The sequence below is a fragment of the Leucoraja erinacea genome, chromosome 9 (genome assembly GCF_028641065.1).
Source record: "Leucoraja erinacea ecotype New England chromosome 9, Leri_hhj_1, whole genome shotgun sequence".
NCBI lineage: Eukaryota > Metazoa > Chordata > Chondrichthyes > Rajiformes > Rajidae > Leucoraja > Leucoraja erinaceus.
Genome location: NC_073385.1, coordinates 62,199,946 through 62,344,124, shown reverse-complemented (window position 1 = coordinate 62,344,124; position 144,179 = coordinate 62,199,946). Strand labels below are relative to the sequence as shown.

Genomic DNA, 144,179 nt, shown 5'->3' with positions numbered 1-144,179 from the left:
AAACAACGTACTGGACCATCTAAATATAGTTGGCTTCTTGCTCAGGATGTAACGACATTCCAAGAAGTACAAAACTTTTTCTGTTTAGTGTTCCTCATTCCACCATCCTCCTGAAACACTCTCTTTCCAAATGCCTACTCTTGGATATTCAGGCAGTTTTTACCTTTCTTCATTTATCATGTGAGTCTCATTGTTGCCTCAGTGCTATTTTTATACTTTCCTCGTTCATGTTCTGTGATAGTTCTCTATGGATCTCCAGTTTTCCGATGATAGCACCCATTCTTCACGTGTACATTCAAAGTGAACAATGACAGCCAAGGACTCATTAACCAGAGTAGAACTTCTAACTGTGACAAACCTGTACCTGTAGGCTTTAGAGATACAGCGTGGAATGCAGGTCCTTCGGCCCACCGAGTCCAGGCCGACCAGTGTTCATCCCGTACACTAACACCATAACACACTAGGGACAATTTACAATTTACAGAAGCCAAATAACCTACAAACCTGTTTGTCTTTGGAATGTGGGAGCAAACCAGAGCACCTGGAGAAAACCCACGTGGTCGCAGAGAGAATGTACAAACTCTGTATAGACAGCACCCGTAGTCATGGTCGAACTAGGGTCTCTGGCCCTGCAAGGCAGCAACTGTACTGCTATGCCTCTATGCCGACCTCATTTAAGATTGCCATGTGTTAATAGTTGCTTGATACCCCTGGAGTCATACAGCACAGAAACAGGCCCTGCGGCCCACCAAATCCATGGCAGATGTCAAAAACCCATTGTTGCGAATCCATAGCTAATCCCACTTTAGTTCCTACACATTCCCATCGAATCCTCCCAGATGCTATTCTTCGCCCGTACATCAGGGGCAGTTTGCAGTCTCCAGTTAGCTTGCACGTCTTTGGGATGTGGGAGGAAACCAAAGCACCAAGAGGAAGGAAACCCATCCAGTCACAGGGAGAATGTACAAACTTCACACAGACTGCACCTGAGATCAAGATTAGATCCGGTTTGGAGGAGCAAGGAGGATTCAGCTGTACCAGCCGTACTACAGTGTTGCCCCAAAGTGATCAGAACCAGTTCACAGTATCCTAGCCAGCATTCACCCCTCAATGAAAATCACCGAGAACAGTCTCATCATTCCTATGCATCTGTTGTGGAAGCCTGATGTGTTTGATTAGACCATATATTTCCTACATGAGTGTCTGTATTTCCTGCTTGAGATATATTCTTTGGATGTAAAGTGATTTGGATGGGACATAGAAAGTGCCAGGTGAATGCATCTTTCTGCTCCTATTCAGATGGGTACCCTTATATTTCCTTTTGCACTGGTAACCCTCTCCCCATAATCCTCCATTTTAATAATGTGTGCATTATACTGCAGTGAAAGCAGACAACCAGCTGGAGAACCCAAAGTCAACATCCATGAGAGACACCGAAGAGCTGCTAAACCCTCGGCTCAGCATTTCCGCGAGGTTCCTCTCTCGATCATTAACATCCAGTTTCAGGTGAGTCGAGGTCAATTGTCATGCATGGTGGACCATATATTGTGAGTCAATATGTTTAGGGAGCTTTTGTCCCTACGGACTGGAGGGTGTGGCTGCATAAGTGGAGTGTGGTTTTATATTTCCCCACCACCTCAGCGGGCAGCAGATATAGAATAGTATAGGCTCTGTGGGCAACGTGCCACCCAAAACCAACAGGTTGATAGACAGACAGATTCCATTTATACCTCATGCAGCCTCGGCAAGGCCAGCAGCATAATCAAGGATGAGTCGCACCCTGGCCACTCCCTCGTCTCCCCTCTCCCATCAGGCAAAAGGAATAGAAGTGTGAAAACACACACCTCCAGATTCAGGGACAGTTTCTTCCCAGCTGTTATCAGGCAACTGAATCATCCTACCACAACCAGAGAGCAGCGCTGAACTACTATCTACCTCTTTGATGTCCCTTGGACTATTCTTGATTGGACTTTGCTGGATTTATCTTGCACACAACGTTATACCCTTATCATCTATCGAAGATTGCGAGGAACCTATATATTAAAATCTGTAATCCTTTGATCTAATTAACAAAGGTGCTGGTTAAACCAGAATCTGAAGAAGCGTCTCGACCCAAAACGTCACCCATTCCTTCTATCCAGAGTCTTAATTCTCCGTGTTTGGCCAAATTTGCTTTGATGTGAATGTCTGGGATGTTTCACTATGACAGATGAGCAATGCAAATAAAGGTCTGATGTGCCAATTTCAGCAAAAGATAACAAGATGAATCACTCACTTTTGCTTGGGCAGCTTACAACCCAGGGGTCCTGTACGAGTATTGATTTCTCTAACTTCAAGTAACCCCTGCATTCCCCCTCTCTCCATCCCTCTCCCACCCAAGTCTTTAGTCTTTAGTTTTCACCTAGCTACAGCTAACAATGACCTGTTTCCTGCATCATTCATACTTTTTTGCATATCTTTAATTCATTTGTTCAATTTCTCCCTACATCATCGTCCATATCTCTCGTTTCCCTTTCCCGTGACTTTCAGTCTGAAGAAGGGTCTCGACCTGAAACGTCACCCATTCCTTCTCTCCAGAGATGCTGCCTGACCCGCTGAGTCACTCCAGCATTTTGTGTCTATCTTCTGAATCACTCACTGATTGAAGTCTTTACTCCTCTGTTTTTAGAGCAGAGAAATTGAAGGTTCCTGTCATCAGCCCAACACAAATTAGGCCCAAAATTGTGCTGGTTTTGAACTTTCTTTCCTCAAGCATTTCATTTACAGATTACTGAATTAAATATTTGGCATTAACCATTTATTTAATAAATTGAATTGACGATGTCTTGATACATTGACGATTGGAGGATTCTTGAACATTGACGAATGCCTCATGGCATTCTCAGCAGCCATTGACAAAGTACCAGGCACTGAACGGTACTAATCCTAAAATGGAGTGAAGAATGCTTGCTTAAGATGAGGCTTAATATGTGCACAGTGTAACTGACCATCAACCCAAATTAAACTTTCACTTTGATTAGTAAGACAAAGATGACCAAAATGGTTGAAGCAGAGCAGTTCCTAGTTCAGAGTGAAGTTTTGAAAGTCCTCTATATTTCTGCCAGAGCTAAAGAGCTTCCCATCTGTTGGAATTCAAAGATAACACCTCCCAAGCCGGAGGTGCAGCGGTAGAGTTGCGGCCTTGCAACGCCAGAGACCAGGGTTCGATCCTGACCATGGGTGCTGTCTGTAAGGATTTTGTACCTTCTCCATATGACCTACGTGGATTTTCTCCGAGATCTTCGAATTCCTCCCACACTCCAGGTTTGTAGGTTAATTGGCTTGGTGTAAAATATAAAATTGGCCCCAGTGGGTGTAGGATAATGTTAATGTGCGGGAATCGCTGGTCAGTGCGGACTCAGTGGGCCAAAGGGCCTGTATCCGCCCTGTATTGTAAACTAAACTAAAATACGAAGCCATCCCGTGAAGTATTGAGCTATAGCGAACCAGACCTCCAATTGGCAAATGAACACCATCTTCCAGGGCTTCAGAATCTTATACCCAGGAGTTTAATATTTTATTAGAGGGAAGCACAAGAGACTGTGGTTCACCAGAAGCCTAGCAATGCTACAGGACTACAGAACCTATAACCAGGGGTCTAACTGTCTAGGTCAGAAGTAATAGCAGCAGAATTAGGCCATTCGGCCCATCAAGTCTACTCCCCCATTCAATCCTGGCTGATCTATCTCTCCCTCCTAACCCCATTGTCCTGCCTTCTCCCCACAACAATCAAGAATCTGTCCATCTCTGCCTTATAAATATATATTGACGGCCTCCACAGCCTTCCGTGGCAAAGAATTCCACAGATTCACCACCCTCTTGACTGAAGAAATTCCTGCTCATCGCCTTCCTAAAGGAACGTTCTACTCGAGGACTCAAGTGTCCTCAAGCGGAATGTCCACAACTGTATGACTTGGGCATAAATATAGATGGGTCGGTGAGTAGGTTTGCTGAATACGCCAACATTGAAGGAGTTGCAGACAGTGAGGAAGGCTGTCAGAAGATACAGTGGGATACAGACCAGCTATGGAAAAAGGCAGAGAAACGGCAGGACGAGTTGAATCTGAACAAGTGTGAGGTGTTGCACTTTGGAAGATTAAATGTTCAGCATAAACATTGAACTGTTGTAATGCAGCCTCTGAATGCCTACCTGCTAACATGCTGATAATTTTTCAGTCCTCAATGAACAAGCTGTTAACCTCAATGAAAAGAAGTCAACGCTTTTTCCTTAAACCAGCAAAGCCTCTAAATAAAACTTTCAAGCCTTCTGTTTGACAACCCATTACCATTCTGGAGGACCTATCAAGGACAAAGGGCAGTTTTTTTTTCAAAGTAACAAAACATTTTTACCTCTGAACCTTGACATGCTCCACCCAACAATCCAACCCTACGAGGGGGTTGGTTCTTTGGGAAATATTCCAGCCAAAACACTAAGGCATGTTAATTGTTTCATCTGAATTGGAGACAACTACCAACAGCTGAGGAACTAATTAATGTGTGTAGGAAGGAACTGCAGCTGCTGGTTTACACCAAAGGTAGGCACAACATGCTGGAGTAACTCAGTGCGACAGGGAGTGATTTCTGGAGAGAAGGAATCGGTGACGTTTCGGGTCGAGACACTTCTTCAGAATGATAGTCATAAACTAGATATGGAAGGGTAAGGTGTGACAACGACAGATCAAAGCAGACGATGACCAAGGAAATGTACAATGGTTCATCGGGTGGCGCTGCGATAGGCAGCCTCGCCAGCAGTATGTCTGTCATTTCAACTTTTTTTTGAAGATGTCTAAATGTATGAGCTAATGTCTCTCGGTATGTTTTTATGTGGGGGGTGAGGGGAAGGTATAGGGGGAAGCCGTTTCCAGTCACTTACCTCGGTGGAGATGCGACTATCTCCAAATTGCATTTTCCCACTCCTTCGCGACCTAACAACGTGGATTGGTGCGGCCTTTCCCAAAGACGGCCCAGAGCTTCAGGCGCGGCGTGGACTTTAACATCGCTGAGCAGAAGACTGGCTCTGACTGATGGCCTGCTGACTTCAACATCGTGAGGCCGCGGTCTGCGGAGCTTTTAGCAGCAGGCGTGGAGCGGACTTTACCATTCTGGAGCCAGGGACCCCTTGCCGGGGATCGCCAGAGAAGAGCTCCGACTGCTGGCCTGCCTGCGGCCTATAACATTGAGAAGCCGCCGTCTCCGGTAAGAAAGTGGCCGATTCAGGCACTCCAAGCCGCAGAGTGTGTTCCATCCTTCCCCACGTCGGAGCTTCAATCATCCCAACAAGAGGACTTGTACATCGAGCCGTCCATATCGGTGACAAGGCTACAAACACGGGTGAACAAAAGGAGGAAGACTTTCTGAACTTTATTGCCTTCTATCACTGTGGTGGATGTTTATGTTAAATTCTATTGTTCTTTTAATTGTGTTGTGTTCTTTTAATTGTATGCTAACTAAAATATCACTATATCTAATGATGCATGTGACAATAAATGTGAATCTGTTGGCTGTGGGGAAGGTGACAAGGAGGCATACAAGCAGTACAATTAATCAGGAGAACAATGAAACTAGTCTGAGAACTGGGATGGGGGAGGGACGAGGAGAGAGATGGAAAGCAAGGGCTACTTGAAGTTGGAAAAATCAATCTTCATACTGCTGGGGTGTAAGCTGCACAAGCAAAATATGAGATGCTGTTCCTCCAATTTGTGTTGGGCCTCACTCTGACGGAGTGAAGGAGGCCCAGGACAGAACAGTCAGTATGTGAATGGGAGGGGGGGGTTAAAGTGTTTAGCAACAGGGAGATTGTGTCGGCCTAGGCGGACTGAGTGAAGGTGTTCAGTGAAATGATCTCCGAGTCTGCACTTGGTCTCGCCGATATGTAGGAGTCCACAATCAGGCTCATCATTCCTCTTTTGATTGTGAATTTTCCAAAATGCTATTTTCACACTGTTGATTTTGTGGTCATTTCAGGAATTCACCAACACATACTTCCAGGTTCCTCCAGAATGGCGAGTTGGGAGCCGGTTACTTGACATTTCCTACTTCGGCGTTGGACGAGGCGGATATCTACACAGTGCAGAGTGAGAGCGGCAAGCTTCAGCTCCAGAGACAAGAGGAAGCAGTAAAATATCAAAATGATGATCAGAAACAACCAGATGAAGTAAGCACTGGATTACAATGACCTTTCCCCATCCTCTTTCTTCACCACAGTGGCACAGCTGGTAGAACCGCTGGTTCACAGCTCCTGAGAGCCTTGTTCAATCCTAACCTCCGATGCTCTCTGACTGGAGTTTGTAGTCCTCCTTGTGATTGCATGGGTTTCTTCCCATTCCTTTCACCTCTTGAAAACCAGTGGTTTGGTCGGCTCATTGGCAATGTACTGTGCCACTAGGATGTAGATGACTGGTAGAATCTAGTCCAGGCAGAATTGAATGGGTTAGTATAAGGTTTGTATGAAATTGAGTGCTTGATGCTTGGTGTGCTGAAAGCCTGCTCCCACTCTTTATTGTCACGTGACTCGACGCATTGTTAGCATTTGATTCAAGAGGGCTTGTACACAAAAACAGGGATGTAATGCTGAGGCTCTATAAAGCGCTGGTCAGGCCGCATTTGGAGTATAGTGAGCAATTTAGGGCCCCATATCTGAGGAAGGGTGTGCTGGCTCTGGAGAGGGTCCAGAGGAGGTTTACAAGAATGATCCCAGGAATGAGTGGTTTAACTTATGATGAGTATTTGACGGCACTGGGCCTGTACTCGCTGGAGTTTAGAAGAATGAGGGGGAACCTCATTAAATAGTCAAAGGCTTGGACAGAGAGGATGTTTCCACTAGTGGGAGAGTCTAGGATTAGAGGTCATAGCCTCAGATTTAAAGGACGTTCCTTTAGGAAGGAGATGAGGAGGGATTTCTTTAGTCAGAGGGTGGTGAATCTGTGGAATTCTTTGCCACAGAACGCTGTGGAGGCCGTCAATGGATATTTTTAAGGCAGAGATAGATTCTTGATTAGTACGGGTGTCAGAGGTTATGGGGAGAAGGCAGGAGAATGGGGTCAGGAGGGAGAGACAGATCAGCCATGATTGAATGGTGGAGTAGACTTGATGGGCCGAATGGCCTCATTCTGCTCCTATCACATGACCTTATGACCTTGTGCCTATTGGAAAGAGGTAATTTCTCCTCTGACCCTGATCAACATTCAACACCCAAACCTGATGTTGGGGCAGCATCATGGTGCAGCTTGTTGAGTCACTACCTAACAATGCCAGGGATCCAGTTCGATCTTAACCTCGGTTGCTTTCTGTGTGGAGTTTGCACATACTCCCTGTAACCATGGGGATTTCTTCTGGGTTCTCCAGACATGCAGGTTGGGATGATTACAGTTAAAACACAAAGTACGTGCTCTAACACCAGGATAAGCGCTCAACCAAGAAAAGGAAGCCCAAAGCCAAAGTACCTGTACTATCTAAACTGATTATACCAACTTGTGCTAAGAACAATAACTAACTCCATATGCAATAATCAGCTGCCTACAAGCACATTTTTTAAAAAAAAGCTGATTGTGTAGATGCAAGTATATCATTGGGATTATCAAGTGGGACCCTCCCTACACTGGTGTTTCATTGAGTTAGACTCACGACACCTTTGGAAGGCTCAACAGTTGTTATCCTCCCACAATACCTGATCTCACCATCTATGCTATCAGTATCTAGTCAATAAAGGAAACTGCAGATGGTTCATCCACTCTAGCTAATGCTAGACATTCGCATCCAGTCTTTCACTTATCCTATCCCATCATTGAACTCACAACACCACAAATATCAACCTTGCATAAAACTGGGATACACTTACACAGAATACACTTACAAATAAATAATTGGCTGCTGTAAATTGGTGTGAGGATGGTTAGTGTAATCAGGGGGAGTTAATGGGAATGTGGGGAGAAGGAAAAGAGAATTAATGTAGGATCAACAATAACTAGGTGGTTGATGGTCAGCATGAATGGTGGGCTGAAGGGCCTGTTGTACTTATTTAAGTCATCACGTCTGATTCTGCCTCGGTTTTAGTTTAGTTTTGTTTAGTTTAGAGATACAGTGCAGAAACAAGCCCTTTGGCCCACCAAGTCCGCACCAACTAGTGATCCCCGCACACTAACACCGTCCTAGGGCCAACACTAGTGTCAATTTACATTTATACCAAGCCAATTAACCTACAAACCTGTACGTCTTTGGAGTGTGGGAGGAAACGGAAGATCTCGGAGAAAACCCACGCGGTCACGGGAGAGAACGAACAAACTCTGTACAAACAGCACCCGTAGTCTGAATCAATCCCGGGTCACCTGCGCTGTAAGGTGACAACTCTACCACTGCGCCACCATGCTGGTTCAAGAGCATGAAGTGCAGATTTACTCAAATATCACCAGGGTTAAGAGACTTTGTTTACATGGAGAGACCTGGAAGCTGAAGACGGAACGATTTAGTACAGGTGCTGAAAATGATGCTGGGTTTTGTGCTGAGTAAATAAAGTGAAACTTGGCCCATGTGGCAAATGCAATATTTAAGGTAAATGGGAGGGGATAAGGAGAGGTTATTCATTTTGGTGAGTGGTTGTGATCTGAAGTAGGCCACCTGAAAGATTTAGTAGAAGCTTCTGGAGGTTAATTGCATAAATAATGAAAGATAAAAAGTTACAGGGCCATGGGGAAAGAGCAAGCTAATTGAATAGCTCCTACAAAGAGCCTGCACAGGCACGATGGGCCAATTGACCTCTGAGTTTATTATTCTATTCATTAAAATGTGTCCTCTGTTTGAACTAGCAGATGCACTGGTAATGTGAAAGGTTGTTCACAGAAGCAATATGCAGACCACGCACTAGTTTAGTTCAGTTCGGTTGTAGTTTAGAGATACAGCAGGGAAACAGGCCCTTTGGCCCACCGAGTAGGCATCGTCCAGCAATCCCCGCACATTAACACTATCCTACACTAGGGCCAATTTACATTTATACCAAGCCAAATAACCTACAAACCGAAGGGCCAGTTTCTATGCTGTATGACTTTGCTGCTTCTTCCTGCTCCAGTCCTTCTTTGCTTTACCCTAGTTGTCTTGCAAGTGAAGATTCCAATTTAAGACACCAATTATTTTCTCCCCACCATTTTTGCTCATTGTTCCTCGTCCAGCTAGTATGGTTTAGTTTAGAGATACAGGGCAGAAACGGGCCCTTCGGCCCACCCAGTCCGCACCGACCAGCGATCCCCGCACATCCTACACTTCACGAGGGACAATTCACATTTATACCAAGCCAAAACCTACAAACCTGTACGTCTTTGGAGTGTGGGAGGAAACTGAAGATCTTGGAGAAAACCCATGGGAGGAACGTACAAACTCCGCACAGACAGCACACATAGTCAGGATGAAACCCGGGTCTCTGGCGCTGTAAGGCAGCAACTCTACCACTGCGCCACCGCGCCGCTCAAACTAGTGTTTGTAAGAGGTGTATTTATAGAGCATTGTTTGTAGGTTAAGATTAATTTGTTCCCGTTCTAGCATTGAGTGCCAACAGTTCATGTTACACAACGTAGGAAGATTTGGTAAAGTCAATGTTTGGAAGTGTTGCTGAAGCTCATTACTGTGAGCATCTCTGCCAAGATATCACCTTGTTTACCTTCTCCTTCTCGACAGCTCGTGGCAAAACTGTTTTCAGTGTTGAACTCAGCCCCAGGTAACTCCGCAGCGAAAGCCTCACCCAGAACGGAATGCAGTGTTGTTCCTGCAAATGCCCGAACGACGCACACCCAGAGGAAACGAAGCCTGGCTCTGGAGACGCGGAAAGTGTTGGCGGCACCAGTGAAAGTACAGTCGTCCTCGGCACTCCCCAGTCCGGTCGTCTCCCCTAGTCCGTCCATCCGAAAATCCCAATCCGTCCACGACTTGATTCACGAAGGTAAGGAAGAGAACAATGCTGGAAATGTTTGCACCAAAGAGAATCAGGAACTTGTCTGTATGGGTGTCCAAATGCCACAAAAAAAAGCTCTTAATTTGACTCCATCCAAAAGAAGAATTACAGACAGAAACTCTCATGTTTAGATGTGCCTCGGAGAGTCGCAGTCATGAGAATGGTGTTGCAAATAATTTTGAAAAGGATAAAATGCATTGATATGCTCAAGAATTGGCCATTGCCAAGGCTCCCATTGCAAAGCTCAGCCCACTGCTGTGTAGCAATGGGATGAGCATTCTTATGGGTCTTGGCGGTGGCTAATTCTCAAGACCGACTGATGCTAAAGTTTTAGTCATCTCGCTCATCTAGCTGAGGAGTGTTGATAAAGAGGAGATGATAGACAAAAGGTTTCAATACAAAGAGAAATTCCCAAGGATCCTCCATCAGAGAGACTCCTGAACAAATGAAGTGAGTTACCCTGACGCCGATCTCTCGGCACTGAAGGTGCTGTACTGATGAGGATCAGTCATGGTGACCAGGTCCTGTATTGATCTAGATCTCCTGCGATCAAGAGCACAGCCCTTGCAGAAAGATCACCATTGACCTGATGAGAATCGTATGGTATAGCGGCCTCACTGGTCTTAGGCTGAGTGAGTAAAGCTTCTGTCATGGGAGAGAGGTTGGCTAATGCTAGAACATAGTGCAAGCCCATGCACTAGTGGGAGGAACAACAATGAGATTGGTTCAGTGGCACAGCCCTTGGTCATTTCTGTTTTTTTAATTAATTGAAAGGCTTGGATAGAGAGGATGTGGAGAGGATGTTTCCATTAGTGGGAGAGTCTAGGACTAGAGGACATAGCCTTGGAATTAAAGGACGTACCTTTAAGAAGGAGATGAGGAGGAATTTTTGTCATCGGAGGGTGGTGAATCTGTGGAAGTCTTTGCCACAGAAGACCGTGGAGGCCGTCAATGGATATCTTTAAGGCAGCAATAGATAGATTCTTGATTAGTACGGGTGTCGGGGGTTATGGGGAGAAGGCAGGAGAATGGGGATCGGATGGAGAGACGGATCAGCCATGATTGAATGGCGGAGTAGAGGTGATGGGCCAAATGGCCTAATTCTGATCCTTTTATTTATGACCTTATGAATACCATTGTGTTTGTCCTGTTTAGTTTACATGATGAGTGGGACATCTGCGGTCACTTCTGCGAAGGTGCACTCTCATTCATCGACCCTTCCTGACAAGGACACCAGGGCCAACCAGCGACGGACCCTGCCTCCTGCTGCCATCAAGGTGGATGTCCCATCGCCATTACTGGCAAAGGAGAGTGGGCAAGGAAAGAGCGCGAAACAGAAGTCTTACATGAACCCGACTACCAGCTCCATGGCAAAAATGTCCCGCAGTGTTTCAATGGGAGACAGCTTGAACTTCGCCGGGAATGGTGAGGATACGTCCGTTGGGGAGAGCGGGGCTGACGGACAACCTCTGGAGTTGTCACCCAGGACTTCGCCTTCGGTTAACGTGGATGTCGAGAGCGAGATCTCTCACAGACAGGAGGCGATGAGGCAGAACTGGAGGGAGTCCGTGGGCTCCAAGCCACTGCTCCAGCAACCCACAAGCTCATCAATTTCCCCGACTAGTAACTCTCAACCTAAATTAATTCTTGGCACACGGGCTAACTTGTTCCTCGATCTCCCCAAATCACTGCCTGACAGACCTTCCTGGACTTCCTTCTCATCACCGATCAAATCGAAGACTCCCTGCATCACTGAGCCCTTCAGATTGCCGGATTTATCAGGAGGAACAAAATGGAGGTCCCTCCTGGCCGATGGGTCCGACACACATAGAGACATAATGGAGAGAAAGGGGGACAGTGCGTGTACACCCGGGCAGGAGGCAGCCACTCCGTCAACACCACAGCCCTCCTCCGCACAAGGTCCACATGAGCCGCAAGTGGGGATGTCCGTTAAATCTCCCCGTCAGCCGGCCTCTTCCCTTTGTCCTTCTGCACCCAGGTGTGGCAGGCTGCAGAAAGAAGCCTTGGATGCTTCACTCAAATATCCAGCAACAAGTAGCCAGGCAGTAGCTGCAGCCATAACAGCAACCATTCCGTCATTGACTGAGAAGACCTTTGCAAAGGAGCCAGGTATGAATGGAGCCCCAGCCTTTCCCCTTTCCCTTTTCCAGTATTGTGAAGTTTGACTTTGTTGACGTTTTTTGCCTCCATGACTCAGTTGATGGATGCACGTGTCCATTGCAGAGCAGGCCCTTCTGAATCCTTCAATGCCAGCTTCCTCCCGCTTCCTGGAGCTAGGAGGTGAATTAGACATTGTGAATTGGCTCTTGGGTTGCCAACTGTCCCATATTAGCCGGGACATCCCGTATATTGGGCTAAATTGGTTTGTCCCATATGGGACCGCCCTTATCTCATATTTGACTGCTACTACCCGGGTTGAGGGGACTGTCGGGTCGGAGTGTTGTGTCTGGCCCCGCCTCACCTGTCCCGATGTAGTGCAGCCCATGGAGTGCAGCAGCAGTGCCTCTAACTTGGCCCCGTCGGCCGGCAGCCCGTCCAGTTGTCCGACCTTCGGATCTTCACTTACCACCGACGCCACCACCCCTCCTTCTCATGGCCGATCATCGGTTCATGAGTTGGATTGGGTGCCGGACTCTGCGTGCAATGTCGCGTGGGCCAAAATTCCTCAGCTGGCCCACCAGCTGGGCTTTGTGTGCAGTCCAGCACCCGGGCCAACTCATCATTCACCCAGCCACGGCCGAGTCGGTCAATGAATTGCCGTCGGGAATCTGTCCCTCTTTTGATCTTTTTTCCCTTATTTGGGAGTGAGAAAGTTGGCAAACCTAAACGGCTCTGATGTGTAGATGAGTCCTGGAAAGTGAGTGGAGAGAATAAAATGGGAGAAGTGTAGAATTACTGTAGCTGTCTCCCACCATCGTAGTTGTACTGTGTTGATGGTTGGCATGGCCTTGGTAGGCCGAAGGGCCAGTTTCTGTGCTGTCTGAAGTTATTTGCAGATTCCTCCTGCTCCAGTTTGCTTTACCCTAGTTTTCTTGCAATCAAGGCTTCCAGTTTAAGGCACCATTTATTTTCTCCTCTACTCTTTTACTCGCCCTTCCTCGTCCACCTAGCGTAGTTTAGTTTAGAGATGCAGTGTAGAAACAGGCTGTTGGGCAAAAGGGGTGGGATGCTCACATTGGGACGAGGTCTGTCAGCACACAAACTCGATGGAAATGAGAGAATGCAAGGATGAATTGCATTTTGGTGGATTCGTAGCTCAATATGTGGGAATTCTGTGCAGCAGAGTGCAACATGAAGGACCTCTCCCATTATTCACTGCTGCAGTGTAAAGGTTTCTTCGGTACCTAATATGAATTCCCCTTTCGTTTTCTTGGCAGGTTCAGCAGTTAGTTTTCAGAGCTGTAAATGCCTCGTGAATGAGCTGCAGAGTTGTCTACAGCGAGCCCTGAACCTGTACCGTATGGTGAGTGCTATCCATTGCCAGTTGTGTCCTGAGTGGGTACCAGGATGGGTGGCAGCTGTTTTACCATTACAGGATGGTTAGATGCAGTTCAGTTCTTAGGGCAGTGCTAATTCCTTTGGTGGGGATGGCACAGTTCCTGTCAGTTTCCCCTCCTCAGGGACACAATAAAATTAGTCATAGAGTAATACAGTGTGGAAACGGGCCCTTCGACCTAACTGGCCCCAACCGGCCAACATGTCCCAGCTATACTAGTCCCACCAGCCAGCATTTGGTCCATATCCTTCCAAACCTGCCCCATCCATGTACCTGTCTTAACTGTTTCTTAAATGTTGGGATAGTCCCAGCCTCAACCTCCTCTGGCAGCTCGTTCCATACACCCACCATCCTTTGTGTGAAAACGCTACCCCTCGGATTCTGATTAAATCGTTTCCCCTTCACATTAAACCTCTATCCTCTGTTCCTCGATTCACCTACTCTGGGCAAGAGACTCTGTGCATCTACCCGATCTATTCCTCATAATCTTACACGCCTCTATAAGATCACCCCTCATCCTCATGCTCTCCAAACCTGCTCAACTTCTGCCCATAGCTCAGACCTTCTAGTCCTGGCAACATCATCGTAAAGCTTATCTGTACCCTTTCCAGCTTGACACAGCTTATCCCTTGTGTCTACGCCTTGCTTCAACTGCAGAGGGGTGTTGATACAACCACGCCCACAGCACTGAGTCTGAAGAAGGGTCCTGACCCGAACATCTCTTCTCCATGTTCTCCAGAGATGCTGCCTGACCCGCTGGGTTATTCCAGCACTTTGTGTCCTTTTGCGTAAACCAGCACCTGCAGTTCCTTGTTTCTGTGCAGAGTACAGGTGTAGGTCCCTTATTTTAAAAAAGGGCCACACTCACAGTTCAGACAAGATTCATTGGGCTGATCCCTGGGATGAAGGGATTGTCGCCTCAAGTGAGAAATAATGAGTCATTAGATCTATACATGTTGGGAGGGTCTACATCTATAGTTGCTTCTGTCTCTAGACTCTTTGGGGGTTTGGAAGAATCCATTAGTCTTATTGAAAAGTAAGCGGGTTTAAGGGAGGGCTGAGTGGATGCAGAGAGGGTTACCCCCCTCATGGGAGACTCTAGCGTCAGGGGGCAGGGTTTCAGAATAAGGATCACTCATTTAAGATGGAGAAAGAAGAGGATTTTTTTTTTTCTCAGAGGGTTGTGACTCTTGGAATCCTCTGTCCATTTTCAAGTCAAGAGAGTTTATTGTCATATGTCCCAGATAGGACAATGAAATTCTTGCTTTGGGCAAGAAGGCGGACAATCGTTCTGGGATCGGGCAGGAAAGTGTAGCTGAGGCCAAGATCATCCATGATCTTTAGAATGGTGGAGATTAGGAAGGGATGATGGTCTGCTCCTTATGTCCGTTTTTATCCATTGCAGGTGACCAGTGACAAAGACCCCTCGGCCGAGAGCTCCCAGATCAGAGCCGTTCTCTATGAAACGTTTTCCTCTGTGAGGAAGGAACTGGACTGTCTCCAGCAGCCAGCAACAGGCCCTGAGCTATCTGCCCAAGGGCCAGGCCAGAGGTCGAGGCAGGCCGGCCGTCCCCCAGCGGGGGTGGAGGGCTTTGAAGACGAGAAGACGCTGGCTCTGCTGGAGCAGTACTCGGAGCGCCTACTGCAGGCCGTGGAGCGAAGGATGGACCTGAAGCAGCCGGCAGGAAGGGGGGATTCAGGACCGTAAAGCACACAGTGCAGCAGTTGGCCTGTTCCCCGACCCTCCCCACCCCCACCAAAAACACACAACCCAAAAACAATCCTTCCACTGCACCGGCCTTCCTGCTGTAGGTGATCCACAAAGCACATGCTCCGCAGGCCACTGGACATCTTTATGGCCATCCTTCCTGCTTTGATCTCCTGATTTGTCCTGTACGTTTCCTACCCTGGCCTTGCAGGAGGTACGAGGCAGAGTTAGCGGCCCCTCTGTTACCATGTTACCACACTGTCTCGGCTTCCATTGGCAGACAGTTGGAGAGTGATGGGAGGAGGTCTCGGCCTTGAGTTCTGGTGATCTTTGTGCACGTGGGAGATCGTTTTGATTTCAGCCCAGTGAAAGTGAACAGCAATGGCGTGCTCCACTGCTGTGGGAAAACTGAAACAGAATTGTCCTGATGTGGGTCGTAGATGGTTTGCTTGAGCCCTGAGTTCAGATCCAAGGGTTCTGTGCTGTTTGTTCCTCTCTTTTCCCCCCCTTCCCCATTGGATCCTGTCTGCTCTTGTGTCTATCTCTCCCCTACCCTCACTTCCAATCCTCTCGCATCCCCAGAATTTCCCTTATGTTGTCCTTCTCTCTCCATTCCTCTAACTCCTCAGCTGGAGCATCAGTCTGGAAAAGTCATTGCAGTTGGTCAAACTAGAACCTACAGAATGGACCCTGAAATGGATGGGTCCAAGACTTTAACACTCAAACTGATGGAAACCACCGGCACTTTGTTGACATTCCCTTGGTGGGGGGAAGGAAGCCTTCGAGGCATTCTGCGCTTGACATTTTCCTTACAACACATGACGAACACGCACATTCCTGCTGAGCAGACAATCTTCCTCACCTACACTTCCCCCATTCCCCGGTGGCTGTGGGAACAATGGATTGAGCTTGTGACAGTGATGTCTTGTTTAACAAAGCACTGATTTTATTTGTAGAAACACCTTGCTGCAATGAGAATGAAACTAGTGTGTGGTCATGCGAGGTTCCTAGCCAGGGACAGAACATGCCGGGACAATCCCATCCACTGTTTGCTCTGGGAAGCAACCTGATTAGTCATTCCACCTTTCGTACCAATATGCCCTGAATAGAATCCACCCCCCCACCCCCTCCTCCCCTCACCATGAGCTCCCACCCTCCCTGACACTCTCACCTTGATTTATTGCTCCATCACATGCCTCATGAATTGATTCCCCCTCAAGTTCACCATTCCTGAATTCACTGCCAAATCTTTCCCTTAATTCACCCACCTCCACAATCCCCTGAATTCACCCACCTCCACAATCCCCTGAATTCACCCACCTCCACAATCCCCTGAATTCACCCACCTCCACAATCCCCCTGAATTTACCATCCTCTACAATCCCCTAAATTCACCCACCTCCACAATACCTTGAATTCACCCACCTCCACAATCCCTTGAATTTACCTTCCTCCAGAATCCCCTGAATTCACCCACCACAATACCCTGAATTCACCCACCTCCACAATCCCCTGAATTCACCCTCCTCCACAATCCCCTGAATTTACCCACCTCTAGAATCACCTGAAAACCCTCCACAATCCCCTGAATTTACCTACCTCCAGAATCCCCTGAAAACCCTCCACAATCCACTGAATTCACCCACCACAATCCCCTGAATTCATCCTCCACAATCCCCTGAATTCACCCTCATCCACAATCCCCTAATCTCTATCTGGCTGAATCACGTTGAACAAAGTGAATTCAGTACAGGATTAACAATACCAATGCCACTTGATATCCCGTTGGATACTACAGACGAATGGGTAACTGCGGGAGTGTGATGGACGTTGACTTGCTCAATGGAATATTAAGACACAGCAGACTAATGGCATTGTCGGAATTGGCTTTGCAGCTCCTCTAGGATTTGCTTTTTATAAATCTAGAGTATAGTCCAGGGGAAGAACTATTAAACCCTGGATAGAAACCCCAGATTATGGACCAGAATTTAGAAACTCTGGACGGGAATTTAAAACTGGACAGGAACTTTATGTTGTGGATGGGAACTCTCAAATCCTGGACATGTACATTGAGTGTGTACAGAAAGTCTCCAGGACTGAACCATGGACTATGGACAGGAACCACAAGAATACATTGGGAATTTTCCAATTACGGATGGGAATCCTAGAATGTGGATAGGAATCCTTCTGCCCAAAACCTGGTAAAAAAGAAACGTTTTCTAAAGATAGTGATTGATAGTACTCAGTACATTCCCTGTAGGTAGCTCTGTGAAGATGGCAGGAGACTTACTTCTTAGCTTTCCCTGACCTTTTGGTACCTCCTTGCACCCCGTGCTTGCTCAGGAAGATGGTGATGGCAAAACATTGCCTCCATTAAGAGAGAGCTCCATTTTTCTACATGAATTTATTCTTAAATGGTCTCTGGTTTGGTCAGGACGCTGAGGTATCTGCTCAGAGACAGGTTGCAGAGACTTCTCTCTGAATGAGCATTGTAATCTGGCTGACAGAATCCCTCTGATGAGATCACTCGCTTTAGTTTCCCTCAAATACAAGGAACATTGATTAAAATGACCAGAGTTGACAAAAAGGGAAATAAGATGGAACTTCTCTTTTTGTAGAAACATTTTTTAAACAACTTTTTAAAAAAATTCTGCAATACGCAGAGATTTTGTACAAATGATCAAAGAAACTGCATGCTATGGAGAATTGTTTCAAGTGTTATAAACTGCCATATCGACTCCATTTGATGCGTGTGTGAAGAAGTTGCGTCAAGTGATGCGGAGTTGTGGGTGCCTAGAAGGTGTTAGGTTTGACTCTTAGATCACGGCTGGACAGAGGTATAAGAGGCAGAGAATGCAATTGATCTGTGTTTTGCCAGGCTGGGAAGGATGTATGCTGCAAGGTGATGCATGTTAATGCAAGGGAGGGCTCACGTGAGAAGAACGGCCAAAGGGCAGTCGGCAGCTGCAGAACCAGCAACCTTTTGCTTGCTTTGTGAAATTCAATGTGATCCCATGTACAATAGTAGCGTGTCTGCCTGTGATATGGGGGGTCCTGCCTCGGGTCCCAGCAGAGTTGCTGTATTCTCCTTCTGGTACCAGTGGAGTTGGTGCCTTCTCTCTCAATTACCAGCAGAGTTGGTGCCTTGTCCTTCATGTACCAGTAGAGTTAGTACCTTCTTTCTCAGTAAACAGCAGAGTTGTTGCCTTCTCGGTTGATTACCAGTAGAGTTGGTGTGTTCTCCCTCGGATACCAGCAGATCAGGTACCTCTCTTTCAATTACCAGTAGAGATGGTACCTTCTCCCGCATATACCAGCAGAGCTGGTACCTTCTCTCTCAATTAGCAGTAAAGGGGGTGTATTCTCCCTCAGATACCAGCAGAGTTGGCACCTTCTCTCCCAATTACCAGTGGAGATCGTACCTTCGCAATTACCAGTGGATGGGGCACCTTCTCTCAATTACCAGTAGAGTTGGTAACTTCTCTCTCAATTACCAGCAGAGTTGGCACCAAAGATCCTATAGCGAGCAAGAGGGTCCACTCGACGAAAAACACGTAGTACGGTCATGGGCAGATTCATGGGTAATTTAAGGCCCCATTTCAATAACCGGCTTCCGTCTCCACACCAAAGATCCCATAGGATAATAGTGTGGAGACGGAAGCCGGTTACAGAAACATCCTCGTAAAAAATACAAGTTATTTGGTAAAAATCTTCTCCTCATTTTCAGAATATAAAATGTATTAACACAAACTGTCTCCCCCCCCCCCCAACGTTGATTGCACTGCGAGTCAGGTCGGGTCCGGTTACGGAAATAGATGAAAAAAACGCCCACGTTCCGTTCCGTTGCATACTACGTGTCAGCCCATTGCATTTAGCAGGAGTGGTCTATCTTGCTCCACTATAGGATCTTTAGTTGGTACCTTCTCCCTCAGGTCCCAGTAGAGTTGGTGCCTTTGCTCTTGAGTACCAGTGAAGCTGGCGCCTTCTCCATCGAGAACCAGTATTGTTGGCGCGTTCTCTCGCAATTATCGGTGGAAATTGGTACCATCTCATGTACCAGTGGAGTTGGCGCTTTCTCTTAGATTCCCAGTAGTGCTGGTGTCTTCTCCCTCAGGTTCCAGCAGAGTTGGGGCCTTCTCCCTCATGTACCAGTAGATATGGTACCTTTTCTCTCAGGTACCAGTGGAGTTGGTGCCTTTTTTTTTCAATTACCAATAGGTTTTGTATTCTCCCTTCTGTGGTGAGGTGACAACTGACTTTTCCTGAATGTGCCAATGATTGGGGTGTCTTCTCCCAGAGTAATCTGCTACCTGGGACCTGCTCCCGATAAATCAGTAATAGGTTTGTCACTTACAGGGACTTATTTATAATTTTTCTAACTATGGTCACTTAATCAGAAAAGCTTCAGACGTACAGTGTTACTATGGAGTGGTGCGGATTATCCCAAATTTCTACTAGTTTAAATGTGAAGAATGAAGAGACTTCTACTCTGAATAAGGTGGAATGTCACTGCACAGTGTAGACCAGGGACATTTGTGTGCATGTAGGATTTTTGCATGGTGCATTATAATAATGCACATCAATGGTGCATGTTGAGAGCCTATTTGGAGTCTTTTTTAAACTCTTTAATATCTTTGAATCATTGTTCTATAAGATTAATTTGTACCAATGTGTTTTATATTGAAAATAATGTTTCATTTCCATAATGGGTCACCAAACTAATTTTTAAGCTGATTGATGTGAATGCTTTATCTCTGTGATTCTTGCAACGTGAGTGTATTTTTAAACTTTTTTCCATAGTGTTTGTACAACTTGTTGGCCATGAGTTAAATATTTGCAATAAAATCCCAACATTTGGGAGAAAAGACTTGGAACGACTTGTCAAGTGAACCCACAGCAATAGCTGAATCTTCAATGACTAGTGGAATTTCTGTTTGACTATTAAATCAACGTTTATCCCACAGCCGAAACTGTCTGCCATTATCGTCTTAGTCTGTGTACTTTCTTCATGACTGCAGTGGTATAGCTCAAAATACCAGACATCTTGAAGCGCAGTCCAAAATGTTAGGTGGTGCAGCAGTAGATCTACTGCCTTAGAGCGCTGGAGACCTGGGTTCAATCCTGACTACGGTTGATTGTACGAGCCCCCTTGACCTGCGTAGGTTTTCTTCGAGATCTTCGGTTTCGTCCTACACTCCAAAGACATACAGGATTGTAGTTTCATTGGCTTGGTATAATTGTAAATTGTCCCTAGTGTGTGTAGGATAGTGTTAGTGTATGGAGATCGCTGATCGGCGTGGACTCGGTGGGCCAAAGGGACTTTTCCCATGCTGTATCTCTAAATTAAACTAAAAAAACTTGGCATACAATGACTAGATTTTCTTTAAATGCACTTTGCCCTCACTTAGTTAACGTGCACTCACTCAAGGAAGGTTTTCTGTCCAGTGAAATGGAGGCAGCTTGGCATGACATAATTGGTATATCTTGCTGTCTCTATGCAAGTCTCTGAACATGAAATGTTGCGCAGTTTATCCTTACACCAATTTGCTGTGATCCTTGTAATCACACATCACGTGTACTAATGGGACATAACTCTGAGAGCAGTGAAAAGACACAGCATCAAGTATATGCCCATTGTCAAGACCCCATTTTTCATTAATCATACCTTAACTCATTTTATATATCACATCAACTGCTCACAGATTTCACCACTCCTCCACAAACTGAATCCAAGGTGAACTAGACAATTCAATGTAAAATTGACCTGGAGGAAGGAGTCAACGTAGTTGTGCCCTCTAGGCCTACTTCTCTCTCATATTTACTCTATTCTAGACCTTGCATCATTGCTTTGTTTTTCTGGTTTGAGGCATGTGAGCAGTGGAGTGCCATAAGACCTTAAGACATAGGAGCAAAATTAGACCATTGGCCCATCGAGTCTACTCTGGCATTTGATTATGGCTGATCTATTTTTCCCTCTCAACCCCATTCTCCTGCAATCTTCCCAACACCTTTGATACTCTGACTAATCATGAGCCTATCAACCTCCGCTTTTAAAATATCCAACAACTTGGTCTCCACTGCTGTCTGTGGCAATGAATTCCACAGATTCACTACCCTCCGGCTGAAGAAATTTGTACTCGTCTCCATTTAAAGGTACACCCTTTTAGTCCTAGGCTGTGTCCTCTGATCCTACTATTCTCCCACTACTGGAAACATCCTCTCCTCACCCACTCTATCTAGGCTTTTCATCATTCAGTAGGTTTAAATGAGATTCCTCCTCATCCTTCTAAACTCCCATGAGTACAGACCCAGAGCCATCAAACGCTCCTCATACATTAACCCAATCATCCCTGGGACATTCTCGCAAACCTCCGCTGGAACCCTCTCCAACGCCAGCACATCTTTCCTCGGATGCGACGCCCAAAACTGTTCACAATATTTAAAATGGGGTTTAACCAGCGCTTTGTGAAGCCTCAGAAATACAACCTTGGTTTTATATTCTAGGCCTCTCCAAATATATTGCATTTACCTTCCTACTACCAACTCAACCTGCAAATTAACCTTTTGGGAATTCTGCACCAGAACTCCCAAATACCTCTGCACCTCCAATTTCCATATTCTCACCCCATTTAGAAAATAGTCTACACCTTTATTCCATCTACAAAAGTGCATGACCGTACACTTTACTACACTACGTGGGTCAGTGGTGGGTCTGCTGTTGTATGTTATCTGCATTAACAAATTGGATGGCAATGTTATCATTGTTAGTAAATTTGCAGATGACACCAAAATTAGTGGTATAGTAGACAATGAAGAAGGCTTACAGGAAGGTCTAGATCAGTTGGGAAGGTGGGCCAAGGAATGGAATTTAACTCTTGACAAATGTGAAGTGTTGAACTTTGATATGTCAAACCAGGGCAGCACTTCACAGTAAACGGTAAAGGCCTGGAGAGTGTTTCAGGAAAGAGAAATGGGAGTACAAGAACTTAAACATAGTGAGATTTGTGGACACTGATGCAGATAGAGGTTCGGCATACTTGCTTTCATTGGGAAGGGTGTGGAGTACAAAGGTTGGAACATCATGATGCATCTACACATGTTGTTGGTGACACCACACGGAGTGCTGTGTGCACTTCTGATCACCAGCTATAGGAAGGATGTCATTAAGTTGAAAAGGCTACAAAAGAGATTCATCAGGAATCTGGGCTTACGGGCTTGAATTATTGAGAGCGGTTGGATGGGCTTAATCTTTTTGGAATGAAAGAGGTTAAGGGGTGACCTTATTGATCAAGACCATGAGGGGATGGATAAGGTGAGGTGAGACGGGAGAGATTTAAGAGAGATCTCAGAGGCATCTTTTTCACTCAGAGGGTAGTCCATATCTAGAATTCGCTGCCAGAGAAAGATGCAATTATGACTTTTGAAAGTCATTTAGACAGGTATATGAATAGGAAGGGTTTAGAAGGGTCCAAGAGTTCAAGAGACATTTATTGTCACATGCACTAATTGGTACAGTGTGATTTGAATTACCAAACAGCCATACGAATAAAAAGAAAACAATACATGATAGAATTTAACATGAACATCCCCCACAGCGGAATCAACGTTTCCTACTGTGAGGGAAGGCAACAAAGTTCAGTCCTCCTCCTCTTCACCTGTGGTCGGGGCTGTTAAGACCTCCGCATTTGCCGCATTTGTTTCAGGCCATCTCGCCGGATGATGGAACTCCTGCGTCGGAACTGAGAACACTCTCAGCGGCTTGGAGTTTCCGAATCAGCCACTTCTTATCAGAGACTGTGGCTCCTGAAGTCCATAGGCCGAGCTGGGCGGTGATACAACACTGGCGACCCCGGCAAGGATCCCAGGCTCCGCGATGTTAAAGTCAGCGCCGCCCGCGGCTGGAAGCGCCACAAACCACAGTTCCACTATGTTAATCCACTGGAATTCAGTGCTGCGTCGCTGTTGAAGCTCTGGTCAGTCTCCGGCAGGGAAGGCCGCGCCAACCCAGATGGTAGGCCGCGAGGAGGGGGCAAAGACACGGCTCGGAGAAAGACACATCCTCGACCACCGCCGTGAGCGACGGTGGGAGATCAATGGGGGACCCGGCGTGGGGGAGTGATGGGGGCAATTTAGTTTTAGAATCCTCTGCCCAGGGGATAAGTCTGTGTTTGTTTGTTCATTCTGGTTTAGGCGCTGTGCACACGGCAGCCAGCCAACATTCGCATGTCCTTTTCTTTTTTTTTCACTTTTAATTTCATAGAAACATAGAAACATAGAAATTAGGTGCAGGAGTAGGCCATTCGGCCCTTCGAGCCTGCACCGCCATTCAATATGATCATGGCTGATCATCCAACTCAGTATCCCGTACCTGCCTTCTCTCCATACCCCCTGATCCCCTTAGCCACAAGGGCCACATCTAACTCCCTCTTAAATATAGCCAATGAACTGGCCTCAACTACCCTCTGTGGCAGAGAGTTCCAGAGATTCACCACTCTCTGTTTCAAGTTTTTGCGTACCTTGTTGCGTATTGTGACTGTTGGCAGACCAATTTCCCTCCGGGGATGAATAAAGTTTAGCGTATCGCATGTATAGATCGGCTATGAATGAAAGGTGGAGTAGACTCGATGGGTCGAATGGCCTAAATCTGCTCCTATGACATGAATTTAGGTAGTGGCTGAGAAAGATGGTTTCTCCCTTCCCCCCCCCCCACATAAAAAAGACCTCCAGAAACATACTTTTAGAGTAGCGTAGCAACAGTACGGGTCATGGGTCATGATCCGACTGCTGTGAAACCTCCCTATTGAAGCTATTCACAAGTAAAATAATGACACGACTAGGAGATTTAAGATAATATTGTATTGTAAAAGTTCTCAGCAATCTATGAAAACGGCCATAATAGTCAGCAAACGTACTCACCGACCCATCTCCATTTACGGCCAAAGACTGACACAGAGTGCTTGAGTAACTCAGTGGGTCAGACAGCATCTTTGGAGCAAAATGAATAGGTGCCGTTTCGGGTCTAGACCCTTCTTCAGACTATTTTTCTAGATATGCTGCAGTTATTCCGGCACTTTGTGTCTATCTTTGGTATAAACCGGTAACTTTTTTTCTACCTTTGCAGCCAAGTCATTTATATATATAATTCACAATTCCCAATAAAATATAATTCACAACATAGCTGTGATAGGATGGAGGCCATGAAACCCAAAGCATATTTAGCTCAACACATCCTGAAATAATTGAATCATTCATTTTGCAGTACCCAGGAATTGCAGGCAGGGCGGGCATTCATTGCCCATTCCAAATTGCCACAGGAGGGTCAGGATTCAGATGCAGATATATAGTTTCTCTGCAGGTGCTGGCAGCACGGTGAGGAGCAGTGAGTGGTGATGTGATGCTGCGACCTGTGGGAGCCGCCGAGCAACCACAGGGTGATGTAAATATTCCCAGTCGCCAGGTGGCCCTGCGATCTCTACCTCCCGGCCGCTGGTGGCGCTGCGGGTTGCTGTGGAGCGGGTCCTCCCGGCCGCTGGTGGCGCTGCGGGTTGCTGTGGAGCGGGTCCTCCCGGCCGCTGGTGGCGCTGCGGGCTGCTGTGGAGCGGGTCCACCCGGCCGCTGGTGGCGCTGCGGAGCGGGTGGGAGCGGGTGGGAGCGGGGCCTCCCGGCGGTGGCGGCGATACGATGCGGGCGAGTGTGCGGCGCCTGGCGGAGGAGGCGAGGGGTGAGTGCGGGGCGGACGGAGGCCTTTCTAAACTCGCTTCAACCCGGACCGGGGACCCGGGAGCAGCCGCCCGGCAAAAGTCGCGCACACACACACCCACACACACACACACTCACACACACACACACACACACACACACACACACACACACACACACACACACACACAGAAACACACACACGCACACGCACACACACACATACACACACACACACACTCACACACACATACATTCACTCACATACACACACATTCACACACACACACACACACTCAAACACACACACACACTCACACACTCACACACACACACTCACACACACACACACACACACTCACACACACACACACACACACACACACACACACACACACACACACACACACACACACACACACACACACACACACTCACACACACACACATACACACACCACACACACACACACACACACACACACACACACACACATATACACACAGACACACACACACACACACACACACACACAGCCGCTGCTGGAGCCGCGGGGAGATAGATGCCCAGCGCTGACCACAACATCCATCCCAGCGGGTCCATAAAGAGCCGGGATCGACCACTCGGCCTCTCAAACCTTTGCCAGTGCTTACCGGAGTTTAGCTCAGCTCCGTCTCCAGAGATGTTGCCTGTCCCGCTGAGTTACTCCAGCTTGTTGTGTCTGCCTTAGCTCAGCAGATGTATCTCTCACCTCTGTAGGTCAACAGTCTCCCTGCCTCTGCCGTAAACATCGCTTCAGCTCACACCCTGCCTCCTGCAAGCACAATATCATTGTTCCCACCCCCGCACCATATCTGAGGAAGGATGTGCTTCCTCTGGAGAGGGTCCAGAGGAAGTTTAATAGGATGATGAGTAGGTTAACTTATGATGAGCGTTTGTTGGCACTGGGCCTGTACTCGCTGGAGTTTAGAAGAATGAGGCGGGACCTCATTGAAACTTACAGAATAGTGAAGGCCTGGATAGAGTGGATGTGGAGAGGATGTTTACACTAGTGGGAGAGTCTTGGACTAGAGGTCATAGCTTCAGAATTAAAGGATGTTCCTTTAGAAAGGAGATGATGAGGAATTTATTTAGTCAGAGAGTGGTGAATCTGTGGGATTCTTTGCCACAGAAGGCTGTGGAGGCCACGTCAATGGATATATTTGAAGCAGGGATAGATTCTTGATTAGTATGGGTGTAAAGGGTTATGTGGAGGAGGCAGGAGAATTGGGGTACGAGGGAGAGATAGATCAGCCATGGGACGAATAGCCGAATTCTGCTCCTATCGCTTATTAATGTCTTCCTGATGGTTAGACCATGGCTTCTCCTCTTCCATTCTTGACATAGCATCTCAACTTCTCCTTGCTGTTACTCCCGCTCCCCCTAGAAAGAGCACGGATCCTCACTTTCTGCCCCAACAGTCTTCATGTTCAACTGATTAGTTCTCAATGAGATTGCACCACGAGACGGCTCTCCCCTGCCCTCCACTTTTAGGATTTAATGGAGATCCTTCTGTTTGCAACTCTTCTCTGCATTCCCACCTTGACCAACCACTGCAATTCTCATGGCACTTTCTCATGTAACTACAGGAGATACCATTTTTTTTCTCATGTGGCAACGTGCCCACTCCAGGTGTCTGTCTAGTTAGCATTCTCGGAACTCCTTCTTTACTCAAGATACTGATGAAAATGTATTCCACAGAATAGTCCTCACTCAAGTAGTATCCCTTACTCGAGAGTCTGATGCAGAAATAACAGAAGAATTTCTGTATTCAATTCCTCAGAGTCCTGTAGTTTTCACCATTAGAATAACACGTGCACAGTTTTTGATGCAATATCTTTTAATTCAAGGTTTCAAGGTCAGTTTATTGTCACATGTACCAATTAAGGTACAGTGAAATTCAAATTTCCATACAGCCATACTAAAAAAAAAGCAACAAGGCGCACAACTACATAAAGGTTAACATAAACATCCACCGCAGTGGATTCCCCACATTCCTCTCTGTGATGAAATGCAATAAAGTCTAATCTTCCTCTTTACTGTGGGCCAAAGAGCCTATTGCTGTGCTATACTGGCAATGAAAGAGCTGCATACTGCCATTAGCAAACAACAGACTCACAACCCCGAGGCAGCCTTCATTGTTGCGGGTGACTTCAATCACTCTAACCTGAAGACTGTACTCCCCAAATTCCACCAACATGTATCCTTCCCCACTAGAGTAGACAAGTCACTGGACAAAGTCTACACCAACATGGCTAAGCTTACAAAGCCATCCCCCTCCCCCACCTTGGTCAGTCTGATCACGTCTCATTGTTCCTGCTCCCTAAGTACTCCCCACTCATCAGACGGGTTAAACCAACTGTGAGGACAGTTAAAGTCTGGTCAGAGGAAGCGGACTTCACACTTCAGCAGTGTTTTGGAAACACTGACTGGAAGGCGTTTGCAGCCCAGGCCACCCTTGACTCCCACATGGACATTGATTCCTACACATCCTCTGTTCTGGACTTTATAAACTCCACCATCAATAGTGTCACCTCCTTCAAACAGGTGACCATATACCCGAATCAGAAGCCATGGATGAACAGCGAGGTCAGGCTACTGCTGAAAGCACGGGACACCGCTTTCAGGTCAGGCGATGCTCGAGCCTACAGTTCATCCAGGGCTAACCTGAAGAGGGGCATCAGGAAGGCCAAGCACTGCCATAAGCTCAGGATTGAGGAGCACTTCTACAACAACTCCGACCCCCGACGCATGTGGCAAGGCATCCAGGCCATCACGGACTACAGACCCTCCAACATCACCCCCACATCCAACGACGCCTCCTTCCTTGAGGAGCTTAATCACTTCTATGGCCGCTTCGACAGGGACAATCTAGAGACAGCCATCAAGGCTGTGCTACCAGCCGATCACCAACCCCTCACACTCACCCCCTACGACGTATACGTGGCACTGAGTAGGACTAATGCACGTAAAGCTGCTGGCCCTGACGGCATCCCCGGGCGCGTGCTCAGGGCCTGTGCTGCGCAGCTGACAGACGTCTGGACTGACATCATCAACCTGTCACTTGCCCAAGCAGTTGTCCCCACTTGCCTTAAAACCACCTCCATCGTGCCAGTGCCAAAACGCTCCACTGCGGCAAGCCTCAACGACTTCCGCCCAGTTGCACTTACCCCCATCATCACCAAGTGCTTCGAGAGGCTGGTCCTGGCACACCTCAAAAGCTGCCTACCCCCCGCACTGGATCCCTATCAGTTTGCCTACCGCAAGAACAGGAGTACGGAGGATGCCATCTCAACGGCACTTCACTCCGCCCTCTGCCACCTCGACAACAGAGACACTTACGTAAGAATGCTGTTCATCGATTACAGCTCAGCATTCAACACCATTATACCATCAAAACTGATCACCAAACTCGGTAACCTGGGCATCGACCCCTCCCTCTGCAACTGGATACTGGACTTTCTAATCAACAGACCCCAGTCTGTGAGGTTAGACAAGCACACCTCTTCAACCCTCACCCTGAACACCGGCGTTCCACAGGGCTGTGTGCTGAGCCCCCTCCTCTACTCCCTCTTCACCTATAGTACATGGTACTAACACCATCATCAAGTATGCAGATGATACAACGGTGATTGGCCTCATCAGCAACAACGATGAGCTGGCCTACAGGGTGGAGGTCCAGCACTTAGCAGCATGGTGCGCTGACAACAACCTGGCCCTTAACTCCAAGAAGACCAAGGAGCTCATTGTAGACTTCAGGAAGTCCAGAGGCGGCACGCACACCCCCATCCACATTAACGGGACGGAGGTGGAACGTGTTTCTAGCTTCAGGTTCCTGGGAGTGAACATCTCCGATGACCTCTCTTGGACCCACAATACCTCTACTCTGATCAAGAAGGCGTCTCTTCTTCCTGAGGAGACTGAAGAAGGTCCATCTGTCCCCTCAGATCCTGGTGAACTTCTACCGCTGCACCATCGAGAGCATCCTTACCAACTGCATCACAATATGGTATGGCAACTGCTCTGTCTCCGACCGGAAGGCATTACAGAGGGTGGTGAAAATTGCCCAACGCATCACCGGTTCCACGCTCCCCTCCATTGAGTCTGTCCAAAGCAAGCGCTGTCTGCGGAGGGCGCTCAGCATCGCCAAGGACTGCTCTCACCCCAACCATGGACTGTTTACCCTCCTACCATCCGGGAGGCGCTACAGGTGTCTCCGTTGCCGAACCAGCAGGTCGAGGAACAGCTTCTTTCCGGCGGCTGTCACTCTACTCAACAACGTACCTCGGTGACTGCCAATCACCACTCCCCCCCCCCCCCCCAAGGACACTTATTATTTTCATTCAAATCGTTTGCTATGGCGCTCTTCCAGGGAGATGCTAAATGCATTTCGTTGTCTCTGTACTGTACACTGACAATGACAATTAAAATTGAATCTGAATCGAATCTGATCTCGTCTAATATCAGGACTGATCCATCCCGACTGCATCAGCACCTTGTCCCGCCGTGGTTGTTCCAACTCTATTAAGATGTGTACAAGTATCGCCATGTCTTCCCCAGACAGATGCTGCCATTACGCCGTGCCAATTAAATGAGATTGTGTTCAGGGCTATGCTTGTAGGGGTTCCTCATGAGAGGAGCTGAATTGTCATTCACGGTCCGCTTTCTCCGAGTCCGGAATCTGGATTTGCCCCATGAGACGTGCTGGCCCACTGATGACACACAAAGAGGACAGTGCTTAAAGATATTGAAATTATAGATTAAACCCCAAACCTCCAAAGGCATTCTTTTGAATGATTGAGAAGTGCTTAGGTTCTAACAGACACATACATATATTCCAAATTTATATGCATGAAAAATATCAGGGATGCCTTTGGTTAACACAAGAAAACTGGTAGTCCTGAACTTCACTGAAACAAGGCTTGCATTCACAGGCCTAGGAAGTTGCACTGTCTTTCAAAGGGAATGAAGAACAATCATTGATGTCCAGAAACTGTTGTGATTAAACATTTCAATAAATATTTAAGGTTCACTCACTATTTTGGCATAAGCTATTTTAAATAAGAATAAATAGGGTATAGATAAGAGTACGTGTTATCAGTGCAAAATGTGCAGTATAAATGCAGGTGTATAGTTTGTTAAGAGATAAAGGAGAGAACCTGCAAGGTGGGACTTTTGTGTAGGAAGGAACAGCAGATGCTGGTTCAAACCGAAGATAGACACAAAAAGCTGGAGTAACTCAGCGGGTCAGACAGCATCTATGGAGAAAGGGAATAGGTGACGGTTCGAGTCGAGACCCTTCTTCAGACAGAGTGGGAGTTTCCCCAGGCTGGTGAGTGTAGAAGCAGTAGTCAGCAGTATTGGGCTGTTGAAGGAGAGGGAGAGGGGTGAATCCTTGCACTTCCCTATCCCAAAGGGCTGTGGAGGCTGAATTATTTTATTTATATCAAAGCATCTATAAAGTTGAGCCCAGGACAACTGAGGAATTTGGGGATAGGGCAAGAAAAAGGGTGGTAGAATGATTAGCCATGATCTTGTTGGATGACAGAGCAGGCGCGAGAAGTCGCATCTCCCTGCTCTCACAGTGGGAAAGTGCCTGCTCCTGCTATGTTTTCAGCTGACAAGGATGCAGCCATTTTGGTTTTCCATTGGTTGCAGCTGCGGTAGATGCCCTGGGATGTCCTTCATTGAGAGCTTCAACATCAGCTACTCTGTATATTAGGATAGAATATTATGTCTGATCTTGACTTGATAATCACTGTGAACATTAAAGGTAGACAAAAGTGCTGGAGAAACTCAGCGGGTGTGGCAGCATCTATGGAGCGAAGGAAATAGGCAACGTTTCGGGCAGAAACCCTTCTTCAGACTGTGAACATTAACTTTCAAAAAATGAATCTTAACATGGAAGGATGAATACATGCTTAATTCATATTTTTTCTTATTGTGCATCAAAATTACTGTTTTGCAGTCTACAATAGAAACTCATTTGACAGTGCAAACATGAAACCTTGCATTGCAGTATTTGGGGAATAGTATAGCTGCAATTAGGGGCAAGCTATTATGAATAGAAGAGATAGAGAGGCTAATGAGAATTTGGCACAATGATCAATTTACGTGCCATAAATCTAGCAGAGGTGGGTTTCTGCAGTGGTTGCACTGTTTTCCTCAGGGAAGCTGACAATGACTCTTGGAGCCTGAGGCAGAAGGTTTCTAGGTTGTCACAGAGTTTCTCCTTATGGGGGAAAGTTTGAATAGCTTTTGAAGCTTCCCACTCAGACTAGACAATTCAAGCTTATCAGTTTGACTCTTCTGTAATATCACCTTCAAAGTAGGCTCCTGTAATAGATTTTCTCCAATATTCCTGTATGCTATGCTTATCGTGTTCATTTGTCTATCAGTTTAGTTTAGTTTAGAAATACAGTGCGGAAACAGACACTTCGACCCACTGGGTCCATGCCGGCCAGAGATCCCCGGGACGACAGATGGCACAATGGGCTAAGTGTTCAGCTGGCGACCGGAAGGTAGCTGGTTCGAATCCCGCTTGGAGTGCATACTGTCGTTGTGTCCTTGGGGCAAGACACTTCACCCACCTTTGCCTGTGTGTAAATGTAATGTAATTATGTGAAGCACTTTGGGGTCAATACAAGTTGACTAAAAAAAAATGTGCTATATAAATAAGATTATTATTATTATTATTATTAACACTATCCTACACACACTAGGGACAATTTGTCATTTTTATATCAAGCCGATTAACTTTCAAACCTGTACATACTTGGAGTGTAGGAGGAAACCGAAGATCCTGGAGAAAACCCACGCAGCCACAGGGAAAACATACAAACTCCATACAGACAACACCCGTGGTCACGATCAAATCCCAGGTCTCAGGCTCTGTCTGCGCTGCAAGGCAAAAACCCTTACTGCTGCTACACCATGCCGCTCTTTAATTAGTTTCTTGTTTAGCAATGTTTCTACTTTGTTTCTAGATCTGTACTTGAACGATGCGGTGCCGTACTTGGAGAAGCCTCCCACGCCACTTGAATTCCAGCGAAGCTGGTTGTGTCCCAACAAACCCTTCATAGTGCGAAACGCCATCAGTCACTGGCCAGCTATCTCCAAGTGGACATTCCCCTACCTCAGGTATGGTGCTAACATTGTTTAGAGCCATAGTGTTGTGCATTATCCCACCCTATCTCTGTAGGGTGACTTGACTCGGGTACCCAATGGCTAGAAACAAGGAGCCGCAGTTCTGGAGTAACTCTGGGTCAGGCAGCGTCACTGGAGAACATGGATAGGTGATGTTTTGGGTTCAGTCCTTTCTTCAGACTGATTGTAAGTGGAGGGAAAGAAAGTTGGAAGGGAGGAGAGAGGCGGGATAAAGCAGGGCAGGTAATGGGTGAACATAAGCAGGGAGGGGGGTTCGATAGGCAGATGGTTCGACGAAGGCCAGAGATGAAAAAAACAGAAGGAGTGAGACAAAAGGATTGAAGAGTTGCGAATTGAGAAGCCAGAGGAAGGAATGTAGCAGAAAGGGAGAAATGGATGTAAACCAGTTGGGGCACAGGAGAGGGCCAGAGACAGAAAGGGAATGTGGGGAAGAAAGGGGAGGAGGAGGAGGAGGAGGGGATTGTTAGAAGTTACCTAAAATTGGAGAATTCAATTAAAAAAAAAAAAAAATAAATAATTTTATTTATTAGAAGTAGTGTACATTACAATAATATAAGCCAAAAATAACATAATACATTTCCTGTACCACTTAATATTTTAAACTTTAAAAAGAAGAAAAGTAAAGAGAGATAAATAGGATAGTAAGTGTGTGAAAGAGTGATCAAAAGAGACCCTTAGACACGAAAAATTCGAAAAAGAGTTAAGAAGCAAGCCATAGAAACAGAAAAAGAGAAAAAGAAAACAGAAGATATATTAAAAGTAAACAAAAAACATAAAAGGGATATACCAACTTTGTATTTTTACTCACACCTCACCAGGTCCTGAAACCATTTATTTTCAGAATTCTGTTGCACCTTATACTTATAGTAGAGAATTCAATGTTAATACTATTAAGTTGTAAGCTAGCCAAGCGGAATATAAGGTGCTGTTCCTAAAGTTTGCGTGTGGCCTCACTCTGGCATTGGAGGCCCAAGGCAGAAAAGTCAGAATGGGATTCGGAAGGGGAGTTAAAATGGTTAACGATTGGGAGTTTTGGTAGGCCTTGGCGGACTGAGTGCAAGGGTTCAGCGAAACAGTCGTCACGTCTATGTTGGCCTCCCTGATGTACAGGAGCCCACGTTGGGAACACCGCATGTAGTAGATGAAGTTAGAGAAGGTGCACGTGAGCCTCTGGTTCACCTGGAAGGACTGCTGGAGTCCCTAGATGGCGGTGAAGGAGGAGGTATAGGGACCGGTGTTACAACTCCTGCAGTTGCAGGGGAAAGTACCTAGGGAACGGATGGTTGGGGTGGGAAGGGATGAGTCAGCCAAGGAGATGCATAGGGAGCGGTCTCTGGGGAAGCAGAACGGGGCAGAGATGGGAAGATGTGACTGGTGGGGGGATCTCATTTGGAGGTGATGGAAATGTTGGAGAATGATGTGTTGAATGCAGACACTGGTCGGGGGATAGGTGAGGACTACAATTTGGAATATTGTGAGCAATTTTGGGCCTCATATCTGAGGAAGGATGTACTGGCGTTGGAGAGGGTCCAGAGGAGGTTTACAAGAATGATCCCAGGAATAAGTGGGTTAACCTATGATGAGATTTTGATGGCATTGGGTTTCTATTTGCTGGAGTTTAGAAGGATGAATTTGAAACTAATCAAATAGTGAAAGGCCTGGATAGAGTGGATGTGGAGAGGATGTATCCACTAGTGGGAGAGTCTAGGGCCAGATGTCATAGCCTCAGAATTAAAGGACTTCCTTTAGGAAAGAGATGAGGAGGAATTTCTTTAGTCCGTGGGTGGTGAATCTGTGGAATTCTTTGCCACAGAAGGCTGTGGAGGCCAAGTCAATTGATATTTTTAAGGCAGAGAAGGATAGAGTCTTGATTAGTATGAGTGTCAGAGGTTATGGGGAGAAGGCAAGAAAATGGGGTTGAGAGGGAAAGTTCAGCCATGATTGAATGGTGGAGTAAACTTGATGGGCTCCTTATGAACTTATGACCAGGGAACTCTAGCCTTGTTCCTTCTGGCAGGAAGAGGAGCAACGTAACGGGACACAGAAGAGACACGAGTGAGAGATCCATCTAGGACAGCAGGGGAAACCCCCTCTTACTAAAGAAAGAGGACATCCCGGATGTCCTAGAATGGAAATACCCAATTTTTCATTTAAAGTTCATTATTTTTATTCCAGTAATTTTTTTTGATAGACAAGAGACTATTTTGTTTCTCCGGATGTGCTTTGGGGGAATCAAAATTGCTGGGAATGCTGTTCGACTTCTTCTCTGACTTGACTCGGGGGAAAAATAGTTCTCTTTAAATTTCTCTTCATTGTTGTGAAATCCTTCTGCGATTTAGCTACGTGTTATTTTAAGTCCCACAGATTTCAGAGATATCTGATTTTGAATCTGTGACTGATTTTCTTTGTTGAATGATAGGTGGGTGTAGTTTAGCACTGGCCTCTGCAATTTCCTCTGTTGACATCTTGACTATTCTATCAACGCTCTTTCAAACCCCCCGTCTTGACCTAGCTCAGTATCAGAAGTTGGCACTTTACCCTCCTGTGAAACTCTTTGGGAGGTTTTACCAGTTCCTCCAGTACTAACGTTGAAGTGTTTAAACTTGCAGACAAGAGGTCGGAGAGCAGAGCGTGAGTGTGGCAGTGACCCCCAATGGTTATGCTGATGCCGTGCACCAGGGACGGTTCATGATGCCTGAGGAACGGAAGATGCGGTTCGGGGAGTTCCTGGACATCGTCGAGAGGAAGCGGGCAGCGAGCGGCGTGTTCTACGTGCAGAAGCAATGCTCCAATCTAACGGAGGAATTCCCTCAGCTCCTGAAGGACGTAGACGCCCACATCCCATGGATGACGGAGGCTCTAGGCATGACACAGCTTACATTGCACCCATATCTTAGACACTGGAACATTAACACTCACATCATTAGTCATAAAAAACAATTTCTCCTCACTCCCTGCATCTGATCATCACTCTCATGGCAGTGAGGATCTGTCATGAAGATGGTGACTATTGCAAGAGGGTTGAGTACTGAAACAAGGTGCAAGTAGTTCTGCTGTAACGCTTACTTCCATATCATGGTAGGTACAATGGCGCCGGTGGTAGAGCTGCTGCCTCACAGTGCTAGAGACCTGGGTTCGATCCTGACCTTGGGTGCAGTCTGTACGGAGTTTGCAAGTTCTTGCTGTGACGTGGGTTTCCTCTGGGTGTCCCGGTTTCCTCCCACATCCAAAATACGTGTGAGTACGTAGGTTAATTGGCTTCTGTAAAATTGCCCCGAGTGTGTAGACAGTGGACGCAAAAATGGGATAAGTTACTCGGGCTGAATTGGTTGGAATGCAGTTTCGATCATCTACTACAGAACATCTTAAAAGGCACTTTGGAAAATGACAGGCAGAAAAAAAGCTGTCATGTCCTGGAAACAAACCACTTTATATGGGGAAAAGCTGTTTCCATGTAACTTCCCTGCAATTATTAAACTGTTGTCTCCACAGCAGCTACTTTAACCATGGATGCTCAATGAAATTGATAAACAATTGCTTCTATTGACATTTGTGCAAGGATACACTGTTAAACAATGTAACAAACAGCCTTTAGTATATTTAGGTTGCAGTATTAAAATTAAAATTTGCTGCTGAAAAGTTCATTTCTGCTCTTTACTTTTGAAAATCCTGCAGGAAAAATAACTTTATAATTGGGAGACTGAAAGCCTCTACCTCCTAACCCCCCCCCCCCCCCCCCCCCCCCCCCCCCCCCCCCAATGATACAGATGTTTTAATGACACCATCTTCTATAATAACACGTTTCTCAGAGGTGCAATTGTTGTATTGTAGCAAAAAATGCTCATCTCAGTCTCTCTCTGGCTCCCTCTCTCACACACGCGCGCGCGCATGCACAGGCACACGCACACACAGCCTGCTGATGAGAAACCCAAAGACAGCTTGCTGTTTACTGTGCTTTATCAGCCTCTATTACTGGATTATAAGGGTAGTTGAGTACAGGAGCTTGCACTAATTCCTCCAGACCCATCAAAGTTAGGGATTCTCCACACACACAAACTCATGGGTCTTTTTGGTAGTTCAGGACCAATTTTACAGTTGTAGATCAACTCTCTTCAATTGGGTCAGTTGTCTAGGCCACCCATCAAAGGATCCGATCAAAATAGAGATGGCATTGCGGAGAGCTATGTTCTACCATGCACCTTATCCACTGGGCTGAAATCTCACTGTCCAGCACACACACTGGATTATTGCACTGGGTTCTGCTCCTTGTATTGAAGGATTCATGTGTTTTTTTATTATATTTTTAGGGAAGGACCCTGATGCAGTAAATTTCTGGCTGGGAGAATCAGCTGCAGTCACCTCCTGTAAGTAGCCAGAGGACAACTTTCTCAAAGTAAAATATGCTAGAAATATGAGATGAAGCAGAATATTCAGTAAATACTTCATGTCAGGCAGCATTTGTGGAGCAAAACCGGAATTAATGTGTGGGATGAATGGTCTTTCACCGGTACCTTTACCGTATAGAGCATGGGTGGAGGGAGGGGGGGGGGAAGAACGAAAGGGGACGTTCTGTGATAAGGTTGCGAATGTTCAACACTGACTGGCAAAATGGGTGATAGAGGTGAATCAAGTCAGAGGGCAAGAGAGGGAACGTTGGAAATGGGGAACTAGAAATGCCCGATCTGTTGATTTTCTAAAATTGTGAAACTAGAAAGCTGCGATGGATCTAGTTGGACAATAAAATATAATTCTGTGATTTATATTAAGCTTTATGTAACAGAACCAGAGGCTGAGGACAGAAGGGTCAGAGGGGAGTGAGAAGGACACACTAACCAAGTTGATCTATAAAAGGCAGTGGACCGTTGTACTTGGGAAGTAATGTATGGAGAGGCTTGACTGGGCAACAAAAGTGCGTTGTTGATAAACTATTCATATTTACTGGTCTTCACTTCCAGGGACAATGGCAATTGTGACTGGGCTGCTTGCTAATTATCAATCTGAAATTTTATTAAACAAAAGTATTCAGAGATTCATGCCAAAACCAAGGAGTTTATTGTCATGTACATCAAAGCCCAGTGAAGTACAGCTACAATAAAAATCTCGCTTGCAGCAGCATCACAACACATAAACTCAGTCAACACACAGGAACATAACCCCACAAGGCTGTGAGGAAAAAGACTGCAAGAACAGGATGTGAGTCCAAATATACTAATTTTGATCATAGGTAAACTGAATGGCATAACCAGGTTGTGTAGCTGAAGAGCCCTACTCCAATTTCTCTCTCTTTCCGCCTGAGCCCTGGGAGCAAGGGCCCTTGGATCAGGGCAAACATAACCCAGTGCCTCATTCTTCCCTGCCTTGACCTCCTAGCCAGGCTAATGGAGGACTGCCTTTGCCTGTGGATTGGAGTTGTGCCGCCTGCTATGCCGTTGGTCGCATCGGTTTGTGAATTTTTCTTCAATAGAGATAGTAGAAATAGATTTTGGGGAAAAAATCAGAACTCAGTTTATGGGTTCTACTAAGTCGCTATCTTGAAACCTGACCTGTTCTTACCTGAGTGGAGGATCGCAGGTGTTATTTCTCTGACCAGTGTTAGTGGCAGACGGACTCACCCAGCAGTGGTGTCATTATGAATCACAAATTGCGGCATACTCTTCTTTGGGCATAAACCAGTGGAGAGACATTCCTCACAATGTCATGATGGGTGGGGCTGGTGTAATATGGTTGTGTTTCGGGGGGGGTGGGTGCTGATTGAGAGTGTGAGAGAACCAAATTAACGTTAGGCTCACAGTCTGGAGCATGGTGCTGGAAGCGTGGCAGTGTGAGAGAGATGAATTAAAGAAGTAATCAGTAACTTGTAGTGCAAGGGGAGGGATTACGAACTGACCAAGAGAGTTAATTATCTTCATTTGGCATACATTCAATAACACTATGTTATGGGCACCAGGTTACAGTGAGAGAGTGACCACAACAGCTCCTCTCCACCCATTCTCTACTCTGTGTAGCATGTAAAATAAAAGTGAAATCTTAAATGTTTTCAGATATTAATATTGGTAACATCTAATAATACAGAAAAATCTGCAAGTCTGGCACCGCCAAAGTCCTGAGGGTGCCGGATTATAAGAATGTTACTCCAGTCTACCCACGTAATTACGGACCTCTATAATGGATTTCAGTTATAGTGGATGGAGCAGCCACACAGTAATCAGACACCCCTGTCTCTTTAACAACACAGCCTGTTAGTTACACTGCCGAGACCGTTGAAATTGACAAGGCACTGACATTGACAAGCAATCGCAGGAGCTACTCGGCAGGTTAGACGATATCTCTGGAGAGCATGGACAGGTGACGTTTTGGGTAGAGATTCACCACTGGATTGTGCTCACACCCAACCACCACAAGGCCGAGACCCACAGTGGCACAGGAGATGCTGCGCCAACTTTACCACCTCTCTGGGATGGGGACCACCGATGCTGCCACCAACGCTCCCCGCCACCCAGGCTGCTTCCAGACCGAACACACCGACCTTCACCACCAGGCAAGGCTGCCGACACCTCTCCAACCCGCACCACTTCCTTGGCCACTACCAGGCCAGACATACCAGCCTTCACCGGTAGTTGGGCTTCCACACCAACCCCCTAGCCACTTGCAGGCCAGACTTGCCGACCTTCACCACCAGCCCAGACTGCTGATGCCGGCCCGCACCGCCTCCCCAGTTGCCTCCTGCCAATCCATACGGCTTCTTCGGCCGCTTCCAGACCGCCGACACCACCAACCCTTACCTGCACTCCAGCTGCCCGTGGCTGCAACCATTAACTCCACTGATCCTTGGCTCTCCTTCGGCCGCCAGCAGGCCAGAGCCGTCAAATCACCTGGATTACAAGCCCAGTTCCAGACTAGAAGTCTGACGAAGGGTCTCGCCTCGAAACAGTACCTATCCATGTTCTGTAGAAATGCTGCCTGACCTGCTGAGCTACTACTTTATGTCCTGAATATTAACCAGCATCTGTAGTTCTTTGTTTCTACTACTCACATAATGACACTCCATCACTCAGTGTTGTCATCTCTTACACAGTTATGGTCGACAATCGGCAATCACAGACACCATCCCCCCCAACCATGGACCGTGATAACGAGGGTTTACTGTATATGTGTTTATATATCGAATACCCATTATGTATTACACAGTTTTTCATTATAATAGGGTGAGGAGAGATTCTCAGTTAGAAATATCTACATGGAGAGTTGCATGAAAGAATATACATGTAGGATGTTCATATTATATGAAGAATGTTAATCCAGATAGATATTTCTATAAATCAATATTGAGTATTAGGAAGTGAGCGGTTCTGGAAAACCAGTGTTTGTCTGTTTGCTGCGGGGAATTCTGGGGAGTGATGAGAGAATGAGTTCGAGGTGGAATCCATGGATTTGCTTGCTCTGGATTTCCTTTCACTTTGTGGTATTGTTGTACTGACCACTACTCATAATTTTATTTCAGTGCATAAAGATCACTACGAGAACCTGTACTGTGTGATTTCTGGAGAGAAGCACTTTATCCTCCTTCCGCCCACTGACAGACCTTTTATCCCATATGGTATGTCAGGCATTCCTAGTACCATCGGGACAGGCAGCATCTCTGGAGAGAAGGAATGGGTGACGTTTCAGGTCGAGACCCTTCTTCAGTCTGAAGAAGAGTCTCGACCCAAAACGTCACCCATTCCTTCTCTCCAGAGATGCTGCCTGTCCCACTGAGCTACTACAGCATTTTGTGTCTTTCTTCAGTTTAAACCGGCATCTGCAGTTCCTTCCTGCACATTCCTCGTACCATCCATCCACTGACTATTGTTAGTTTCAAGTCACCTATTTGTGGTATTTCTGGATAGAAAATGTTAGTATTTCTGAATGGATTTGTGCTCCCATTACCAGCGTTCACGGTGATGATTGGTAGGGAACATAAAAATAGCTGTGGAATAACCTTTGTTTGTTGCAGGAGATCAACCCTGGTATAAATGTCACACTTACTGCAGAATTCTAGTAAACTGCTGAACACCCACTTCTTGTCCCCCTCCCATACGGTAAACAATTTTCCCTGCATGACCGTTGTCCCTCAAACTCCCTTTCAATCCTCGTGCCATCAGTCCCTCTCCTCAAACTAAAAACACCTATGACCCATCATTGTTTGAAAATAATGACACAATTTTCAACTTGCTTTTCCCGTTCAATGTTGTAGAGATTATTGCTTCCCTCTTCACTGCCCGGCCTTTCAGTGACTCCGCAATTGAGCCTTTCGGTCAACTTTCTGCCACTGCACTAAAATGTCCCTAATCTAGGTCACAAAATTATTATTTTCAAACTTTCTGCAGATTTTATAATCAACTACATTGCACTTCTCAGAAACTTCCCCTTTGATATTTGCCTGAATGGAATCCAGCCTTAATATTTTAACATTTGGTTGGTTCCACTCTTACCTATCCAATCTTACATTGCCTGCAACAGCCCGTGCATTCCTGCCTCCTCGGCAATCCGGGAATCTATCCTTGACTCTACCTCTCCTGCACCTACATGCTGCACCTGGCTGACAACTCCTAAAGTTCAGCAGCTGGCTTTCCACCCCACTACTGGCTCCGTGTGGTCAGACTGCATCCCCCATTTTCAATTGTGAATGAGCTACAGCAGTTTACGATTAGATAGTGTAAGGACTGACAAGAACAATATTGGGCTCTTCTACAAACCTCAACTGGTGATATTAATGACATATTGATCCTGTACCACCTAAAGTTGATCTAAATTGAATATTGGTTAAAATATTCTTTTAAAATCAAGCCAAGATTCCAATTCTGTATCTTCCACCTCACAAAGACTGAAGGAGATATACCTCACACCTCCTTTCATTTCTGTTATATTGTCCATTTCCACTCCTCCTACAAACCCACCCATACTCTGCAGCTCCGTATTCTCATGGCATTCCATTTGATCTTTGTTACTTTATCTTGCCCTATAATTCTCTGGGAGCTCAGTCTTCCTCATGCCTACCCTCTTTAGTCACCTTTTCTTCATCAACTGGCATATGTTTTCAGGGATCCAAACCCTTTATTCTGACATCCACTTCAAATCCCTCTGCCTCAAATCCTCTTTTCCTCTATTCATTCAGGTTGTCACTTTGAGCTATTGTTTGATTACAGATTCCAACCTTATTCTTGGTGTTTCTTTTCACCTCTGTGCAGAGCCCGAGTGTTGCAGTCCACATTAAAGGCATTTAAATCAAGCATTGTTTTCTTATAGCAATCCAGAAATAGGCTCATGTGGTCTGTCGAATCCAAGAAGAGCCTTAAGCGCTCATTATATTTTAGAGATACAGCACGGAAACAGGCCCTTCAGCCCACTGAGTCGGCACCGACCCCATACACCACCACTATCCAACACACTAGGGACAACTCACAATTTTTACCTAAGCCAATTAATCTACAAACCTGTAGGTCTTTGGAGAGTGGGAAGAAACCGGAGCACCTGGAGAAAACCCACGCAGTCACGGGGAGAACGTACAAACTCCGTACATTCAGCACCCGTAGTCGGTATCGAACCCGGGTCTCTGGCGCTGTAAGGCAGCAGCCCTACTGCTGCACCACTGTGCTGCCCTGATATGAAATCCCATTTTATTTTCCCCACTTTCCAGTTAACTCCCCCAAATTATACCACTCAGCTACGCTAGGGGGGCAATTTATAGTAGCAAATTGGCCCACCAACTTGCACATTTTTGGAAGTAAGCTGGAGGAAATGGGGAGAACGTGTAAACTCCGCACAGTGAGCATCATAAGCCACCATTGGATCTGGCTCACAGCAGCATGGCAGAGCCGGCTCCCATTCACGAGGAAGTTATTTAGCTGACTGGCAGTACAACATGCACAGGTATTGACTCCTATCGCCTTTCCCACTTTATTGGCACTGCACCCTTCTCTAGCATGCTCTTATCATAATAGAGCTGAAATCCAAATAAATAAGAGATATGAATGAAGCCCACCTTTCCCTAGCACCATGCTGCAACCTGGTGCATGGGGATCACTGAAACATCGAACAAAATGTAACCCAAATTCGGGCTGGTCACACCAACTAAACTCTATAGTTTCTTCTGCAGAACACTTTCAACCTGCAACGTACAAAGTTAATGAAGACGGTTCCTACGATGTGATAGATATGCAGAATGCAGAGAAGGTAAAACCATTATCACAGTGGCTTGAAAGATAATTCTGTGGATCTGTGTATTTACAATGAACCTATTGTTCAGTTTGTTGTCTCTGTGTGGAAACATTACCCCCTATTTTTTGTATATTAGAACGTGCCTGACCAGTGGGGCTGACGGCATAGTGCCTACTCCAACAGTACTCTTAATTCACTTCTTCATTGGCATCTCAGTTGATGCTGTAAACCGACCATCCTCTTCTTGCGTATGGCGTGCACAGCCTAAAGTTGAAGGACAACTTGTTCTATTTGATCTTATTTGATTGTGCACGCCGGGTTGATTGCATTTGTCGAAATACGGCGGACCAGTGAAGGTTGCAATGTTCCACCCCAACCGACCATTATTGAGAGAGATGCAGTCTCTGTTTGGAAGCCTGTCTGTTTCTTACAATTTTAACTGATGACCTCATTTGGATTTAAAACTGCATCTTCCTATTATATAACACAGTGAAAAAGTAACCGGTCTACCTGGTGTGACCGGTATGACACTGACATTAGAAGTGATTCACTGTCAATATATGGTCACAAAGCACCTGAAAGATTGTTCTGTCATGAATTACAGATGCTCCCCAGGTTACGAATGCCCAACTTATGTGCAACTCATGCACACGAGAGGGTGTTTGGGAGACCAGCGGGGTGGATTTGCCAGCTGCTGCTGCTGCTTTTGTAGTAAATGCCTACTATTTTCTGTGTGCTTAAGCAAAGCAAGAATTTCATTGTCCTATACAGGGACACATGGCAATAAACTCACTTGAACTTGAACTTGCTTCAGGCATCTTCTGCCGGGAGGGAACTCCGATCACTCTCGCATTTCCGACTTGCAAACTGTTCGGGTTAAGAGCAGTTCTCAGGAACACAACCATAATTGTAACCAGAAAGTAAAAGGATGAGGACCAGGCAATTGAGGGACTATATTGTATTACAATAAAAAAAATGTTTATTAGTTGTAACCAGTAAATGCGATGTTACTATGAAATATGTAACTTTGACACTTTGACTAATTAAAGGTTTATTTTGAATATCAAAAAATATAACTTGCAGATTAGCAGATAGACTTTTTTTCTAAAAGCATTTTGAGTGAATCAAATAGTTCATCAAAATATCTCGAACTTTTAAGGATTTTTCCGTTGTAAAAATATACAGGGATTTTTGATGCTAAATGTTAATATAAATGCAACTAAAAAAATTAACATGAACAGAGGTTTATGAACAGAATAATTATATTATATGTTTGTCTTTGGAACTACTTTTAATATCTGGACAAGATAGTGTTTATTTATTCTTGTATATTTGCATTCATTAGAGATTACTAGTTTATTTTTGTTTTATTAAAAACAGGAAACTACAAACTTAAATGAGGTGGTTAGATCACAGAGAGGTAGGCAGTAGTTTGCAAAATTATATTTACTTTATCCACACCCAAATTTCACTGATAAATTGCCCAACTGTTGATATTGATTATAAGTAACTTGGCTGGTACTTGTTTAAAAAATGTTTAGCTGTAAGTTTTTATGCATACCTCCCTAACTCAGTAAAAAGAGAAATTTCAAATCACAAGGTCATAAGGAATAGGAGTAGAATTAAGCCATCCGACCCATCGTCTATTCCGCCATTCAATCATGGCTGATCTATCTCTCCCTCCTAACCTCATTCTGCTGCCTTTTCCCCATAACCTGACACCCGTACTAATCAAGAATCTATCTATCTCTGCCTTAAAAATGTCCTCTGACTTGGCCTCCACAGCCTTCTGTGGCATTGAATTCCATAGATTCACCACCCTCTGACTAAAGAAATTTCTCCTCATCTCCTTCATAAAAGAGTGACCTTTAATTCTGAGGCTATGACCTGTAGTCCTAGACTCTCCCACTAGTGGAAACATCCTCTCCACATCCACGCTATCCAAGCCTTTCACTGTTTCAATGAGGTCCCCCTCATTCTTCTAAACGCCAGCGAGTACAGGCCCAGTGCTGACAAACGCTCATCGTAGGTTAACCTCATTCCTGGGATCATTCTTGTAAACCCTCTCTGGACCCTCATCAGAACCAGCACATCTTTCCTCAGATATGTAAGGTTAGTGGCATTGGTTGCCACAATTGACTATATCCTTTCAGAGCCAGTTTGGAGAAGCTAGACAGCATTCCCCCTCTTGTTCACTATGCTGATAAATATGGAAGTAAATGCATTTGGTGGGCACAGCATTGGACTACTCAGGCAATATACCTGGTCGAGACCAGACGATTCAATCCGGTCCAGATAGACTTCCTTTTTGTGTCACAAACACTCACATCACAGCCGTGATGTCTGACCACTGCTGCCTCCTGCTGGCTGGCTGTCAACCCTTGTGCATTGCCTTGAAGTCCCCATCTCACTGCCAAATGTAGGTTATAAGATTATCCTCAAGGTCAAGTGTGCCCATTCTGCTCTGACCTGTTTTGTGTGTTGTATCAAACACTTTTGCCAAATCCATTGGGGAAGACACATACATAAGAGGGATGATAATGCCAGGCAGTGCGGACACTCAGTTCAGAGCCCTACTATGCATTGATAATGGTGAGATCTGCTTATATCCACAATCAGTCTCCATTGATCAGCATCTTTGGTATGTTAGATCAAAGATGTTGATCAAAGTTAGATCTGTTTTCAATTAGTTTGAACTGACACAGGGTCCAAGGTCAATCACAAGAAAAGTAAGGCCATGTTCTTCCACCAAACTTTCATTCCCTTCACTAAATACCCACAGGTGCTGTAAATCTGGTGCCAAGGAGCCGGGGTGTGCAACAATTAATGTCTGGATCAAATAGCCACGGTGAAGGAGAAGTAAGGAATGAGGTGGGCTATCAAATGGTCATCAGGTGCTCAGCACACTCAGTGTATCCCACAGCCACTCCTCCACCACGGATATTGGGAAATTAGTTCAGCAAGGTGATTGGAGTTTCAGTGGGGGAGCAATTTGGGAATAGTGATCATTATTCTGTAATTTTTAAGGTAAGGAGGGATGTGCAAAATTGGGGGTGGGGAGTTACAGCAGTATTAGGCAGGAACTGGAGAGCAAAATATGGAAACATAGAAAACAGGGGCAGGACTAGGCCTTTCAGGTGCAGGAGTAGGAGTTTGCGGATGACACAAAGCTGGGGGGCAGTGTTAGCTGTGAGGATGATGCTAGGAGACTGCAAAGTGACTTGGATAGGTTGGGTGAGTGGGCAAATGCGTGGCAGATGCAGTATAATGTGGATTAATGTGAGGTTATCCACATTGGTGGCAAAAACAGGAAAGTAGACTATTATCTGAATGGTGGCCGATTAGGAAAAGGGGAGATGCAACGAGACCTGGGTGTCATGGTACACCAGTCATTGAAAGTAGGCATGCAGTTGCAGCAGGCAGTGAAGAAAGCAAATGCTATGTTAGCATTCACAGCAAAAGGATTTGAGTATAAGAGCAAGGAGGTTCTACTGCAGTTGTACATGGTCTTGGTGAGACCACACCTGGAGTATTGCATACAGTTTTGCTCTCCTAATCTGAGGATAGACATTCTTGCCATAGAGGGAGTACAGAGAAGGTTCACCAGACTGATTTCTGGGATGGCAGGACTTTCATGTGAAGAAAGACTGGATAGACTCGGCTTGTACACGCTAGAATTTAGAAGATTGAGGGGGGATCTTATAGAAACTTACAAAATTCTTAAGGGGTTGGACAGGCTAGATGCAGGAAGATTATTCCCGATGTTGGGGAAGTCCAGAACTAGGGGGTCACAGTTTAAGGATAAGAGGGAAGTCTTTTAGGACCGATAGGTGAGAAAATCATTTTTTACACAGAGAGTGGTGAATCTGTGGAATTCTCTGCCACAGAAGGTAGTTGAGGCCAGTTCATTGGCTATATTTAAGAGGGTGTTAGATGTGGCCCTTGTGGCTAAAGGGATCAGGGGGTATGGAGAGGCAGGGATGGGATACTGAGTTGGATGATCAGCCATGATCGTATTGAATGGCGGTGCAGGCTCAAAGGGCCGAATGGCCTACTCCTGCACCTATTTTCTATGTTTCTATTCGGCCCTTTGAGCCAGCACCGCCATTCAATATGATCATGGCTGATCATCCAAAATCAGTACCCTGTTCTGGCTTTTTCCCCATATCCCTTGATTCCCTTAGCCATGAGAGCTGTATCTAACTCTCTCTTGAAAACATCCAGTGAATCGACCTCCACTGCCTTCTGTGGCTAAGAATTCCGCAGATTCACTTTTTAAGAAAGGAGGGAGAGAGAAAATGGGGAATTATAGACCAGTTTGCCTTACATCGGTAGTGGGGAAGATGCTGGAGGCGATTACTAAAGATGTTATAGCAGCGCATTTGAAAAGCAATGACGGGATCGGCCAAAGTCGGCATGGATTTATGAAGGAAAAATCATGCTTGACTGATCTTTTGGAATTTTTTGAGGATGTAGCAAGTAGAATGGATAAGGGAGAGCCAGTGGATGTGGTGTATCTGGACTTTCAAAAAGCTTTTGCCAAGTTCCCACACAAGAGATTAATGTACAATGTTAGAGCACAGGGTATTGGGGGTAGGCTGCTGACATGGATAGAGAACTGGTTGGAAGACTTTCATTTCACTGCACATCTTGTATGTGTATGTGAAATAAAGTTGACTTGACTTGATTTGAGACAGGAAGCAAAGAGTAGGAATTAACAAATAAACCTGTTCTCGGAGCAGAGTTTATGCAAGGATCTCTGGCACAATATGCAAAGCTCAGTTTCCTTCATTCTCATAGTAAGGGCTATGAAGGGCAATGAAGAACTTACTCTCAACCCACATTCATTCTTGTACAGAATATCAATGGACTACGTCCCTGTTCCTTCATTCTCTGATTGTGAGCAACTCATTTAACACAATTACAGCTGGCTGAGGGGGTGGACCACTTAACACAGTTCCAGCTGGGAATACCTATTCTTTGTTTACTTCTTATTTAGCATTTCAGTGGAATAAATACTTTAATTTATCTAATTCTATTTGAAATTAACACTGTACAGCGCTCTGGATTTGCTAGTAAGTTGTTAATTGATTCAATCAGCTGGGATAAACTGAGGCTACCTGCCACCAGAGGACCCCACAGTTCTATTTTGTTTCAGATAATTTTCTATTTTTCTGTTCTTCTCACTCATTGTGTCCCATAGGCTCTGACCGTTGCTGGTTTATTTCCAAAGGTACCAATCCATGCCAAGGATTTATAGGATCAGCTTCATGCAATGGCCATCCTTCTGTCACAAGGTTGGACGCCGGGATGATTGCACAATGTTTAATTACATTGTCAACTCCTTAGTAAAGGAAGCAGTCCATTACTTCATGCTTGTCTACTGCAAGACCGAGCCAACCTTTGGGCATAGGCTGAGAATTGGCAGATCACATTTACGCTTTAAACGTGCCAGGCAAGGACCATCTTCAGACTTTCAATGACATTATCATTGCCAAGTCCCCCACCATCAATGTCTTAGATAGACACAAAATGCTGAAGTAACTCAGCGGACCAGGCAGCATCTCTGGATAGAAAGAATGGGTAACGTTTCGAGTCGAGACTCTTCTTCAAACTGAGAGTCAGGGGAGAGGGTGACACAGAGATAAAGAAGGGTGAGGTGTGAAAACGAGGCCAAAGGAGATGAGGTTCAGGAAAATGTAGAATAGATCATTGTTAGCTTGGAGAAGATGACAACAAAACATAGAGAAATAAAATAACCGACAATATCATAAAGGTCACTGGCCAGAAACAAGACTGGATTTGCCATATAAATGGTTCACCACAAGACCAGGCCAGAGGCACACGAGTGTTTGAGGGACGACGGGGTGGTTGGGTTGGATTTGCCAGCTACTGGCAGGCTGCAGGCATCTTCTGCCAGGCGGGCTTGGGCCATTTCCTTATCGTACACTTCCCCACCCCCCCCCCTCCAGACCGCAACAATCGGGGGTTGGGACTCGATGAAGCGGAGCCGGGAGCTCTGAGCAGACTCACTCACTCGCTCACTGGGTCAGTGAGGCGGGCTGGCGGCTGCTCTCCCATCACAACTGTTCATGTTCATTTCCGACCTACAGCCAATGGAATGGACTCCTGGCCTAAGTAGAAATGTTGCTTTATCCAAAAAGCTGCCATTGAATGAAATATTACGCTCACCCATGTGAATATTGCAATTACATTAAACTGGTTGAATAAGTCAAATGTTCTAACAATGGGCACAGCCAGAAAGAAATGAAATGATTACACATTTTAATATTCAGAGATTTGAGTTATAGTGAATATAATCAGAATTATTATGCATGAAATGCAGAGAGAAATGTGAAATGGCAAGTTCTGATCTTCGAGCTGTCACTCAAATACTCTGATTTAACATAATGAATGGACCCTTTGCTTGCTCTCAAAACCAGGTACCTTGGATTCCTCTGGATCCTCTGAACCCGGACCTCAGTCGTTTCCCTGAGTACTCCCTTGCAAGACCTACCCACTGCACAGTGAGAGCAGGCGAGATGCTGTATCTTCCCTCTTTGTGGTTCCACCATGTTCGCCAGTCACACGGCTGCATTGCAGGTACAGAATTAATGCAATTGTCCTGTAAGTAAGTCATAGCCACCAGACTTTACAGTTAACATACTGAACAATGTGCAATACAGGTATGTGATGAACAGCATTCCACAGGGAACTGCATTGAAAGGGGTTATATAGAGAACTGTGTCTACTAAAGGGAATGGTGTGTTCAGTTTAGTTTATTGCCACGTCTACTGAGGTACAGTGAATATGGTGTTATACAGGGAACTATGTGCACTGAAATGCCACTATACAGTAAGTTGTATGTACAGCACATTGTGTTAAGCAGGGAGCTGATATACTGAACAGCTTTGTACAGGGTACTGCATACCGAACAGTGTGTTACACAGGGAGGTGTAAATGCTGCACATTGTGTTACTTAAATATCTGTATATATTAAACAATGTTTCACAGATGTGTGTAGTGATCCATGTGTTACTCAGGGAGTTGGAAGTAACAAAAATGAATAACACAGATGGGTACTGAACAAGGAACTGCATGGATGAAGCTCTGAGTTCAGTTTGTACAGCTCCACTAGATTTTGAATCTTTGTGAATGTCAAGCATTCATAAAAATGTGAAAGCTTTGACAGGCAGCACAGAAAAATTTGCAGAAAATGTTTCCATACGTCACCGGAGATTTCAGACATCTGCACTGTTCTGCTTCAGGATTTCCGTTCCTTTAAAACAATCTCAAAATCACAGTGGGAAAGATTGGATCTAGGCAGCTGTTGATTGAGATGGTTGGAGGGGATAGGTAGGGTCATTGGCAATTTTGTCCAAAGAGTTTGAGGCACATTAATGCTTTATATTGTTCAGTCCCATGTGTGTATGTGTGGAGATACAAGATTAATCCCGCTCATCTTCCTTCAGAGTCCCCCTTTTCCCTTTCACCCCCCTATTTCCCTTTACATTCCACTCCTCTTCTTACCTGACACACTTTTGTCTCCATTTTACTTCCATCTTTTGATACTATCTACCAATCAACACCTCCTGACCTGTATCCACCTATCATTTATCAGGCTTTGTCCCCCCATAAATTTTCCACCTCTCTTTTCTAGCTTTCTCCACCCCTACATCAATCAGCTTGAAGAAGAGCCCTGACTCAAAACATTGGTTGTCCATTCCTTCCAAGATGTTGCCTGACCCGCTAAGATCCTCCAGCACTTTGTGTTTTGCTCAAGATTCCAACACCTGCAGTTTCTTGTGCCTCCAAGATTAAATTATGTTGTTGTCTCTTCACATAAGAAGATATGGTACAGGTGCAATGGAAAATCTATAGCAAATTGCCTCAGTTATCAATAGTTAATCACAGGATCACTGGTATTAAAGCAATGTTATTGATTAATATTCTTGGCATTGAATTCCAGAAATATATTCTGTATTTTGGGTCTGATTTTTCTTTTCCTGATATTTTAAATATAAATCTTTTCTGTTTGTGGACTACATCTTCACGTCAAACAAGCATTTTGCCAATGCCTTTTTATTCCATTTTACTTTAACCACAGTATGTAGCCTTTTTCCCCAAATGCTGACATATAAATATCTATGACATAATAAAGGTCTCAAAACAAACCTTTGCTCTTTGTATCTGTGTCACATATCTTTATAATTCCAAAGACCATAATTAATCTTCTCTGACATAAACGCTGCTTCGGTTCAGTTTAGTTTATTGTCATGTGTACCGAGGTACAGTTAAAAGTTTTTGTTGCGTGCCATCAACTCAGCGGAAAGATTTATTTTTACCAGACAACAGCAGTAAATTTGTGCTGTGTATGACACGGTGCTCACAATTCCTCTTGATGAATCGCACCATATTACCTTTACTAATGTCTTAGATTCACCATAACATCCCATGTTTTATATTATGATCCTAATACCAAGTATTTCATTATTTATTGTTAGTCAAATACAATACAATACAATTGTTTATTGTCATTTGAACCTCAAGAAATTTGGTTTCTGCAGCCATACAACAAGAAGAAACAATTTTACAAGACACGCAACCAACTCAATTCACACAAACATCCATCACAGTGAATCTCCTCCTCGCTGTGATGGAAGGCAAATACTTTTAAACATGCCTCATGAATCTGAATCTCATAATCCCTTTTATTGATCTCACTCAAAACACACTTATTTTAAACAAAATGCACCACTTTGCACTTACTGAGATTGAGTCTTATTTTCTTTACCCCTTCCGGTCCAGTATCCTCTAGAATCAAACAAAGGAAAAACAGCCTTTGGTCCCCTATGTCCCTGCTGACCCTGTAATACCCACATTTACCAGGCCTTTGGCCACAGCTTTCTATGCCTTGTAGATTAAAGTACTTGTCCAGATCCTTCTTAAATGTTGAGAAAGTCACTGTCTCCACCATCACCTCAGGCAATGTCTTGCAGATTCCAACCATCCTCTGGAGGAAAGTTTTTCCTCAGATTTCCTCTAACTTTTGTTACTACAGGTACACTTACCTGAAACCTGTGTCCTCTAGTTTTAGATACCTCTACTATAGAGTTGTAGAGCTATGCAGCACGGAAACAGGCCCCTCGGCTCAAACCCATCCTCGGGGAAGAGTTTCTACCTATTTACACCTCGCATAATTTTGTAAACTTCCGAGAGGACCCCATCAGCCTCCTCTGCACCAAGAAATAGAAGCCACCTTATCTAGTCTCTCCTCATCCCAGATAACATCCTGGTGAATCTCCTCTGCATCCTCGCCACTGAAATCATTTACATCCTATGGTGACCAGAACTGTTCATAGTCCTCTGTCTATGGCCTAACTAATGTTTTAAAGTTGTACCATAACCTCCCTTCTCTTATATTTGATGACCCTGCTGATAAAATCCCCATCTGCCATTTCACTGTGTTCTCTACCATTTCTGACACCTCCACTGATCCTTGAACTTACATCCTGAGTCCCTCTATTCCTCAATACCCTGAGGCCCTACCATTCACTGTGTCCATAGCACTCCTAGTGGTCCTTATAAAGTGCATCACCTCGCACTTTTAAGGATTAAACTCCACCTGCTGTTGCTGCACCCGTCTTATAAATTGATCGATATCATTCTGTAGGTATGTTACAAAACCTACCTGAATCGCCATTGGGAATCTGCCCTCAGCCAGGTCCGCGATTTTGGCGCTGTTTGGAGGGGGCGGGTTTAAAACGCGATTTTTACTAGGCTGTACTAATCGCAGATGTTCAGCCTAGTAAATCATTAACGAAAAATCGCTGCAAGACCCGGTCGCAAAAGGTATTATTAGTTTTATAGGCCTCGATAATATAGTTATAATAGTTTAAAATTACTCTCTGATTCCGCAACATCTCGCAGCCCCAGGGTTTTATAAAGCAAACAATTAAAGGTATGTACCTTATTTTTACATTAAATGGGGCATATATATAACCCTATATATCAAGTTATCTATAGCGAATAGTTCATTTTGGGCTTTTTATATCCCGCAGTATTTTTCTCGGCATTTGAGGGCACTAATCCAGCGCGCTGTCAACGTTCTAAACCAGCGCGTTCCACATGAACACACTAGAAAGCTGATTTAAATGGGCATTTATTTACAGCAATTGAACACTAAATTCCTTCCATTTGGCCTATAAATTAATGTAAATTAGATATAAAAATCATGTTATATTGTGAATTATTTGTGAATAATCTTTGGACACTTAGGCTATTTAAAAATGTTAATCTTTCCTTAAGAAATGGGCCTTTGATTATCCAAGATCACAGCTTTTTTGTAATGTCCATTGAAAATCAATAGGGAACAAGATGCTAATTTCCGAGTATGAAAATGGCCATAACTTCTTTAATACTTGAGATATGAAAGTGAATTTGGTGTCAAATTAAACTTATTGTTATGCTTTATCTGATGGGATAAATTGCAGACTTGATTTTTAAAATCTCAAAATTTTGTAACATTGCTACATTCTGTATGTCTGGTGTTTCCTTTCTACCTCAGAATTGACACTGCCTCCTAGTTTGGAAATGACTGCAAACGTAGCGTTTATGTCATATCCTGTCCTGTGTGAGGTAGATCTAAATAAACAAACTAGGAGTCCTAGATCAGCCATGTGACAGATACACAATGTACCAGTCTCCAACAGCACCCTTCTGTATCCCAGCTGTCATCTAGTCTCTCTAGCAGAGATTTAGCAATTTGATGGCTCAATTGAGTGAAACTTCACTGGTAGAAAAACTGGGAACGTTTCAAAGAATTGGTAAGCATGGCAGGGTTGTGTTCTGCGTATCGGTATAAAAACAGCATGGAATTTAATTTGATCTTTCTATTTCAGTGAATTTCTGGTACGACATGGAGTATGACATCAAGTACAATTATTTCCAGTTCCTGGACTCAATAACAAAAGTGATGAATGCAGTGTGATATACACAGGCTAAAGTGCACGATGAAACAGGCACGTATAAACGCAGATCCATATTTCCTGATCTCATCTGTATCATATTAGGACCAGCCTCTCAACAGTGTTCCTGATGAGCCATTGAGTGGCAACATCAAATTCAAGTATTTGTTTTCACTTTTGAGAGAGAGCCTCCCTGTCCCACTTAGGAAACCTGAACGGAAACCTCTGGAGACTTTGCGCCCCACCCAAGGTTTCCGTGCGGTTTCCGGAGGTTTTTGTCAGTCTCCCTACCTGCTTCCACTACCTGCAACCTCTGGCAACAACCTGCAACCTCCGGGAGGTTTTTGGAGAACATAGATAGGTGACGTTTCAGATAGGGAGCTTTCTTCTGACCCTTCCCAACCCGAAACATCACCTATCTCTGTTTTCCAGAGATGCTGCCTGATCTGCTGAGTTAGTCTAGCACCTGTGTCCTTTTGTGTAAACCGACATCTACTGTTCATTGTTTCTAGCCCTTATTTGCAGATAAGTTACAGATAAGTAAATACAGTGAACAAATATGATGCTTCCCAAATGGAGATCTTTTCCATCGTTCTCAAATTGTGCATCTTATTCTTCTGCTTATTCTGCTTTGAATTAATTTACAATTTTTTAATAACTAACTCATTGAGACTGATGAACCAATTTCTTGGAAGAATCGTTCCATTCCCGTTCCACACTTCTGGGAGTATTGGGTGACATTTAAAATTCTAAGAGAGTAGAGGCACTAATGTGCCTTTTTAGCGAATTACATCTATGTGCTAGGCCCAATCCATCTGCTGCCTTTTGAAATCTCCCACTGCTGCTCCCACATTGAAGTAGACTCACTCAAACAATCTCCTTTCAACTTTTTCCCTCTCACCTTAAAACTAAGCCCTCTGGTCGTTGACATTTCCACCTTGGGGAAACGGCTCTGACTGTCTACTCTCATAATTTTACGTATTTCTATAGTTTCCCCTCAGCCTTTGACACTCTGCAGTAAACATTCCACGTTTGTCCAACCTCTCCTTATAGTTAATACCCTCTAATTCAGGCAGCATTTCCAGTATACCTAATCCATTTGCAGAGGGAGGGAAGAGGCCTAGGTCCCTGAGGGGTTGAACTGTGCTCAATGAACAGCAGACTAACATGTGTTTCTGTTATCCAGATGGTTCAAGCTGTGGAGAGCCATGTGCTAATGTGTCGAGTGGCAAATTGAAGTGGGTCCAGGTCATTTCTGAGGCAGAAGCTGATTTGTGTCGTAATCAACGTCCTGAAGAACTTAACAGTGGATTTAAGTGCTGCTGGACCATAGTCATTAAGGCAGGTCACCCGTTCTCTTCTTGGGTACTAGTACAATAGGTACCCCTCTGAAGCAGGTGGGAACCTCAGACTGCAGAAGCAAGATGTTGAAAATGTCCTTGAATACTTCAGGCTGTTAGTCCGCATAGGTTTTTAGCATTCGGCCAGGTACACCGTCTGGGACTGGCATTTAGCCGAAACAATATCCAACTGTATCAAGCAACTTATTTATTTGATGTAATTTAGAGCTGTAGGGTTTTCTTTCTACCTCATCAATTTCAATAATAGAGCATTGGCAATGTGGAACAATGGTGAACCAGTTTCATTCTGTAAGAGGAGAACCAGTCTTCTGCAATGACTTGGCCCTTCCTGTTTTTCAACATGCATCTAATCTTGGTCACTGTTATAAAATCTGAATATTGTGTAAAGAGGCTGTCATTTATAAAGCATTGTCATTATCAGTTTGGAGATTATTGTGCACTTTGTTGGAAATTCAACAACATAACATTTTGAAGTGATACGCCATCTATTAGCAAGAGTGAATAACAATTTTTGGTTATATTGTATCGTGTTGAGAATGTGCCTAGACCCAGAGTATGCAAATACCAGATGCTCACATTTTATTGGTGTTTTAGCTGAACCACGCATCTCATATGTTATTCAGGGACAGTTTCTTCCCAGCTGTTATCAGGCAACTGAATCGTCCTATCACCACCAGAGAGCAGTGCTGAACTACTATTGGTGACCCTCGGACTATCCTTGATCGGACTTTGCTGGCTTCACCTTGCACTAAACACTATTCCCTTATCATGTGTCCATACACTGTAAATGGCTCGATTGTAATCATGTATTGCCTTTCTGCTGACTGGTTAGCATGCAACAAAAGCTTTTCACTGCACCTCGGTACACATGACATCAAACTAAAACTGAACTCATAGAACATTTTTGATAACAAATCAATCGTGCAGTTATCCAAGCAGAGATCATCAGAGTCCTGCAGGGAAAGGAAATGCGTTTAGATCATCAGAATCAGAATGCTTTATTGTCATTGCATGTGTCACACACAAGATTACTGTGTCTCTCCATTTAAAAGAACTTCAAACATTCACATACGCATACCGTTTTACACTCCCTCCCTCCCCAAACCCACCCATGGATTCACATTTACATAAATTAACACAGTCTCCCCCCCCCCCCCCCCCCCCCCCTCCCTTCCCCATAGCCCCTCCCGAGACAGAGTTCAGTTCCAAGATTGCTGATGGGTAAAAGCTGTTCTTGAGTCTGGCAGTGCTTGACTTTAGCGACCTGTACCTTTATCCTGAGGGCAGCAGTGTGAAAAGGTGGTGACAAAGATGTGCAATGTCTTTCACAATATTACAGGTCCTGCAGCATAGAACAATTTGCAGAAAATGTTTCCATACGTCACCGGAGATTTCAGGCATCTGCACTGTTAGGATTTCCGTTCCTTTAAAACAATCCAAAAACACAGTGGGAAAGATTGAAGGATCTAGGCAGCTGTTGATTGAGATGGTTGGAGGGGACAGGTAGGGTCATTGGCAATTTTGTCCAAAGAGTTTGAGGCACATTAATGCTTTATATTGTTCAGTCCCATGTGTGTATGTGTGGAGATACAAGATTAATCCCGCTCATCTTCTTTCAGAGTCCCCCTTTTCCCTTTCACCCCCCTATTTCCCTTTACATTCCACTCCTCTTCTTACCTGACACACTTTTGTCTCCATTTTACTTCCATCTTTTGATACTATCTACCAATCAACACCTCCTGATCTGTATCCACCTATCATTTATCAGGCTTTGTTTACATAAATTTTCCACCTCTCTTTTCTAGCTTTCTCCACCCCTACGTCAATCTTACAGGTCCTGCTGCGGCATCTGGAGTGGTAAATGTCCTCCAGAGGGGGCTGGGGTAGTCCAATGATACCCTGGGCAGTTTTTATCACCCTCTGGAGAGCTGCTCTGTCAGCTGCTGAACAGTTCCCAAACCAGGCAGTTATGCAGTAAGTCAGTATGCTTTCTACCGAACAGCGGTAGAAAGACTCCAGCAGTTTAGCAGACAGATGGGCCTTCCTCAGTGTTCTGAGGAAGTAAAGTCTCTGATGCGCCTTTTTTACAACTACAGCAGAGTTCACAGACCATTTAAGATCCTCACTGATGTTGATCCCCAGAAATGTAAAACTAGGCACCCTCTCCACCTCCTCGCCCCCTATCTCCAGTGGCCTGAGCTCCGCTCTATGTCACCTGAAATCAGTGATGATCTCCTTTGTCTTTTTAGTGTTCAGAGAGAGATTGTTGTAAGCACACCACTCAGAAAGTCTGTGCAACTCCTCTCTATAAGCGACCTTGTTCCCATTTGAGATGAGCCCCACCACGGTTGTATCGTCCGCAAATTTTATGATCCTATTTGCGGGGTGATGGGGCAAGCAGTCATGTGTGTATAGGGCGTAGAGGAGCGGACTGAGCACACAGCCCTGCAGTGATCCTGTGCTGAGGGTCAGGGATGTTGAGGTGTAGGGTCCAAGTATCACCGTCTGTGGGCGTTCACTGAGAAAGTCCAATATCCACCGACACAGTTGACTGTTGAGGCCAAGGTCTAGCATTTTTGTGATCAGCTTGCTGGGTATGATTGTATTAAAAGCTGAGCTGTAATCAACAAAAAGCATCCTGACATATGACCCCTTCTTCTCTAGGTGTTGTAGTGCAGCATGGAAGACAGTGTTTACGGCATCCTCTGTAGATCTATTAGCCCTATATGCATACTGGTGTGGGTCGAGTGAGGGGGGGAGAGATAATTTAAGGTGACCTAGGACCAGCCTTTCAAAGCACTTGGCGATTACAGATGTAAGAGCAACGGGCCTGTAGTCATTGAGGGAGTTGATGTTTGTCTGCTTGGGCACCGGGATGATAGTGGTGATTTTTAGGCACGCTGGCAACAGATCATGTTGGGTTGTTCTCTGAACATGTCCGAATCATTTGACAGAATGGTTTATCAGCAGATATTTTCAAACACCAACACTTTGCTTGGCTGGTGGTGAGGACACGCTTTCCTGTCAGTAACACCCCACTCTTCCCTTGTAACAGTTGCACTAGAAATAAGAACAATGCCAATATCCATCTGGAGTGCGCTTTATTGGGAATATTTTGTTCATTGGTTCATTGCTACAGCTGCATAATGTATGTCTGCACTGTTCTCATTCTCACACACACAAACAAATATCACTTGCTGCTGGAGAACCATCAACCCAGTGAAAAATGCCTGAAACTAGTATTCCAGAACCATGTCCCTCAGCAAACTGCCCAGTACTATGAAGCTGTTACTGTTGCAGAGGGACATGTAAAAGCTGCAAGAACTCTGGGGAAGGGCTACAATTTATGGCCCTTCTGCCATTACACACAGAGTGTTTGGAATCTGCATTAGAACCCCCATGAATTTTGCTCAAGGTGTAGGTGCAAACAATAACTGATATCCTGTTAACATTGCAATTAGAATTACATGAATTGTGCTGAAAATGTTCACTTGTGTCACATATTTGAAAATGGTGTGAATAAAGTATATTTTGCCATTGAAAATACTTTTCTGGGGCAAGCCTTTGGGCACTTCCAGCACTAAGACACCTGCAGGTAAGATGTGCAGGAAGGAACTGCAGATGCTGGTTTACACTGAAGATGGACACAAAATGCTGGAGTAACTCAGTATCGAGAGAGAGAGAGAGAGAAGGAATGGGTGACGTTTCAGGTTCAGACTGAAGAAGGGTTTCCACTTCTGCAGGGAAGATGATGTACAGACCAAATTTTGCCTTTAGCCCGACAAACCAATGTCAGGGAAGTCTCACTTTCCCTCTTGTATTCACCACCCTCATTGATAGGTATAAGAAGGCCAAATAAGTGCTTACACCCCTGTCAACACACAGATGCCAACATATTGGTGTGCTAATTAGACCTGTATTTGACATCCATATTCAGGAGAAGTTAGACTGGGGAGACCAAAGAGAAAAATGATCAACAACTGCAGGCTTGGGCCTTGTCACAACTGAATCTTGATGTGCTGGAAGAATGGGCAAGATAAACTTTGCCCCCTCCTATCCAAATCAACTTGGCATGTCCTTTAGGTGGCACTGGAATTTCCGGGTGACTGCCTAAATGATGCATCAAGATATCAGTTTTATCCTTAAATATGATACTGCGTGGTGTAGGTGACAGACTCCAGCCATTAAACTGTGGGCTCTAAATAGTAAATACAATTTCATGAGCTGATTTTACCAATTACACATTTAAATGTCAACAGTAGTGTCAATTCTAGCCACAGAGCTGCATAAGATGGAGTATTGAAACCTCTAAGTACTTAGAACTGATGTTGCCCATTAAACCCATTGTACCATCATGGACTCAACCCACAAAAGTGCATTGCTGAACCAGAAGCCATTTGTAGCCCAGTAAGCATAGAGGCAATGGGGAAACAATTTGGTGTAAATTAGGTACCAGGCAGCTGAGTTTCGGATGAGCTAAGTAAGTAAAAATGCAAGGCATTAGTTCTTTAGACACCCAATGCCAAGAACAAAATACTGGTGATTCTTCTCCAGTCCAAGTGATTGAGTCTCGAGTTCAAGTTCTATTACAGTTAAACTTAATTTATTTTATCTAAGCCAAACCATATTCAAATGTTAATGAGTTATAGTGGGAACAGTTTCCACCGCCAGTTTGTAGATGGCACACAAATCAAACAGATTTTCTGCATTTGATGATAACAGATGCCATCCATTAGCTCTTAGGAACAGCAAGGCTGACCAACTAAATGGTATAATGAAGCAGCATGCTTCAGAGTTGTTATCTTTCTGATTCTGGTCAGATCAGCTGGGTACCACTCAATGCTAAAGATATAACTGCTTGTCTACCAGATGGAGTGAGTAGATACCGGCCCATCTCGCCCGCCAAACTAATTATCTTCCTTTTTGCAAACAACCCACCAAAGAAAGCCTTGGCATAAAATCACTCTTCCTTTCCATCAGGGATAGGCTTCTCTTTGATTGTCAAGAAAATTCCAATGACCTACTCTAGTGATACAGCAGGTTCTTATTGGAACACGAAGAATCAGGCACGATATACTCCCAGGAATTATTGATAAAGCAGCCCCTATATTATGGATCGTGGAGCTGTGGTTTGTGGAGCTCCCAGCGCGGGCGGCACTGACCAACATCGCGGAGTCCTGGGATCCCTTTGCCGAGGGCCGCCAGCGTGAATCTCCGCCCAGCGCGGCCTGTGGACTTCGGGAGCCACGGACTCCGGTAGGAAGTGGCAGATTCGGAGGTCCAAGCCGCTGAGGTTGTCCTCCCGTTCCGACGTCAGAGTTCCATCATCCCGGAGAGCGGGCCTGAACATCCGGCGGTGACTGCGGAGGGCTCGGGAGGCCCCAACCACGGGGGAACATCAAGAACATCAGAGGAAGGTGACTGACTTTGGTGCCTTCCCTCACAGTGGGAACCTTTGATTCTGCTGTGTGAGGATGTTTTATGTTGGACTCTATCGTGTGTTATGTTCTTTATTTTATTTGTATGGCTGCATGGAGACCACACATTTCACTGTACCAACTGGTACATGTGACAAATAAATGTATCTTGGATCTCTTGTATCTTATATGTCTTGACTCGATCCCCAGATCCCCTGGCCAATAATTTTAAAATAAATCCAACGCAGACATGCAGCCCCTACCTGCTCCAATGAATTTTCCACACTTAATTGAGACAATCAGGCTGTTAATCAGTATAATCTAGAGAATGAAGTATGTTCTGTGAAATTAGAAACAAGTGTCACTTAGCCCTGTGAATAGCAAGGCTGTGGTTACATTGATTGACATCGGGTTTGTCAACTTTTGGAAATCTAATCATGAGATATCCCTACCATAGTGTGAATGTAGTTGTGTTTCATGCCACTGTTATTCCCGCAAAAACACGTGAATCATTCAATTCAGCATTTATGGGTGTAAGGGTTAATTTTTTTTTTCACTTCTTGCTTTGGGATCCACTATAATTTGCATCGGCCACAACAGATCAGCAACAGATCCTTCGCTCCATAGATGCTGCTGCACCCGCTGAGTTTCTCCAGCATTTTTGTGTACCTTGGATCTTCCAGCATCTGCAGTTCCTTCTTGAGCACAACAGAGATGTGATCTCATTGACTCTTCTCTCTGCATTGGACAGATTTAACAATAAGGCTGTTGTTCATTCATAAGGCTCTTGAACATTGCACAAGACTAACCACAAACCCTACCTCAGGAACTATGATCTAACGTAAATTGTTTTGTAGAAACAAGGAACAAGGACTCAGCGAGCCTGACAGCATCTCTGGAGAACATGGGTCGGTGACGTTTTGGGTCGGGACTCTTCAGAAAATTGTTTTGGTTGCTCTACCTGCTCAGTTTTGTACTGTTTGGGTCTGGTTATCTAGATTACAGGTTATTCATTTCTTGATGATTATATATTTATTTATCGTGTTAGTCAGCTTGTAAAGTTGCAATAAGTCAGTCTGAAGAAGAATCCTGACCTGAAACTTCACCTTCTTATGTTCTCCATAGATGCTGAGTCACTCCAGCACTTTGAGACTTTTAAAGAATTCATTGTTCTGTTGCTGGTACATATGACAATTAAACACTCTTAACTCTTGAACTTACAGACTGATTGCATAGAACTAAGCAACTGGAGTTCCAGCATTTGAGACAATGAAACCATCTTTTCTTTAGGGAATGGGGGTTCCCCTCTTCGACTATAGATGGGGCTATCTCCAAGGTCTCTTCTGTCTGAAGAAGGGTTTCGACCCAAAACGTTGCCTATTTACTTCGCTCCATAGATGGTGCCTCACCCGCTGAGTTTCTCCAGCATTTTTGTCTACTTTCGATTTTCCAACATCTGCAGTTCCTTCTTAAACATCTCTTCTGTATCCCGTAGCTCCGCTCTTACTCCCCATCCCCCCACTCGTAACAAGGGCAGAGTCCCCCTTGTCTTCATCTTCCACCCTACCAGCCATCGCATACAACAGATATTCCTCCGACATTTTCATCACCTCCAACGGGATCCCACCACTGGCCACATCTTCCCATCTCCTCCCCTTTCAGCTTTCTGCAGAGACTGCTCCCTCCGTAACTCCCTGGTCAATTTGTCCCATCCCACCGAAACCACCCCCTCTTCTGGTACTTTTCCTTGCAACCGCAGGAAATGCTACACTTGTCGCTTTACCTCCCCCCTTGACTCCATCCAAGGACCCAAGCAGACTTTCCAGGTGTGGCAGAGGTTCAACTGCACCTCCTCCAACCTCGTCTATTGCATCCGCTGCTCTAGATGTCAACTGCTCTACATCGGTGAGACCAAGCGCAGGCTTGGCGATTGCTTCACCCAACACCTCCGCACAGTCCGCTTTAACCATCCCGATCTCCCGGTGGCTCAGCACTTCAACTCCGCCTCCCATTCTGTATCCGACCTTTCTGTCCTGGGCCTCCTCGATGGCCAGAGTGAGTCCCACTGCAAATTGGAGGAGCAGCAACTCATATTTCGCTTGGGCAGTTTACACCCCAGCGGTATGAACATTGACTTCCCTAATTTCAGGTAGTACTTGCTTTCTTCCTCCTTTTCCTCCCCTTCCTAGCTCACCCACAGCCCACTGTCTCCGCCTCTTCCTTTCTTCTTCCCGCCATCCCCCCAACCCCCACATCAGTCTGAAGAAGGGTCTCGACCCAAAACGTTACCTATTCCTTCGCTCCATAGATACTGCCTCACCCGCTGTGTAGGTAGCTGCAGTGAAAATATTGCTCCCGATAATCTACCTGAAACCCTAATTCTACCTTCATCCTCACCAAGGATATTTTTAATATGCAATTTATGTTAATTTGTTTCATACTTAAAAAACAGAATTAAACATTTTACTCTTTAACGAGCTATCAACATGGCACAGCTTTAGGTATCTTGAATCCAAAATCTAAAGGCTAAAACCGTCCTCCAAAACTCACATTGCAAACACCAGGAATGCACCAACAAACCATTTGCTGCTGCACGCATTCACCCCGCACTTGTAGATCTGTGGGTAGCTCTTTCTCTCATTCAAACCCCACTCCAGAGCACAAAAATCTATGCTTACATTTCAGATGAAACCACAAGCTGTGATCTTATCTGCTCTCTCAGGCAAATATGTATAAGAAAATATACAATTCTGAAGAGGAGGCAGCATCCTCAATGTGCCAAAACGTATTCTAAAACCAACATGTTAAATAGATTCTATGTGCCACTCTGCTGTTATGCATTTGTTGATGTATTTATCATTACTGTATATTGTTTACTCATGTCCGCTTCATGGAAACAAGGAATTTACTTGCATCCTGGTGACAATAGTTTAGTTTAGAGATAGAGCGCGGAAACAGACCCTTCGGCCCACCGAATCTGCACCGACCAGCGATCCCCGCACATTAACAGGATCCAACGCACACTAGGGACAATTTACATTTAATACCAAGCCAATTAACCTACAAACCTGTAAGTCTTTGGTGTGTGGGAGGAAACCGAAGGTCTCGGGGAGAATGTACAAACTCCGTACAGGCAACACCCGTAGTCGGGATCGAACACGGGTCTCCAGCGCTGTAAGGCAGCAGCTCTACCGCTGTGCCACAGTGCTGCCCTAAACTAATCCAAGTCTGAGGTTTTTTGCCGATTATGTCTGAAGGAAATTGCTGGGCCCCTAACAATATTGTGGGCATATTTACTCCCAATGTACTGCAGTGGTTCACCACCATCTTCGCAAAAGCAATTATGGATGGTCAATTACAGTTTTTGCCCATTGCTTGAACACTATAGACCCATGCTTAGATCAAAGTAACACAACTTGAAGTTTTTGTTACTATTACCTTAAACCAGTGGTTCCCAACCTTTTTTTGGCCATGCCCCACCTAATCACCTTTAAAATCCTGATGCCCCCCCCGCCCCCCCCCCCCATCGCACGGAATCGCATTTCTAAATCCAATTCAATAAATAAGGTTCTCCCATGACCTTGCGCGCTTCGTGCGACGTGCATGAAGAGCGATGGCGCGGTGATTATGTAATAACTACACAATAAAGACCATTTTTACCCAAAAAAAATTATTTACTCAAAATAACATCTGAAACATAAACTACATATGTTTACCTGATGGAAAATCCAAAAAAATAAAAATCGAAAATCTGGACCCAGACCTCCTCAGTCGCGCTCAATTGCCCCCCTTAAAAATCAAATTTCTCCCCTGTGGGGCGTACGCCCCACGTTGGGAACCACTACCTTAAACACATGTAACCATACCTTAAACAAAAGCGCTGCTTTGCACTTTAGTTGCAATTCTGCAACACACTTGCTCCTTTCTACAACACACTTGCTCCTGCACACTACACACTATTTCATAAATAAGACACATCATTCAAAAATGAAATCTCAGGGTACCATTGGGAAGACACAGCTATTCAAAATACAAAACACATCGGGTAATTGAAAACACTAAGATACACACCTGAAAATACTTACTTACAACACTGAACACCAATCAGCCAGCTACAAAAAAGGCCTCAGTTAAGCCATTTTGAGAACTTTGCAAGCATGGATGCAGGGGCAGGGGCAGGGGCAGAAGCAGAAGAGGCCATGCATGGACCATTATTTCTGATGACATAAGAGCAACTTTGGTGGACCATGTCATAAACCATGGCCTGACTATGAGGGAAGCTGGGCAGAGAGTCCACCCTAATCTAAGCCGTTGCACAGTTTCATCCATAATAAGGACATTCTGACTGGAAAACAGGTATGTCTTCAACTCTCTACTTTCTACTCTACTCAGATGGTATCTAGAGTATTTACAGTACTGTACCATATCACATTACCGTATCACATGTATTGTATTGCAGGGTGGCTAATGCTCCTTTTGGAACGAAAGTGGTAGTTTTGTGAAACATACCGTGATTACGTATATTGAGATGTTTCAGTACAGTGTATGGTATATACAGTAAAGTACAGTATATACAGTACTGTAATAAAGAAGCAAACCAATAACAATTTGTGGTTGCATTTTGCTATAGAATGACTAGAAGACCTTCTGGGGGTGGACGCCAACGTCTGTTCACCCAACAGCAGGAACTTGCCATTGTGGACCTAGTCAGAGCAAACAATGCAATCCGTCTCCAGCAGCTACGGTAACAAATACTTGCAGATAGGCAAGTGTTCAACAACATAAACCGAGTAAGCATTACCACTAAAAGACGCATCTTGGTAAAGCACAAAATGACCAGGAAGCAACTGTACAGGGTCCCATTTGAGAGGAACAGTGTCAGTGTCAAAGGACTTCGACGTGAATATGTACAGGTAAGTGTTACAGTCCTTTACATTTACAATACAGTATTGGTGTAATCCAGTAACAGCTGAATATGTACCATTGTATCAGTACCACATAGCCATCCACAATATGTAGTTTTTGTTACAGAGAATCTTGGCCATTGGTGGAGCTGCACAGCCTCATGAATTTATTTACATTGATGAGGCTGGATTCAACCTTAGCAAAACAAGACGACGGGGTCGTAATATAATTGGCCAAAGGGCAATTGTGCACGGCCCGGGGCAGCGCGGGGGAAATATCTCATTGTGTGCCGCCATAAGCCTTCGAGGGCTTCTGTACCATCATGCAAAAGTAGGTCCATACAATACACAAACTATCATCACATTTCTAGATGCTCTTCATAATATAGCTGTACAGGACAGACCAGAGCAGCCCAGGTTTGTTGTCTGGGATAATGTCAGTTTCCATCGGGCTGCTCTGGTCCGGACCTGGTTCACCAACCATAATCAATTTGAAGTGGTATACTTGCCCCCTTACTCGCCATTTCTAAACCCTATAGAAGAATTCTTTTCGGCTTGGAGATGGCGTGTATATGACCGCCAACCACATGCCCGCATGCCTCTTCTGCAGGCAATGGAACGGGCCTGCGGAGACATTGAGGTGAGGTTAATCCATGGATGGATTCGGCACACAAGGGGATATTTTCCCCGATGCCTAGCGGGAGAAGACATTGCTTGCGATGTGGATGAGATCCTGTGGCCAGACCCCAACAGACGGCAGGATCCATAAGCCCACCTACAAACGATTGCCGTCTTTTTCTGTGTTTACAGTATAGTGTATTTTTGGTTTTATTTTTGCTTTAACAGAATTTACAGTACTGTGAAGTACAGTACTGCAATGTACTGTATTGAGTATTTGATTTTTTGGTTGTTGTGAAAACGTGCCTTCTGTGGAACTGAATAAAAACAGTGAAAATTAAAGACTGCAGTGTTTTATATAAAGTAGACTAGTGTGTTGCTGCTGATCTGAAAGTGTATTCATATGATGCAAGTGTGTATCATTTTGTCATCAGAGTGACGTTTTGACAAAGGATTGTTAGGTTTTCATAGCAGAGTTTAGGTTTCGATAGCAGAGTTTCAATTTGACATGGATGTGAATGGTTTATTTCCCAGTGTTGTGTCTTATTTGCTTGTGTGTAGAGTTTTGACACAATGAGCAAAGTTTTGCAAAACGTGTTCAAGCAACGGGCAAAAACTGTAAATGCTGGCTCACCTGCAAAGTCCACATTCTTTCAATAAATTGATAAAAAATGGTCATGTTCCTACATTACATCCAATACTATACTTCAAAAGAGTGTTTTATTGACTGCAAATTTGTTTTGGGGCATTCCAAGAGAATTAAAAGTGTTATCCAAATGCAAAGAAGGGTTCCGACCTGAAACGTCACCTGTTCATTTCCCTCTACAGTGGGAAATTTCCCTGCCTGACCTACTCAGTCCCTCCAGCAGTTTTTTGTTCTCATATAAATGCAAACCTAGGATTGGTGAATACCTTTGATGTTTCTCAAATGGTGAAATCCTTCTTCACAGGAAAATTAATTTATCGTAAGTGGCAAAACAGAACCCCATCCTAAAAACAACCAATATTTAATAGTTAATGCATGGTCAAAAAATAGGGGTGGAAGATTGCAACCTTCACGTGGTCCGCCCTGTTTCGCCTAATGCAATCAACTTGACATGCACAAACTTGTCCTAGGGGGCGCCGTCCTGTATGGTATGGCTGCCCAGCCTGCAGCTGTTTGTTTTTCACTCTTTTTTTATTTTTAGTTAGTTAAAGTGTTTTTGTTCTGGAGTTCTAGTCTTTTTTATGTGGGGGGTGGGGGGGGGGGGGAAACTACCTTTCAGGGTCCCTACCTACCTGGTCGGAGAGGCAGCTTTTCTCCGGGCTGCACCGTCGACCTGTCCTCGTGGCCTACCAGCGGGCCTGGAGCGGCGTTTCCTGAGGGGACCACCCAGAACGACGGCTTCATGGCGGCACAACGCTGGAGCGCTATCGCGGAGCGGGCGATGCCTTGCCCGGGTCGCCGCGCTGGAGCTCCGGTGAGCTGAGACCGCCGAGAAAAACATCGCGGAGCTGCGGGTTTGTGGAGCGGCCTGCCGCGGGCGGCGGCGCTGACTTTAACATCGGGAGCCTGGATCTCTTGCTGAGATCGCCAGTAGTGGAGCTCCAACCGGCGCGGCCTTGTTGGCTTCGGAAGCCGCGGTCTCGAGTAAGGAGGCGGCCGTTCCAGGTGTCCCAAGCTGCTGAGAGGATTCTCCCGACGCCGGAGCACCATCACCCGGCGAGAATGGCCTGGAACATCGGGCCTCCGTAGAGGCGACTGCGGGCAAGGCATAGGCCGGACTTAAGGCATAGGCCGGACTATGGGTGGACATGGGGATGTGACTGGACTTTGTGCCTTCCCTCATAATGGAAACCATTGTGGGGGGATGTTTTTTATGTTAAAGTTCTTTATTATTGTCATGTTTGTATTCTTTTTTTATGTGCTGCACTGGCAAGAAGAATTTCACTACACCTATGTGTGTGTGACCAATAAAATAACCTTTGAGAAAAATCAAATAGAACAAGTTGTCCTACAACTTTAGGCTGTGCACGCCACACGAAAGAAGAAGAAGGTCTAAATATACACTTCTTGTATCATCTTTAATTTGGCTTATGTTATCTTTCCAATGCAGTCTAGGCATGGAAGATTGCACCAAGCACTATTTTATCAATTGCTTCACATACCTGTGTACCGGCTCCTAACATTTATATCGCTAACAACCTGGAGGTGGTTAAATGAAATAGTAAAGCTGGATATCTTTCAAAGAACAGGAGCCTTCCAAAGCCTTTCCAAACTGCTCTGCCAAAAGCATTTGATCACATCTCCTCTATTATGTTGATGAAGGATCATATGAAAACTAACTTTGGCATTTTGTGCTTACCTTGTGATAAACCTATCACAAGAAGGAGCACAACAGATGATGATTAGTCATAGACCGCTGAGTGGAGAAAGCACATTCATGGGAGCCAGATACACAATCTTCTCTTTCCTTGCTTTCAAATGACAATGAGTGTAATTTCTAGTGAATTAATTAAGATAATGATGCCAGTGCTGAGACAATGGTCATCTGTTTGAGAAGCAAGTAAAAGTAACAATTTGTGTTTACCCTGAGACCAAGTGCATAATGCTCCCATAGATCTGGAGTTCTAATTTATGGGAACAGAATGGAAAATAAAGCACCGATGCCTCGGGAAACGCTTCTTTATAGAAATGTAGCATTGTGTTGTGGCCAGTTCTGGCAAAAAAAGCTCTTTATGCCCCTAAGCAGATGGAGCAGTGTTGCCAGCTCTGATTAGACATATTCCTGGACAATGAGTTACAATTCATCTCCCATTGTGCAACAGAAAATATTCACTTATCTTCAAATCTCCATATTACATTTTAACTCATTCGGGTGCTGCTTGAGCAATCTCCTTCAGTAAGTCACTCACTATATTCGGCACATTTTTTATATCTCTTATCCGATCATGTTTTGCCGCCTGTAATTATCAGCAGCACTATTTCAAACTGTGCCACAAGCAAACCAGTGGCTTCTCTGCTTCTGAGTCAAAAAGTGCAGAGTTCAACCGTGCTTCAAGCACACAATGGACATTAGCAGACAACAATTGTGCTGAGGAAAAAGTGGTTTGGCCTTTCATATGGTTTATGACAGTCCATCTAACCCATCAGTGGTGAAGAACAAGTGTTTAAGAGGGAACTGCAGATGCTGGAAAATCGAAGGTAGACAAAAGTGGTAGAGAAAAAGCACAACCATGCTGTTGTTTTCTAATAACAATTAAAGTCATAGAAAGAATGTTCCCATCAACACCTGAAACACTGTTCATCAGATTTCAAATCATTCACCAAGAGATTGAATGTAATGGTCGTGGTCTGACCACAACAACATATCTTCTACTTCATGTCGAAGGTACACAAAATTGCTGGAGAAACTCAGCGGGTGCAGCAGCATCTATGGAGCGAAGGAAATAGGCGACGTTTCGGGCCGAAACCCTTCTTCAGCAATTCTACTTCATGTCAATGAGTATGTTGTATGTTTTTGTTTCATCCACCACTGTTCCTTGCTAATTGACGTTCAGAACTTTTTCCAGTTCCAAATTAGCTTGTGAGAACAATCAGCTTGGGATCTTGTGCATTGACACTATACCGAAAGATCATTGCAATTTTTCAGCTCGACCACTAGATGATGCAAATGCTCCAAACGAAAGGACCCACGTGAACCAGTGGCCTGAATACATACGAAACATTTCAAAGCCGATCTACACCATTCAGCCCATGGGCCAGATCTGAAATTCAATAAGATCAAGGTTGATTATTTTTTTCTGCATTGACCTCATGTTGACTTTGATTGATTTAATGTCTAAAATTATATTAAGATCTTTAAGGCGGCATGACAGGGCTAATGGGGGTGACATAGATCATGGTGAGTGGGAAAGAGTTTGTTTAATATTAACTTGTGTCGCAATCTCTTCTCACGGACGATAATGAATTTCTGGAATTTGCTCCTGTGGAGATTTGTGGAGGTTAGATCACTATGGTTCTTTAAAGAGCTGTTGGATACATTTATTTTTTTTAAGATTGGGGAACTTAGGGCTAAAGGGAACTGGCACAGAAGAAGAGATCAGGATTGGGGAAGATCGGCCATTATCATATTGAATGAACCTAAAAGTGCCAAATAGCCTACACCTGTACTTGTTTTATTAAACTGCCTGTAATATATTCAATGATTATATATATATTCCATAGTTCTTTCAGTCATCCCTAAAAGTTAACCATTTTATACGTTCCCTCTAATTACACCCGGGTCCCATTTCCCACATCTATCTATACTATTACTAAAACTCTCATCTTGACCACTTCTGGTCAGCGTTGTATTTAAATTTGCGCAAAAATGCTACCCTATATCGCTAGGATTACTCGCCACCTTACTCACCGTTCTCCTCTGCTCCAAGCCACCAAGATTTGCTCTGGTCGGTGGAAGATTACAAAAGTTATGAAAGTTTAAAATAACGTGAGATCAGCAGATTGGTCTTCTCACCTGTCAGTCACCATGAAGGTAACGCCCCTTCCGGCACCCGCCGAGAATAAAACCCCTGAGGTGGGGCTGAGTCCGCAAGCCGTGTGGAGAAGAACGACCAGCGAAGCGACCAGCGCTCGCTGTGAGTCCCCATCGCACCCCCCAACCCCTTCCCTTCTGGGCCCCCGTGCTGGCTCCTGCCCCCTACCCCGTAATACCGCATTTTCCGCAAGGTTCTTCCCCCAGTCTTTTCTCCGGGATCTCTCCCCCCTGCCAAACACTCTCTCTCCCCCACCCCCCCCCACCCCTAACCCCCCACACCCCAACCCCCACAGCTCCCCCACACCCCTCCCCCTCCCTTCCACACATCCTTCACAACCCTCCTCCTGCCCACACACACCCCTAGCTTTCTCCCCCCCCCCCTGCTTCTTTACTGCAGCTGCGGTATGCTCTGGAGGAGCCAGCCGCGCGGGACCCAGCCCAGCCAGCACCAAGTCGGAGATAGCGCCAATGTCGTCAAACGGAAAGCGGAGATTCCCGGCAGAGGAGAATGACCAGCGAAGTGACCAGAGCCCGCTGTGAGTCCCCATCGCACCCCCAACCCATTCACCTCTGGTCCCCCTCGTTGGCTCCTGCCCCCTCCCCCGTGATATCGCATCTCCCCCATGGCTCTTCCCCTGCCTTTTCTCCGAGCTCTCTCTCCCCTTACTCCCACACCACTCCCCCCCACACCCCCCCCCCTTACACCTCTCCCCACCCGCACACCCCTCCCTTCCACACACCCCTCCCTTCCACACACCACTCCCCCCCCCCCCACGCACACCTCCCCCCACACACCCCCCCCCCAACACACACGCAACCCTCCCCTGCCCCACACACCCCTCGCCCACCTCCCCCCCCAACCCCCACTGCTCACATACCCCCCTACCCCACCCCTGCTCACACATACCCCCCTACAATCCCCCTCACCCTCCCACAACCCCTCTCTCCCACAACCCTTCCCCCCCACAACTCCTCCCTGCCCAGACACCCACACGATGCGCCCCCCCCCACATTGCCTCCTCCACAACGTCATTCACCCCGCCCCACACACCCCTCTCTTCCACACACCGCCCTCCCCTCATCCCCCCCCTTTCCCCCCCCCCCCTTCCCCCACAACCCCCCCCCCCCACAATCCCACCTCCATCCCACAGCCCCCCCTCGACAACGAAGTACTATTTTCCTTACAGTCATACAAATAATAAAAACACAAAACACAGAATATAGTAGTCCATAACACAAACATCCCCACAGCGGTACCAAAGTTCCCCACTGTGAGGGAAGAACCAAGTCCAGTCAACCTCCTCGCAGATGTTCCCCAATGTTCACCCATGGTCGTGGCCTCCCGAGCCCTCCGCAGTTGCCGCTACGGGCGGCCCAATGTTCAGGCCCTCTCGCCGGGAACGATGGAACCCCAATGGCGAAAGGTAAGACATCCTCAGCTGCCTGGACCTCTGAATCGGCCACCTCCCACCGGAGTCCGCGGCTCCCGAAGTCCACAGGCCGAGCTGGGCGGAGATTCACGCTGGCGACCCCCAACAAAGGGTCGCAGGACTCCGCGATGTTAGTCAGCGCCGCCCGCGTTGGGAGCTCCGCGAACCACAGCTCCGCGATGTTGGAACGGCGATCCCAGGTGAGGCATCGCCCGCTCCGCGATGTATCCAGCACTGCGCCACTGCTGCTGAAGCTCTGGTCGGTCCCGGTAGGAAAGGCCGCGCCAATCCAGCTGGTAGGCCGCGAGGAGGGGGGCGAGGGCGCAACTCAGATAATAGTCGCATCTTCGCCAGGAAGTGACTGAAGGACGGTTTCCCCCTTACCAGACCCTCTTCCCCCCACATAAAACACCAAAAATAAACTAAAGAACATACTTTAAACATAACAAAAAATAAAAAAAATACCAGACTGCAGGAGGAGGCAGCCAGTAACAGCGTCACCGGATGTCCTGTTTCCCATGCCTCTAAACTCAGCTGGCCCCTGTTTCTAGCGCTGCCTTTAAATATGAAATGCCAATTCCCATGCTCCTTTAAACTCACCCAGGCATGTTTTTTATTTTTCATGCTCCCGTTATGCTTCCTGAAGCTTTGTTTCCAGTGTTCCCTTCAAACACACAAGGGCCTAGTTTCCCATGTTCCTTCAAGCTCACAGGGGCCCTGATTCCTGTTGTCCCTTTAAATACACCACTGCCTATTTCCCACATTATCTTTAAACATACTGGATTTACTGGAAATATATTATTATCACTGGGTAACATCTTTTACAAAAGTGCAGTAGCGTATCAGCAGGAAAAATAGCCAAAAGTCCAGAAAACATGCCAGTTTGGTACCACCAAGTTATCAGTGCTGGATAATCTGTTTTAATATAGCATGAAAGTAGTTGTTAGGCATACATTTTCACAGAAATTTTCAATAAATAATTTGGTGTTAAATACACAAATATATAAAAAATAATTTAATGAGGTCAAGACACTTTAACCAAATCCCAAAGATAAAAATGTAATACTACGAGAAGAAAGGAGGGAGCTCTGACTCTTGCCAGAAAGTACAATCACAGCAATGAACTCTGCCCTTGGGCTTGGGCTTGGATTTTCCTTGGGTAGCTCTCTATCTCTTCTCTCTCTCTTTCCCTCTATCTTCTCCCACCCCACCCTAGTTCTCCGACTAATTTCATTGTCCTCCTGATTAATTGTACTGTTTGTATCAGTGACGTGCGGTGAGGTCAATGGCTTTGAGGAACTGGCTAGTATCAGTGGCCCGGTCCTCCCTGTATTGATCACCGCATCTCCCCGAGGAGAGAGAGGGGTGGAGCTGTGGCTGGGAGGGAGAGAGAGAGAAGGGAGGGAGCAAGAGAGAAGGGAGGGAGAGAAGCGAGAGAGAGAGAGAGAGAAGGGAGAGAGAGAGGAGAGAGAGAAGGGAGAGAGAGAGAAGGGAAGGGAGAGAGAGAGAGAGAGGAGAGAGAGAGAGAGAGGGGAGAGAGAGAGAGAAGGGAGAGAGAGAGAGAGAGAGGGAGAGAGAGAGAGAGAGAGAGGGGGAGGGAGAGAGAGAGAGAGAGAGGCAGAGAGAGAGAAAGGAGAGAGAGAATGGGGAGAGAGGGAAGGGGAGAGAGAGAAAAGGGGGGAAGAGGGAGAAGGGGAGAGAGAGAGAGAGGGGAGAGAGAGAGAGGGAGAGAGAGAGAGAGAGAGAGAGAGAGAGGAGGGAGAGAGAGAGAGGGGGGAGAGAGAGAGAGAGAGAGAGAGGGAGAGAGAGAGAGAGAAGGGAGAGAGGAACGATGGCACGTTATAACCCGTAGCCGTCCCATTCTGACCGCCGCCGAACCCCCCACTGCATCATTGTACCCTTCTTCACAGCGGCCCAGTGATGTCTCGACTCTGGCAATTCGAGGGATCTAACCGGTAACAACACTGAGAGCAGCCCCGGGCCGCCACGTTCCCCGACTCGAATCTGAGCTTGAAAAATCTCGTGATGGGTTGATGTGTCCCGCGGGCCATATTTTGGAGACTCCTGCCTTACAAGAACAACAACAAAAATGTACAGAAGTACAAAAATTGATGACTTTATTATTGTGATAAGTATAGATCTATTTTTAAAAAATCTAATAACTTTCTAATGTACCGACAAAGTCTACCTTCCTAAGGACCGTTTTTTCGCCGGGTGGCGTATCTTGCTCCGCTCTATGATCTTTGGTCAGCACCGCCCGCGGTGGAATGCAGTGCAGTGCCGCAGCTGCTGAAGCTAGTTACTGTGGAGGGAGAGTGAGATAGCTCACTGGCTCTTCCTCCACTGGGCTCAAGACACACCCCGTTGTGAGGCAGATGTGATCGCTGCCTCCCCTGGTGCTTTTTCATTGCAGTTTAATGTGAGACCAGCGAGCACAAATTTAATATCTTTATATGTGAAATATGTTACCTGAACTATGGAAGGTGAGGACATGTAATGAAGAGGTTTACACACATTACATTGGTGACATACATGGAGATAGTAACAGGCACACGCTTATTGCCTGCGCTCCATGCAGTTTCTGAGGGGTTGTGCAATTAGAGGGGAGGCTCAACTCGTCGCTGCCTCACCTCTCATCTCTCCCTGTATTTGCAACGGAGCTGCACAAATTTGGCGATTTTAACTATAAAAAATGATTAGATTCATATAGAAATGACATTTATAACAGATCAGTGGCAAAATCTTTATATTTATTATATTTTATTATTATTTTTCTTTACTTTTCTTAACAGCTATTTTCATTGGGAGTATGACAGGTGAGGCTCTGCCTCCCCTGACCGCACGTCTCTGGTTTATATGCCTTGTTGTCAGCTTCCCCTCAGCTAACAATTAACCATTCTACATTCCTTGATCGTCTGCTTTGATCTGTCGTTTTCACACCTTGCATTCTGTTTGTACCTTTAAGGTCCTGTCCCACTTGGCCATCATTTGTGCGTAATTTACGCAACATCATTTACGCGTCACGGCGCACGCGTCGTGACACGCACGTGATACGCGCATGGTGCGCATTACATGCACATGGTGCGTGATGACATAGGCAGTGACGCACGGTCGCACGCGTGGTCCCAGGATTTCGTGATGTACAAAATCTTCACGCGCCATCTGCGTGACGCGCAAATGATGGCCAAGTGGGACAGGCCCTTTACATATCTCCAGTTTCCCTCTCCCTTGACTGAAGGGTCTCGACCCAAAACATCACCCATTTCTTCTCTCCTGAAATGCTGCCTGTCTCCCCAATTACTCCAGCATTTTGAGTCTATCTGCCCTTAATACTATTGACTGCTCTCTGTGCCCACCAGATCCTGCAGCAACTGCAGCAATTAGTACAATCAGGTCAACTGACCTCTTGAGGAAATTTTATTTTGCTGAACTGGAAAGATGGCTAGTGAAAAGCACAGCAGCCTGGGAATAGCAGCAAGAGCTTCGGAGAGATCTTATTAACATGCCATTGACAAGGCAGTTGGGCAGTAGCTGCTGCCTGCCTATTAAAGCTAGGCTAATTAGCATTCCATCCTCAGCTAACGATACAATAGAACTTTATTTATCCCAGGAGGGAAATTGATCTGCCAACAGTCATAAAACTCAAAATACACAATAAATGAAATTAGAGTGGAACGGCTTGGGGGATGTGCAAAGATTGGGAAGGGGTTGGGAGGGGGGGTGGAGGGGAGTTAGTCTTGGTCTACCCCACGCCAGAAGGGGGAGGAGTTGTACAGTTTGATAGCCACAGGAAGAAAGATCTCCTGTGGCGTTCTGTCCGGCATCTTGGTGAAACCAGTCTGTTGCTGAAGATGCTCCTCAGGTTGACCAGTGTGTCATGGAGGGGGTGAGCTATATTGTCCAAGATGCTCCGCAGATTGAGGAGCATCCTCCCCACCAAGGCCACCTCCCATGAATCCAACTTCACCCCCAGGACGGAGCCAGCCTTCCTGATGAGTTTGTTAATCCTACTGGCGTCCGCGGCCTTTGCCCTGTTGCCCCAGCACACGGCAACGAAGAAGATGGCACTGGCTACCACCGATTGGTGGAACATCTGCAGCATCTTACTGCAGACGTTGTAGGAGCGGAGCCTCCTCAAAATGTACAGACGGCTCTGTCCCATGTACAGGGCCTCAGCGTTCCTGGACCAGTCCAGTTTACTGTCCAGATACACTCCAAGATATTTGTACTCCCAGGTAAACTGGTTAACATTTACAGGATGTGGATATGTGAGGACTGAGGCTGGGATGAATACTTTCACCTGGAGGGACAGCGATGATACAAAACCCTCCCATTAACTCCTCATACGCTTCAAAAATAGAGACATATGTGGGATCAGTAAGCAGTAAAACAAGCAACTTCACATTATGTGTAGGAAGGAACTGCAGCTTTTATTGTTGTTTTAGCTGAACCACGCACCTCATATGTTATTCAGGGACAGTTTCTTCCCAGCTGATGTCAGTCCACTGAATCATCCTCCACAATCAGAGAGCAGTGCTGAACTACTATCAACCTCATTGGTGATCCTTGATTGGACTTTGCTGACTTTTCCTTGCACTAAACGTTATTCCCTTATCATGTATCTGTACACTGTAAATGGCTCGATTGTAATCATGTATTGTCTTTGCACTGACTGGACAGCACGCAACAAACGCTTTTCAGTGTACCTCAGTACACGTGACAATAAACTAAAACTCTCAGTCCGAAGGGTCTGGACCGTGACCCGCTGAGTTACTCCAGCAGTTTGTGTCTGTCTTTGATGTAAATCTTATAGAAACATATAAGATTCTTAAAGGATTGGACACGCTGGATGCAGGTAGAATGTTCCCGATGTTGGGGGAGTCCAGAACCAGGGGTCACAGTTTAAGAATAAAGGGTCGGACTGAGATGAGGAAACACTTTTTCACCCAGAGAGTTGTGAATCTGTGAAATTCTCTGCCATAAAACATCTCTGGATGTTTTAAAGAGAGAGTTAGATATAGGGGGGTTGCACGTAAGGTCACTGGGTCATAGGGCTTGACGCACGGAGCCGCTCAATCCATCTGGAGGACATCCGTACCTTCCGGTATATGTTATTAATGCAGGAAACGCGTACTTTCCTACCTGTTAAAACCTGCCAAAATGTTGAATTTTTGCGCTGTACAAAATTGTGGAAGTCGGGGTAAGTGTGGGAGACATGTACCCAACTTCAGAATTCCAAAAGTGAAGCGAAATGAAGGTAAAGAGAAGCAGAACAGAAGGGACAACAACAGCTAAAGTGCTTGGCGAACATATATATATCGGAATTTAAAATATTGGGAATTATCGCGTTTGCTCACTACATTATTTGTGTTTTTTCTTGATTCCTTTGGTATCTAAAAGGTCTCAGGTGATAAATGTGGCTGCAAATTTTGCTTCAGAGGCGTTTTCTTTTTGTATGTAAAAACCCACTTGAGAACCATGGGCAATTTTAAAATTTTACAGCCAGATTTATCACTTCTGAAACTTTTTAGATGCCAAAGGAATCAAGAAAAAACACAGATAATGCCTTAGTTGATGAAATGCAGTGAGCAAATGTTCGCTAAGCACGGACAGAGAGGGCAGTTCAATGTTTGCCAAGCACTCTGGCTGTTGTTGTCCCTTCAGCTCTCGCTTCTCTCTGCCGTCATTTCTCCTCACTTTTGGAATTCTGAAGTAGGCTAAATGTCTCTCACGCTTATCCTGATTTCCAATTATTTACAGCGCAAAAATCGACAATTTCGACGGGTTTAAACGGTCCGAAAACAATGGTAAGTGCCTGCCTGCAGTTCATCGCGTGTACTCCACTTGGAGTAGCGTAGCAACAGTACGGGTCATGGGTCGTGACCCGACTGCCGTGAAACCTCCCTATAGCTCTTAGGGCTAAAGGAATCAAGGGATATGGGGAGAAAGCAGGAACGGGGTACTGATTCTGGATGGTACACAAAAATGCTGGAGAAACTCAGCGGGTGCAGCAGCATCTATGGAGCGAAGGAAATAGGCGACGTTTCAGGCCGACTAGACTTAGGTATGTTACAAAACCTACCTGAATCGTGGCTGAGCATCTGCCCTACCCCGTGTCCGCGATTTTGGCGCTGTTTAGAGGGGGCGGGTTTAAAACGCGATTTTTACTAGGCTGTTCCAATCGAAAATGTTCAGCCTAGTAAATCATTAACGGAAAATCGCTGAAAGACCCCGTCGCAAAAGGTATTATTAGTTTTTATGGCCTTGTATAATATTTATAGTAGTTTAAAAATCACTCTCTCACTCCGCAACCTCTCGCAGCCCCAGGGTTTTATAAAGCAAACAATTAAAGGTATGTACCTTATTTTTACATTAAATGGGGCTTGTAAATAACCCTGTATATAAAGTTTTCTATAGCGAGTAGTTCATTTTGGGCTCTTTATATCCCGCAGTATTTTTCTGGGCATTTGAGGGCACAAATCCAGCGCAATGTGAACGTTCTAAACCAGCGCGTTCACAGGAACCCACTAGAAAGCCGATTTAAATTGACTTTAATTTACAGCAATTGAACACTAAATTCCTTCCATTTGGCCTATAAATTGATGTAAATGAGATTTAAAAATCATGTTTTATTGTGAATTATTTGTGAATATTATTTGGACACTTGGGCTATTTAAAAATGTTAATCATTTATTAAGAAATGGATAGATGTTTAGAGCTAGTAATTGAAGTTTGAAATGAGCTACAATTGGGTAACTAACTAATTATATGCTTTAATTTCAGGTCATCCAAATAAGATTATTTTATATTTGTTTCAGAATGCTTCAATCTATGATAACTGAAAATTTCATTCAGTTCTCTTAATTTTTAAGAAGGTTATGGGCTTTTGACTGTCCTCGATCACAGCTTTTTTGTTATGTCCATAGAAAATCAATAGGGAACAAGATGCTAATTTCCGAGTATGAAAATGGCCATAACTTTTTTATTACTTGAGATATGAAAGTGAATTAGGTGTCAAATTAAACTTATTGTTATGCTTTATCTGATGGGATAAATTGCAGACTTGATTTTTTTAAATCTCAAAATTTTGTAACATTGCTACCTATAGCTCTTAGGGCTAAAGGAATCAAGAGGTATGGGGAGAAAGCAGGAACGGGGTACTGATTCTGGAGGGTACACAAAAATGCTGGAGAAACTCAGCGGGTGCAGCAGCATCTATGGAGCGAAGGAAATAGGCAACGTTTCGGGCCGACTAGACTGATTCTGGATGATCTGCCATGATCTTATTGAATGGCGGTGCTGGCTCGAAGGGCCGAATGGCCTACTCCTTCCTGCACGTATTTTCTATTTCTAAATACTGTAAATAGCTGTTTCTGTAAACTGCAAATCAGCATTTGCATTTGGTCCCTGCTGCTCTCCCCCTCCCAAGGCAGGACTCACCGGCCGCGCATCGGGCCTTGCTCGCCGCGTCTCCATGGCAACCCGCTGCCGGAAGGGACGGCGAGGCGGGCCCAGCCGCCGGAAGTGCGCACCCACGCTGGGCCCTGTTGAACCTCCCCCTCTGTCCGCGGTCCCCGTCTCTGCCTCTGACCATGGCCGCTCTCCGGGCCCTCCGTGGGCCGTTCCTGACACTCAGGCGATGGCCGCAGCCCGCCACCCGGGCGCTCGGGCCCGGCCACAAGTACATGAGCAGCCTGCCTGCTATCGATGATGTGGTGAACGGGCTGACGGAGGAGCAGCGACAGGTAAACCAGTCACCAGCACCAGAGGCAGAGAGAGATCAATAACCAACCGCTCGTTAACCCAAGGGCCAAAGATACTAGCGGTCTTCGCCAAGGACTAGGAACCAGAGATTAGCGACAAGTAGCTCCTCACCAAACCTGTTTTCCCCTCTGGTGGGAATGTCAAAGACGGTTTCAAGGTGAAAGTTTAAAGCAGCTGTGCTGGCCAAGGGTTTAACCCAGCGATGGTGGGTGCCTTCACTGCTGGGAGTGGTGGAGGCAGACACAATGTGGTGTTTAAGAGCCTTTTAAATAGAAACATAGAAAATAGCTGCAGGAGTTGGCCATTCGGCCCTTCGAGCCTGCACCGCCGTTCAATATGATCATGGCTGATCATCCAACTCAGTACCCTATTCCTGCCTTCTCTCCATACCCCCTGATCCCTTTAGCCACAAGGGCCACATCTAACTCCCTCATAAATATAGCCAATGAACTGGCCTCAACTACCTTCTGTGGCAGAGAATTCCAGAGATTCACCATTCTCTGTGTGAAAAAAGTTTTCCTCATCTTGGTCCTAAAAGATTTCCCCCTTATCCTTAAACTATGACCCCTGGTTCTGGACTTCCCCAACATCGGGAACAATCTTCCTGCATCTAGCCTGTCCAACCCCTTAAGAATTTTGTAAGTTTCTATAAGATCCCCCCTCAATCTTCTAAATTCTAGCAAGTACAAACCGAGTCTATCCAGTCTTTCTTCATATGAAAGTCCTGACATCCCAGGAATCAGTCTGGTGAACCTTCTCTGTACTCCCTCTATGGCAAGAATGTCTTTCCTCAGATTAGGAGACCAAAACTGTATGCAATACTCCAGGTGTGGTCTCACCAATACCCTGTACAACTGCAGTAGAACCTCCCTGCTCCTATACTCAAATCCTTTTGCTATGAATGCTAACATACCATTCGCCTTCTTCACTGCCTGCTACACCTGCATGCCTATTTTTAATGACTGGTGTACCATGACACCCAGGTCTCGTTGCATCTCCCCCTTTCCTAATCGGCCACCATTCAGATAATAATCTACTTTCCCGTTTTTGCCACCAAAGTGGATAACCTCACATTTATCCACATTGTACTGCATCTGCCATGCATTTGCCCACTCACCCAGCCTATCCAAGTCACCTTGCAGCCTCCTAGCATCCTCCTCACAGCTAACACTGACCCCCAGCTTCGTGTCATCCGCAAACTTGGAGATGTTGCATTCAATTCCCTCGTCCAAATCATTAATATATATCGTAAATAGCTGGGGTCCCAGAACTGAGCCTTGCGGTACCCCACTAGTCACTGCCTGCCATTGTGAAAAGGACCCGTTCACTCCAACTCTTTGCTTCCTGTCTGCCAACCAGTTCTCTATCCACATCAATACTGAACCCCCAATACCATGTGCTTTAAGTAGGCATATGGTATCCAGCGAATGGAGGTATATGGATCTTGTGCGACAAAAGAGATTACTGATGTTGAGAGCCAGGTTGTTGTGCTGGCACCATTTGGCCAGTCGGTCGATCACACTTCTATAATCTGATTTGTCCCCATCTGTGATTCGTCCAAACACAGTGGTGTCGTCGGCGAACTTGATGATGGAGTTCGCACTATGACCGGCTACGCAGTCATGGGTACAGAGTGAGTAAAGCAGGGGGCTGAGCACGCAGCCTTGAGGTGCTCCTGTACTAATTGTTACTGAGGATGAAGTGATTCCTCCAATTCAAACAGACTGTGGTCTGTAGATGAGGAAGTCGAGGATCCAATTGCAGAGGAATGCGCAGAGGCCCAGTTCCGTGAACTTGGTAACCAACTTGGAAGGGATGATGGTATTAAACGCCGAGCTGTAGTCTGTAAACAACAACCTGACGTAGGTGTTTTTATTGTCCAAGTGGTTCAATGCGGAGTGGAGAGCCAGTGAAATTGCATCCTCTGTTGACCTGTCGTGGCGGTATGCGAACTGTAGTTGGTCGAGGTTCTTGTCGAGTTGAAGTTGATGTGCACCATAACCAACCTTTCAAAGCACTTCTTCACCACAGACGTTAGCGCCACTGGTCGATAGTCATTGAGGCATGTCACATTACTCTTCTTGGGCACCGGTTGATGCCCTTGATGCCCTCTTAAAACAGGTGGGAACCTCAGCCCTCAGAAATGAGAGGTTGAAAATGTCTGTATAAACTCCCGCCAGTTGGTCTGCTCAGGTCTTGAGAACTCGACCAGGTATACCATCAGGTCCAGGCGCTTTCCGAGGGTTCACCCCCTGAACGATCTTCTGACGTCGGCCTCTGACTGTGACTAACACCGTCGGGGCGAATAAGAGCTCGGGAAGGCACATCAGTGTTCTCCCTATCGAACCGTGCGGAGAACGCATTGAGCTCGTCAGGGAGTGATGCATCGCTGTCGTTTGAGCCGCCTCCTGATTTCGCCTTGTAGGAGGTGATGGCATTCAAGCCCTGCCACAGTAGCCGAACATCCGTCTCATCCTCCAGCTTAGAGCAGAAGTCCCTTTTGGCCTTTTTGATGACCTTACCAAGGTTGTATCTGGACTTCTTATAGATCTCTGCATTGCCAGATCTGAATGAGACCTGCATCGTCAGAAGAATGCAGATCTCATGGTTCATCCAAGGCTTCTGGTTAGGAACCACTCGGAAGGTTTTTGTTGGAACACAGTCCTCCACACATTGCTTGCGAACAATTATTATGGAGGATGTTTTATCATCTATCCTCACTGATTGTGGCCTCTGGTTACGAAATCAAGGGTCCAGTTGTAGAGAAGGATGCTGGCTCCTCGATCCAGGAGTTTGGAGATAGGTTTGACTGGCATTGTGGTGTTGAGGGCAGATCTATAGTCAATAAATAGGAGTATGTAGGTGTCCTTGTTATGTGGATGTTCTAAGCATGTGTAAGACTAGGGAGATGGTGTCTGCCATGGTCCTGGTGTGGTGGTAAGCAGATCAAGGATGTCTGGAAAGTTGGATTTCTTAATGGTGAATGTCAAAGCCACCGGACAGTAGTCAACAAGTCCGACGATGGAGACCAGAGCAAACAACCAGAAACAACCAAGTGGCCAGTCACTATCAATGATTGACCAGGAGCTAACTGAACATTGCAACTAAGAGCAAACAAGCAACTACATAGAATATAATATAACTTTTTCCACACAGAGAGTGGCGAGTGTATGGAACAAGCTGCCAGAGGGCGTAGTTGAGGCTGGGACTATCCTATTGTTTGAGAAACAGTTAGACAGGTACATGGATAGGACAGGTTTGAAGGGTTATGGCATGAAGAAGGCATAGACAAATAAATGGCCTCACAATAGATCTCAATCACAGGGCTCTAAATTAACAGTTGCCCGGGTGCCAATGGCCACCTAACGTCCCGCTGGGCATCCAAAAAGTTGTGTCATTTTGCCCGGCTTGGCAAGCACCCGGGCCACCTACCATTCAACTCTGAGTCGGCCCCCCTCTCTATCTCTCTCTCTCTCTCTCTCTCTGTCATTCTCCGTCTCCGCCCGCCGTTGGGTCTCTGCTCTCCGCTCGCTCCTCATCCGCCGGCACGGCCAGCCACCTTGCGCATGCTCACTGCCACGGCCAGCACATCCTCCCCCTGCACATGCGCACAACCACGACCAGCACATCATCGGCCGCCCTGCACATGCGCACTGCCACTGCCCGCCGCCATTGCTGTCCGTTCGCCACCTCGCCGCGACCGCTGAAAACCAGCGCAGAATTACTCCCTGGAGCTGGAGGAACTTCCTGGAGAAACTCTTGCTTCTGGTTTCCTGGTCCTCCAAAAATATTCTAAATGGAATTTAAAGTGGAGGTAGTGGAGGGTCCATATCCAAACTCCAAACTCTGAACAATAACAGCCTATTGCATTTTATCTGATATTTATTGTGTATATATATGGTCTAAGGTATATAAACACACTGAACTTTTATCCCCTGTTCTGTATTATGTTTACATATTCTGTTGTGCTGCAGCAAGCAAGAATTTCATTGTCCTATCTGGGACACATGGCAATAAAACTCTCTTGACTCTTGACTCGGACTTAAGCAAAAAAGGGTTCTTGGGGAAAAAAGAGTTACCTTAAATGTAGTTGCGTCTGGTTGCGTAACTATGGTAGGGTGAAGACTATTCCATGTTTTAATTGTGCGGGGGATCTCCATGGAGCAGCCAGCAACTCTGGATAGACAAAATTGGGTGACGTTTTGGGTAGAGACCCTCCTTTAGACTCCCTCTGGTTTTAGTGTTTTTAGTTTAATTTAAAGATTCAGCATGGAAACAGGCCCTTCGGCCCACCGAGTTCACGCTGCTCACCCCTGCACTAGTTCTATCCCACACATTAGTGACGCAAGTCAAGAGTGTTTTATTCATAAGAGACACACGCACACACACATGCAATTTCCCTCCTGGGATTAATAAAGTTCTATTGTATAGTATCGTGTGTGTAGGAAGGAACTGCAGATGCTGGTTTAAACTGAAGATGACACAAAAAGCTGGAGTAACTCAACAGGTCAGACAGAATCTCTGGACAAATGGAAAATATTAAGTTTTGGGTAGGGTCTGAAAAAGGTTCCGACACGCCTTTGGAATGTGGAAGGGAACAAGAGCACCCAGAGAAAACCCATGCGATCAAAGGGAAAAGGAGCAAACTCCATACAGACAGCATCCATATTCAGGATCAATTCCGGGTCTCTGGCACTTTTAGGCAGCAATTTTATGGCCAATGTACTGCCCCATAGTCTTGAACTGAATTAAAGCATACAGTAGCTGTAAAGGGGGACATAGCGTCACTTGGAGATTTAAGACTGAAAATGGATAGTTTCTTTTTTTAGTAACCAAAGTTATCAACAAATTTTTTTTTGTGTGTTGGAAAACAAAATATAGTGGCCCAGCTGGTAGACTTGCTGCCTCACACGCTAGAGATCTGTGTTCGATCCTGTCCTCGGGCACTGTCTCTGTTGAATTTGCACATTCTCCCTGCAAGCGTGTGGGTTTCCTCCCACATCCCAAAGACGCATTGGCTTTGTAGATTAACCTGTCTCTGTAAAATTGCCCCTCATGTGTAGGGAGTGGGTGAGGAAAGTGGGATAACAGAAATTGTGTGAATGGGTAGACAAAAATGCTGGAGAAACTCAGCGGGTGAGGCAGCATATATGCGAAGGAAATAGGCGACGTTTCGGGTCGAGACCCTTCTTCAGACTGATGTGAGGATTGGACGGGAAGAAGAAAGGAAGAGGCGGAGACAGTGGGCTGAGGGAGAGCTGGGAAGGGGAGGAGAAAGCAGGGACTACCTGAAATTGGAGAAGTCAATGTTCATACCGCTGGGGTGTAAACTGCCCAAGCAAAATATGAGGTGCTGCCCCTCCAATTTAGGGTGGGCCTCACTCTGGCCATGGAGGAGGCCCAGGACAGAAAGGTCAGATTCGGAATGGGAGGGGGAGTTGTGAAGTGCTGAACCACCGGGAGATTAGGTTGGTTATTGCGAGCCGAGGGGAGGTGTTGGGCGAAGCGATCGCCAAGTCTACGCTTGGTCTCACCGATGTAGAGCAGCTGACACCTAGAGCAGCGGATGCAATAGATGAGGTTGGAGGAGGTGCAGGTGAACCTCTGCCGCACCTGGCAAGACTGCCTGGGTCCTTGAATGGATTCAAGGGGGGAGGTAAAGCGACAAGTGTAGCATTTCCTGCGGTTGCAAGGGAAAGTGCCAGGAAAGGGGGTGGTTTGGGTGGGAAGCGACGAATTGGCCAGGGAGTTACGGAGGGAGCAGTCTCTGTGGAAAGCTGATGGGAGGAGATGGGAAGATGTGGTCAGTGGTGAGATCCCATTGGTAGCAAAAAAGCTGGATAAAATCAGTGGGTGAGGCAGCACCTATGGAGCGAAGGAAAAGGCGACGTTTCGGGTCGAGACCCTTCATCAGATTGATGTCGGGGGGGAGGGGGGATGACGGGAAAAAGAATGGAAGAGGTGGAGACAGTAGGCTGTGGGAGAGCTGGAAATGGGAGGGGATGGAGGGTGAAAGCAAGGACTACCTGAAATTAGAGAAGCCAATGTTCATACCGCTGGGGTGCAAACTACCCAAGCAAAGTATGAGGTGTTGTTCCTCCAATATGCGGTGGGCCTCACTCTGGCCATAGAGGCCTAGGGCAGAAAGGTCAGATTTGGAATGGGAGGGGGAGTTGAAGTGTTGAGCCACCGGGAGATCAGGTTCGTTATTGCGAACTGAGTGGAGGTGTTGTGCGAAGTGATCGCCAAATCTGCGCTTGGTCTCACCGAGGTTGATCATACGCTGAATAATCCAACAACATTTTTGTTTGGAAGTGGAAAGAAATAATAGAAATTGCATTCATTGCCTATCCATGTTGCTGGATCTCTGGCACTGTAAGACAGTAGGTCTATAGCTAAGGCACCATGCTGCTAAGTTTGTGAACTAAACTGGCAGCATGATGATGCAGCAGTTGAGTTGCTGTCTTACAGCGTTTGCAGCACTGGAGTCCTGAGTTTGATCCTGACTACGAGTGCTGTCTGTACGGAGTTTGTACGTTCTCCCTGTGACTGCGTGGGTTTTCTCCCAGATTTTCGGTTTCCTCACGCACTCCAAAGCCGTAGGTTTTGGCTTTGGCTAAGCACTCCAGGTTTATTGGCTTGGTATAAATGTAAATTGTCCCTAGGTTGTGTAGGATAGTGTTAATGTGCGGGGATCGCTTAACAGTGCAGACACGGTGGGCCAAAAGGCCCATTACTAAACTAAACTGTTTTTAAAGTGGATTGTATGGCAAAAAGCACTTTCCAAAACAGTTTTCTTCACCATGGTCTCTAGCTCCCATCTCCCATTAGAGAGAACGGTTTCATTGCTGCCTTCTGGTGCTAGCACTCAAGTGATTTACTTGAACAAAAATATAAACCTGAAGTCTTTAACAGATGAGGTGATTGAGAACTATTGTGAGGCCATTTATTTGCCATTGCCTTCTTAATTTGGCTGAGGAAGAACAGGTGTAATTAAGAAATAATCTTGCCTACTTAATAATTAAGTAGGTCATTTGTCCCAATCAATCTGCTTTGCCATTTACTAAAATCATGGCTGATCTTCTACCAGCACCATTTTATAGCATTGTCTCCATATCCCTTAATTCCCTTTTAATACCCAGCAGTCTATTGATGTGTATGTTGAACAACCTTGGTGATTAAGCTTCCACAGCTCTGGGGTAGGGAATTACAAAGTTTCTTCATCATCTGAATGAATAAATTTCTCCTCATCTCAGTTCAAAATGGCCTCCTCGATATCCTGACACAGTGACCTCTGATCCTCGACTCATTAACAGGGGAAACATTCTTCCTCCATCCAGCTTGTGGAGCCCTTTATGAATGTCAATGAGATACCATCACATCCCACAAAACAAGACCATTTTGGCTGAGTCTGCTCTCTGTGCAGCAAACCCCCCTATTCCTGGGTCATACTGTACATTTTTGCTGCAATCTCTGTGTATTCTAAGTAAAGGAGACAAAATTATACACAGTACTCCAGGTGCAATCTCAACAAAGCACTATATAATTGTAGTAAGGCATCTTTACTCCTGTACATGCATCCTCTCAATACAAGGCAACCAACAATTTCCTTCCCTAATCATCTGCTGTACCGGCTATTGACTTTCAGTGATTTGTGCGCAATGATGATCCCCATGAACGTCAACATTGCCTGATCTCTCAATTTAAAAATACTCTGTTTTTCTGTTTTGGGTACCAAAGTGTATAACTTCAGATTTGTCCTCATTATATTGCATCTGACGTGTTCTTGCCCACTCACTCAGCTTGTCTGTATCCCCTTGAGGCTTTCATAAATCTTCCTCCACCCTACTGACAACCCCATCGAATTTTGTACATCAGTAAGTGACAAGCTCATTGTTTCTCTTCATCTCTGGAGACCTGGTTGATTATACAGCAAGTTACGCTTCCATCTTTACCACTTGAATATTAAGGGTAATCTTACGCATTCAGCAAGGAAAATCGAAGCAAAATTGCATAGTTCTTGCAATCTGCTGTATTTCTCTTTTTTCCATTTTATTGCGATTTCCATTTATGTGGATGAACGAATGAAACTTTAAATTCAAGTAATAACTATGTTCTTTTCATTTCTCTTCTAAAAAGCTTCGACAGATGGTTCAGAAATTCTGCCAAGATCACCTCGTTCCCAAGGCCCAGGATATCGATCGGAAGAATGACTTTCCAGAGTTGAGGGTAAACATGATGCCTCATATCCTTGTCTATAAGTCACTGGTTTATATCTCGAAGTTTAAAAGTAGATGTTAATATAATCCCCTAAAATACCAAACTTATTATTAAAAAAAAAACAGAGTTTTACAACAGAGGTGAAATTGGGTTGAAGTACTTTAGTCTTCACTCAAGAGTGTCTGTATTTCCATGAGTTATATTCAGTCTAACACACTTTGAGCTGATCCTTTACGATAATAACCTGTGAATTAGTTACAGATGTTTGAAAGAGTATTAACAAAAAAGTGCCAGTGGTTGTGCTTCTTGCTGTGATCTCGATATCTTCCCCATTCCTGCATCTTTTATATTCAAATCCACGGAGGCAGCCTACTCTTTGTCCACATTTCAAGACAATTTTATTGCCCTCCCATCACCCTCCCCTCCCACCCCATACCCTATTTGATATACTTCCTTCATTTAATAGTAAGGAGAGACATTATCTTGGATGCTGTAGAATCTGTATAGGTAGAACTGCGAAATAGCCAGTGGCAGAAAACGCGTGTTGTGTATAAACAGCAGTAGTGAGGTTGGGGTTAGCATCAAACAGGAAATTAGAGATGCGTGTGGCAGAGGTACAGCAGTTATCATGGGTGACTTTACATAGAGATTGAGCTATCCAAATTGGTAACAACACTGAGAAGGAGGAATTCCTGGAGTGCTTTTCTAAGCCAATATGTAGAGGAACCAACGAGAAGGCAAGCTATCCTAGACTGGGTATTGTGTAATGAGGAAGGATTAGTTAGCAATTGTTGTGCAAAGCCCCTTGGGCAACAGTGACCATAATATGGTGGAATTCTACATTAGGATGGAGAGTGACACAGTTAATTCAGAGACTAGGGTCCTGAACTTAAAGAAAGGTAACTTTGATGGTATGAGACGGGAATTGGCCAGGAGAGACTGGCAAATGATGTAGCGGCCGATTTTTATATCGTTCGAGAAATTAACCCTCTAGCTGCTAAATGGACAGCATGGTAAGGGGAATATCTTCAATACGCATGCGAGCTCACCCACGGAGACCTTCAGTTCTTTATTGTTGATGAAAAAATTCAGATACATCCAAACTTCTCCCGACTCGTTGCTGCAATCTTCATCGAACTCCAGCTTATCACTTTAAACATTAAACAATGACATGCAAAACCAGCCAAATGGCCACTACAAATGATACTTAAAGGGGTAACGGTGGATATGCAATGGCAAAGATTTATAGATCGCATGGATTAATTACAACAATGTAAAACAATGAATTACAACAGGGAAGTCGGCTCAACTGTGGCTAACGAGGGAAATTAGGGATAGTGTTAAATCCAAGGAAGAGGCATATAAATTGGCCAGAGGAAGCAGCAAATTTGAAGACCGGGAGAAATTTAGAACTCAACATAGGAGAACAAAGAGGTTAATTAAGAGGGGGGAAAATAGAGCATGAAAGAAAGTTTGCAGGGAATACAAAAACTGATTGTAAAAGCTTATTTAGAAATGTGAAAAGGAAAAAATTTGTAAAAACAAAAGTAGGTCCTTTACAGTCAAAAAACAGGTGAATTTATAATGGGGAAACAAGGAAATGGCAGACCAGTTAAATAAGTACTTTGGTTCTGTCTTCTCTAAGGAAGACACAAACAACCTCCAAGAAATACTGGGGGACTGAGGATCCAGTGTTACAGAGGAACTGAAGGAAGTTCACATTCGTCATGAAATGGTGTAGGGTAAACTGTTGGCATTGAAGGCAGATAAATCCCCTAGGCCTGATGGTCTGCATCCCAGAGTACTCGAGGAAGTGGCCCTAGAAATCGTGGATGCATTGGTAGACAAAAAAGGTAGAGAAACTCAGCAGGTGAGGCAGCTATCATTTTCCAATGTTCTATAGCAAGGGTTCCCAACCTGAGATAAATTTACCCCCAAGGGGTAAATCAACAAATTTACCCCCTGGGTAGGCAAAATTTACCACTAGTGGGTACATTTTGCCCACCCAGGGGATAAAATTGTTGATTCTGGATTTGTACATATTTTTTCTCATTGACTGACTGTGTTTGGTTCTGGTATACCCGGTATCTGTTCATCATTAGTTGTTCATAAATAAGTGAAATAACATTGTTATGTGCCGTTAAAGTTGCCAGGGGTAAATCGGGGCTTTTGCTTAACTTTTTTTCCCTGTTGCCAGCCGGGCAACCTCGGCAGCTTTTTAGATTGCCAAATGATAGTTTAGGTGGTCATTTAAGACGGCTTGCATGACGCGTGCGATAATGTGCTCGGACGAAGTGCGTAGTTACCAGTCGGAATTATGGTCAATGAAGCATTCACATGTTATTTCTGCTTCAAATAAAGTCACAAACTAAACATATTCACCAATCAAGACATGATATATACCACAATGACATGCAGCAAAATTATAATACTGTATTTCATCTCTTTTTACACATTGCAATGAATACAATTTCTCTTATCTCTTTCCACTTCCAAACAAAAATATGGTTATTCAGCGTATGATCAACCTCGGTGAGACCAAGCTTGGCGATCGCTTCGCACAATACCTCCACTCAGTTCGCAATAACCAACCTGATCTCCCGGTGGCTCAGCATTTCAACTCCCCCCCCCCCCCCTCCCATTCCGAATCCGACCTTTCTGTCCTGGGCCTCCTCCATGGCCAGAGTGAGGCCCACCGCAAATTGGAGGAACAGCACCTCATATTTTGCTTGGGTAGTTTACACCCCAGCGGTATGAACATTGGCTTCTCCAATTTCAGGTAGTCCTTGCCTTCTCCCTCCTTCCCTTCCCATTCCAAGCTCTCCCACAGCCTACTGTCTCCGCCTTTTCCCGCCTCCCCACCCCTCCCGACATCAGTCTGAAGAAGGGTCTCGACCCGAAATGTCACCTATTTCCTTCGCTCCATAGATGCTGCCTCACCTGCTGAGTTTCTCCAACATTTTTGTCTACTCATTCACACCAGTTCTGTTATCCCACTTTATTCACCTACTCCCTGCACATTAGGGGCAATTTTACAGAGACAAGTTAACCTACAAAGTCAATGCGTCTTTGGGATATGGGAGGAAACCCACACACTTGCAGGGAGAATGTGCAAATTCAACACAGACGGTGCCCGAGAACAGGATCGAACACAGATCTCTGGCATGTGAGGCAGCGTCCACCAGCGGTGCCACTATATTTTATTTTCCAACACACAAAAAATTATACGTTGATAACTTTGGTTAATAAAAAAAAAGAAATTATCCGTTTTCAGTCTTAAATCTCTATGTGATGCTTTGTCCCCCTTTACAGCTACTGTATGTTTTAATTCAGTTCAAGACTATGGGGCAGTACATTGGCCATAAATCTGCTGCCTAAAATTGCCAGAGACCCGGAATTGATCCTGAATATGGGTGCTGTCTGTATGGAGTTTTGTTTTCTCGTTTATAACATTGTTTACAGAGTACTATGTTTACATATTCTGTTGTGCTGCTGCAAGTAAGGATTTCATTGTTCTAACTGAGACGTGAGAGAATAAAACACTCTTGACTTACGTCGCTGATGTGTGGGATAGAACTAGAGTACGGTGGTCGATGTGCACTCGGTGGGCCGAAGAGCCTGTTTCCACGCTGTATCTTTAAATTAAACTAAAAACACTAAAACCAGAATCCTTTTTTGCTTAAGTCAAGAGTCTAGAGAGTTTTATTGTCATGTGTCCCAGATAGGGCAATGAAATTCCTGCTTGCTGCAGCACAACAGAATATGTAAACATATTACAGAACGGGAGATAAAAGTTCAGTGTGTCTATATACTATGGACCATATATATACACAATAAATAAACAGATAAAATGCAATAGGCTGTTATTTTTCAGAGTTTGGAGTTTGGTGGTGGTGGGTCCACCATTTCCACCAAAATGGTAGAAATATTCCATTTCGAATATTTTTGGACCAGGAAACCAAGAAGCAAGAGTTACTCAAGGGAGTTACTGCAGCTCCACGGAGTGATTCTGCGTTGTTTTTCAGCGGTCGCGGTGATGCAGCGACCGGACAGCAATGGCGGCCAGAACTCCCACAATGCAAAGGGAGGGAGAAAGTGGCTGACGCCGACCAGTTGCCGTGGCAGTGCTCATGTGCAGGGCCTCACATGTGCACAACCACGGCCGATGATGTGCTCGGCGGCCGGCCTTGCCGAGCGGAGACCCGAAACCCGAGCCGAGAGCGAGAGCCGAGAGCTAGCGCCGAGAGCCGAGAGCTAGCGCCGAGAGCCGAGAGCTAGCGCTGAGAGCCGAGAGCCGAGAGCTGGCGGGTCCGAGAGCCGAGAGCTTTGGACCAGCCAAGAAGCAAGAGAGCCAGAGAGCTAGCGCCGGAGAGCCGAGAGCTAGCGCCGGACAGGCGGCCAGAACACAGCAGCTGGAGCCGAGAGTGGCTAGCCGACCAGAGAGCTAGTGCAGGGCCTCACGTGCGCACAACCACGGCCGATGATGTGCTCAGCGGCCGGCCTTGCCGAGCGGAGACCCGAACCCCGGGCCGAGAGCGAGAGCCGAGAGCTAGCGCCGAGAGCCGAGAGCTAGCGCCGAGAGCCGAGAGCTAGCGCTGAGAGCCGAGAGCCGAGAGCTGGCGCCGAGAGCCGAGAGCTAGCGCCGAGAGCCGAGAGCTAGCGCCGAGAGCCGAGAGCTAGCGCCGAGAGCCGAGAGCTAGCGCCGAGCGGAGACCCGAGAGCTAGCGCCGAGAGCTAGCGCCGAGCGGAGACCCGAGAGCTAGCGCCGAGAGCTAGTGCCGAGCGAAGACCCGAGAGCTAGCGCCGAGCGGACACCCGAGAGCTAGCGCTGAGAGCTAGTGCCGAGCGGAGACCCGAGAGCTAGCGCCGGGCGGAGACCCGAGAGCTAGAGCCGAGAGCTAGCGGCGAGAGCTAGCACCGAGCGGAGAGCTGAGATCCGGACACGGATGGTGGGCGGGTGCCCCGATTGTTTGCCAAGCCAGGCAAAATGGCATGGCTTTTAGGTTGCCCGGCGGGACTGTAAGTTGCCATTGGCACCCAGGCAACCGCTAATTTCGAGCCCTGTAAATGGGACGAAAAAGGTTGGGAACCCCTGTTCTATAGACTAGATCAGTTCCTGGGGATTGGAGGGTAGCTAATGTAACTCCACTTTTTAAGAAAGCAGGGAGAGGAAAAACGGAATTATAAACCAGTTAGCCTGACATCGGTAGTGGGGGTCATGCTTGAATCGATTATTAAAGATGTAATAGCAGCGCATTTGGAAAGCAGTGACAGGACAAAGTCAGGGGAAATCATTTTTTGAGAATGCAACAAGTAGAATGGATAAAATAGAGCCATTGGATGTGGAAACCTGGACTTTCAAAAAGCCTTTGGCAAAGTCCCACATAGTGTGCAAAATTAGAGCATATGGTATTGGGGGTAGGGTATTGACATGGATAGAGAACTGGTTGGCAGACAGGAAGCAAAGAGTAGGAATTAACGGGTCATTTTCAGAATGGCAGGCAGTGACTAGTGGGGTGCCGCAAGGCTCAGTGCTGGGACCCCAGTTATTTACAATATATATTGACGATTTAAACAAAGGAATTAAATGTAACATCTCCAAGTTTACAGATGACACAAAGCTGGGTGGTATTGTGAGCTGCGAGGTGGATGTTATGAGGCTGCAGGGTGACTTGGATAGGTTGGGTGAGTGGGCAGATGCAGTATAATGTGGATAAATGTGAGGTTACATTTGGTGGCAAGAACAAGAAGGCAGATTATTATCCGAGTAGTGCCAAATTAAGAAAAGGGGAGGTGCAACGAGACCTGGGTGTCCTTGTTCATCAGTCACTGAAAGTAAGCATGCAGGTACTGCAGGCAGTGAAGAAAGCTAATGGCATGTTAACCTTCATAGCGAGAGGATTTGAGTATAGGAGCAAAGTGGTCCTGCTGCAGTTGTACAGGGCCCTGGTGAGACCACACCTGAAGTATTGTGTGCAGTTTTAGTCTCCTAATTTGAGTTCGGACATTCTTGTTATTGAGAGAGTGCAGCGTAGGTTCACCAGGTTAATTCCCGGGATGGTGGGACTGACATATAATGAAATAATGGATCGATTGAGCTTATATTCATTGAAATTTATTAGGATGAGAGGGAATCTTAAAGAAACATGTTTCTTAAGGGATTGTACAGGCTAAATGTAGGAAAATTGTTCCCCACATTTGGGGAATCCAGAGCCAGGAGTCACAGTTTAAGAATAAAGGGTAGACCATTTAGGACTGGGATGAGGAAATAATTTTTCACCCAGAGTTGTGAATCTGTGGAATTCTCTGCCTCAGAAGACAGTGGAGGCCAATTCACTGGATGTTTTCAAGAGAGAGTTAGATATAGCTCAAAGCTAACGGAATCAAGGGATATGGGGAAAGAACAGGAACAGGGTACCGATTCTGGATAATCAGCCATGATCATATTGAAAGGCACAGCTGGCTCGAAGAGCTGAATGGCCTACTCCTGCACCTATTTTGTTTCTACGTTTCATTTCTTCCTATCTCAGGGTGACATCCTTCTCATCTTGAGCATAAAACACAGTGCAGGAGTAACTCAGCAGATCAGGCAGCATGTCTGAAGAACAGGGATAGGTAACATTTTGAGTTCGGATCCATCTTCTGACTCAAAACGTTGTGTCTGCACATTCTCCAGAGATGCGACCTGACCTCCAGCACTTTGTATTTTGCTCAATATTTCCAACTGTGTAGTTAATTGTCTCTCCTTTCCTTCGTCCTGGCCTACTTCATTGAGATAATCTCATGTATTCCTCTTATTGTCGTAAAGAAATATTCCACTTCTATCTTCCCAATTTCATAAAAGGCATTATTTTCTTATATTATGAAGGTCATTGTTAGTTCATATTTGTCATAGCTCCATCATCTCCAGGCTGTAAAATTATAAAAACGATCTCGACCCGAAACAACACCTATCCGTGTTCTCCAGTGATGCTACCTGACCTGCTGAGTTACACCAGCACTTTGTATCCTTTTGTGTAAAATTGTTATCTGTCAATTTAAGTCTTCATTCCTTGCGTACGTCGCAACTGAGCAAAGATAATATTTTGAGAAAGCAGCCAACAGATAGGCACTTTTGGCAGTGAACTGAACAGTGTTATGCAGGTAACGTCTGGAATGTTTAACTCAGTTCTCTTAAATGTCGCACCATTAACCGCATAACAAGTTAGAACTGACTGATCTTCCCAAGTAGAAGTCCCTGCAAAATATTTGAAATCCCATAACCATTTCTGGGGCATGTGCATATCCTTCAATTCTTGAAAAAAAAGATCTAGACCAGAATACACCTAATGGCCCTGTCCCACTGTACGAGTTCATTCAAGTGTTCTCCCGCGTTTAAAAAAAAATCAAATAGTGGTAAGCACGGAGAATGAACGTAGCGGGTATGTCGGAGCTTGGGGACATCTCGTAGTGGCTCGTAACGCTAACGGCAGGTACTTGGGAAATGCGGTAAGCTCAGGAAGACTCGTGAAGATTTTTCAACATGTTGAAAAATGTCCACGAGAGCCCCGAGTACCGATGAGCGGCCATTACCGTAAATCTCCGAGTTCGAATCAGGGCAAACTCGGGCGAACTCTTTGAATGAACTCGTACAGTGGGACAGGGCTTTGAGCCTTTTAAAATAAATAACTTGTGACTGATGCTACACTTAAACCCGCATGCTTCACCATACACGGGAATGGCAATTACTTGATCCAATCTGAGTAGGATGAACAAAGTACACCCAGCTCAAGTATTAAAGGTTGTGTGTAGCCTAACTGCTTAGTTTCCTGAATGTTATGTGGTTAATTTGCACCTGATATGTGATGATGCTATGTTCAAATGGTCTGTTGACCAAGCATTTCAGACATTGACAGAACCCTCCCTTTTGCCCTGTTTGGAAGTTGTCTTTATTCCCTCCTGCTCAACCACAGTGATATATTCTTCTCATTTGATCTGCTAGTAGTTTTATGGAAACATTCTACTTTTCTCAAACCTTCCCATTTCGTAGAGGCACCATTTGCTTTCATTCTTGTTTTATGGTGGCAATATCTTTGGCATCTTCTTCAGCCAGTTAAATTGCCTGGCCAATCGTTTATCTGCACTGAGCAATCCTAAGATTCTTAGAATTACTCTGTGACTCTGTCTCCCCTTCCTCCACCTCGTCTCTCCTGCAAAATCCGCAAATCCATGTTTTTCTGAATTGTTATTACATTTTGTACTATAGCTTGCTCTGGTCTTATTGTTTTTGTTATAGTTATTGTTTTCTCCATATCTTTGTTTCCCATTCCTACAAGCCAGTGATAGCCTCTGATTTTCCATCTTTTAGTATTAAAATTGTTTGATTGCAAATGATTAAAATACAGCCTGCACCTCATCACTAGATAATCAACAACATAGCATGTTATGACTGTTGCATTTAAAATTTGCTTGCTGCAAGAGCTCTTTTGCAAATCGCACATAAATGAATCCTGTAACACCGATCTACAAGAAAACTGATACTCCGCTATCCGACTATTCTGAAATCCTAATGCGCTGGCATCTGACTCCCCAGGTAATTTTTCTGTGGATCCTTTCTGCTCATCAGGGTCCAGGCCCCAGCATTCCCTTTCATCTAAGCTGATTATGTGAACTATTGATGATCATATTCTGTAACCATTTAAAAGAGAATGAGTTAAGAGTGTTTGGTTTAGTTTAAAGATACAGGATGGAAACAGGTCCTTCGGCCCACCAAGTCCTCACCGACCATCGGTCCCCTCACATTAACACACTGGGGACAATTTTACACTTCTACCAAGCCAATTAACCTACAAACCTGTACGTCTTTGGAGTGTGGGAGGAAACCGAAGATCTCGGAGAAAACCCACACAGTCATGGGGAGAACCTACAAACTCCACACACCGTTCAGACACCACCCATAGTCAGGGTTGAACCTGGGTAAAGCAGCAACTCTACTGCTGCACCACCGTGTGTTAAGCTATTAATAAAATAACACGTGCAATGTCTGGAAAATCTGCACACCAGTAGTACAAATTCCCGAGTGTTCTGGAGTGTTGGAGTTTGACTGTGTGTCACATGGTTTGGGTTTTATGGTGAGGTCTACCCGTCAGTTTTATTTACATCCCTATTCCCTCCTTTTGATGTTTAGGAATTCTGGAAGCAGCTTGGTGATATTGGAGTTCTTGGGATCACAGCTCCTGGTGAGTTACAGCGGCCTCATTTCCCATTGGGTTCACCTGGCTTTTCACGGCAGTAATTTCAACTTTTGGCTACTGTCTGAGAAAGCACTCATTGCAGAATATGATGTTATCAAGTCATCCCTAGAGGCACAAAAGCTTTTGCGTTTAATCTTGTCTGGCATTTAAATCCAATTCTGGGAGTTCATAAATTCTAGGCATAGAATTAGGCCATTCGGCCCATCGTCTATTCCGCCATTGTCACATTCTCAACAGGAATTTTTGTAAATGGAATGCTGTCCTTCTCTTGGATAGTAAGAATCCCATCGTACTGATTGAAGTTGATTGTCCTGACCAATGTTTCATTCCTCAAAAGATAACCAACCACTGCTGGCATCTTTAAACAATTGCTCCCATTTTAATGTGTTCATATTCAGCTGAGGTGTAATATGTGGGGGACACTGAATATTACAGTTGTTTGAATGGATTGGCCTGTGTTTTTCCAATTGTATTGTGGAAATGGGGTAGATTGTATAGTTACTGCAGTAAGTTATGGAATACTTGATAATTGTATGAGTTGTGAGGGGAGACACCTCCAATCTTGCTTCATCTCATACTGTCAATAATTGTGTTCTATTTCTTCACTTCTTGCCTAGCTTTCCCTTAAGCACACATAAGCTATTCTCCTCATTGTCCCCTGGAGTCGATGTGTGTCTTGCCTGACTAGGTTGGAGGATTGGGTGGTGTTCATGTTCAATGGAAGTTTAGTGGGCTTCCTGTTTAAGTGATCGCATGGTGTTTTACAGTTGAGTATGGAGGAGCTGGAGGTGGCTACTTGGATCACGTCCTTGTTATGGAGGAAATAACCCGAGCTTCTGCTGCTGTTGGCCTCAGCTATGGAGCTCATTCCAACCTGTGCATCAATCAGCTGGTGAGAAACGGCAATGAAGATCAGAAGAAGAAATATTTACCCAAGGTAAAGCAGTAATTGCCAAGTTGTTACTCGATTAATTCTCTAACAATTTAGCTGCTATTACTGTAATTAACAATCTACTCCTGCTGGTTTATCTGCCCATCTTATCTTCTCCATGCCAATTCTGCTATCTGTTCCTTTGTGTCGGAATCATTCACCACTATTGTCATTGTGCCAGTCTTCATATTCAGGGTTCCCTCCACTCTACGCATTTTCATATTGCTATATGCCCAAGAATATTTCATTCCCAAAATTGACCACTGCTGCCAAGTTTCTACAGTGGTTATAAGGTCAAACCCATTTTCCTAATTTGGTTGTCTTTATCATGGATACAATTAGCATTTATAGAAATTTAAACTTTAAACTTAGAATTTTAATCCACCTATTAAGGTCTTTCACCACTTTCCAGGAGACCATTTGGCTAATTTATTTAAAGCTAGCTCCATAAGAACAATCCCATCAATTGTATTCCTTTTCCCCTAAAGAACTACAAATGATTCTCTATTACATGTCCGTCAACTACGTTTTTTTTCTTGAATTGATCTTGTTCATTGGTGCTAATCCTGTTCAGCTTTCAGTCCCTCCCAACTGTGCTTTGTTATATTTTGCCCAAATGGCTATTTTGCTTTCACGGTCTTACATTTTCTCTTTAAATTTATACTTCAGGCTGCTTAGGTTACTGGACCATGCCAACACTGCCAATCCCATTTGAAACAACCAGTCACCACCCAAAGGGAAAGCTCCACTGAGAGAACCATTCCAATAATCTTTTATGTTCAAATCCTGAGGGAACTGTAATAAAAAAGAGTCTTCTAAGTGCAGTGCAGAAGCAGGCTCTTCAGCCCAGCAAGTTCATTGCCACCCAAGAAGCACTTATTTTTATACTAGGCCCATCCTTCCCCTTATTATCCTCTCACATTACTATCAACTCTAGCCAGATTCTACCACTCATCAATGTACTCGGGGCAGTTTAAGCCCCATTTAACTTCCCAACCTGCACAGTTTTGGGATATGGGAGGAAACTGGAACGCCCACACAGTTACAGAACGAAGATGTAATCTTTACATTGACAGTGCCTACAGTCAGGAATGAATCCGAGTCACTGGAGCTGTGCAACAGCAGCTCTTCTAGCTGTGCCACTGTGGCATCTCTTTACAGTATAATGTCAGGCTCATGTACCTGTAAAATAGCACCAGAGTGGAGCAGTTTGAAGTTAAGGTGTTACCAGTTATACAGTGTGGTCTCTCCAATGATAATGTAGCTCTACCTAGCTCCATTGTGTTTCAGCAAGAGCAGAGGACTAGGGATGTGAGGCGGCTTCTTATTGCAATGCCTGATTTCATTTTGTCTCGTGTAAGGAGACTTTTGCTACTGCTTTCCTATCAGCAAGCACTGAATGGTGTAAATTCATTGGAAGGTGTGGAGTTCTTTATTGACTTTGCAGGGTAGATATGGAATTGATGGTTCCCCAGGTTGGGATGTCCAGAACCAAGATCACAGTCTTTTTCTAGACAACATTGAGAATAAATTCCTTGAGCAATGGATTAATTAATGTTTGGCGTTCTTTGCCAAAGAGACTGTGGAGTATCATTTGTTAAGAATATTTAAGATGACGGATAGATAGATTTGTTACTGTTTTAAGAGTATCAAGGGGCTAGTGCAGGTAAGTGCGATGAGATAAAGGCTTGTATTTCTTATGTACTCGTGACACTAGTGATAACATAACATCTGCAAGGTTTGTTCAGTTACAGATTATACATTTGTTACATGTTTCTGACCTATTAAACTGTTATCCCAATTAGTGAGCTGATAGCAGTTCCCATGTTCATTTCTGGAGAGCTGCCATTTAGAAAGGGCAGTAGTAACAGCTGGAGGTTGCTTTCTAACTTTATTAACAATGTACCATCAGTTCCGTAGCAAAGCATGCCAAATCAAACACCAGCTGTTAATAGATAAAAATGCTGGAGAAACTCAGCATTTCTCCAGCATTTTTGTCTACCTTCGATTTTCCAGCATCTGCAGTTCCTTCTTGTACAACCAGCTGTTAATAACTGCATGGCAAAGTTATGGTCAAATTGCCATTAGGGTTGCTGGAATTTTAACTTGAATGCATGGAGTTACTCCATTTTATTTTTGGACTTAAAATAAGGCTGGTAATCGGGTTAAAATCTCGGAGAACCACAAGTTCGCAACATTTTAAAAGGGTATTGACACAACGCACAAGATTACTGTTCCTGACATTGACAATGACCCAAAATCTTTTAAATGTGTGGGTTTATTTTGTGTTTATCCACATCAGGATGTGGGTATTGTTGGGAAGGCCGGGATTTATTACCAATTACTAATTGCCCTGGGCAAGGAAGGGGTGCAGAGAGAACTTTGTGCAAGACTATAGCCTTTTTTGATGAAAATAAAGAGCTGCAAAGTATGCCACTGCTGAGGGACTGAATGTTTAGTGTGATGGCTATCAAGTGGGTTGCTTTGTCCTGAATGGTGTCCGACTACTTTAGTATTTTTGGAGTGACATTCATCTTGGTAAATGCAGTGTATTCATTACATTTCTGACATGCCTCGTGAATGGTAGGAAAGCTTTGGGATATCGAGAGCCACAGGTTACTTGTTACAAGATACAAGATACCATTTATTTGTCATTTGGACCCCTTGAGGTCCAAACGAAATGACGTTTCTGCAGCCATACATTACAAACAAATAGACCCAAGACACAACATCATTTACATTTACATTGCTGTGATGGAAGGCCAAAAAAACTTATCTCTCCACTGCACTCCCCCCCCCCGATGTCAAAGTCAAAGCCCCCGGCTGCCGATGGCGATTGTCCCGCGGCCATTAAAGCCACGCCGGGTGATGCAAGGTCGCACACCGGGTCTTGGTGTTAGACCCCCGACGTGCGCTCGCACAGTCCCGCGGCCATTCCAAGCCGCGCGGGGCGGTGATGTAAGGCCCCGCTCCAGGAGCTCTTCGACCCCGCAACTCGGGCGGGAGAAGTCGCCGTTGCGGGAGCCCTGAAAAGCGGTCTCCCTCCAGGGACCCGCAAGCTCCCGGTGCCACCATCCGCCAGACCCGCAGTTGCAGCCTCCGAATCTCCGGAGGTCGGGCCGCAGCAGCGCTCCACCACCGCTCTACCCGCCCTGGACTCGGCCAGCTCCGCGATGGTGAGGTGAGTAGTCGGCACCAGAGCCCCCGGTCTTCCTGTTGGAGGCCGCTCCTCGTTGCAGCCCCAATGACAACGGAGACTCGACAAGAAAAGGTCGGGTCTCCCGTGCAGGGAGAGATTAAAAGTCACCCCCTCCCTCCCACACACACACATACCCCAACAAAAAATAACAAAAACTACATAAAAACATAGACAAAAAATAATAAAAACGCAGACGGGCTGCAGAGGCCGTTGCTGACGAGAGTCGCGCCGCCTACCGTTGTTGCATGGTACCCAAGCTCAGAGCTGCTTTTTATATGTCTAGGTCATTTGGATTTCTGATCACTGATGATACTCAGGATGTTAATTATGGTAGTCTTGGTAATAGCAGTGTCATTGGGTGTCGAGTGTGGGTAATTCGACCCTATCATTTGGACTGAAGAAGGGTCTCGACCCGAAACGTCGCCCATGCCTTCTCTCCAGAGATGCTGCCTGTCCCGCTGAATTACTCCAGCTTTTTGTGTCTCTCTCTTTGGAGATGGTTATTGCCTGGTACTGCTCTGGTGTAAGTGTTATTTGCCACTCACGAGCCCGTGCTTGAATGTGGTCTAGATCTTTTGTAGGAAGACTGTCCTCCTGATTACATTTTAATTTTATCTTTGTATGCTTTGTTGTCAACCCCTAGCTAACGATGATCTATTCTCCATTTTCCTTCAACTTAGTCCTCTTTGATGTTTTGTTTTCACACCTTATCATTCCATACCTCTGTCTCCCTCTCCCCTTCAGACTGAAGAAGAGTCTCGATCCAAAACGTCACCCGGGGAGAAAAAAGGAAAAAGGAGGAGGAGCCCAAGGGCTGAGGGAGAGATAGGAAGGGGTGGAGATAGCCAGGGCTAACAGAATTGGGAGAATTCAATGTTCATGCCACCAGGATGCAGACTCCCCAAGCGGAATATGAGGTGCATTGGCTATATTTAAGAGGGAGTTAGATGTGGCACTTGTGGCTAAAGGGATCAGGGGGTATGGAGAGAAGGCAAGTACAGGATACTGAGTTGGATGATCAGCCATGATCATATTGAATGGCGGTGCTGGCTCAAAGGGCCAAATGGCCTACTCCTGCACCTATTTTCTACGTTTCTATGTTTCTTTATGCATCATAACCAACCCCTCAAAGCATTTCCTCACAACGCATGTGATTACCACAGTGTGTAGTCATTGAGGCATTTTGCCTTGGTCTCGGGCACTGGTATTGTGGATGTCCTTTTAAAGCAGATGGGGCCTCATACCATGGTTGTGAAAGGCCGAAAATGTCTGCAAAAACTCCAGCTATTTGGTCTGTGCAGGTCAGAACTCCTGAGGCTTCAACCAAGTGCTGCTAAATGGGATTAGTTTAGATGAGTACTTGATTGGCATGCACATGGTAGGTTGAAGGGCCTGTTTCTATGCTGAATGATTCTGATAGATCTTGTTATCAAGTCAAGTCAAGTCAATTTTATTTCTATAACACTTTTAAAAATGACTCTCATTGACCACAGTGCTTTACATTAGTGCAGATACCAACTTGCTACAAACAGTGGTACATAGATCAACAATACATACATAAATACATACAGCGCTCCTTCAGAGGACCTCAAGAAAGGCTTGAGAGTAGAAATACGTTTTAATTCTAGACTTAAAAGAGTCAATGGAGGGGGCAGTCCTGATGGGAAGAGGGATGCTGTTCGATACTACTTTCCCTTGTGCAGAGTAAAACTCCATCTATTGGAATTTCTCCTCCTTCCCTTTCAGTTTTAACACTTTCTTGATGTCACACCAAGTCAAATACAGCCTTGTTAGTGAAGGCAGTCACTCATGCATTGCCTTTTGGAATTCAACTGGACCACATTTGGACTAAGGTTGTATTAACGTCTGCAGCAGATAGCATTGTCAAAACATTAATGAATATCAATGAGCAGATAATGGGTAAGTAAATGCTACTTAATGATGTCACCTTCTTCACTTTGCAGATGATTGAGAGTAGACTGGGTGATGATCATCTGAAACACAAAGTGCTGCAGGACCTCAGCAAGCCAGCCAGCATCGGTGGAGGGAATGAACAGGCAATGCTTTGCGTGGAACCTTTCTTCAGACCCGAAACATTGCCTGGCCCTTCCCTCCACAGATGCTGTCTGACCCACTGAGTTCCTCCAACTTTCCGTTTTGCTCAAGATCCCGGCAAGTGCAGTTCCTAGTGTCTTGATAATTAACTACATTGGAATTATGGTGCGTTTTGTGGGCACTATAACTAGATAATGTTTTGCATTGCCAGGTAGACAGCAAGTGAAGAGAACGTTTTAAAGCATCACCTGTCTAACCACATTGCAACTAGAAATAAATTAATATTGGTATATTTATGTTGTTCTTACAGCAGCTCCTCCTCAGCATACTTGGCACCTCACTCCAATTGATCAGTGAAGCAAATTTCCATCTGTTTAATTTTCTCTCTTCAGTTAATCAGCGGTGATCATGTGGGAGCTCTCGCAATGAGCGAACCAAATGCGGGGTCGGATGTCGTCTCAATGAAGATGAGGGCAGACAAGAAAGGTTTGTGGAAGTAATGTCATGATGGCTGGTGCCACAAGACATGGCAATGGATTTTGATTGTTGCCGTTTGGTATCTACATTTAAATCTAACCCAGGAGGATAGGATCAAAATTACCATGCAAGACAAGTCCTAGCCCTTTTAACAATACCCCAAGTGGGTGCATTGCTAGCAACAAAAACCTGCCCATCAGTTAGTTATACTTTTCTCTCATTGTGTGGCCATTATGGGATTTAAGTGATCTCTATCAACATTGATTTTATTTGCTACATGTCTCCAAATGGTAACTAGAATTGTTATGATAAATCTGGTATGGTAGGTATTAGGGCAGAAAGTACAGATTAACTGGTATGGCGAGTATAGTTATGTTTGCACAATGATATAAATTGTAAAATTGTTTTTAATTCACTTTCCAAAAGCCAGTGGCGGGATCAGTACTTGTTTCCCGTTTCTAGTTGTCCTTGAACTGATGCTGATAAAATCACTGCACTCCTTTGGGTAAGGTTGTCCCTCCATGCTCTTGGGCAGGGAGTTCCAGGATTTGGACTAAGCAACAATGAAGGACCAGTAATGTATCTGGGTGTTTCCGTAAATAACCCAGTTGTGGATGATCAGCCATGATCACATTGAATGGTGGTGCTGGCTCAAGGGGCTGAATGGCCTACTCCTGCGCCTATTGTCTATTGGTACCAACCTGTGACATGGGTGGTCAAATTTGAAAGTTATTAAATTATAACAAAATACCACAGCATTAAAAATGGGCCTACCTACGATCCTTTTGGGCTATTTTGTGATCAAAATCGACCAAAATTTGACCACAATTTAATACATTCGAAATTTGAAACAAAAAGAGAAAAAAAAAAATTTAAACAAGAAAAAAAAAAAAAATTATATACATAAATAAGAAAGAATATAGTAACTTTCATCGAATTCGATGTTAATTTACTCGAAATTTGCCTGGACCCAAAAGTATCTGTGTAGACAGGAGCATACTTTCAACGATACATGGAGTATCGTTTCTAGTTTGATTGCCCTCGCTACAGTGCACACGCTTTACAACAACATAGCAACAAGCAATGAAAGTTTAACGGAATTTAAACATTTCTATAGTGAACTAGAAGCAACATTTACAAGAAAAGAACAAAAAAGTGCAAATTGATTTTTACTAACCAATGATTCCAAGCAAAAAAAAATGTGAACACAGCGTTCTTCAGAGCTCAGGGTGCTGATAACGTGACCACTTGGATACTGTCTCTTATACTGATTTCCATGCTCCCTTGCAAAATGTCAGCGCATAACCCACCACGTAGTTCAGGTCGGGATCATTACAATTGTGTTGTTTGAATTTTTTTTAAATCGCGACAAGTCCAAAAAAACCGTTATAGCATTGACGAGGTCAGATAGCGGGAGGGCCAACAGAATTAGATGTCAATAAAATAGGTGAGCAAACTAAATTTTTATTTCATGATTTTAAGTTCTATTCATTATTAAGTATTTCAATGGAAAATTTAAACACAAAATATAAACTATTAAAAAGAAACAATGAATATAAAAACGCTTTTCAATCACACATTTCACACGTGACCAAAGGGGCACCGCTACTCACGTTTTGCTGCAAAAACTTTAGGCATCAGAAAACCATCAAATCTGGTGATAAATGATAAAAATCATAAACATAATCAGAATTTCGCTTATATTGAGTTATTTAATTGCAAGATTAGTGATCTTTCTGGTATAAATTAGCCTAAGGATTTGATGAAATCCTGCATGGAAAATGTTACCAAAAAAAGGCAAGAAAACACTGGGACATATCTGATATTTTTCTTTGTAAAAACAAATTTATTTATTTTTGCTTCATCTCATTATTTTGGCTATACACCATGATCTACACTACTTAAAATGCAGGATACGAAACAATTAGATTCTTACATAAAAACAGGAAAATAACATGGAGGTTTGGAGACCTTGTTTCACTACTGAGTACTGCATTTACGGAAACACCGACTTCCAAGTTGGGATAACCTGCACCTGGGAGCAGAATCTGCAGGTAGTGTTGTTCCCCTGCACCTGCTGCCCTGTCCTTGATGGAAGAGACCCAAGTTTGGGAGGTGTATTTGGAACACCGTGGACGAGTGCCTGCAGTACATTTGTAAATGGAGCACACTGCAACCACTAGTGAGGGAAGGAATGTTCATAGTTTTGTGGAGTCAGCAAATTGTGGACGCAGCCCTAACCATCACGCAAACCAACCTCCCTTCTATTGTTTCAATTTATACCTCACGCTGCCTCGGCAAGGCCAGCAACATAATCAAGCACGAGTCGCACCCTGGCCACTCCCTCTCCTCCCCTCTCCCATCAGGCAAAAGGTATAGAAGTGTGAAAACGCACACCTACAGATTTCTTCCCAGCTGTTATCAGGCAACTGAATCATCCTACCACAACCAGCGAGCAGTGATGAACAACGGTCTACCTCATTGGTGACCCTTGGACTATCTTTGATCGATCTTTGCTGGCTTTACCTTGCACTAAACGTTATTCCCTTATCATGTATCTATACACTGTAAATGGCTCGATTGTAATCATGTATTGTCTTTCTGCTGACTGGATAGTACGCAACAAAAGCTTTCACTGTACCTTGGTACACGGGACAATAAACTAAACTGAAGAGTGGTGTACTAGTGCCATACGCTCAGGTTGCTTATACCTGAGCAGTGGCATGCTTCAGGGAGTTGTTGGAACTGCAATCAATTGCCTTTAAATATTTTTTACAAGTTCCAGATTACTAATCATAAAATTGTTGCAGCTGCCATGGTGGATTTGAATTTGGGTCTCTGGATTTTTAGTTTGGTCGTGTAACTGTAGTGCCACCACTGTATCCCTCTTTCTCCCAGTGGCATTTCCCACATTGATACGTGGTCATGTTCAAAGTGAAGCTAGCTGTTGGATTGCAATCCTATTCAACAATTCCACTTTTCTTTTTGCAGTTCATTTTAGTTGGCTGACAGCCTGTTAGTTGGTGTTCACAGTTTGTCTCTGGGGAAAGCTGATTCTAAATAGTTTCCTTCACCATCTGACAACTATTGAACCTTAGATTCACAGCTCACATAAGACCATGGTTGAACCATTTCACTCCAAATACATTTTGAAATAGCTCCCATCTGAATCTTATTTGTGGCAAGATGGGCAAAGGATCCTGAACCAGGCAAACAAGTTTAAGTTTACGTTTAAGATTTGACTGCATACAAGGATGTGCTTCCTGCGGCAGCTGAAGAAGCACAATCTGACACAGGCAATGGTGGTCCGATTCTATACGGCCATCGTAGGGTCTGTCCTCACCTTCTCCATCATGGTCTGCTTTGGCTCAGCCACCAAGCACGACATCTGGAGGCTGAAGCGAATTGTCCGATCAGCTGAGAAGGTTGTTGGCTGCAACCTTCCCCCCATTGACGAGCTGGACACTGCAATGGCCAGGAATAAATCAGGGAAGGTAGTACATCCGTGGATAACAAGGGAAATCAGGGATAGTATCAAAGCGAAGGATGATGCGTACAAATTAGCCAGAAAAAGCAGCATACCGGAGGACTGGGAGAAATTCAGAGACCAGCAGAGGAGGACAAAGGGCTTAATTAGGAAAGGAAAAATAGATTATGAAAGAAAACTGGCAGGGAACATAAAAACTGACTGCAAAAGTTTTTATAGATATGTGAAAAGAAAGAGATTAGTTAAAACAAATGTAGGTCCCTTGCAGTCAGAAACGGGTGAGTTGATCATGGGGAACAAGGATATGGCGGACCAATTGAATAACTACTTTGGTTCCGTCTTCAGTAAGGAAGACATAAATAATTTGCCGGAAATAGCAGGGGACAAAGGAGTTGGAGGAATTGAGTGAAATCCAGGTTAGTCGGGAAGTGGTGTTGGGTAAATTGAATGGATTAAAGGCCGATAAATCCCCAGGGCCAGACAGGCTGCATCCCAGAGTACTTAAGGAAGTAGCTCCTTAAATAGTGGATGCATTAGTAATAATCTTTCAAAACTCTTTAGATTCTGCAGTAGTTCCTGAGGATTGGCGGGTAGCAAACGTAACCCCACTTTTTAAGAAGGGAGGGAGAGAGAAAACGGGGAATTACAGACCAGTTAGTCTAACATCGGTAGTGGGGAAACTGCTAGAATCAGTTATTAAAGATGGGATAGCAGCACATTTGGAAAGTGGTTAAATCATTGGACAAAGTCAGCATGGATTTACGAAAGGTAAATCATGTCTGACGAATCTTATAGAATTTTTCGAGGATGTAACTAGTAGCGTGGATAGGGGAGAACCAGTGGATGTGGTGTATCTGGACTTCCAGAAGGCTTTTGACAAGGTCCCACATAAGAGATTAGTATAAAAACTTAAAGCACACGGCATTGGGGGTTCAGTATTGATGTCGATAGAGAACTGGCTGGCAAACAGGAAGCAAAGAGTAGGAGTAAACGGGCCCTTTTCACAATGGCAGGCAGTGACTAGTGGGGTACCGCAAGGCTCAGTGCTGGGACCCCAGCTATTTACAATATATATTAATGATCTGGATGAGGGAATTGAAGGCAATATCTCCAAGTTTGCGGATGACACTAAGCTGGGGGGCAGTGTTAGCTGTGAGGAGGATGCTAGGAGACTGCAAGGTGACTTGGATAGGCTGGGTGAGTGGGCAAATGTTTGGCAGATGCAGTATAATGTGGATAAATGTGAGGTTATCCATTTTGGTGGCAAAAACGGGAAAGCAGACTATTATCTAAATGGTGGCCGATTGGGAAAGGGGGAGATGCAGCGAGACCTGGGTGTCATGGTACACCAGTCATTGAAGGTAGGCATGCAGGTGCAGCAGGCAGTAAAGAAAGCGAATGGTATGTTAGCTTTCATTGCAAAAGGATTTGAGTATAGGAGCAGAGAGGTTCTACTGCAGTTGTACAGGGTCTTGGTGAGACCACACCTGGAGTATTGCGTACAGTTTTGGTCTCCAAATCTGAGGAAGGACATTATTGCCATAGAGGGAGTGCAGAGACGGTTCACCAGACTGATTCCTGGGATGTCAGGACGGTCTTATGAAGAAAGACTGGATAGACTTGGTTTATACTCTCTAGAATTTAGGAGATTGAGAGGGGATCTTATAGAAACTTACAAAATTCTTAAGGGGTTGGACAGGCTAGATGCAGGTAGATTGTTCCCGATGTTGGGGAAGTCCAGGACAAGGGGTCACAGCTTAACGATAAGGGGGAAATCCTTTAAAACCGAGATGAGAAGAACTTTTTTCACACAGAGAGTGGTGAATCTCTGGAACTCTCTGCCACAGAGGGTAGTTGAGGCCAGTTCATTGGCTATATTTAAGAGGGAGTTAGATGTGGCCCTTGTGGCTAAGGGGATCAGGGGGTATGGAGAGAAGGCAGGTACGGGATACTGAGTTGGATGATCAGCCATGATCATATTGAATGGCGGTGCAGGCTCGAAGGGCCGAATGGCCTACTCCTGCACCTAATTTCTATGTTTCTATGGAAGCGAGCGGGTAAGATCATCTCTGACCCCTCTCACTCTGGCCACACACTCGTTGAATCACTTCCCTCTGGAAGGCGACTCCGGACTGTCAAAGTTGCCACAGCCAGACATAAAAACAACTTTTTTCCACAAATAGTAGCTCTACTCAGTAACCAAAAATCTGTAGCCTCCTTTTGCTCTGGTATTTTATTTAATTGTATTTAATTCACATGTTTATTCAATAATGTTTTATTATTAATGTTTAATATTTTGTGTATCATTCCTAACTGTCACTGTATGTTATGGCGTCACTTGCGGGCAGAGCACCAATCAAATTCCTTGTATGTGGATACTTGGCCAATAAACTTATTCATTCATTCATTTAAGAACCCAGGAATCTGATTAGTTTGGGAGATGTTCTTGCATTTAACGTAGCAAGGGTTTAATTCTTAGGTTGGGGACATAGATATCTTATTCGGGCAATGTACCAGTGAACCACGCAATAATTCTGCCCTTTATAAATGATGCAACCAAATCTGGATATTTGGTCAGCCCCAAAGATTTCAATGTTGTCTGCATAAACGAAGAAATGAAGATTTGGAATTCTCATGGAGTCGCACAGCATTGAAAAATCTTCTGTCCCCCCCAGATTTCAACATTGTCTGTATATTCTCCTGGAGTTGTACCGATTTGAAACAGCCCCTTAAACCCACCAAATCCATGACTGCCATCCATTTTCACGAATCCCCTTTTTATTTTCCACTCATTCCATGTCGACTCCCTCACCCCACCCCTTTCCATATACTAAGATTTGACTGCATACAAGGAGCATTTTACAATGGCTAATCAACCATCCTAATCACACTTCTTTGGGATGTGGGAGGAAACGGGAGCATGCATGAGGAGTTTCATGCAGTCACGGGAAAAATGTGCAAAAGCTCCATACAAACAGCACCAGAATCATGATTGATCCTGAGTCACTGAACCTGTGAGGCAGCACCTCTGCTGGATATGTCACTGTGCGCTATCACTGTTCCTAGGGAGAAAATTCCTCTTGGTATTTGGACAGTAAAACAAATAGCATAGAAGCTATTACCGGTATATACTGCAGTGTGGCAAGATTTACTGCAATAATCTTCTGATTGTTCTGACTCCAATAATCACTGTCTGTGGGTCATTTTTGCTTTTTTATTAAAGGCGATTTTTACATCCTCAATGGCAGCAAGTTTTGGATTACCAATGGACCAGATGCAGATGTTCTGATTGTTTATGGCAAGACGGAAATTCATGCCAAACCAGCATCTCATGGCATCACAGCTTTCATTATAGAGAAGGTAACATTTTATTAGCTTTTTTAATTTGTTTCTTTCAAGGAACTGATTCCTTATTACCTTATAATGTAGGAGGCAATTTGGTCCATGAAGTCAATATTAGCTCACAGACTGATCCCATTTCCTCTTCCGGTTTTCCCCTGTAACCACCCCTCATGTTCCCATCAATTCTTCTTCCCCCCCCCCCCCCCCAATTCTACCACTCATCTACACACTGAGGGCAATTTACAATGATCAAATAATCTACCAACCCGCTGATCTTTGTGATGTGGGAGGAAATGGGATGAATGTGCAAAGGATACACAACACAAGGTCAGGATTATAAAGAATCACTGTTGCCATGAAGTACCAGCTCTTGTTGGGCCGAAGGGCCTGTTTCCACACTGTATTACTCTGTGACTCTGACTCTACTAAGGATATAAGGTCATAAGTGATAGGAGAAGAATTAGGCCATTCAGCCCATCAAGTCTACTCTGCCATTCAATCATGGCTGATCTATCTCCCTCATACATCTTACATCTTCCGAGCCTGTCAAAATGCTAAATTCACGCTTGTTTTTCAAGAGTGAATCGGGGCAGGGAGCTATGCTGTGAAGGCAAAGCTTGGCAAATTGGGAATGACCTGAGGAATTTGTGGCTGGTTGTGATGATCAGGGACTTCCCCACAAGGAGTGCTGAACAAGTAGGGATCTCCTTGTGGCATCTATCACTGGCCTGATAATCTACCCTCATCAGGTGGGGAGTGGGATAATCTACCAATCTCACAAATGGCAGTGGTAATCTGGAATGCCTGTGGCTGATCGTATTGATTGGATATCACTTCAAAATTGGGCCAAATATTCTGGGAGCGCTGTTTGAGGATCTTACCTTCAATTAGTAGTCAAGGTCATAAATGATAGGAGCATAATTAGGCCATTTGGCCCATCAAGTGTACTCCAGCATTCAATCATGGCTGATCTATCTCTCCCTCCTAACCCCAAGTATAGATTTATGGAGTTGATGGCTAGATGAGAGGACTAGACCTGCTCACCACCCATTTTTCCCAATCCTATATAATTGAGACCTTGGCAACTTGCTAAAATTATATTGATTTAAGGAATGAATCGTCTGTCAGTGTTTCTGTGGTAATAGATTCCTTATCTCTCCTGGGGACAAGGAATTTTCTTGCAATATCAAGTTTACGGGGAGGTTTGGGAAGTATTAATCTGCAGTAGATTTTTATCACCATTGTTTTAATCAATTGCTGAGCTACTGATGAATTGGAAAAGATACAAGTGCTGTGCTGAATATTCTACCTTATAAAGGGAGCAGGTTTAGAAGGAGTATAATAGATTACTTTGGAGGAAGAATATGCTGGTATCAGGAGAAACCTGGTGAGAAGCATTCTTTATGGACACGCGTCTGGCAAGACACTGTACTGATCCTTGTGGGATTCCAGCACTATTGCTTCTACTGCCTTGTCTTTTAAATTCATGTAAAATAACAAAATAGACTGGTTCTAGCACCCTCGGTCTTGTGTTGCTCGTACTCCATTCTTGTCCGAAGTCACAATCACCAGTGTTGGAATTGGATAGTGTAGTGATTCTCAACATTTAAAGTCCACCTTTAATGAAATAAGTGCCCCTCCCTCTCCCATATAAACATCTGGTGACTCCAACCTGCTCCATTTGATGACCTTGGAGCTATCAGCGGTTTACCATACATCGGTTGCAACAGAAGTATTGTTATTTTCACTTTGAACTTTCTAATTCCCTTTTATTTACAGCCCCTTTTGCCTTTCCCTTGCTCCCAGAAGGCCAGGCACCCTGAGTTGGGTACTACTGGAATAGTCCATTCTAAACTCTCACAGCCAGTGTGACTTAGGCTGTTGTGCGACGAGGAGTACATAATGGATTTCATCCACATCTTTTAACAGATGGCAGATAGACCAAACATATCACAGCAGGAATGTTTGTTATCTCTCCCTGGCATTTTCCCCATTTGTTTTTACCCTGGTATATCTGAGAGACAATTGTCTTTCCAAGTATCCAACATTTATAACATTCCAGCATATGCAGTTCCTTGTGTGTCCATTTACAACAATGATGCCGGCTCATAAGATCCTCATGCACGTTGGTTTTTTTTGTACCTATCTGATCAGGATACATTTTAATCTCTACTTCGGATGCTTGATACCATTTTGCTTGCATTTTGAATGTATTTCCCCCTCTCTCCGTCCCTCCCCTACCCTAGCTGTCGTACCATCTGTATCTAGCAATGTTACAAAATTTTGAGATTTAAAAAATCGTCTGCAATTTATCCCTCCCCCACCCTAGTTGTCGTTCTAGTTTCACTGCCGTCCTGTGGAGTCTCACTGTATAACTCGGTATCACGGTAGTGCAGCGGTAGTTGCTGCCTTGCAGTTCCACAGACCCCGGTTTGATCCCGACCATGGGTACTGTCTGTGCGGAGTTTATACGTCCTCCCCGTGACCGCGTGGGATTTCTTCGATATCTTCAGTTTCTTTCCACACTTCAAAGACGTATGGGTTTGTAGGTTAATTGGCTTGGTATAAATGTAAATTGGCCCTCGTATGTGTAGGATAATGTTATTGTGATGGGATTGCTGATCGGTGTGGACTCGGTGGGCCGAATTGCTGCCCTGTATCTCTAAACTAAAGTAAACTAAAACTGTCCCCAACAATGGGCCATTGTGGGCTCTACCTTTCGTTGATCATAGGTGCTTTTTGCATATATTTCATTCATTTGTTCTATGTACCTTCTAATCTCTCGTTTCCCTCTCCCGACTCTCAGTGTGAAGGAGGGTCTTGACCAGAAACGTCACCTGTTCCTTTTCTCCAGAGATGCTATCTGACCTGATGAGTTACTCCAGCTTTTTGTGTCTAACTTTGGCATCTGCAGCTCCTTCCTTCACATTCAGATAATTCAAGTTAGCTCAGTGTGACAAGTGAGGTGCAATAGATTTGCTTTATTGTCTTGTCACTGCATTGCTCCTATTTCTTTATGAAGAAGAGGACAGAGGTAGATATTTAAGATGCATGGTAGACAAAAATGCTGGAGAAACTCTCTCTGAAGAAGGGACTTGACATCTATTCCTTTGCTCCATAGATGCTGCCTCACCCGCTGAGTTTCTCCAGCATTTTTGTCTACCTTCGATTTCTCCAGCATCTGCAGTTGTTTCTTAAATATTTAAGATGCATGATCAGCTGTGAGCCACTTGCTCTCATGGGGTTGGAACAGGTTTGAGAACAAGACAGACTAGTGCAGTTAACAGCAAATCTGCTAGCAATGAAATTGATGCTGTTCTTGGTGCACTGAGTGTTTTGTTTATGTTTCAAGGACATGCCAGGATTCAGCACAGCTCAAAAACTTGATAAATTGGGAATGAGGGGCTCCAACACATGTGAGCTAATCTTTGAGGACTGCAAAGTGCCAGGTATTAAATTGTTTCCTTATTTGAACCTAATTGTATGATTCATCATCTATGCTGAAATAGTAGTGGAAGCAGCTTCAAGAACATTCATAGTGGCGCAGTGACAGATTTGCTGTCTTACAGCGCCAGAGACCCGGGTTCAAAAGACAATAGGTGCAGGAGTAGGCCATTTGGCCCTTCGAGCCAGCACCACCATTCAATGTGATCATGGTTGATCATCTGCAATCAGTACTCCGTTCCTGCCTTCTCCCCACATACCCTGGCTCCGCTATCTTTAAGAGCTCTATTTAACTCTCTCTTGAACCGGCCTCCACTGCCTTCTGAGACAGAGAATTCCACAGACTCACAATTCTCTGTGTGAAAAGGTTTTTCCTCATCTCCGTTTCAAATGGCTTACCCCTTATTCTTAAACTGTGGCCCCTGGTTCTGGACTCCCCCAACATCGGGAACATGTTTCCTGACTCTAGAGTGTCCAAACCCTGAATAATCTTATGTTTCTGACCTTCGATCCTGACCTCGGGTGCTGTCTGTATGGAGTTTGCAAATTCTCCCTGTGACTAAATAGATTTTCTCCGGGTGCTCTGGTTTTCAGTCAAATGCCACAGACATGCAGGTTTGTAGGTTAATTGGCTTCTATGAATTATCCGTCGTCTGTACGATAGAACATAGTGTATGGGTGATTGCTGGTCGATGCATACTCAGTGGCCTGAAGGGCCTGTTTCCACACTGTATCTCTAAACTAAACATTTTTGAAAAATAATCGGATATGTGCTTGAAAATAAATTCATCAGTACAGTGGCTCTGGGTGAGTGTGAATAATTAGATACTTAAGGAAAACTGGCAAAGACAAAATGGGCTGAATGTCCTCAATTGTATCATAAATAAAAGGGACATTGTAAGATGCCTGTTTCATGAGTGCTCAGCCTGTTCAATGCTCAAGCTCGTGATAATGTGGCAAGCAATTGAACCTTAAAGAGAAGGGTAGCCTTTGCCCACCACCTCCTTCCCAGACTAAAGCAGATATAATTGACCATGGGCCGAGCTGTCAGTTGAATCAATGGATGTATCTGAGTGATCCCATTCTATGCTTGCAAAGCATTTTATTAACACCCAGTTTCAATCCCAGCTTGTTTTGGCTCTCGCATTAATGATTAAGTCCACTTTGCACAAAATGTCTTCTGAGGATTTGGGCAGGTATCAGCGCAAATCAATTTGGCTGGGGTCCTGTGTACTGTTGAAGAATGATCGGGTTCATGGACCTGATCGTGAGTGTGCATTCAGAACTCCCAGGCAATGAAATTTCCTCAAGGCTTTGTCCGGGATGAATAGTGACAACAGTTTCTTTAGACATTTGTTCAGTATAGCTACAAACTGATCCTAGCTTGTATTTTAAAGGTATGGCATTGACAGCTGTCTATCATTTAATGGTTTCAGTCAACAACATCCTGGGAGAACTGAACAAAGGTATCTATGTGCTGATGAGTGGTCTGGATTTGGAACGACTGGTATTGTCTGCTGGCCCTCTAGGGTAAGAAATTACTTCTGTATCTTTCCCTATAACACATCTGCTTAACAATGATTGATGTTTTAATATGACATAAGGTATTTGAATACAAGTACCTTTGTTGTTTTATGTACCTTGTTTTGGATTGGAAATTTGTATATTGTTTTCCTACTTATTTTTCCTTATGCATAGGAGATTGTTCAGAGTATTGAGTTCATGCTGCCTCCTCAGGAATTTCTATCAGACCCAGTCCACAATGCATTTTCCTGTAGCTGGTACTGTCTAAGAATCCTCTACATTTCTACTTACCACCCGCATACACTAGGGACAACTTACTGTAGCTTGTTAACTAACCGTTAGCTTGTCTTTGGGATGTGGAAGGAAACCGGAGTACCCGGGAAAACACATGCAGACACGGATAAATGTAAATTTCTCATACACAGTGCCAAAGGTCAGAGTCAAATTTGGGTTACTGAATTGGTGAGGCCATGGACGATACCATCTCCACTGTTCTGCTTTGAGACTTTGAGAACACTAAGGTGGGGTTGTTATACAGTACTCTTTATTCAGTTATCCCAATAACGAACCAAACTACATTGACCACTGTGCTAAAAATAGGCAGTACTGTATTTTGCCCCAATCTTTCTTGCTAATCTTAAAAGTATGGATTAGAAACATAGAAAATAGTGCAGGAATAGGCCATTCGACCCTTCGAGCCAGCAACACCATTCAATATGGTCATGGCTGATCATCCAAAATCCGTACCCCATTCCTGCTTTTTCCCCATATCCCTTGATTCCGTTAATCCTAAGAGTTGAATCTCACACTCTCTTGAAAACATGCAGTGAATTGGCCTCCACTGCCTTTCATGGCAGAGAATTCCACAGATTCACAACTCTCTGGATGAAAAAGTTTTTCCTCATCTCAGTCCTAAATGACCTACCCCTTATTCTTAAACTGTGACCCCTGGTTCTGGACTTCCCCCAACATCGGGAACATTTTTCCTGCATCTAGCCTGTCCAATCCCTTAAGAATGTTATGTTTCTATAAGATTTCCTCTTATCCTTCTAAATTTCATTCTGGTTGGAGTAAAAATCCAAAGCTGTCTGCAGCCCTCTGGTGTGCGTTAAATGTATGTTTGACTAAAACAGTGGAAGCTGTGCAAAGTGTGAATGTAAAAACATACTGTGCCCTCCATAATGTTTGGGATAAAGACACATCATTTATTTATTTGCCTCTGTAAGATTTGTAGTAGAAAAAAATCACGTGGTTAAAGTGTACATTGTCAGATTTTATTAAAGGCCATTTTTTGTACATTTTGGTTTCACCATGTAGAAGTTACAACTGTGTTTATACATAGTCCCTCCATTTCAGGGCAACATAATGTTTGGGACATGTGGCTTCACAGGCGTTTGTAATAGCTCAGGTATGTTTAATTGCCTCATTAATGCAGGTATAAGAGAGCTCTCAGCACCTAGTCTTTCCTCCAGTCTTTCCATCACATTTGGAAACTTTTATTGCTGTTTATCAACATGCGGATCAAAGTTGTGCCAATGAAAGTCAAAGAAGCCATTATGAGACTGAAAAAGAAGAATAAAACTGTTAGGGACATAAGCCAATCCTTAGTCTTACGAAAATCAACTGTATGGAATATCATTAAAAAGAAAGAGAGCACTGGTGAGCTTACTAATCACAAAGGGACTGGCAGGTCAAGGAAGACCTCCACAGCTGATGACAGAAGAATTCTCTCTATAATAAAGAAAAATTCCATTCACCTCTCTGACAGATCAGAAAAACTCTTCAGGAATCAGGTGTGGATTTGTCAATGACCACTGTCCGCAGAAGATTTCATGAACAGAAATACTGAGGCTACACTGTATACTGAGGCAAACCACTGGTTAGCTGCAAATATAGAATGGCCAGGTTACAGTTTGCCAAGAAGTACTTAAAGAGCACCCACAGTTCTGGAAAAAGTTGTCGTGGACAGATGAGTCGAAGATTAACATATCAGAGTGATGGCAAGAACAAAGTATGGAGGAGAGAAGGAACTGCCCAAGATCGAAAGCATACCACCACATCTGTGAAACACGGTGGTGGGGGTGTTATGGCCTGGGCATGTGTGGCTGCTGAAGGTACTGACTCACTTATCTTCATTGATGATACAACTGCTGATGGTAGTAGCATAATGAATTCTGAAGTGTATAGATACATCCTATCTGCTCAAGTTCAAACAAATACCTTAAAACTCTTTGGCCGGTGGTTCATTCTACAGCAAGACAATGATCCCAAACATACTTCTAAAGCAACAAAGGAGTTTTTCAAAGCTAAAAAGTGTGAGCTTGCCTTTTATATGCTGAAGAGAAAACTGAAGGGGACTAGCCCCCAAAACAAGCATCAGCTAAAGATGGCTGCAATACAGGCCTGGCAGAGCATCACCAGGGAAGACACCCAGCAACTGGTGATGTCCATGAATCGTAGGCTTCAAGTAGTCATTGCATGCAAAGGATATGTAACAAAATACTAAACATGACTACTTTCATTTACATTACTTTGCTGTGTCCCAAACATATGGTGCCCTGAAATGGAGGGACTATGTGAAACCGAAAAGTATAAAAATGGCCTTTATTAAAATCTGACAGTGTATACTTTAACCACATTTGATTTTTTTTCCATTACAAATCTCAAATTGTGGATAGACAAATAAATAAATGATGGGTCTTTGTCCCAAACATTGTGGAAGGTACTATACGAGCTGAACATTTGCTTATCTGTGCCTGTGGGTCCATTATCTCTGAAATAGGAAAAGAATAGTGTGAGATTTAGGCTAAAACTCAAGTACAATATTGAGGTTCAATGCAAAATTACAGTGTTTGAGACATGTGGACAGATATGTGAATAGGAATGGTTTAGATGCATATGGTCCAAGCACCGGCAAATGGGACTAGCCCAGGTAAGCAACTTGGTTAGGGTGGATCGGTTGGGGTGAAGAATCGGTTGGGGTGCGAAAATGCATTTTGTTGTCTCTGTACTGTACACTGACAATGACAATTAAAATTGAATCTGAATCTGAATCAGTTTCTATGCTGTTTAGCTCCATGATTGTCAGAGTTGCCAAACTCCAGATAATATATTAAACCAAAACCGCAGCCGCTCATAAGGCAGGAACAAAACATCCCTTGGCACAATCTCTAAAAAGGAACATGGGATTTCTTACTCCACTGCACAATATATCTTGGCCAGCAATTCAAAGGTGATTGTCCTTCAAGAGTACTTATTGCTGTAAAGTGATTTAGACATTGCGGGACTGCTGGCAGAGATATTGGTATTATGAATAGCCACGGGTGAAGTGCAGTAGAATGGTGGTTGGCTAATGTGGTGCTGCAAGGAAAAGCCCGGCAACTACAGACTGGTGAGCCTAACATCAGTGTTTTAGAAGGAACTGTAGATGCTGGAAAATCGAAGGTAGACAAAAATGTTGGAGAAACTCAGCAGGTGCAGCAGCATCTATGGAGCGAAGGGAATAGGCAACGTTTCGGGCCGAAACCCTTCTTCAGCCACCATCATCAGCCTATCATCAGTGGTGGGTAAGTTAATGGAGGGGGTATTAGAGGCTGGGTCAACATGCATTTAGAAATGCAAGGATTGATGAGAGATAGTCAGCATGGCTTTATGCATGAGAAATATTGTCTCACAAATTGAATGGGGTTTTTTTGAAGAGATGTCCCAAGAAGACTGAGGGCAGTGCAGTAGACATTGTCTATATGGTCCTATCTAGGACTTTGACAATGTACAGCATGGTAGGCTGTTCTAGAAGGTTAGATCACATGGATACAAAATTGGCTTGAAGATCAGAAGCCCAGGGCAGTGGTAGTAGAGGGTTGTTCTTCAGACTGTCGGCCTGGAACGAATGATGTGCCACAAAGATCAGTGGTGGGTCCACTGTTATTTGTTACTTTAATTAACGATACAAATCTGAATCTGAGCAGCACAATTAGTAATTTTGCAGATGGCACTAATATTGGCGGTATAGTAATCAGTAATGAAGGCTATCTCAGGTTACAATGGGATCTTGATCAATTGGGTCTAGGGGTTCATAATTGTGGTTTAATTCAATTAAGTGGTGGTTCCACAACAGAGACACTTTGGGGTGCAGGTACTTGGTTCCATGAAAGTCCACCACAAGTAGAGGGAGAAGGTGTTTGGCATACTTGGCTTCATCAGTCTGGTATTAAGCACAGAAATTGAGACATCATGTTACAGCTGTACAAGATGCTGGGTAAGGCCGTATACAGTTCTGGACACATTGCTATAGAAAGGATGCCATTGAACTAGAAAAGCTACAAAAAAGATTTACAAGGACATTGCCAGATCTGGAAAATTTGAATAACAGAGAGACTGGCTAGGCTGGATCTTTGTTTCCCCCATTTCATGGGAGGCTGAGGGGTGATCTTGCAGAGGTATATGAAGTCATGAGGGGTGTAGATAAGCTGAATAACCACTGTCTTCCCCAGAGTAGGGGGTCTAGAGACCTACAGGACAGAGGTTTATGGTGAAGAAAGGAACTGCAGATGCTGGTTTACACCAAAGATAGACACAAAATGCTGGAGTAACAGCGGGACAGGCAGCTTCTCTGGAGAGAAGGAATGGGTGATGTTTTGGGTTGAGACCCTTCAAGCGGGGAAAGATGTAAAAAGGATCCAAGGGCAACTTTTTTTTGTCACGCAGAGGATGATGCATATATGGAAGAAGCCGTCTATGGAAAAGGTAAAGGGGGGTACAATTATGCAATTTAGAAGATCCTTGGACTGGTACGTGGAAATAAAAGATTTGAAGGGATATGGGGCAGGTGCAGGCAAGTGGAACTAGCTTGTACAGGCAACTTTGTCGGTGTGGACATGTTTGGTAAAAAGATCTGTATCTGAGCTAAATAACTATATGAGAAAGGCTAAAGTGCCCTTTTTTAACACAATAAAAACAGAAAATGTAGGAAACACTCCATATGTCGGCATATGTGGATTAGAAATAGTTAATTGCTTGGGTGGAAGGTCACTGACAGAACTGGGAAGGAGAGAAAACAAGTTCTAACTTGTAGAGAAGGTGGGGAAAGGAATGCATCGAATAAAAGGTATAGGTACAGCCAGGCTACCTTAGTGATAAGATGTTGATAAAGTTATCTCGCCGATAGATTCATGAGGGCTGCATAAGAGAACACAAACAAAGAAACATGTAAAAGCTGTGCAGTACAGAACTGTAGGACAAGCCCAGCGGGTCAGGCTGTACTAGTAGGGAGAGAAAACCAGAGTACGTATTGCAGAAGGATGGCCTACTGCTAAACTGACCAGTTTTGATGCACAGAGGAAGTGAGTTATCTGAAATTGTTAATGATAACCATGTTGTGGCTGGAAGGCTGTAACTTGCCCAGATAGAAGATGAGATACTGTTCCCCCAAGTGCATACACAGGAAATGATAGTTAGGTCATCTGATGTAGGCAGAGATTAGATCCCAGCAAATTGAGTCAATATTACAGATGGATGATCTATAATGTAGATGGAGACTCCAGTAATGTACTGCTACAGGAGATACCATCTTTCAAGTAAAACATTAAACCAAAGTCCTGCCGACTCAGTTTCCTCCATACCATCTCAACAAGTATCGGGGAGCACGTGCTGTTCTGCTACCTATACAACAATGAATATCCTCACCAACAATGGGATAGTACCTTTACTTTCTGGCACTCTTTAGGTAGGAAGCTATTAACTATCGATGACTTGGGAGAAGGTGATTTCAGATGCAGGTCTGGCTTCCATGATGTGCAGTCGTGCATGTTATTCATCTACGGTTGGTCAATACCAAAGCATTAGAGTGTGAAATGCAGGGTGAGTGGGCAAGTACATGCAAATGGATTATTTCAAAATTCAAAATTATCCACTTTGGCTTGGTAGAGTAGGAAGGAAGAATTGTTATTTTACAGAAGAGAATGTAGGCAGTACAATGAGCCAACAAGTGCAGTTGCTACCTCCAATATTCAATCGTGATCTCTGGTGCTGTCTGCGTGCAGAATGCACGTTTTCCCCAGAACGGCATTGGTTTCCTTTGGAGACTCCGGTTTCCTCCCACATCTTGCGGACATGCAGATTGGGAGGTTAATTTGTGTGCTGAAGGGCCTGTATCCATGCTGCATGACTCTAAACACTATGAAAACAGGTAATAAAATGGAGCTGCAGATGCTGATTTATACCACAGATGGATTCACAATGCTGGAGTCGGGCAGCAACTCCAGAGAAAATGGATAGGTGAAGTTTCAAGTCGGGACCCTTCTTCAGACTTATAGATCCCCTGGTACTGGCGGGGATAAAACTAGAAGCAAAGAAAAAAACAGGATAAATCAGGGCCAGCAACAGATGACCTTGGGCAAGTAGGTTCCCTGATAGGCTGACTGTTGGCTAGAGACAGGTATGAGCCCAAACGGGATACTTAGTTGTGAACTGCGGAACTAGTTAACTGACTTTTAGTGGAGGAAGAGGGGCGATGGAGGTGTTTGTAGAAATGGAGAATTCAAGATTCATACCGTTGGGTTGTAAGCTACCCAAACCATATATGAGATGCTGTTCCTCACTCCTAGATTGCGTGCGGCTTCACTCTAGAAATAAAGAAGGCAGTGGACAGAAAGGTTAGTATGGGAATTGTAAGGAGGGTTAAAGTGGTTAGCAGTCGGGTAATCCGGTAGGCCTTGGTAGACCGAACACAGGTGTTCAGCAAAACAGTCAATTAGTCTACGCTTGGTCTCGCTGATGTACAGGGGCTCACATCGGGATGCAGTAGATGAGGTTGGAGTTGGTGCATGTGAACCTCTATCACTTGGAAGGACTGCAGGGAGCCCTGGGCGGAGGTCAGGGAGTAGGGATAAGGGCAGGTGTTACATTTTCTGCAATTGAAGGGGAAGATACCTGGGGAGGGGGTGTTTGAGTCGGATGAGACGAATGAACCAAGGAGTTGTGGAGGGAGCGGTCTCTGCGGAAGGACGAAAGGGAGGGGAGGTGAGAATAATGATTTATGGTGGGATAACGTGGGAGATTATGTAAATGTCGGAGGATGTATTGGATGCAGAGACTGGGGTGAAATGTGATAACCAGGGGAAATCTGTCCTTGTTGCGTCTGGGGGAGGGGGAATGAGAACTGAACTATGAGACACAAAAGTGATGCGTGTGAGGGACCCATCTATGTTAGAAGGGCGAAAGCCAAGTTTAGTTTGGAGATGGAGATACAGCACGGAAACGGGCCCGTCTTTGCACCGAGTCTGCGCTGACCAGCAATCCCTGCACACTTACCGTGTCGTACACACTAGGGACAATTTATATTTATACCAAGCCAATTAACCTACAAACCTGCACGTCTTTGAAGTATGGGAGCACGTGGAGAAAACTCATATAAACACCGTGCAGACAGCACTCGTAGTCAGGATTGAACCGGTGGAGGCAGGTTTTACTGGCGGTGGAGGCAGGTTCTCTGGATGCTTTCAAGAGATAGCTATATAGGACTTAAAAATAGCAGAGTCAGGGGATATGGGGAGAAGGCAGGAACGGGATACTGATTGGGGATGATCACATTGAATGGTGGTGCTGGCTCGAAGGGCCGAATGGCCTACTCCTGCACCTATTGTCTATTGAACCAGGTCTCTGGCGCTGTAATGCCCCTGTCCCACTTAGGAAACCTGTATGGAAACCTCTGGAGACTTTGCGCCCTACCCAAGGTTTCCGTGCGGTTCCCGGAAGTTACAGGTGGTTGCTGGAGGTTGCAGGTAGTGGAAGCAGGTAGGGAGACTGACAAATACCTCCAGGAACCTCCGGGAACCGCACGGAAACCTTTGGTGGGGCGCAAAGTCTCCAGAGGTTTCCGTTCAGGTTTCCTAAGTGGGACAGGTAGGCAGCACATTATCGCTGCGCCGCCGTGCATTTCGTTGTCTCTGTACTGTACACTGACAATGACAATTAAAATTGAATCTGAATCTGAATCTGTGCCGTCCTCACCAAAGAATGTGGAGACCTCGAACATCCTTGCATGGAAATCATCATCTTGGGAGCATATGCGGCAGAGATGGAGGAATTAAGAGCAGGGGATAGCATCTTTGCAACAGGCAGGGTGGGAAGAAGGGTAATCCAGATAACTGGCCATCTGTAGATTTTAGTTGATAGTCTGTCTTCTGTGACGAAGGGGAGAGATAATCGAGGTGAATTTGAGGACCTGGAACAAGGATTGTTGAAGTAACCAACAAAAGGGAAGGCACGGTTGGGACCCATGTGAGTGCCCCTGGGTACACCTTTAACTTGGAGAAAGTGAGAGGAGTTGAAAGAGAAGTTGTTGATGGTGAGGGCAAGTTCCACTAAGCCGAAGACCAAATTAGTAAATGGGAAATTGGTTGGATCTTTGTTTAAGGATGAAATGGAGGGCCTTGAGACCATCCTGGTGGGAATATAGGTAGTGCTGCTATAACATGTTTCCATAATGCTAATCAGATATAAGGCAGCAAATGACATAGGAACACCGTATGCAGATCGAATTGGTTACGACATGATTTCGATCGGGAACTAGCGAACCATTTTAAAGTGACAGATTGGGTAAAAAAAGCTATCTTGGGGAAAGGAACAGTCGGGGGAGGGGGGGGGGGAATAACTGTTTCCATGTAACCTCCCTGACGTAATTGATACTATTGTCTCTTAAGAACACAGTTTGTTAATTTCATCGCAAGTGCCGTAGAAAGTGACAACAATAGCTTCTAATGACACTTTATACAATAATACTCTAGTAAACAACGTAACATACAACCATTATTTTTAGCTTGCAGTAACAAAAATAAACTCGTCGGTATTAAAAGATTTTAATTTTTTTAATCCTGCCAGAGAAATAATTTTATTATTGTGAGTCTGTTACAGTTGGCCCCCTAACTCCCATGGCCACAATTGTTTTTCTAATATGATTTTCTATAACATTAAGTTTCTTAGGATCACAATTGTGGAGGTTTTGTAATCAGAGGGTGTGGATGTCTTTGTAACATGAGTCACTAAGTTACAGAAAAAGCAACTAGATAAGTAAACAATAATGTTAGCCTTTATTATAAAGAGATGAATGTGCAAGAATGAAAAAATCTTGCCACAATTATGTAGGGCATTGGCAAAAACATACTTCATGTACTTTTCACGGCACAGTACTCTTAACCTATCTAAAGCTGTATTCCTAGAGGGAATGAAACAACATGTCTGGGGTGGAGTCGGGTAGATGGGGAGAGACTGGATTAAGGGGTGGTTTCATTCAAAGTGTAACATTCTTTAGGGACTTGTGTTTGAAGGAAATGCAGATGCTGGTTTAAACCAAACTGCTGGAGTAACTCAGCTGGACAGACACAAACTGCTGGAGTAACTCAGCTGGACAGGCAACATCTCTGGAGAGAAGAATTGGGCGACGTTTCGAGTCGACTGGATGCTTTCAAGAGAGAGTTAGATAAAGCGCTTAAAGATGGCGGAGTCAGGGGATATGGCGAGAAGGCAGGAACGGAGTACTGATTGTGGATGATCAGCCATGATCATATTGAATGGTGGTGCTGACTCGAAGGGCCGAATAGCCTACTCCTGCACCTATTGTCTATTGTCTATCGACCCGAAACCTAACCCATTCCTTCTCTCCAGAGATTTTGCCTGTCCCGCTAAGCTACTATTTTTTGTCTATAGGGACTTGATTGGCTTGAACCTGAGAGGATGTTAGCATTGACTGGACATCTGCTATTAGAATTCTAGAGAAAATCTCAGTGAAAGGATCAGTCTTTTAGAATTGAGGATGCTTTACTTCACTCACACGAATGTGAATCTGATTTTCAGAGTTGTGGGCTCTTAGTAATTTACTGAGTAATTTCAATCGAGAGAATAGTTTTTTGAAGCTAGCAGAATAAAAGAATATCGAGGCAACTTGAGAAGTGCAGCAGGCTGAAGAGCCTAGTGTGTCCTTTTATGCTACGATTCCCTGGTGGTTCTGATAGTCTGGTCATTTTGACCTGAAGAGTCCATTTTTAATACTCGTGTCTGTGCAGAATCAGTAGACGTGGATAGAAAAGGTTCAGAGGGTTATGAGTCTAATGCGGCCAAATAGGACTAGCATTGGACACCTTGACCTGAGGGACTTTGTTTGTGCTGTGTTGCCCCGTTATTCCATCACAGTCGCAAGTTGAACGCTTATTCGGGTGCACTGAGGCTCCCAGGTGGATTTTGTTAGTGATTTGCTACAGCCCCTTTCTTTTACCACTTAATTTTGATTAACTACATTTCAAAAGTGAATCCTATAAAACTTTTCCCTGTTCATCAGCACGTTTGAAAGACTAAAATAATTCGACCTGCATTCTTACAGGATCTTGTATGATCTCTAGATGTTGCAGAATGTTTGTGCTGTGTTGCCCCGTTATTCCATCACAGTCGCAAGTTGAACGCTTATTCGGGTGCACTGAGGCTCCCAGGTGGATTTTGTTAGTGATTTGCTACAGCCCCTTTCTTTTACCACTTAATTTTGATTAACTACATTTCAAAAGTGAATCCTATAAAACTTTTCCCTGTTCATCAGCACGTTTGAAAGACTAAAATAATTCGACCTGCATTCTTACAGGATCTTGTATGATCTCTAGATGTTGCAGAATGTTTTACAGTCTGCGATACTACTTTAATAGACAATAGGTGCAGGAGTAGGCCATACGACCCTTTTAGCCAGCACCGCCATTCAATGTGATCATGGCTGATCATCCCCAATCAGTACCCCGTTCCCGCTTTATCTGGCTTTCTCTTGAATGTATACAGAGAACTGACCTCCACCATCCTCCGAGGCAGAGAATTCCACAGACTCACAACTCTGTGTGAAAAATGTAATTTAGAAACCAATGATAGGGGCTGCAACGAGGAGCGGCCTCCAACAGGAGATGACCGGGGACTCTGGTGCCGACGACTTACCTCACCGTCGCGGAGCTGGCCGAGTCCGGAGCGGTGGTGGAGCGCTGCTGCTGCTGCGGCCCGACCTCCGGAGATTCGGAGGCTGCAACTGCGGGTCTGGCGGACGGCGGCACCGGGAGCCCGCGGATCCCTGGAGGGAGACCGCTTTTCAGGGCTCTCGCAACGGCGACTTCTCCCACCCGAGTTGCGGGGTTGAAGAGCTCCTGGAGCGGGGCCTGACATCACCGCCCCGCGCGGCTTGGAATGGCCGCGGGACTCTGCGAGCGCACGACGGGGGATTTAACACCAAGACCCGGTGTGCGACCTCGCACCACCCGGCGTGGCTTTAATGGCCGCGGGACAATCGCCATCGCCAGCTGGGGGCTTTGACTTTGACTCTGACATGGGGGGGGGGGGAGGAAGTGCAGTGGAGAGATAAGTTTTTTTGGCCTTCCACCACAGCAATGTGATGGATGTTTATGTAAAATGTAAATTATGTTGTGTCTGGGGTCTATTTGTTTGTAATGTATGGCTGCAGAAACGGCATTTCGTTTGGACCTCAAGGGGTCCAAATGACAATTAAATTGAATCTTGAATCTAGAATCTTGATCTTGATCTAGTGTGTTTTTTTAATGACTCTCCAACAATGAATGGCCAGGCAGTATTTGATATTTTGGTTTGGCCGGAGATAAATATTGGTCAGGGCATCGGATCTTCTCAACTGTCCCTCAAATAATTCCATAGAATCTTACACAACTATCTCGAGGATGGGGGAGTCCTTAGTTCACTGCACAGTATAAAAGGTTGCACCTTGGTATTGCATTTAGTTATGCTTGGATGATGTGTCTCTGGAATGGGACTTGAACTCAGAACCTTTGGAGGTGAAGATTGCCGATGGATACAAGAAGTTTTGTAACAGAATTATTTGGCTTGGAATGCATTTCAACCTCCTCTTTAATGAAGAAAGTGTGAAAAGCCTAGACCGAAGGCATCAATTGCCTTGAAGAGGAAAAGGATATTGGAGAAGTTGGTTTCATAAAGTTAGAATTTGAGACAGAGAACGAGAGAGAGAACAAAAATCAAAATCATGACATTGAGATTTAGTTTAATTTAGAAATACAGCATGGAAACAGGCTCTTTGGCTCGCCCGTTCACACTAGTTCTGTCTTAACCCACTTTCCCATCCACTCCCTACACATTGGTGGCAATTTTAGAGAGGTCAGTTAACCTACAAACCAGCATCTTTGGATGCCGAAGGAAACAGGAGCACCTGTAGGAAACCCACGTGGTCACAGGGAAATCGTGAGAACGTGCAAACTCCACACAGATCAAACCCAGGTCTCTGGTGCTGTAAGGCAGCAGGTTCACCAGCTGCACCACTGCATCACCCTGAAGCAATGTAGTTAGTTACATGGAGACATAGGGGCTCGGCTCTGCTCCACTATCATTTATTATTTTGGTTTTGCTCTGAGTTTCTTGTGGTTTAATTGCAGCATCATGCAGGCAGTTCTGGACCATGCCATTCCTTACTTACATGTTCGAGAGGCTTTCGGCAAGAAGATCGGAGAGTTCCAGGTAAGGTTGTGCGTAGATCCTTAATGTAATGGAATATTATTGAATATAAAATCACTTTTCTCTGCACTAGGAAGATAAGCAAAATCTTTGGGTTTTCGTTATCTTGAGTGGAACAATTTAAGCAATCAGTTAGTTCCAGTAGTGAAAAGATACTCCAGTCATTGTCTTTGATGTTGAAGTGCCCAAGTCTCTCATCAGAGAATGCGTTCTGCAAATGATAAAGCGATGGTCAGGAGAGGAATTGTGGCAATGTGAAGGTATCTTGAATCCCACTTAATGAGGGCTGCTAGCAAGAGGAAGAGAGAACCGAGTTTCTCTTCATTGGGGAAAGGCATGATGAAGGGAAAAGTGCCCGTCAAGAGGAGTTATAGTTATGGTGTAAACAATTTGGACTGGAGAAACTTCTGCATCCTCCCATCTTTGTTCTTCACCAAGCCTCTTTAAAATCTGCTCTATGAGTAAGCTTTTGTTCAGCTTGTACAATGTCTCTTTTATAAGCTCAGGTGTCACTTTCAGTCTGATAATGTTCCTGTGAAAACGGGATGTTCAACTAAAGGGGCACTGAGTGAATATTATCGAGGGGGAGGTGATAATTCTGGAATGTGTTCAATTCTCACTTTAGAGGATCCAGTTGCTTTCAATTGAGCTTCCAGTATTTTAAACACGGCAAACCGAGAATTTGAATACTGACTCGTGTTTAAAGGATCTAGGTTCTGATCTGACTCTTCATTATGGCTGGTTCGTGTCTGGAAATGAGAGCATTTTTCTTTACGTTGCTGTGGTAACAAGAACATGTTCACCATCTCACTTTACATTAATTCTCCCCTTGCTATGGCTATACATAGAACAAAGCAGTATTGGAACAGGACCTTCTGCCCATGATGTCTGTGCTGAACATACGGCCTCATCCCACCTGCCTGCACATGATCCATATCCCTCCGTTCTCTGCATATTCACATGCCTATTTAAAACCCTCAAATGCCATGATCATATCTGCTTTGTTTTGACCATAATCCCCAACACATTCCAGGCACCTCCCACTCTTTTTGATAACTTGTCCCGCATATATTTAACTTTTCCCTTCTCACCATAGAGCTGAGTCCACTAATATGGACATTTTCATCCTGGGAAAACAATTCTGACTGTCTACCTTATTTACACCTCTCGTAATATCATCACCTTCTATCAGGTTCTTAGCCTGTGCTTCAGAGAAAGCAATCAAGTTTGTCCAACCTCTCCTTGTAACTAACACTCTCTAATCTAGGCAGCATTGCTCTTCTCTTCTTCACCCTCTCCAAAGCTGCTTCATCCTTCCTGTAATTATGTTGAATTGAATTGAATAGCTAGTCGGTTGAATAATTTGTCACATGTGCATGTGTGTCTCTCACTCCGTACTCTCCCGCAGCTTTTACAAGGCAAGATGGCTGACATGTATACCCGTCTGAGTGCCTGCAGACAGTATGTGTACAACGTAGCAAGAGCCTGTGACATGGGACACATGAGTGCAATGGTAAGGCTAAAAAGAGATATAAAAACTGTCTTTATGTACTGTTATACAAGCAACCTCACTCTCAATAACCACACAATGGATAAATCCATCTGAACAGTTTGCACAAAATCTTGACAACAGTGAGATAGATCATCCTGGCCTAATCCTTTGACTGTTTCTTGGGTTACTCCTTGCAGGGACTCTGGTAGAAATCAGAATGAGCTTCCTGAATCTGCTTTCCATCAGGCACGCCATGAAATCATCTTCAATTATGTTCTAATTAGCTTTCAATTTTAGGCCTGATCTGCTGAATGGCAGATGAGGACGAATGGATAAACTCATATGATGATAACTGTCGCCATTTGACATGCAAGTCTGCTGTTGAGGTAGTTCTGAGCAAATGTTCAGGAGCTAACAATGCTGTGTCAGGTCTGAGCTTGTGTAATGCCGACATGTTGCCCAAAATGTAATACTGTCCCGCCTTAACCCAAATAAACACGTCCAACTCTGTTTTCTCCTTGCTCATTGGAGGTCTGGTGGAATGCTGGTCCACTCTTCCCCCCCCCCCTGTATTTCTAATGTTCTTAGGTTTGGGCATGACGAGCTAATAGTGAGAGGAAAAAACATCTACACTAGAACTCATACTTGCCATAATTTAAAACCATTTTGCCAGACTCATTAAGGTTAGGAGCATAAGTAACAAATGAAATGTAGCACAGGAGCAGCAGGGGTGTTTGAGTAAGCAATAGCTGAAAGCAGAGGATTTCCCAGAAAAATAATATTTACATTTTAAGAATATAAAGTATAAAGAAGAGTTCCTTCATGACACTTGCATAACGTTTGACAACTGTGTATGGGTCGCCGAGTAAAAATAAAATCCCATGTATCGGGATTTTCCCTCAACTCAACAACGTGATGGAAGTTTATAACCTTGGGGACATTACAGCACATTGTGTCTGAGCAAGGGGGTTGCTGATGTGTGAAACAACATTTCCAGGTAAAAGATGAGAACATTTTGAATAATAGTGGGTCTTTTCCATCTTGCAGATGAAATCAAGTCAAGTCAAGAGAATTTATTGTCATGTGTCCCAGATAGGACAATGAAATTATTGCTTGCTGCAGCACAACAGAATATTGTAAGCAAAAATACAGAACAGTTCAGTTCAATATACACATAAATAAACAGATAAAGTGCAATAGGGTGTTACAGTTCAGAGTCTGTTTGTTGGTGAGTTTAATAGCCTGATGGCTGTGGGGAAGCCGCTGTTCCTGAACCTGGATGTAACAGATTTCAGCCTCCTGTACCGTCTGCCCGATGGTCGCGGAGAGATGAGTGCGTGGCCAGGATGGCGCGGGTCCTTGATGATGTTGGCTGCCTTTTCGAGGCAGCGACTCCGATAGATCCCTTCGATGGTGGGGAGGTCAGAGCTGGTGATGGACTGGGCGGTGGTTACAACTTTCTGCATTCTTTTCCGCTCCTGGATGCTCAAGTTGCGGAACCAAGCCACGACGCAACCAGTAGCATGCTCTCTACTGTACACCTACGAGAGAGTCCTCTTTGACTACTCCGTAGTCTTCTCAGGAAGTAGAGGCGCTGATGTGCTTTTTTTATAATTGCATCAGTGTGCTGGGACTAGGAAAGATCTTCGGAAATGTGCACGCCCAGGAATTTGGAATTCTTAACCCTTTCCACCATCGTCATGATGATGTAAACGGGATTGTGGGTCCCTATCCTAAACCTTGCAGACTCTTCTCTGCCCTCATTGCTTCTCATTCCACATGTGCATTATCTGTCTGTCTCTCAGCAGACCATGCTTTTCTCTCTTCCTTTAAATGGTTTCCAGGCAAAGCTGTAAAAATATAAGACTGTGTAGGGTAGTGGTCAACACAAACGACTATGACTGGTCGTTAAGATATCCACTCAGCACTTCTTCCTCGGGATTGTTTGAAGGACCAGGTTTCTTGTGCATCGTTACCTTTCTGATTACTTCACAGCCATGTTGCCATGGTCATTGCATCAGAAAGCATCAGTGAAATGGATTCTCAAGTTGCTCTCTTTTTGCTGATTGTATGAGCTGGCTGCAGGCAATTTATGTGATTTGTATTTTCCAACATGACAATCCTGCCAACGCTTTGACGGCACTGGGCCGCCACTCGCTGGAGTTTAGGAGGATGAGGGGAGACCTGATTGAAACGTACCAAATAAGTCAAGTCAAGTTTATTTGTTACATACACATACAAGATGTGCAGTGAAATGAAAGTGGCAATGCCTGCGGATTGTGCAAAAACTGCAGACCAGAATAGAACAGAATCAGTATTTACATGTTAGAAAATAATTTTTTACAACAGTAAATTAGTCCCTGGTGAGATAAGAGTTTACAGTCCTGATGACCTGTGGGAAGAAACTCCGTCTCATCCTCACTGTTTTCACAGCATGACAGCGGAGGCGTTTGTCTGATCGTAGCAGCGGTCAGAATAGTGAATGGCTTGGATAGAGTGGATGGGGATGTGGAGAGGATGTTTCCACTAGTGGGAGAGTCTAGGACCAGAGGTCATTGCCTCAGAATTAAAGGACATTCCTTTAGGAATCGATGGAATTCTTTGCAACAGAAGGCTGTGGAGGCCAAGTCAATGGATATTTTTAATGCATAGATAGATTCTCGATTAGTACGGGTATCCGGGGTTATGGGGAGAAGGCAGGGGAATTGGGTTAGGAGGGAGAGATAGATCAGCCATGATTGAATGGTGGAGCAGACTTGATGGCCTGAATGGCCTAATTCTGCTCCTATCACCTTATGACTTCAAAACAACACTAAATGTAAAGTGCTCTGATGTATCAATCTGTTGCAGCTATTCCTTGATTTAGGAAAGGGATGCCTTCTTGGAAAACATTTCATTAAACATTTGTTTCCATATTTCAGAAAGGCTGACTGAAACACATCGTGGGTCTTTTGGTAGAATGTGTTCTTAAAGGTAGCGAATGGCATTCTGTTAATTATAATGAAACAGATTAGTAAATTGATGATACTGCAAAGAATGGCATTAAAGCGTAAATTATACTGAACTTTTATAAGTGATGCAGTGGTACAGTTGCTGCCTTACAGCGCCGGAGACCCGGTTTTGATCTTAACTACAGATACTGTCTGTACGGAGTTTACGTTCTACCCGCGACCTGCGTGGATTTCCCGGGGAGCTGTGGTTTCCTCCCACACTTCAAATACGTACAGGTTTGTCGGCTAATTAGTTTTGGTAAAATTGTAAATTGTCCCTAGTGTGTGTAGGATAGTGTTAACGTACGGGGTGATCGCTGGTCGGCACGGACTTGGTGGCCCGAAGGGCTTGTTTCTCGCTGTATCTCTGTGCCTCTAAACTAAACTAAATAGAGTAATAAGTAGAAGAGCTTTGTTTCTTTGTGTTTTTGGTCATGGAAAGAGACATGAGGCTTGGTTGGGAAGTTTAGGGGATTGAATAAGACTAAACAGTTTAAATCCTGACTGTCAAACACTGAGCACCCCAGGTAACTCTCGAAGCAAGATCTCATTCACGTGTGTTTCTTTTTGCAGGATTGTGCCGGTGTAATTCTTTATGCTGCAGAGACAGCTACTAAAGTGGCCCTAGATGGAATCCAGTGTTTGGGTGAGTGTTCTGGGAAAAGACTCGGCTGATCGATCAAGGTCAGCACTATTGGAAGCAGAGACAAATAACAAGTGGACAGGGTTTATTTTTAAACCTATGAAAGAGTCCAAGGGAAGGCCAGGGTACACCAGGGAATTGTAGCTAAAAGACAGTGAACCTTTGTTATTATGTGAAGGGTGGGGAAAAGTGGGCAGTTTGTTCTATTTGCGATTTCAATGCATACGTGAAGTAAAAGAGAGAAACTTCCTCTGGATGAGTCACAACCTAACCCCCCCCCCCCCCGGAGCTAAGGAATCCAGGAAGCATTTCTTCACACAAAAGCAGGTGGTTATCTGCATTCTCCCCTGCTACAGTTTAATTGAAATGCAATTAAAAATTGGCTCTAGAGCACTTGAGAGAGTGGAGTTGATTTAATTGGAAAAGGCGGTGTTTGCAGTAATCAAAAGTTATAGTCCTGAATGGACAGAATTATCTGCTTTCAAAATATATATGAAGGACATATCCAAAGTATGTCTGAAGGACATATATTCATACAAAATATGTGTGAAGGACATAACAAGAGGAGTTAAGTATAGGAGCAAAGAGATCCTTCTGCTGTTGTGCAGGGCCTGAGTGAGACCACACCTGGAGTATTGTGTGCAGTTTTGGTCTCCAAATTTGAGGAAGGACATACTTGCTATTGAGGGAGTGCAGCGTAGGTTCACAAGGTTAATTCCCGGGATGGCGGGACTGTCATATGTTGATAGAATTGAGCAGCTGGGCTTGTATACTCTGGAATTCAGATGGATGAGAGAGGATCTTATTGAAATATAAGATTATTAAGGGTTTGGACACGCTAAAGGCAGGAAACATGGGTCCCGATGTTGGGGGAGTCCAGAACCAGGGGCCACAGTTTACGAATAAGGGGTAAGCCATTTAGAACGGAGAGGAGGAAATACTATTTCACACAGTTGTGAGTGTGGAATTTTCTGCCTCGGAGGGCGCTGGAGACCGGTTCTCTGGATGTTTTCAAGAGAGAATTAGATAGAGCTCCTAAAGATAGCGGAGTCAAGGGATATGGGGAGAAGGCAGGAACGTGATACTGATTGTTAATGATCAGCCATGATCACAGTGAATGGCGGTGCTGGCTCGAAGGGCCAAATGGCCTACTCCTGCACCTATTGTCTGTTGGAACTGCAGCTGCTGGATTACATCGAAGATAGACAAAATGCTAGAGTAACTCAGCAGGACAGACAGCATCTCTGGAGAGAAGGAAAGGGTGACGTTTTCGGTCAACCCAAAACGTCATCCATTCCTTCTATCCAGAGATGCTGCCTGTTCCGCTGAGTTGCTCCAGCATCTTGCGTCTATTATCTGCTTTCAAATGACTTGTCCGTCCACTTATTGAGTAAGTCCTTGAGGGATTTGTAAGAACCTTTTTTTTAATTTTTTTTTAAAAGAGCAAAATGCAAGTCATTGTTGAATTTGAACATTAGAGTTAATGAATTGGGAAAAAAAAAAAAACAGTTTGATGCCATCTGATATTCGTGCTGCTCTTTCTGAGCGAAATAATAAATTGCATACCTGGCAACGATATCAAATTTTCTGTAAAGAGCATTGATATTTTTTTTTTGTCTTGGTTGACTGAACATTTCCATAATGATTCCGCAGTATCAGTTCTGTAAACTTTTGTAATCTTAATTGCTAATTAGGTATAATGTGGTGCTGAGTCTGCTCATGCTCACTCACTGTTTGTGGATTTGCAGGTGGCAACGGCTACATCAATGACTACCCCATGGGCCGCTTTCTACGGGACGCTAAGTTGTATGAAATAGGAGCCGGAACCAGTGAAGTCAGAAGGCTCATCATCGGCAGAGCGTTCAATGCTATTTACAAATAACCCTTCTCGCAGCTTGCTGCAGAGACGAGGCTTGGCCATGTGCCTCCTCCACCCACAAACCTGCACTTCATTGTGGCAATATTTCAAGTTAACTTTAAGGCATATACTTATTTTATTTCAAAGTGCCTTGGTTTCTATCAGGGCAATCTTCAATCTGAGAAATATATAATTTGCAGAGCAAAATCATGGATGTTGATGTGTTAAACATGAAATACTTGATTAAAATATCAGGAAAGAAGGGAGTTAGTGCAACAGCAGAAACCTTCAATGCAATACAAATTATCGACTCGTCATCATAATTCAGGTCTGCCGATTAATATACTAAGTTGTGTTTTATTACTTGGAAAAAATACGTAAGTGGCATATGAAAATACCTCCATAGTGCTACATATTTAAACAAGAGGGTTGTTTGCATTGTTACTGTGTGCACAATCTGTACTCCTTCTGTGTTGGATCAGATTGTATATACGAGTTCAATTGCTATTGTTGGGGAAACTGATACAAGTTACTGGTCGGATTAAGGCAGACTGGCCTACACAACAATCTTTCAATCTAAACTACAAATTCTAACAGTCCTCCCATAACTCACTGTAAGCCAGAGGATGCTTTCATTAGAGTTTGAGTACTTTGCAGAAAAGCACTGACAAAAGGATCTCATCCTTTGGAAAATGCAGTGACTGCACAACCCAAGGCTTTGAGTTCAATTGCTTTTCAGTAAGTGAATCTACAGTGCTAGTAAATTTTCTACTCCTGATCAAAAAAGATCAATATCAAAGAATCTTGTTAATATTTGGTATTATGCAGTGTGATGTCCTGTGTAACATGGTGTGAAGTTCTTTCAAAATGTAAGCACTACATGCACAATGTCTATCTTGGGTTGTGTACAGCTATATAATATATATAGATAATACACAAAAATGCTGGAGAAACTCAGCGGGTGCAGCAGCATCTATGGAGCGAAGGAAATGGGCAACGTTTCGGGCCGAATCCCTTCTTCAGACTGAAGAAGAGTTTCGACCATATATATATACACCCTGGATATCAGAATAACACTTAATTATCTAAACGAATATGAGGTCATTGAGTAGGAAGAACAGCATCTGCAGGTTTACACCGAAGATAGACCCAAAATGCTGGAGTAACTCAGCGGGACAGGCAGCGTCTCGACCCAAAATGTCACCCATTCCCTCTATCCAGATATAATGCCTGTCCCGCTGAGTTACTCCAACATTTTGGCTCTATGAGGTAATTGAGGAATGAGTTGCATCTCCTTCTCATTCTTCTGTACTGGGTACCAGTGGTTACAATTGCAGATCATTCTCAGCTGTCAAATGCTGTTTAAATATGTGCAATTGCACTGGTCCGTTCATACTGGGGAATGTAATCTTGGTGCACAAAGGATCCGGTGTAGGGTTTGCCAACTCTGGTGGGGCATATTGTTGCCAGCTTAATCAGATGAGCTCCTCCCTGCCATGGATCTGATTCCCCAGCACAGTCATTGATGCAGTGCAACATCTTCATTGAAGATTGGGAAATGAAAAACGTAATTATTTAACAATTGGATTACTCTTGGCCCTTGAGTAAAAATCCTTTGGTTCCCAGCTCCAAGATTGTACTACCGATAATTAATTAATAAAGAATTCAAAATGAATTCGACAATGGGAAACTCTTAAGTATCGCTGTGTTTCTTCTCCTTTGGTTACCTGTCAATGAATCTTTAATACCTGAAAGATTGCGAATAGTCATATCCCAAATTATAACATTCAATTAACAGATCTTTGATCGAAACATAGGTTCTAAAAATGGTCTGCTAGTTAAGCCTTTGTATAATTGTGACTCAGTTTGACAATGGAATTTTTATTATTCTAAATCATAGCCTCTGTGGGGTTACAGATATCCTTTGTAGACTTCAGCTGTAAACTGTTCTATCCAGTGATAGCCACATACGACTGCAGGTACTAGATAGTAGCTGACAAGGTGTTTTAGGGTTGCAAATGTACCACACTATGTGGTAAAGTTGGCACAACATTCGACAGTGCTGTTCTGCCTTTCTCAGTCAATACAATTCAAAAGAGCTTGTATTTATACTACACCTTTAACCGAGTAGTGTGTCCCAAGCTTCTTGCTGGAGCTTATTAAAATGACACCAACCATAAAAGAGAATATTAGGCCAGATTTTTCAACTTGCTGATGTTGAATAACTGCTGCCATTTTACCTGATTTTTCTTGGGCAGCAAGATCGCACCACGGTAGAGGCACTCTTCTATCTGTCACTCCCCTTGTACGGTGAGAGGGGAAAGATTAAGAGGGGCAACGTTTTCACACTAAAGTGGTGGGTGTATGGAACAAACTGCCAGAGGAGGTAGTTGAGGCAGGTACTATGTCAACCTTTTGGACAGGTACATGGATAGGAAAGGCGTTGAAGGATATGGGCCAAATGCGGGCAGGTGGGAGCAGTGTTGGTGTGGCATCTTGGTCGGCATGGGCAAGTTGGGCTGAAGGCCCTATTTCCATGCTGTATGGTTCCTAGTTCCTCCTCGTATCACCATGCGCTCTTGGAGATAGGGATCTGCTGGCCTCTCCACCAGTAGGCAGACTCCACTCCTGTTGGCCCAGGCAGTGTGGAGATTTCTCAGCCTACATGATAGTTTGGAGACTTCTGGCTGAGTGAGACTCTGGAAACCAACAGGAAATGATGGCTTCTGAGCCCTCAACAGCACAGAACTTCTCACGATTGGAAAACCTATTTAAACAATTTCTGCAGTGACAAATTAATAACCATTTACCCAGCCAGAGATTTGTATTAAGCAGAATACTCAGAAGCTGGTTCTAAAGTTTCAAAAAATATTTTATTCAATTTCCCTACAAGGCAGTTGACATGAACATCCAAATCCTAAAAGGCATAGCAGCAGGGAAATGGCACCATGAATCAAAAACCTTTCAAAGAGGTCAGTTTTTAGAAGTGTCTTAGAGAAGGGGAAAATGGTAGTATACAGGAAAATAAATATCGGCTTTTCTTCCCTTGGCAACAAATGACAGGCTAAATGGAAAGTCTTCATTTAAATTACTACCGAACGGAATGATCCTGTGTAACTGAGGCCTGAGGTTCTAGATAATCAATCCAGCCAGTTTTGGTCCGTGTTAGTTAAGCTTTGGAAATTATTACTTAATCTAATTCATTTTAATAAAATCTACAAGCGACAGACATTGTGCTTCTGTGGTGGATGTCGGAGAGCAGCAGCTTTGTGACATTTAACCATTTTCTCCAATTATAAAAGGGATTTTCCATACCAATGGATCAGAAAATTAATTGGGCGTGTTTAACAGCCACCCGATCAAATCGATTCAAGAGCTTCATTCATTCAAGTGTTGTAACACAGGAATATGCATCTATGTAGGGTAAGAGCGCTTAACTCCTTGTCCATCTCTTCAATATTTCAGTAGCATTTGTAATTGTTCAGGTGCTTAAAATACTCTAGGACAGGTAGTTTAATTAGTACGGGTGTTATGGGGAGAAGGCAGGAGAATGAGGTTAGGGAGAGGTAAATAACCATGATTGAATGGCGTAGACTTGATGGGCCGAATAACCTAATTCTGCTACTGTCACCTATGACCTTATGAGGTGCTTAAAAGACACTTGGTCAGGTACATGGATAGGGAAGGTTGGGAGGGATATGGGCAAACAAAGGCAAATGGGGCTAGCTTAGATAGGGCATCTTGGTCAGCATCAACGTGTTGGGATAGTTCCCTTTGACTGATGTATCTGTCCTTAGGAAAGACACAAAAATGCTAAGAATCAGGCCCATCAACCCATAGATCCATGCAGTGCAGAAGCAGGCCCCTTGCTCCAACTCATTGATCAGCACCTCTAGAGAGAAGGAATGGGTGACGTTTCAAGTCGAGACTCCTCTGGCAGCTCATTCCATATTGTGATGTCTGGTATTAGGATCATTTGGGATAGGATTGTAAGAAATGGCTGTGTTGGGAAAGCAAACAAGTTACCAGAAATTGACAATTTGTCTTTCTAAGCCAAAAAAGTGAGACATTTTGAACAAAGTGTAGAGGGAAACCTAGACATTATCTGTTCTGACGAGGTAAACCTTCAGTACAATTATATCTCAAGATCTTGCTGCACTAGTGCTGACATGGGATTTGTTGTGTTTATTAATGACCATGGCAGTGATGTTTAGTGCTGGAGAAATAAAGTGAATATGACACCAAGATTTGTGCAACATTAAGACAAGAGGATTGGAGATGTTTTCGATGTACCAGGTTAATGAATAAGAAACTGACAAATGGCATTTCATTTCAATACATTTATTGATGTATATGTTGGTAGCGTCAATACATATTATTTGCAGGGAGCACAAAGCAGCCAAGAGAAAAAAATATTAGTGTTGTTAGATACAAGCCAAAATGTTCAAAACTAATTTGTTGAAGGTAGCAAAATGCTGGTTTGTATTAACAGAAACATCCTGTATGGTTTATTGTACAAGGACATAATTTTCATCCACAGACGATCATGGCCATTTGGACATGCAATCTTGGTCCTAAGGAGGATTATATCAAATTTTGGCCCTCATTCAGGAAATAGGATTAGTCATATGGTGGAAAGGTGAGAAGAGCTGGTGAAAGATTTCAAGCTTGGAGAATCTCAATCACGCCAGTGAGTTTAAAGACCGTGGCCTTTAGTGCGTCATCACAGTCTTGGGCTATTGGAGGAAATGAGTTTGAAGATTGAGATCTTAGACCCATCACGAAATCATGATCCAGTAAGTAAGGTCATGTGATAGGAGCAGCATTAGGCCATTCGGCCCATCGTCTACTCCGCCATTCAATTATGGCTGATATATCTCACCTTCCTAACTAACCCCTTTCTCCTGCATTCTCTCCATAATCACTGACACCTGTATTAATCAAGAATCTATCTATCTCTGCCTTAAATATATGTAGCAATGATCCCTCCCATCCTGTACACCCTGAGACATAGACTACTTGCAACAGAACACGAGTTACCATCAATGCTGTTTCTGCCAAATCCTCCAACTCCACTGATAGGAGCATCCTTTCCCAGGCATACATCCCCAATGTTGGGGCTTAAAACATAAAAGCCCAGCAGAAGTTGCAGAAGTGCCATTTCCCCCTTACCCCCCAGGCTGCCCACCCTTTTGAGCACCTCCTTACTCTGACAGAATCCAGTGGTCCCACATTGACCTCATCAGTTACCTCAGAGCCCACAATACTGGAGTGGAAACAAGTAATCTGTGATCCTGAGGGACCCACTAAGTATACAATGATCATATTGGAACAGCATTCCTCGACACCACTCAGCACGGTCTATGTGATATTTCAACCAAAAAATATGTTGGAAACACAAAACATGCTGGGAACACTCAGCAGGTCAGGCAGCATCTGTGGAGCGAGAAACTGTCAACATTAATTAAAACCAACCCTAAATCCCAGGGCCACCGCTAGTACAAGGATCCTGAGCTGAAAGCTAATTTGAGGAACCTGTACTGAAGGGTTTCTTCAAGTTCCGTGCACTTCCCCGTTATTACCAGACCCTTGAATGGGCCTCTACTATCTAAGGATGTATTCTTGATCTCCCAATCCGCTCTGTTGCAGCCCTTGCATTTTTGTCTCTGTAACTGCAACACTACATTCTACATTTGAGGCAGAGGTCACTCACACCTCCTCCAACCTCATCTACTGTATCCGCTGTTTCAGGTGTGGACTATATATTGGAGAGACCAAGCACATGCTTGGCAATTTTTTCGCTGAACACCTCCGCTCAGTCTGCCAAAACCTACATGATTTCCCTTTTGCTCACACTTTAACTCCCCCTCCCATTCCCACACTGACCTTCCCATCTCGGGTCGACTCCACTGTCAGAATGAGGCCCAACAGCCCAATTGAAGGAACAGCACCTCATATTTTGTTCGAGCAGCTTACAAACCAGCAGTATGAATATTGACTTCTCTAACTTCAATAGACAATAGGTGCAGGAGTAGGTCATTCAGCCGTTCGAGCCAGCACTGCCATTCACTGTGATCATGGCTGATCATCCACAATCAGTACCCCATTCCTGCCTTCTCCCCATATCCCTTGACTCCGCTATCTTCAAAAGCTCTATCTAATTCTCGAAAACATCCAGAGAAACGGTCTTCAACACCCTCTGAGGTAGAAAATTCCACAGATTTACAACTCTGGGTGAAAAAGGTTTGTCCATATCTCCTTTCGAAATGGCATACCACTTATTCTTAAACTGTGGCCCCTGGTTCTGGACTCGGCCAACATCGGGAACATGTTTCCTGCCACTAGCGTGTCCAATCCTTTAATAATCTTATATGTTTCAATTAGATCCCTCTCATCCTTCTAAATTCCAGTGTATACAAGCCCAGTCGCTCCATTCTTTCAACATATGACAGTCATTCAAGTAACCCTTGCTTTCCCTCTCTCCACCCCTCCCCCATCGTAGTTCTCCGACCAATCTGACTGTCTTCCTGATTACATTTTATCTTTGTTTGCTTTGTTGTTAGCTTCCCCCAGCTAACAATGATTTATTCTACATTTTTCTTGATCTCCATCCCGATTGACATCTCGTTTTCACTACTTACCCTTCCATTTCTCTGTGTGTGTCTTTCTCTCTCCTGACTCAGTCTGAAGAAGGGTCTCACCCGAAACGCCACCCATTCCTTCTCTCTAGAGATGCTGCCAGTCCTGCTGAGTTACTCCATCATTTTGTGCCTATCTTCAGTATAAAGCAGCATCTGCAGTTCCTTCCTACACACTACTTTCTGCACTCTGTTTATTTTGTGCTTTGCACCCCTGTTGAGTTCCTGTTCGGTATGATCGCACTAATGTAAGTCACGATCTGTCGGGATAGCACCCAAAACAATGTTTCATAAACCAATATCAATATTGAGTCCAAACAGACAATGTCTAGTAGACTTCCCTCTATGCTTTTCTCATATAAATCCTCATTACAGCTCAACAGGACTGACTTTGAGCCCCACCGTGGACTTAACATCGGAGCTGATCCCTTATATCAAGAGCTCGCAGTCTTGGGAGAGGCCGAGTCAGGAGCTCCAATCGACGCCCCGACCGGTCCGATTGCCCGGCGCGGGGCAGCTGACATCCCCCGATGCGGGAACTGATCACCCCGACGCAGAGGGCCCAAACGTCGCCGGCTACGGGAGTCAAGATCGTCCCATCAACCGAAGGGTCGAGGCCCCTAACCACGAGAGAACAAAGGAGGGAAGAGATTGAACTTTTTTTCGCCTTCCATCACAGTGAGGAATGAGAATTAGTAAGTAAGTAAGTTTATTGGACAAGTATTCACATACAAGGAATTTGCCCTGGTGCTCCGCCCACAAGTAACAACATGACATACAGTGACAGTTACGAATGACTCAGAAAACACTAAACATTAATAATAATAAAACATTAATGATAAAACACCATTGTTCGAGCATGTGAACCAACAAAATACCAGATCAAAGGGAGGCTACAGATTTTTGGTTGTTGAGTAGAGCGACTACTCATGGATAAAAACTTTTTATGTCTGGCTGTGGCAGCTTTGACAATCCAGAGTCGCCTTCCAGAGGGAAGTGATTCAAAGGGTTTTTGGCCAGGGTGAGAGGGGTCAGAGATGATCTTGCCTGCTCGCTTCCTGGCCCTTGCAGTGTACATTCATCAATGGAGGGAAGGTTGCAGCCAATAACCTTCTCTGATGATCGGATGATTCGCCGCAGCCTCCAGGAGTCATGCATTGGTGGCTGAGCCAAACCAGACCATGATGAAGAAGGTGAGAACAGACTCTACCATGGCCATGTAGAATTGGACCATCATTGCCTGTGGCAGATTGTGCTTCCTCAGCTGCCGTAGGAAGTACATCCTCTGTTGTGCCTTTTTGACTGTGGAGTCGATGGTAGCCCCCAACTTAAGGTCCTTGGAGATGATGGTTCCTAGGAACTTAAAAGATTCCACAGATGTGACTGTGGTGTTGTTGATGGTGAGTGGGGTGAGGGGAGGGGGAGCTCTCCTAAAGTCTACAATCAATTCCACTGTCTTAAGAGCATTGAGCTCTAGGTTGTTGCGATGGCACCAGGACGCCAGCTGTGACGCTTCCTGTCTGTAGGTAGATTCCTCCCCATCCTGGATCAGTCCAATCAGGTTTGTGTCGTCCGCAAACTTGAGAAGCTTGACAGAGGTGCAGTCGTTGGTGTAGAGAGAGTAGAGGAGAGGGGCGTGTACGCAGCCTTGCAGTGCTCCTATGCTGAGTGTTTGCGCGTCCAAGATGTGCTTTCCCAGCCTCACATGCTGCTTCCTGTCTGTCAGGAAGCTGGTGATCCACCGACAGAGAGGTTCAGGCACAGTCAACTCGGGAAGTTTGGAGTGTAGTAGCTCTGGCACAATGGTGTTGAATGCTGAGCTAAAATCAACAAACAGGATCCTCGCATAGGACCCCTGGCGGTCCAGGTGCAATAGGATGAAGTGCAGGCCCATGTTGACTGCATCATCCACAGATCTATTGGCCCGATATACAAACTGCAGAGGGTCCAGCAGGGAGTTTGTGATATTTTTCAGCTTGGCCAGCACAAGCCTTTCGAGTGTCTTCATGACTACAGAGGTCAGTGTGACAGGCCTGTAGTCATTAAGACAATAATCCTTGCCTTTTTGGGTACAGGGACAATAGTGGGGACTTTGAAGCAGGTAGGGAGAGTACATGTTTGCAGGGACTGGTTAAAAATGTCTGTATATACCAGTGCCAGCTGTTTGGCACAGAGCTTAAGAGCAGAGGGGGAAACATTGTCAGGTCCCTGCAAAATGTGTTTTGTGTGTTCTGTTGGTTTTTATTTGAATGACTGATTTGGCAAATGAAATTCCTCGTATGTTGCAAAACATACTTGGCTAATAAAGTATTATTGTATTTTTATTGAAAATATCCTTTTTCAGAACATTTCTAGGTTCCAAGATACTCCAGTTATCATGACCTGTTGGGATAGAACGTGGAGGTGGTGGGAGCAGTGCTTTAAAGTCCTGCTAATCTATTCCCACCTATTCATTTTATTTGTTCGTACAAAAGCATGTCAGCTTTTTCTGGATGAAATTGAAAGAGGTGGTTTATCCGCTGACTGATTCCACCACCAGTCAAGGGTCAGCAACAAGATACTAACCTTAAGCGGGACTCTTAACGCTAGACATGTCATAACACTGTGATGCAAATATCAACTAATGGTAAATGTGTCTGTATAGAAGGTTAGGAGTTTGCAGAGATACTCTCTATGACTCAATGCTGTCAACTGTGGCATCAATGCCCTGTGAGTGATCCAGAGTGTATTGTGCAGGTGTAAATGCGAGTGCCTCGGAAACAAACACGTGGGCCATTAGAAGATGGCACCAACCCCCCCGGGAGTTCAGAAGGAATCAGAATCCTCCTGCCCACCCCTCCTCCAA

At 44.6% G+C, this 144,179-nt stretch overlaps 3 protein-coding genes and 1 long non-coding RNA gene across 6 annotated transcripts in view; 3 read left to right on the top strand and 1 right to left on the bottom strand.

The window, feature by feature from the left end:
• The window catches only part of mapkbp1 (mitogen-activated protein kinase binding protein 1), a 218,912-nt gene extending 198,748 nt beyond the window's left edge, over positions 1-20,164 (top strand). The window contains exons 26-31 of the mRNA XM_055640984.1: positions 1,383-1,506; positions 6,004-6,193; positions 9,703-9,964; positions 11,132-12,106; positions 13,375-13,460; positions 14,899-20,164. Of these exons, the coding sequence (XP_055496959.1) occupies positions 1,383-1,506; positions 6,004-6,193; positions 9,703-9,964; positions 11,132-12,106; positions 13,375-13,460; positions 14,899-15,201 (1,940 nt within the window). The 3' untranslated portion in view covers positions 15,202-20,164. The remainder of the gene's footprint in view (positions 1-1,382; positions 1,507-6,003; positions 6,194-9,702; positions 9,965-11,131; positions 12,107-13,374; positions 13,461-14,898) is intronic.
• Positions 20,165-24,663: 4,499 nt separating this feature from the next.
• jmjd7 (jumonji domain containing 7) lies at positions 24,664-55,054 on the top strand. 3 transcript variants are annotated; one of them, XM_055640986.1, is made up of 9 exons: positions 24,664-24,922; positions 31,927-32,080; positions 34,717-34,970; positions 36,415-36,471; positions 39,609-39,704; positions 42,243-42,319; positions 48,748-48,907; positions 53,206-53,325; positions 54,458-55,054. In XM_055640986.1, exons 1-8 carry the CDS (start codon positions 24,883-24,885, stop codon positions 53,292-53,294), a joined length of 927 nt encoding a protein of 308 aa, XP_055496961.1. In that variant the 5' UTR covers positions 24,664-24,882; the 3' UTR covers positions 53,295-53,325; positions 54,458-55,054. The 3 variants fall into 3 exon arrangements, 2 of the variants coding, with proteins under 2 accessions (XP_055496961.1, XP_055496960.1); XR_008724068.1 differs by lacking the exon at positions 54,458-55,054 and adding an exon at positions 43,685-43,724 and having other exon boundaries at positions 24,817-24,922; XM_055640985.1 differs by lacking the exons at positions 48,748-48,907; positions 53,206-53,325; positions 54,458-55,054 and adding exons at positions 43,685-43,724; positions 45,087-45,274 and having other exon boundaries at positions 24,817-24,922.
• A 12,567-nt stretch (positions 55,055-67,621) lies between these two features.
• Positions 67,622-79,100, bottom strand: LOC129700476 (uncharacterized). Its single transcript, XR_008724067.1, has 2 exons — positions 78,962-79,100; positions 67,622-69,318 (listed from the first exon to the last, which is right to left on the bottom strand). It is a non-coding gene; the product is annotated as an uncharacterized LOC129700476 (long non-coding RNA).
• ivd (isovaleryl-CoA dehydrogenase) lies at positions 78,968-136,371 on the top strand. The gene is made up of 12 exons (XM_055640983.1): positions 78,968-79,266; positions 87,425-87,514; positions 96,672-96,723; positions 97,506-97,675; positions 103,316-103,409; positions 110,111-110,247; positions 113,582-113,678; positions 115,110-115,203; positions 127,635-127,716; positions 129,122-129,226; positions 132,769-132,841; positions 134,587-136,371. Exons 1-12 carry the CDS (start codon positions 79,114-79,116, stop codon positions 134,718-134,720), a joined length of 1,281 nt encoding a protein of 426 aa, XP_055496958.1. The 5' UTR covers positions 78,968-79,113; the 3' UTR covers positions 134,721-136,371.
• Positions 136,372-144,179: the final 7,808 nt, after the last annotated feature.

Coding starts and splice junctions, on each gene's coding strand:
- jmjd7 (XM_055640986.1), top strand. CDS start 24,883: ATGCGGGCGAGTGTGCGGCGCCTGGCGGAGGAGGCGAGGG. Junction 24,923..31,926: donor CCTGGCGGAGGAGGCGAGGG/GTGAGTGCGGGG, acceptor CTTTGTTTCTAG/ATCTGTACTTGAACGATGCG. Junction 48,908..53,205: donor GTCACACGGCTGCATTGCAG/GTACAGAATTAA, acceptor TTTCTATTTCAG/TGAATTTCTGGTACGACATG.
- ivd (XM_055640983.1), top strand. CDS start 79,114: ATGGCCGCTCTCCGGGCCCTCCGTGGGCCGTTCCTGACACTCAGGCGA. Junction 96,724..97,505: donor TCTTGGGATCACAGCTCCTG/GTGAGTTACAGC, acceptor GGTGTTTTACAG/TTGAGTATGGAGGAGCTGGA. Junction 113,679..115,109: donor TGAGGACTGCAAAGTGCCAG/GTATTAAATTGT, acceptor TAATGGTTTCAG/TCAACAACATCCTGGGAGAA.